We start from the raw sequence: 141,260 nt of genomic DNA, 5'->3' as shown, positions 1-141,260 counted from the left end.
TCTCCGGGAGCCGCCTGCACCATTAGCCCCAATACATCCCTCTCCCTATTAACTGCAATTCCCTCCCGACTGCGCCGCGGTCATTTGTGTCGAGCTCTACGGGGGCGTTTGATGAGCAGGGAAACAAGGAGAAGGGAAGAAAAGCTTCGGGTTAATGAGTTGTAGCAAATCCACACTTTGTAGTTGGGAGGAGGAGCGCTGGTGGCCAATGTTTGTCCAACTGGTTTATTTTTCGAGACCCAGCCTATTGAGGAAGGCTTGTTCAAGCAGGCTTCGCCCCTACAAACACACAAACATCCTTCTGTTTGCCTTCAAAGAACAGGGGACCGGCGCGGGATTTGCATGCGAATGAGGAGCCCCGGGAGGAGCCGTCCTCTCCCGGCAAGGGCTGCGGGAGCCCGGCGGCCTTTGTTCCAGCACCTGCTCGCCCGCGCGGCCTGACGGGGCGCGCCCCGCACCCCCGGCCAGCGCCTCGCTCCCCTCCTACCCCTCGGCCCTGGCCTAGCGGCCAGCGGCCAGCACCTTTCCAGCCCATACCCGTCTGCCGGCTCTCGCTCCCCCAGGGTCGTCCGCCCCACCGAGCAGGCCCGAGGGTCAGCAGAGTCGGGGAGGGATCCCAGACCCCGAGGGTGGGGGCGCTGAAGGGGCAGGACGCAGCACGGGACATCGAGGCGCGCGCTGCCTTTGCAGCGTGCGGGCTCCAGCGCGCGCGCTCGCGCGCGGTGGCAGCGGGAGCCCAGGAGCGCTGGATCGTCCAGGGCCTCCTCGCCCTTCTCTGAAACGCACCGACACCCTGCGGGGTGCAACTAGTCCCCGCGGTTTTTTTTTTTTTTTTTTTTAAAAGACGCGGGAATCTGAACCGGAGAGGACTTAGCTCGGACCGCCAGCTCTCAGGGCATCTATGCAGCATGCAAACATTAAAAAACACTCGCGGCTTTGTCCTCGGCCCTCTCTCCGCAACTGCGTTCTCATCTGGGTCCCAGCCCTGAGCCTTGCAGAAGGCGGTGCCGCCTGCCCGCGCCTCTGCACCCCCACCCCGGCGGCGCGCGGGGGTTCTCGGGGCCGGGGTATCTCCTCTCTCGGCCGGCGGGCTCGGGCAAAGGTAACTTTATTGCATATAGGATTTTGATCTACCAGCATTTCAACTTGTATCTCTATATTTAGTGGTAAGTTTGAGGGTGAGTGTGTTTACACTAACCTCTTATTTAACCTCTTTCAAACATTTCATAGGAAGAAAACAAAAAAGCAAGCCCCTCCTCCTGCGGCTGAGTCAGTTCTGCCCTTGCTGAAGGGAGGAGAGGGCAGGATGTCAGGACTGAGTATCGCCGGAAAATACTGGCCTACAACGCACACTTCACCAACCTGTAAGTTAAACCTGTAGCTCTCCAGTCCAGATTTAATCTCCACTTGCAAGACACTGATGCTAAGCATTTAAATTAGGTATCCCATACGCCTCACTGCTCCAGGCCACAATAACATCTAGTCATCAAAACTGGTGCCACGTTTTTCCCCCAAAGTAGGAATTCCACCCAACAAGTAGTCAATGAAAAGCCTTAAGTGGGAATGCAGTATACTACATCACTTTCATTCTAAATAGAATTCATTCAGTAAAGACCTGACCCATTTTCACTTCCTACTCCTGAACACTTGCGCTATCCTCAAATTAAAGATTCCTCTTCCATACCCTGGATTATTCACTTTAAAAGAATCTCAGTATTAAGTGTGCTTTTCAAGTTTAAAAATCCTCTGTATCCAACGACTGGAACTCCACTTTAAACACTGGGGTGATCAGATGCGATTTATTCATATTTGCACATATTGTCTCACATCACTTTACTGATAGGCCTCTCAATTTTCCTAATAAAAATGTTAAGCCAGAAACTGCCTCTTTGCCTCTATTACAACATAATAGTATGTTGTAGATATTTTTCAGATATGTGCAACTGTTGTGAAAAGTGAGCAGAAAATAAATGAAGTGGAACACTCAAACATAAAAATTCCTCTTACAGTAACTGGCTTTGCTCTAAAATGTCTGAACACCCTCTAAAAGAGAACAGAGTCAGACTTGGAGATGCACACCCCAGTAACTTTTATCTGTAGTCGTTTAAAAATAATTTCTGATTTCCTGTGATGGTTTTGACTTAGGAAGTCACAATGAAAAATCATGGCGTGATGCTTCTGCTAACTTCTCTTTGAAAATACTAGTTAGAGCTACTCTATAGCAGGTTCCTATTTACCCCACATAGAAACTTTTCTTAACAGAAAAGAAAATAATCTAAGAAGAGGACGACCAAAGCCACTCATCTTAGTGGGTTTTCTTTAAAAAGTAAGCATTTTATTTCTGAAAAAGTGTAAAAATCTTACATTAGAATAGTACAATAATAATTGCCGTAAAATTTACAATACCCCTTGTAGAGAATACGCAGTAAGTACAAAATTAAAATTCCGCGTGTCCATTATGATACAAAACACAGGTTAAAATAAGAAACGATAATTTGACTTTTTTTTTGCTTGTGTAAACATGTTAATCATTGCTTCCTTTTCATGAGAAAGTACATCAGACAAGTGTCCTCCAATAAAAAGTATTGCTTCGCCGGCATTTTCAATCCTTTCACTACGTGTGTATTACTCTTCTTTTGAACAGTATGAACTTTGTTCAACGCCTGGACCTGAGAATCTCTACACCTTGAAAAGGCTTCGATTTTTTTTTTTTTTTTTCCTTCAATCTGCTTAAGGTCAAGGCAGGCCCCAGTGCCTGGACTGGCGGCCCCCGTCAGCGCCCCGCTCCTGCCCGGCCCGTGCGGGGGCTGCGGCGCGGGGCGCCCGTGCATAAATAGAGGGACCCGCGGAGCCGAGCGGCGCGCCCGGAGTCAGTCCCGCACCGTCTGTGTGCGAGACTGCAAGACAGCGAAAACGAACCCCAAACCACCCAGACGAATAAAGGAGCCGGGGTTCCTACCTGCTGTTCTCAGGGCGCTAACAGCGTTATTAACAATTTGAAATCCTAGCAGTAAAGTTCTCCACACTGGACAGGGCAGTCCCTTGGTGCAGAGTCCCCAGCGCGGCCGACGAGGAGACGGAGGAGGCGGCGGCGGCGGCGGCCGCCACGAGCGAGCGGGTGAGCGCGGCGGCCGGGCCCGCAGCCGCCTGCGTCGCGCAGCCGCCGCCGCCGCCGCCGCTGGACCCGGAGCCGGACACGAGCGCGGGTGCGGGTGCGGGTGCGGGCGCGGCCGGCGCGGCCGGCGAGGCCGAGGGCGAGGCCTGAGCGGCAGCGGCCGCGGCCGCGGCGGCGGCAGCGGCGGCGGCCGGGCCCAGGCTGCCCCCGATGATGCTCTCGATGGAGAAGGGCGAGCGCGCCAGAGCCGAGGCGCCCGGGCCGCCGGCCTTGGCCGCCGAGGCCTGCAGGGGGCCGGGCAGCGCGGCGCCGAGCGGGTGCGGCCGGTAGCCGAAGGCGGTCCGTGCCAGTTCGGCGGCCGCGCCGTGCGGCGGGGGCGGCGGCGGCGGCGGCGGCGGCGGGGGCGGCGGCGGCGGGGGCGAGTGCGGGTGGAAGGCGGCGGCGGCGGCGGCGAAGATCGCCGAGGGTGGCGCGTAGGGCGGCAGCTGCAGGCCGTAGCCGCAGCCATAGGGGCCGTAGCCGTAGGCGTGCGGCGGCGGCGGCGGCGCGGGCGGGAAGAGCGCAGCGGCGGCGGCAGCGGCGGCGGCGGCGGCTGCAGCAGCGGCGGTGGGGTCGCCCGCGCCACCCCCGGCCCCCGCGCCACGCAGCAGCAGCGACTCCGCGGCGGCGGCCGCGCTGGGCGCGAGCAGCGGCTGGCGCTTGAAGCGCTTCCTCCGGCGCAGGAAGCTGCCGTTGTCGAACATGTCGGCCGACTCGGGGTCGAGCGTCCAGTAGTTGCCCTTGCCCGGGTTGCCCGGCTCGCGGGGGATCTTGACGAAGCAGTCGTTGAGCGAGAGGTTGTGGCGGATGCTGTTCTGCCAGGCGGGAAACTTCTCCCGGTAGTAGGGGAAGCGACCGCTGATAAACTCGCAGATCTCGCTCAGCGTCAGCCGCTTCTTGGGGCTCTGCAGGATGGCCATGGTGATGAGCGCGATGTACGAATACGGCGGCTTCACCAGCGGGTTCTTGGCGCCGCCGCCCGCGCCCCCCGCGCCCACGCCGCCGCCTCCACCGCCGCCGCCTCCCCCAGCGCCCGGGCCCGCGCCCGCGCCGCCGCCACCGCCGCCACCGCCCCCTCCGGCCCCGGGCCCCGCCGCCGGGGCCGGGCCCGGGGGCGCCGGGGAGCCCTCCGCGCGCGGGGCCAGCAGGATGTCGTCGTCGTCGTCGTCGTCCTCCAGGTCCTCCAGCTCGTCCTCGCCTGCGTACGAGCGCCGCCGCCGCAGCTGCCGCCGCCGCCGCGCGGGCACGGCCAGCCGGGGCCCGCCGCCGCCGCCCTCGTCGTCGTCCTCCTCTTCCTCGTCGTCGTCGTCCTCTCCCTCCCCCACCACGTCGATATCTGTCTCCTCGGCGAGGCCGCAGGCATCGGACATCTCCGTGCTCAGGGTCATAGCTGTGGCGCGGCGGGGTGGCACATAGGGGCGCCGGAGTCCGGGCTCCGCGCGCGCCCCAGCCCGGGTCCCGGGCTGCCGGCCCGGCCCGGGGGCGCCACGCTGGGGGCGCGGCGGCGCCGGCGGCCGGGGCTGCGTGCGTGGGGCCTCGCGGGCCGCGGCGGGGCCTCGCGCGGCGACTTTGGAACTCTCGCGCCGCCGCCGCACTCGTCGCGCGCCTTCCGCGCTCCGGGGTTCGGCGCGCACCAGCCGGGGCAGAGGACTTGACCTTCTCTTCCGCGGCTCGGCTTCGGTCGGTTCCGTGGAGGGGTGGGCGAATCCAAGCTGTCGGGCGCGCGGGAGGGTGCGGGACGTGTGAGAGCCCGGACACGGAGCGCGGCGAGGCCGGGGCTGAGTCCAGGAGAGGGCGGACCTTTCCCGGGCTTATAGCAGAAGGGGGCCTGTCACATGGTGCGCACGTCAGAGCGCGGCCGAGGGAAGGGAGAGCGAGCTCGGAAATCAGCCGTGTTCGGGAGAGAAAGTTCACCCGTAGGCGGGGGCAGCGCACGCGAGGGCGGGGAGGAAGGAGGACCCCCGCCATTCCTGCCCAAGCGGTGGAGGCTGAATTACGTGGTGGTCTGTCAGGGGTCGCAGCCCGCTTCTCCCCTTCTCGGCCCTCCACCCCAACGCCACAGGGTCTGATAGCTCCAGGGTCCCCCGCAGCCGTCTGGCTAGGGGCAGAACCGCCGCGTCCTGAGGTGGTCCCTGGTTGGGCGCCCCGGGGATCTGTTGGAACAAGCGGTCCCCCCAACTCCCCGAGCCAACCGATGGGGAAAACCCCCATCTAAGCACGGCAATAATTGCGTATTGACCCTGCAACCCGTTCCCCTCGGTTCTTCTCCAAAGACGTCTGTTTTCCGCCGTCTGTTAATGAGAGCGCAACAAGCCGGCGTTTTGGTCACTCTTCCTGCGCTTGAACGCTCCGGAGTCCGAGCAGCCGAGAAGACCTGACGAGTCCTTAGGGGTGGAGAGAGCCATCACTGAATGCGGAAAAGTGATGGGATATTTTGGTGGAAACCCAAAGACACACAGACAAGTCGCACCTAGTAACGGCTCAAACAAGTTCCTTCGAACTGGACGGTCCGTAACAATGCCATCCCGATCAGCGTTTCGTAGCAATCTCAAAATATCTAAATTACTGAAACATGTACATAATAGTTCCACGCAGGCAGGCTTAGTAATAGACGCTACGAGGATACACAAGAACTTAAGAGCAACTTTTTAAAACGTGGTTTTAGAAAATTCATTCAATATTTCCAGTAACTCCTAGTAAAGATAAACGAATTTGTCAAATATCTGAATCCAGTTCCATTCGCATCAGTTTTCGTTTTCAGGTCGCAAGGCAGGGGAACCAGCCACAGACACTGCTGTCTTAGGGATGCCTGGCTTTATCATCAGCCCTTGATTATTTTGGCTATTGGAAAACCCTAGTCCTTTGTGGAATTCGAATTCACACTGCTACACCTTCTGGGTCTTTGCATCTCTTAAGGTGCTTTTCTTTCAAGGTGCTGACCTTGCCTTGAGAAGGTAACTTTCTGATTTAAATGCCCAGCTGACAAGCACCGAGAATGAAAGCCGAAGGTTTTTTCTAGGAGCATCTTCAGCTGCCCCTGTGGGTATCATTTCGTGCACCAGGCACTTTTCACGTCTTGAAACGCCCGCTCTCTACCGTTATCAATCACGGAGCCTTAAAAACAAACTGTTCCTCCATCCAACACTCCTTTTAAAATCGAGTTTTTGTTGCAGAAGGCAGCTACTGCCATGCAACACTTACAAATGACCCATAAAATCTACCATACATCTTGGAAAGATCTATGGGAACCCCTCAACGTTCTAAATAAATCATTTTTCACTGGCTGTCGTTTGATGTACGGCTGGACCGTTTAATTGTTGCGGCGGGCTCTGCGTCGACCTGCGCCTGCGTTAATCAGCGCTTGACTCAGGCATCGCATCGCCCTGTGGGTGCAGCCAGGGGTCCCTACCCTCGGAAAGTGTAAGTTGTCAAAGTACTCGGTCGATATCTAAAGAGACACCGCGGTGTCCGCAGCGCCGAGGGTTGGTGCGTGGCGAAGTGCGTGAGGACGAAGCACCGAGGAAGAACTCTTCCCTGGTTCCAGGGGTCCCGCGCCCTGAACTTGCGTGTCCAGGAAGAGCGCGCGGGGCGGGCGGCGCGTTCCCTCCGTGGCAGTGTCCTCAGGTCCCTTCCCACAAGGCTAAAGGGCGCCTCCCTGGAAACGTTTGGAAAACGTGGCAAGTTATCTTCGGGCCGCTCAGGGGAATGTGTGGGGAGTTCCCGAAGGTCGCAGCGGAAGATCAATCGGCAGGAGCCGCTGCAGGGCCGGCCAGTGTTACGAGAGCCGCGGGTGAGCTTTGCCGAAACCCCGCATCCCGGAGCGCCGCGCGCTTTGCGTGCCTTAGCGAAGCCGCACGTCTGCACGCGCCCTGCAGCGCCGCGCCCCTCAGTTCTCCAGGCGCGGAAACCCCAGCGGGTCACGTCCCGCGCGCCCCCTTTCGCTCCCGAGCCTAACGCGCTCCCGGTGTTGGGCTGCGGCTGCAGGGAAATCCCGCCTGCGCCCCCTGAAAGCCCCCCGCGCGCCTCATGCGTGTCCAGGACACAGGCACCTTCCCCAGGGCCACCGCTCTCCTGCTCGCCCTGCTCGCGTGGACGCGGAAAGGGGCCCGCGCAGGGCAGCGCTGCCCCCTGGTGGCGGCGCGGCGCTGTGTGGCCATCGCGCGGCGCTGGGGCTAGGCCCGGGGTGGGAACGCTCCAAGTGCGGGCGTGAGGCGCATGTGGCCAGACGGCTCCGCGACGTTCCTCCCCCTGCGCCTGCAGCAGCCTGGACAGTCCGGGGCGAGCGTTGGCTTTTTCCGCGGGTGGTCGGGAGCCGTCCGCTCCGAGGACGGCCGAGTTTCAGCCTTTGTCCTTGGGCCCCCGACCAAGAATGCCGCAGGTTCAGGGGCCTCCTTGGGCGGTCAAGGTCTGGTGGACACCTTGGGGGCGCGGAGCTCCCTGAACAGGAGACGAGTGTGCCGTGCGCATCTCGAGTGGCGTGGGATAGGGGCTCCCCGTGGACGCGTTTGCATACTCGGCGGACCCTGAGCCCGCCACTCGTTCGGCGTCTGTGTGCCTGGCGCTCGGAGCCGCAGGGAGAAGGCGCCAGTCCCTGACCGCTAAGTCACGCGTCCGGGTAGGGAGACTGCTGGACTGCTGTAGCTCCGCGGGAGCGTTTTGAGCTCCGCAGCCCTTGGCCTGGGCGCCTGCGGACTGCGCTTCCCTGTGGCTGCCTGCGTCCTTACTCCGTTCCCTAAGCGCTGGAAACCGGGCTCTGTTTGGGGGATTTGGGGGAGGAGTAGTAAAATACACGTAACATATGTGTGTTACCGCTGTAACCATGTTAAGTGTGCCATTCAGAGGTAGTAAGTACAGTTGCGTTGTTGTACAATCATTACCACTACCCATTTCTAGAGCTTTTTCACCATTCCAAATTATGTACGAATTAAAAAGTAACACACACACACACTCCATCCCCTAGACCCTGGCAAACACCGTTCTACTTCTGTGAATTGTGTAGGTTCAGCACCTTATACAAGTGGAATCATACAATATGTGTCCTTGGTGGCCAGGTTATTTCACTTAGCTTAATGTGTTCATGGTCATTCAAGTATTAACATATATCAGAACTGCTTCCTTTTTAGGGCTGAATACTATTTCATTGTATGGATATACCACATTTTGTTTATCCATTCATCCGTGGATGGGACTTTTGGACTGTTTCCTTCTCTTTCTGTTCATCTTTTCAACCGCCTCTCACAGTAGACAGCAGGTGTCATTTTCCTACATCGCTTTACCCCAGAAATTCTCAGAGGAACCTCGTTCTCTTAACAAAGCACAAGTGTCAGTGAAGTCACAGGGGTGGTTTCCAAGGGAGCACAAGTTGGTCAGCCTCAACCTTCTGGATCCGAAACCTGAGCTTGTTCATAGCTTTGAGACTTACAGGTGCAGACGGCACAGCATCCTGAGGGGGAAAATGTGCCACTTAAAGAACAGGGCCATCAGAGAAGGAGGTACCTTTCTCTGAAGGGAGGAGAGAACTTCCACTTTGACTATGACCCTGTCGGAATAAAATCAAAGTCGGCGAACCCAAAAGGCTTCCATAGCCTTGGCAACTCATGACTAGAGCCTAGGGTGATTACTGACGCCATAAACAAGAGTGTCAAATTGTTAAGTCAACAACAGGAGTCACTGTGTACTTACTTCTCATGTGGGATCTGTCCTTAATGTGTTGTCCAATGTGAAGTAATGCTATAACTAGTACTGAAACAGTATTTTACACTTTGTGTTTCTGTGTGGGTGCAAACTAATGAAATCTTTACTTAATATATACTGAATCGATCTTCTGTATATAAAGATACTTGAAAATGAATCTTGATGTGAATGGAATGAGAGAGGGAGCGGGAGATGGGAGGGGTGCAAGTGGGAGGGAGATTATGGGGGAGGAAAGCCAATGTAATCCATAAACTGTACTTTGGAAATTTATATTTACTAAATTTAAATAAAGGGAAAAAAAAGAAAATGTGCCACTTAAGAGTCCTCCAGAGTGCCTTCCAAACAAAACTGGGACCCTCCCTGCATCACGCCTGTTACCCCTTGGAATGGCCTTCTTCCCTGTCTCCACCCGAGATGACCACAGGCTGTTTCTCTGCACTCTGCACTCCCTTGCTGTCCTTTTCCTGCCGTGCCGTGAGTAGGTGCCACTGAGCAACTTGGCAGTTGCAATGACCACATCAGGTGCATGCTCTCCCAGAGGCAGTGATGGAGAGCAGAACCTCTCACCTGTGTGTGCCCAGTGCAGCAGCCTCTTCCAAGCAGGGCTCCAGGGGCCAGGCGCTGTCCACCCTCAGCCTGGCTTGAGGGCCAGTGAGAGAGCGTGAACACAGGCTCCCCAGCAGCCACTCACACAGACGCATTCAACACTGTACTTCCAGTTGGTTTTCTGGGAGTAGACTTATGTTTATTTCTCATGTAAAAAAAAATGGAAAAGTAACAGTAGGATATCAAGACAGTGCCTTTATTTATTTTTCATGTGTACCTTTCAGTTCCCCTGGGCAGGGTTCTGTGAAGAGACATCTCACCGTGGGAGCGACTGGGGCTCTCTAAACTGACTGTAGGGGTACAGCTGTTGGCAAGATGCTCTGGAATGAAAAGGGTGCTTATGAGGCCATGAGAAAGCCTCGTTAGAGCTGTAATCTTCTGTGGATTTAAAACATGTAGAGTGACCATATCTCTCTCTCTCTCTCTCTCTCTCTCTCTCACCTCCCTCCCGTCCTGTCTTAAACTGAGACTGAGTTGTCACATTTCTGCCACACAAATGCACACTCTGTGAAGCCCCATGCCTACCCTCAGGGACTTCACCTGACACCTGTTCATTGCAGTCAAGTCCAAGCTCAGACCCCTGTGCCCCAGGCGCTCTCGCTACCGTCCTCTAGAGGCATGTGGGAGCGCTTGGCTGGGAAACTTTTGAGGAGTCTTCCAGAGCAGAAAAATAAATAAATAAATAAATAAATAAATAAATATAAAAATGGGAAAGGGCTTGAGCCCACAATGTCCCACAATGTACAGAAGAGTAACTGCAAGGATCCCACTAGTAATCAGACAGGCAACAGAAGAAAGAGGGAACTGTAGCAAATTCCACCCGGATGAGGGATGTGTTGTTCTGCCGAAGGTAAAGTGCTACAATGTTTTTAGCAAACAATCTGAGGATTCAGAGCTTGGATCTTGGGGCCCCCTCCCTTTAATCCATTCATTCGGGACCCTGTGCTAATGAAATAACCAGAAATGTGGACACACATCCAAGTTTAGATGCAAAAATTAGTTAATAAGTTCATTCTCTGGAAATACACTTAGTATTTTTGTTTCTCATATAAGAAAAATTGAAAAATAATGAAGCCATATGTATAAGGCACATTTATTCATCTTACATTTGTAGTTCACTATGATGTTTGTTGCAATGGCTTTTTAAAACTAAAGATCAATTTTATTTATTTGAAAGACAGAGTGACAGAGAGAGGGAGAGACAGAGTGAGAAATCTTCTATCTGCTGGTTCACTCTCCAAATGGCCATATGGCCAGGACTGGGCCAGGCTGAAGCCAGGAGGCTGGTCTCCATTTGGGTCTCCCACATGGGTGGCAGGGTCTCAGGAACTTGGGCCATCTTCCATTGCTTTCCCAAGCACATTAGCAGGGAGCTGGATCAGAAGCTGAGCAGCCAGAACATGAACTGGCATTCATATGGGATGCCCCCATCGAAGGTGGCAGCTTAACCCACTAAGCCACATCGGCCCATACAGTGACTTTTTTAAGGGGTAAAAATGGGAAACAATCTAAATGCTCAAGATTTGAATGTATTCCTGTATATCCTTCTAGTGGGATATCTTGCAAACCTTAAAAATTAGGTCTATGAGAAATTTCTATAACTTTAAAATCTGAAGATTATTATTAAGTGAAAAGTCAAGATAGAAAATTATACACAGTACTTTCTCAATTATTTAAGGGTTATACATGTAATTATAATGACTAGAGGAAATAGACTAAAAGGGTCAGTGGTTATCACTGGGGCCTGAAATTATGAGAGGAGTTTATTTTGTTGTTTATTGTACTTTTCTGTGTTTCCCAGATTTCTCGCTGAATAATTTCCAAATTGCTGAGTTGAGACACCTGGGGAACACAATGAGAGTAAGACTGCAATGGAACAGTGTATGTGACCTGAGGCATAATGAGGGGAACAGACATCAAGGGTTTAAAGTGAGTATGGCAGACATATAAAGGAGGGAAGAGACCTAACAGTAACACCAAGCAAGAAAAAGAAGCAGTTCCTAAAAGCTGGCAAAGCATTATGCACTGAGAAAGCAGTAGAAGAAATGAAGAACCCATGGGTGAGGTAAAGACAAGACAAACCCAGGAGGGAAAGAAGCAGCTTGAAGCTCGGTTCAGGGAACTCTCGCAAAAGCAACAAGAAAGGATCATATTCTGACACATGAAATCAACATAGTGGGTTTTTTAAACATGTGTTTATTTGAAACATATATGTTTATTTGAAACATATATATGTTTGTGAGAGAGAGAGAGAGAGAGAGAGAGAGAATCTTCCATCTTCTGTTCACTCCCCAAATTTCCTCAGGCCAGCTCCATCCTGGGCTTCCATGTGGGTGGCAGCAGAAGATGGCCTGAGTGCTTGAGCTCTTGCCGCCCATGTGGTCCCCAGTGTCTTCTGCTAATGGATTAAGGATGGAACTTAGTCCAGTGACGGTGTCTGGAGTTGGGGCTTTGGGAGTGATTGCACTGGATTAGGTTGCCGGGGTGGAACTCAGCGATGACCGCTGGTTACTTTATAAGGACCACCTGGAGGGTAGATGGCAAGCACATCCCTGTGGCTCACCATGTGGCCCTCTCCCCGTGATCACCATGCAGCGCCCTCACCCTCATCAGATGTCAGAGTGATGGGGCCACCTGATCTTGGACCATGAACTCCAAAACCATCCTAGGCACATTAGCAGGGAACTGGGTTGAAAGTGGAGCAAGTGGACTGGAACTGATTCTCTGATATGGGATTCCACAGTCACACGCAGTGGCTTAACCCCCTACAACACAGTGCTGGTCCCCAGGGAGGGTTGGCAGGCTGGGGTGGTGAGCCAGCGCTGGAGCAGAAATCACTGGCAGGTGTCTGAACTTCTGTCCCTATCAGTTGATGTTAGCTGTCAGCAGGATTGCCGGCTATAGCACCAGTGTGTGCCTGGGCTGCCTACAAACAAATCAGTGGACTGTGGCTTGTCTCTTGTGAGCTCACCTAGGAAGTCACATCATGTCACTTCTACAGTAGTCACAGCCATCCTGCTTCAGAGGAGGGAACCAAGTGGGTTTTCTAAGGCTTTCATGACAAAGCAACAGAGTCGGGGGGGGGGGGAGGCTCGGACAGGAACCCTGCCTCACCATTCTAGAGCTGAAGTCCAAAGTCAAGGTTCTGCCGGGTGGTTCCTTCTGAGGCAGGGAAGGGAGGATCCATGCCAGGCCCCTTTCCTTGGCTGGCATTGGCTGTTTTCTCCCTGCATCTCCTCCATGATCTTCCCTCTGTGTGTGTCCAAATATTATGACATCAGTCCTGTTGCATGGGGACCTGCCCTAATGACTTCATTACAACTTGATCACCTCCAAAAAGACCCTATCTCCAAATCCCCATTCTGAGATATTTGGGGGAGTGAGAGCTTTAACATACGAATTTTAGGAAAACACGATTTCACCCACAAGAGGAGCACAGACCAAGTCATCACCAGGAGCGCTGAAGCACTGGAGAGAGTGCTCCCGCCGCCCTTGCGCTATAAAAGCTGAGTGACAAGGCTCTGTGACAGCTTATATTACACATTTCACGTAAATCAGCTCCCAGCATAATAAAACACAGAATTTTTGGCGAAAACTACTTTTCTATGTCTTATATTTTTGTAGTGGGCTAAGAGCCCAAATACCAACGGCCCCAAAAAACCACTTGGAAAATTGATGGCTGACTCTTCCCGAAGGCAATTGAAGGGCTGTGCCTCTTAACAGAATTTCCAGCAAATTATTATTCCTGGCATAAGGATTTGCTCTGCTTTAAGATCCTTTGCTGATTTGCTTATTTGTAGTAGACACTCACATTAGTGACCGTAGCTCAGCCTTGACCAATCTTGTCTTCACTCAGAGGCATTCATGCCTGTTGGTTTTATTTTTACACACAAGGTAAAATGTAAACCTGTATCATTACCAAATTTTAGGAGAAACAAATACTAATAAGTACTTTCTAGAACAATAAACACAATCATGCTTTATTTATTGCCATCCTTTGAGATGAATCTTTTAGTGCAAAATGAACACATGGATGGGACTCTTGCCACATCCGGGGAGGCATGAGTAACACTCTTTGCCCTATGGCCCATCAGCAAATGTCCTGCAGTGCCAACCATTGGATAAATATGACACAAATTCGATCTGCTTTTGCCCTCTATAAACCCTAAACTTTCATTTTAAAGTTGGGTAGAGCTGCTTCAAGGAACGTCTAAGCCCACAGAGCAGATACCATTAGCAAGGTTCACCCTGCCAAGCTGAAAAAAATCTGTGGACAAGAAATTGTCATTGAAATTCAATGATAGCAGACTTGTCCAGGAAATCTTGTGGGGATTTGGTCCCTTTATGAATCTCAGGATAGATGAGTGTTTGGAGATAGCAAATAGCGGACAACAGAGCAATAATGGGAAGGTAGCCATATGAGGAACTAGGATCATCATGTTAGAAGTCTTGGGACCAGTATAATAATGGCTATTCAGCAAAGAAAATCTGTCTTGGGGCTGGTGCTGTGGCACAGCAGGTTAAAGCATTGCCTGTGAAGACAGCATCCCATATGGGCACCAGTTCATGTCTAGGCGGCTCCACTTCCAATCCAGTTCTCTGCTAATGCACTTGGGAAAACAGCAGAGACTGATCTAAGTGCTTGAGCCCCTGCCACCCATGTGGGACCATGGATGGAATTCTAGACTGTTGGCTTTGACCTGGCCATTTGGACAGTGAACTCACAGATGGGAAATCTCTCTCTCTCTCTCTCTCTCTCCTCTCTCTCTGTAACTCCATCTTTTAAATAAATAAAATATATCTTAAAAAAAAAAAAGAAAGAAAGTAGGTCCCACAGGAATGTGGGTCTCGCCTGCACTTGCAACAAACTAGAAAGGCACTAATGTAAAGGAAAAAAAAAAAAACAAGCACATCTCCCTGCCTCTCCTGGGGTGGCCAATTGCCTTCCCTCCCCTTGGCTCCCATATTTCATGCTCTCAAGTCACATCCCAGACCACAGAGGACCACAATTGGCTTTATGTTGTCTACCTTCCCTGCCCCTGCTGCCTCTTCCATCCTTGGAACCAAGGAATCTTGGAACCAAGATTGTGTCGCAACCCATAACAGGCTTTCCCAACTTCATACCATTGGTTTTCAGTGCTTCACAGAGTCTGTTAAAAGCTTGATCACCCCAAGAATTTTGGCATCGCTTACCTGGAAACTGGAGATTTGTTTTCGCTCAGCGTTCAGAAGCCTGAAGTCCTTGCTTCTTGCTGTAGCTGGTCTCTGGGAGGATGGTAAGCAGGACATGCAAGCAACCAAGCAATGAGGACACAGCTGTGGTTCTCAACTTTGGGGGGCATTGGGTACTGAGAGGGTTTCTTGCAACATGGCCATGCCTGCCCCCAGACTGCTGGCTGCATGATTCTGGGGTGTGTCCTGCAAATCGCATCTCTGAAAAGTCCCTAGATGATGCTGATGCTTGTCCAGGGACCACAGTTTGAAAACCACAAGGGGAGGGTGGGGTGGGGTTTACAGAACTTGAACCTGGCTTGTTAAATCCAGGAGAGTGTATTAGACCTATCAGAGTCACTTGGGGAAAGACTTAAAAAACCCTGATGCCCGGGCTGCTCCCTCCCCGTAGTTAACTTGGATTCTCTGATGGTAGGACCAGGGCAGCTCCTGCAGTGCTTCCAAAATGCAGTGAAATCTGAGAGCCAGAGGTCTAGACCAGAAATCTCAGCCCTGCTTGCCAGATAGTCACATGAGCAGCTTTTAAAGCTTATCCCTGGGGCTGGCGCTGTGGCATAGCAGGTAAAACTGCCACCTGCAGTGCTGGCATCCCATATCAATGCCGGTTCAAGTCCCGACTGCTCCACTTCCAATCCAGCTCCCTGCTAATGTGCCTGGGAAAGCAGTAGGAGATGGCCCAAGTCCTTGGACCCCTGCACCCATGTGGGAGACCCGGAAGAAGCTTCAGGTTCCTGGCTTCAGATCTGCTACGCTCTGGCAGTTTCAGCCATTTAGGGATTGAACTACCAGATGGAAGACCTCCCCCACCCCCCACCTCTGCTTCTCTGTAACTTTGACTTTTAAATAAATAGATAAGTATTATTTTATTTTATTTTATTTTTGACAGGCAGAGTGGACAGTGAGAGAGAGAGAGACAGAGAGAAAGGTCTTCCTTTGCTGTTGGTTCACCCTCCAATGGCCACCGCGGCCGGCACGCTGCGGCCGGCGCATTGCAATGATCCGATGGCAGGAGCCAGGTGCTTCTGCTGGTCTCCCATGCAGGTGCAGGGCCCCAAGCACTTGGGCCATCCTCCACTGCACTCCTGGGCCACAGCAGAGAGCTGGCCTGGAAGAGGAGAAGCCAGGACAGAATCCAATGCTCCAACCGGGACTAGAACCCTGTGTGCCGGCACAGCAGGTGGAGGATTAGCCAATTGAGCTGCAGCGCCAGCCTAAAATATTTTTTTAAAAAGATTCACTTATTTATTTGAGAGATAGTTACAGATAGAGGGAGAGATAGAAAGAAACATCTTCCATCTGCTGTTTCACTCCCCAAATGGCTGCAATGGCCAGAGCTGAGCGGATCCGAGGCCAGGAGGCAGGAGCTTCTTCTGAGTCTCCCATGTGAGTGCAGGAACCCAAGGACTTGGGCCATCTTCTACTGCTTTCCCAGGCCACAGCAGAGAGCTGGATCAGAAGAGGAACAGCTGGGATATGAACCAGCACCCATACGGGACGCTGGCACCGCAGGCAGAGACTTAGCCTACTATGCCACTGCGCTGGCCCCGTATTTTAAAATATTTTTAAAAAAATGTTAGAGAGAGAGAGAGAATCTTCCACCAGGTATTCCCCAAATACCTTCAAGAAATGGAGCTGAGCCAGGCAGAAGTCGGGAGCCAACAACTCCAAACAGGATCACCCATGTGGGTGCAGGAAGTCAAGAACTCGTAGCATCATGTGCAGCTCCCTGCCCCTGCTCCCCCGCCATCTGCATTAGCAGGAAGCTGGATCAGAAGAGGAGGCAGGGCTCAATCCCAGGTACCCTGAGTATGGGACACAGGTGTCCCAAGTAGTGGCTTAACCCACTATGCCATAATACCCACCCCTTTAATTTTTATTTAGTTATTTGAAAGGCAGAGTGACATATAGGAAGAGCTTCCATCCACTGGTTCATTCCCCAAATGCCTATAATGGCCAAGGCTGGATCAGACTGAAGCCAGGAGCTGGCAGTTCAGTCCAAGTCTCCCATGTGGGTAGCAGGGGTACAAGTATGAGCCATCCTCAGATGCCTTCCAGGGTGCACATTAGCAGAGGCTATAATGAGAAGTGGAGGCAGGATCCAAACCCAGGCACTGCAGTATGGGATGTGGCTCTCCAAGCTGAGCTGAGTGAGCCCTGCAGGTGACTCTGATGCATTGACCAGCCAGACAGCGCTAGGGCTGTTCAGATCTTGATCTTCCATGACCGTTTTGCGCACACTCTGCCCATGGTACCTCTCCATACGGGAGCAGAAGCCACATCAGAAGTGGCTGGTTCAGTGCCGTGTGTTAGATGGAAAAATCCAGCCTCCACCATCGCCCTTCCGTGTACACACTTTCAGGCCCTGATCTTTCTCTTTAGCCTTTTGCATCCCTCACGTGATGGCCACAGGTAACCCCCACGTTCTCTCGGCCCGTGAGCCTTTAGCAGCTGCTCGGCCCCGTGTGATTGAAATGAGTCTCAGGAGGCGCCCTTTGCCTCCTGCTCGCCTGTCCTTTGCTCTCCATTTCCTCCCCAGGTGGGGTCACATTCTCTCCAGTTTTTAAGCAAGCCACCTCACATTAGTCTGCACAGCTGAAGGGCTGGAGGGAAGCCACTCTGGACTGAATCCATCAATATTTTACCAGCAGCCAGAGCTTGCCTCTCAGCCCAAAGGCCCACAAAATAGGAAGCCGCTCAAGTATTTGCCAAGAATCCTTTATCAAGGGTTAGCAAGAACTTCAGGCAGTGCGAGGCCTCAGGGCCCCTGAGGAATGGAGACCACACGTGAACTGTGGAGTGATGCCTGTAAAATAAATGCACGTTCCCGACCCAAGTGCTGGTTTTCTTGAACAGGAAGGAAGTCTGCTTTTACTGAGCACCTGCTATGTTTTCAGGATTTACAGAGTCTTACTTTGACCGCAGTGTTATCACTCCTTAGAGAAAGGCAAGCATGCTAGAAACTTATGGAGAATACTAGAAACTAATGGTCTTACAAACTGAGACCACGCTTTCGTGGTCACCCCGCCCTGCCCGCCATCCAGGGTCGCCTCTTCCCTGCCACAGCAGGCACCGATGCCAGCCTCAGCTTGTGCTGGCAACTGCGTTACACTTTGTGATATAAATGTTGAACGTGAACATGGTTTTTAAAAGAAGCCGGTGCACAGGAGGGCTGGATTTTCAGAGATGGTTCTTGGGATGCTCTCTAAAAGTCAAAAGCATGAGCAAGGAATTAGGAAGGGAAGCTTAGGTGCAGAGGCATCAGAAACGACCCTTGTGCTGAGGACTGTTTTGGGTGTGTTCTCCCTTATGCTCCTGCTGGCCAACTTCCTACCCCATCGAGAGCTTTCATCAGGGGCTGGCATTGTCGTGCAGCAGGTTAAAGCCCTGGCCTGCTGTACCAGCATTCCATACGGGTGCTGGTTCGAGTCCCAGATGCTCCACTTCTGATCCAGCTCCCTGCTAATGTGCTTGGGAAAGCAGCAGAAGATGGCCCAAGTCTTTGGGCCCCTGCACCCATATGGGAGACCCAGAAGAGGCTCTGTATCAGCCCACCTCCAGCCATTGCAATCATTTGGGTAGCGAACCAGTGGATGGAAGACACCCCCCTTCCCCGTAACTCTTTCAAATAAACAAAATGAATCTTTTTTTAAAGAACTTTCATCAGATCTCAAGCTGGTGTGGTCCAGACTAATCCCACATCCAAACTCATTAGGGGCACTGTGCTTCCTGCTCCTGACTGCTCCCACCTATATGTACCAATATATGCGGGTACTTCAACAACTTGGGGGAAAACTGGAATGAAAAGATGTTTATATTACTGCAAAAATCTTTTGAAATTCAGGGCAGGCAATTGGGCACAGTGGTTAAGACACCACTCGGGACACCTGCATTCCACACTGGAATGTCTGGGCTCAAGTCTCAGCTCTGCTCCCAGTTCCAGCTTCCTGCTAATGCACACTCTGAAAGATAGCAGGGGTGGCTCACGTAGTGCCGGTCAGCTGTCGGACTGAGTTCCTGTCTCCTGGCTTTGCCCAGGCCCAGCCCTGGCTGTTGCGGGTATTTAGGGAGTGAACCAGCAGATAGGGGATCTCTGTCTCTTTCTGGATCTTTGTCTCTCCCTCACCCCCACCCCATCTCTGTTTTCAAGTAAGTTTAAGAAATACTTGTTTAAAATTTTGAAATCTCTTCTTTTTTCTTTTTTAATTTTTTTAGATTTTTTAAACAAAGATTATTTAGTTATCTGAAAGTCAGAGTTACACAGAGAGAGAAGGAGATGGAGAGAGAGAGAGAGAGAGAGAGAGAGAGAGAGAGAGAGAGAGAGGTCTTCCATCTGCTGGTTCACTCCTCAATTGGCCGCAATGGCTGGAGTTGGGCCGATCCGAAGCCAGGAGCCAGGAGCTTCTTCTGTGTCTCCCGAATGGGTGCAGGGCCCAAGGACTTGGGCCATCTTCTACTACTTTCCCAGGCACATAAACAGAGAGCTGGATTGGAAGTGGAGCAGCCAGGACTTGAACTGGCACCCATATGGGATGCCAGCACTACAGGCAGCGGCTTTATCAGCTATGCTACAGTGCTGGCCCCTTTTTTTCATAATGCATACATCCATGACCTTTCTGAATGCCTTAGGCATGCAAGAATTTAAAAAACATTTCTGCACCAAAACAAGCTTATCTTTTAATTCCATTTTCCACAAACTGAAGTATCCTTGTATCTAAGAGAGGGAGAGTCCCTGCCTCCTCACAGCTTTCCAATAATAAGCACTCCATTCTTTTAAAATCTTTGGCATTCTAATAGCACAAGTTAAAATCTCTTCATTTTAATTTTATGCCTTTAATCACTTTTGAGGTTGGAGATAGATAGATAGATAGATAGAAAGATATTTGATTTTTTTTTTTGCCCATTCGTATTCTTCACCTACCTTATTTTGCAGAGGGACCTTTTTCTTTTAAAATTTATATTTATTTGAAAGTCAGAGTGTATATATTTATTCAAAAGATAGAGTGACAGAGAGAGAGAAAGACAGACAGGGAGAGACAGACAATTTTCCATCTGTTGGTTCACTTCCCAAATGGGCACAACAGCCAAGGCTGGGCCAGAACAAAGCCAGGAGCCAGGAACTCCATCCTGGTCTCCCACGTGGTTGGCAGAGATCCAAGTACTTGGGCCATCATCTGCTGCTTTTCCAGGTGCATGAGCAGGGAGCTGGATAGGAAACAGAGCAGCTGGGACTAGAACTGGTAGTGCCTTATGGGATGCTGGCGTCCCAAGCAGGGCTTAACCCACTGCACCACAACGCCGGCACCTTGTGAGTGATTCTTTTTTTTTTTTTTTTTTTTTTGACAGGCAGAGTGGACAGTGAGACAGAGAGACAGAGAGAAAGGTCTTCCTTTTGCCGTTGGTTCACCCTCCAATGGCCGCTGCAGCCAGCGTGCTGAGGCCGGTGCACCACACAGATCCAAAGACAGGAGCCAGGTACTTCTCCTGGTCTCCCATGTGGGTGCAGGGCCCAAGCACTTGGGCCATCCTCCACTGCACTCCCGGGCCACAGCAGAGAGCTGGCCTGGAAGAGGGGCAACCAGGACAGAATCCGGCGCCCCGACCAGGACTAGAACCCGGTGTGCCGGCGCCGCAGGTAGAAGATTAGCCTAATGAGCTGCAGCGCTGGCCATGAGTGATTCTTACTGATGTATTGGCATGTGCTATTTACCAAGGTTATTAATCTCTGTCATAGAGAAGCAAATGCTCCATCACAATTTATCTGTTGGTTCTGGTTATTTTTGCAACATGGGAATTTTCTTTTTTTTAACTTTTATTTAATAAATACAAATTTCCAAAGTATAGCTTATGGATTACAATGGCTTTTCCCTCCCATAACTTCCCTCCCACCCGCAACCTTCCCATCTCCCACTCCCTCTCCCATTCCATTCACATCAAAATTCCTTTTCAATTATCTTTATATACAGAAGATCAATTTAGTATATACTAAGTAAAGATTTCAACAGTTTGCACCAACACAGAAACACAAAGTGTAAAGTACTGCTTGAGTACTAGTTATAGCATTAATTCACATTGTACAACACATTAAGGACAGATATCCTATATAAAGAGTAAGTGCACAGTGACTCCTGTTGTTGACTTAACAAATTGACACTCTTGTTTATGGCGTCAGTAATCACCCTAGGCTCTTGTCATAAGTTGCCAAGGCTATGGAAGCCTTTTGAGTTCGCTGACTCCGACCTTTTTTAGACAAGGTCATAGTCAAAGTGAAGTTCTCTCCTTCCTTCAGAGAAAAGTACCTCCTTCCTTGATGGCCCATTCTTTCCACTGGGATCTCACTCACAGAGATCTTTCATTTAGTTTTTGTTTGTTTGTTTGTTTGTTTGTTTTTTGCCAGAGTGTCTTGGCTTTCCACGCCTAAAATACTCTCCTGGGCTCTTCAGCCAGATCCAAATGCCTTAAGGGCTGATTCTGAAGCCAGAGTGCTATTTAGGACATCTGCCATTCTATGAGTCTGCTGTGTATCCTGCTTCGCAACATGGGAATTTTCAATTCTGTGTGGTGAAGTCTCTGGTTGCTTCCTGAAAACAGCTGTCCCATACTAAGCTTTAAAAAATTCCCAAACCTCTTTTATAGTTTTTATAGCTCACCTTTTACACTTAGTGCGTCTGAAAGTGATATTGTTGTAAGATACTGGATGAGACTCTAAAGCTTTCTTCCTCCCCGCCCCCCAGTAGATAGCCAGTAATTCTGGCACCATTACTGAATGGCATCTACTTCCTTACTGATGTAAAATCCACCTTTATTTCATACTCAGTCTTTATATAAATATATACATATATTTATATATATACTTATGCTTATACTCAGTCTTCACACATACTTTAGTTTCTTTTTAGACTCTTTAGCCTTTCTATTGATTTATCTAATCTAATTTATCTAATCTTTCGCTAATACCAACTGATTTAATGTCTATTATTTTAAAGATTTATTTATTCAAAAGTAGACAGGGAGAGGGGTGAGTGATGGAAGAGAAAGGGAGAGAGAGAGAGAGAGAGACAGAGACAGAGACAGAGAGAGAGACAGAGAGAGATCTTCCATCCATTGATTTACTTCCCAACTGGCTGCTGGGGCTAGGCCAGGCCAAAGCCAGCAGCCAGGGGCTTCATCTGGGTCTCCCACGTGGGTGCAGGGGCCCAAGCACTTGGGCCATCTTCTGCTCATTTCCCAGGTGCGTTAGCTGGATAGGAAGTGGAGCAGCTGGGACTCCAACCAGCACCTATATGGGATGCCAGCATTGCAGGTGGCAGCTTTACCTGCTATGCGACACCAGCCCCTATAATTTTTTTAAATACAAAGTGCTGCACTCTTTTTTTTAAAAAGACTTACTTGTTTATTTGAAAGGCAGAAGCAGAGAGAGAGAGGCAGCAGGAGGAGGCTTGGGCCCTTGGCTTCTCCTGCTTCTGTATGTGTTCATGCATGTGTGTGTATGGGTGTGTGTGCATATATGTGTGTGTGCATATGTGTGTGTGCATATGGATGTGTATGTGAGTATGCTGTGCATATGAATGTGTGTGCCTGTGTGTGCACACGTGTGAGCAAGTGGGTGTGTGTATGCTTGTGTCTATGGGTGTTTATGTGTGTGTGCACATGCATTAGCAAGTGGGGGTGTGTGTGCTTGTTTCTATGGGTGTTTCTGTGTATGTGTGTGTGTGTGTGTGTGTGTGTGTGTATGGGTAGCAGCCTGGGGAGACCAGTGAAGCAAATTTGTCCTGAGTAGTCAGACCTGGTAAGGCCAATTGGGAGGCTTCCTTCTGCTTGTAATGTGTCTACCATCTGTCCCCCAGGCCAGTAGGAGCACTAATAAATGTTACATGTTGAAACTTTTGCCCTAGCTTGTACATCAAAACTCCATATGCCAATTGACTGGACTACATGAATACATTTGTCAAAAACAGGTCTCTTAGGCACAATTTAGGACATTCCAAAGCAGTTTATGACTGCTTCAGCCTCCAAATGGTCTGAATTAACTCTCGAAAGCCAGGTCTATCCGCACCGAGTAAAGGCTTGGGCCAAACGTCCAAATAATTCAAGTCACAAAAACCTTTCTGCCTTCATTATAGAGAGTATCAGTGACGAAGTGCTTTTCCTCCTGACTGTGCTTTCAATGGGCTGGATGTCTGATGTCACATTGCTGACACGTGGTAGCTGGCAAAATGATAAAACACTTTACATAACATGACCTTGAACAGTTCACACCCTTCACACCCTTACAATGTTATTCCACTCACATTTCCAATGTTCATTAATGCTTACCAAGTGATTAAATCTTAGGCGCTGAGTGTATCTTATTTTGAAAAAGTATGTTTAACACCCAAAACACTGCAAAACATACTTCTTTTTCTTTCTTTCCTTATAGTATTTATTTATTTATTTTTTAATTGAAAGGCAGAGTTACAGAGTAGCAGAGGCAGAGACAGAGAGAAAGGTCTTCCATCCACTGGTTCACTCCCAAAATGGCCACAACAGGCTGAGCTGAGCCAAAACAGAAGCCAGGAGCCAGGAGCTTCTTCCAAGTCTCCCATGTAGGTAAAGGGGCCTAAAGACTTGGGCCATCTTCCACTGCTTTCCTAGGCCATAGCAGAGAGCTGGATCAGAAGTGGAGCAGCCAGGACTCAAACTGGCGCCCATATGGGATGTTGTCACTGCGGGTGGCAGCTTTAGCCCGCTATGCTACAGCACCAGCCTCACCTATTTTTTTAAGATTTATTTATTTATTTATTTGAAAGTCAGAGTTACACAGAGAGAAGAGAGGCAGAGAGAGAGACAGAGAGACAGAGACAGAGAGTCTTCCATCCAATGGCTCACTCCCCAGTTGGCCACAATGACCAGAGCTGGGCCGATCTGAAGCCAGGAGCCAGGAGCCAGGAGCTTCTTCTGGGTCTCCTCACTGATGCAGGGGCACAAGGACTTGGGCCATCTTCTACTGCTTTCCCAGGACACAGCAGAGAGCCGGATCGGAAGTGGAGCAGCCTGGTCTCGAACCAGTGTCCATATGGGATGCCAACACTTCAGACCAGGACATTAACCCACTGCACCACAGCGCAGCGCCGGCCCCTCCCACCTATTTGTTTTAATCCAGACTTCTTTTATCCCTTCCAGACTCTAGCAATCCGCATTCTGTTTCAGATTGAGGGTTGTTTTTTTTTTTTTTAATTTTAGTTCTGACATATAAGGGAGGACATACAATATTTGCCTTTTTCTTTATTTATTTATTTGAAAGTCAGAATTACATAGAGAGGCAGAAAGAGAGAGAGAGAGAGAGAGAGAGAGAGAGAGAGAGAGAGAGAGAGAGTTCTTCCATCTGCTGGTTCACTTCCCAGTTGGCTGCAAGGGCTGGAGCTGCACCAATCTAAAGCCAGGAGCCAGGAGCTTCTTCTGAGCCTCCCACATGGTTGTAGGGGTCTCAGTACCTGGGCCATCTTCTACTGCTTTCCCAGGCCATGGCAGAGAGCTGGATTGAAAGTGGAGCATCTGGGACTCAAACTGGAGCCCATATGGGATGCTGGCACTGCAGGTGGCGGCTTTACCCACTACGCTACAGCATCAGCCCAAGATTACATTTTTAAAAGATAGATAGGTAGGTAGATAGGTAGATAGATAGATAGATTTGAAAGGCAGTGTTACAGAGAGGCAGAGAGAAAGAGAGAGAGAGAGAGAGAGAGAGAGAGAGAGAGAGAGAGAGAGAGAGAGAGAAACACTCTTCCAACTGCTGGTTCATTCCCCAGATGGAGCTGTGTCGATCTGAAGCCAGGAGCCAAGAATTTCTTTAAGGATCTGGGCCATCTTCTACTGATTTCCCAGGCCATGGCAGAGAGTCAGATTAGAAGTGGAGTAGCCGGCTTCACCCACTATGCCACAGCACTGACCCTCAACATGACATATTTTAAAATACATTATAGTCAAAAGCTTAATGACTCTACTAAATAAAGAGCCCAACAAATAAAAACTAAAAAGACCAAAGTCCAGCAGGAAAATAGTCAAGGGCTACAAATGACAGCCAAATGAAAAGGTGTTCACCTTCACCCATAGAAGGTAAATTTTAAAAAGCTACAAAATCATGAATACAGTAGGCATAAATCCTATCTATTGACTTGACAAATATTTAAAGCAAAGTTTAGCAAAACACTCTATTTGCAGCAAAAAGGATACACACAGCATTTTTCTGAGGTCCTTGTCTGTTTGTTTCGTTCCCACATACGATGGAGAACATGCAGTATTTGTTTTCCTGTGTCCAGTTTATTTCACTCATCATAATGCCCTCCAGTTCTCACCATTTTGCTACAAGTGATAGAATTTCATTCCTTTTTTATAGCTGAATAGTATCCTATTGTTTGTGTGTGTATATATACATGTGATATGTTCTTTATCCATTCATCTGTTGATGGACACTTTGGTTGATTCCATATCCTGGCTATTGGGAATAGTGCTGCTGGAAACATCGTGGAACAGGTATCTTTGATGCAATGAGTTCATGTATTTTGGGTATATACCCAGTAATGGGATTACTAGATCATATGGCAGTTTTATTTCTAGTTTTTTCCAAGAAATCTCCACACTGTTTTCCACAGGGTCTGCTGTACATTCTCACCAACAGTGTCTAAGAGTTCCCCTTTCTCCACATCCTCGCCAGCATTTGTTGCTGTGTCTTGGATGACAGCCATTCAGAGGGGGGTGAGGTGATGCCTCCTCATTGCTTTGATTCACATTTCTCCTTAGCTAGTGATGTTGAGCATTTTTCCACATATTTGATGGCCTATAAAAAATCTTTAGAAAAGCAAGTATGAATCAATGAATGGATATGAGAGAAGACGGACTCCAGATCTTCAAACACGACAGCTAGAATACGATAGAATAAAATGATAATGTCAAATACGACAGAGCAATGGGAAGATTCTAACAGAACAAAATGCAACGAGTGTGAATGCAAATCTCAAAGCAAGAACGTGGTGGAGGGGGAATTCAGCTTACCTGAGCTTTATTGGAAGATTAGATCAGCTAGGAAGGGGAGCATTGCTCTTAAAGGTATGTGTGCACTCTTAATGGGCGTGCTGTTATTCCCAAGGGGCTGAAAACAGATTCATGAAGTGGGGGAATCTCAGATCTTAGCCCTCCAAATCTCAACCCCACCCAACAAAATCTTATTCCTTAGTATTTAATTTCTTTTGTTGAGCTTTCTTGAGAATTATATAAACATTGGTGTTGACATTCAAGATACACATAAATGTATGCAAGATCTATGCAAATGTATGAAAAATTGTGGTGAATGGATGATAGTGATGGGATAGTGTTCTTTAAAAAAAAAAATCATTTAATTGTGTCTTTGAAGGTAAACAACGTACGGGTCCCAAGCCCTTGGAATGGCACAGCCCAGAGCCAAGAGTGGTGCCTATTCTCAACCGGGTTCAGAGGGGTCAGAACTCAAGGAGCTACATGGTGGAGAAGGAATAGAATCCATGCGTTCCATTACCACAAACAGACCTTGTCCAACCATCCACTGTCCACCTAAATATTTAGCAAATCTGAGGCCAGGGGCCTGCGCTGTGGCATAGTGGGTAAAGCAGCTGCCTGCAGTGCTGGCATCCCATATGGATGCCAGTTCAAGTCCCAGATGCTGCACTTCCAGTCCAGCTCTCTGCTATGGCCTGGGAACACAGTGGAAGATGGCCCATCCTTGGGCCCCTGCACCTACGTGGGAGACTCAGAAGAAGCACCAGGCTTCAGATCAGCACAGCCCTGGCCATTGAGGCCATTTGGGGAGTGAAGCAGCGAATGGAAGACTTCTCTCTCTGTCTGTCTCTGCCTCTCTGTAAATCTGCCTTTCAAATAAATAAATCTAAAAGGAAAGGGAAGGGAAAGGGAGGGAAGAGGAGGGGAGGAGAGGGGAGGAGAGGGGAGGAGAGAGGAGGAGAGGAAAAGTCTCACTGAGGAGCAGTTGTGCAAGCATTTTCAAAAAGCTCCTTGGGTTGGGTTGGGTTGGGTTGGGTTGGGTTGGGTTGGGTGTTGCAGGCCAGCCGGCCAAGCTGCTGCTGGGGACACTCATGTGCCATATCGAAGTGCCAGGGTTGGAGTCCTGCCTCTGCTTCTGATCCTGCTTCCTACTGATGCTCACTCTGGTAGGGAGAAGGTGATGGGTCAAGTGTCTGAGTCTCTGCCACCCACATGGGAGGCCTGGGTGGAGTTCCTGGCTCTTATCTTCAGATGGCCCAGCCTGGCCTTTGCAGGCACTTGGGAACTAAGCCAGAAAGTGGAAGATCTCTCTCTCTCTCTCTCTCTCTCTCTCTCTCTCCCTCCCTCCCTTCCTCTCTGTCACTCTGCCTTTCAAATAAATAAATCATTATACATACTTTAAAAAAATTTATGTATTAACTTGAGAGTCAGAGTTACACAGAGAGAGAAGGAGAGGCAGAGAGAAATATAGAGGTCTTCCATCCACTGGTTCACTCCCCAGTTGGTCACAATGGCCAAAGCTGCGCTGATCCAAATCCAGGATCCGCTCTGGGTTTCCCACGCAGGTGCAGGGGCCCAAGGACTTGGGCCATCTTCCACTGCCTTCCCAGGCCACAGCAGAGAGCTGGATCGGAAGTAGAGCAGCCATACTTGAACTGGTGCCCATATGGGATGCCAGCACTGCAGACGGCGGCCTTACCTGCTATGCCACAGCATCAGCCCCTTTTAAAATAGGTTCCTTAGAGGAACAGAGTTGTTTTAAGTTGAGAAACTCTGAATTAAAGCTATGCAAGCATTTTTACAGGAAAGTGTTTTGCTGTTGGTTTGCCAGGAATCTCAGCCAAAATTTGAAGTAAAAACTGAACCTTTCCACACCGTCTTCTTGTCCCCACAACCCTTTCTTGCTATCTTTGCACCCCAAGTCTGTGCATGTTTTCTGGTGATGGACTCACTCTCTCCCTTTTGGGAGCCACTGTCCCAACCCCTGTCCCTGGCGATGGCGGGTACCTCTGGCCTGGTGCTGTCTGGAACATGAGACACTAATCTTGTGCCAGTACTCTTAATGCCACTTTCAACTTCTTGGTTAAATTGTAAATTGCTGTTTATTTGAAGGAATGTTTTTAATTTCCTTTTTGTTGACACTTCCACAGTGTTTGATATATATTCATTTGTTAAAAATACATACGTTAGTTATATGACATTCTGTCATTATTGGGTCACTTATCACAAAGGGCATATTACTAAGGTAATGTACCCTGAAAAGCAATAATTATGGATTGTCTTTATGAAATTCTGCTGCAAGCTTCATGAGAAATACCTATTTCTTTTTTTAAACTTTTATTTAATGAATATAAATTTCCAAAGTACAGCTTATGGAGTACAATGGCTTCCCCAAACGGTAGAGTTAGAAACATACCAGGGGATTCCAATTCAATCCCATCAAGGTGGCATGTACCAATGCCATCTCACTAGTCCAAGTGATCAATTTCTGTTCACAATTGAACATGATAGGACTAAGAGTCAAAGGGATCACATAAACAAGACTAGTGTCTACAAATATTAACTGATAGAATAAAAAAGGGAGAGAACGATCCAACATGGGAAGCGAGAAATACCTATTTCTAATTTATGTCAGATAATTAGAAGGTGAACCTGATTTCAATACTTTTCATACAAAGCCTGGCCGCCTCCACATGTGTTTTTTAATTGAATTAAGTTGATTGGGATTTGTTTGTAAGGCTCTCATGAGTACTTTCTCTAGGAACGAGAACTGTTCAGTGTTCCCTGAAAGTGTCACCTTTCATAGTCCAGGACTCCATCATCTCAGGCAGCCAACTGTTGACTCTCCCTCCTCAAACACTTCCTCCTAAGAGAGAATGGCATCCATAAAGCAAAGACACAAGCCCCAGAGAGGATTGCTTTAGATGTCCTAGTGTGCATGCAGTAAGCACTGTCCTCTTCCTTATGGACACACATAGAGTGGACAGTGAGAGAGAGAGACAGAGAGAAAGGTCTTCCTTTTTGCCATTTGTTCACCCTCCAATGGCTGCCGTGGCTGGCACGCTGCGTTGATCTAAAGCCAGGAGCCAGGTGCTTCTCCTGGTCTCCCATGGGGTGTAGGGCCCAAGCACTTGGGCCATCCTCCACTGCACTCCCGGGCCATAGCAGAGAGCTGGCCTGGAAGAGGGGCAACTGGGACAGAATTCGGCGCCCCAACCGGGACTAGAACCCGGTGTGCCAGTGCCGCAGGCAGAGGATTAGCCTAGTGAGCCTCAGTGCCGGCTCACACATTATTTTTTTTAAAAGATCTTTTAATTTATTTGAAAAGTTGAGTTACAGAGAGAGAGGGAGAGGGAGAGAGGGAAAGAGGGAGAGAGGGAGAGGGGGAGAGAGAGAGAGAGAGAGAGAGAAAGAATCTTCCATCCTCTGGTTCATCCCCAAATGGCTGCAATGGCCGGAGTTGGGCCAGACCAAAGCCAGGAGTTTCTTCCAGATCTCCCATGTGTATGCAGGAGCCCAAATACTTGGGCCATCCTCCCCTGTTTTCCCAGGCACATTAGCAGGGAGCTGGCTCAGAAGTGGAGCAACCAGGACACGAAACAGTGCCCATATGGGATGCCAGCATCATAAGTGGCAGCTTAACCTGCTATGCCACAGCGCACGCCCTGGAGCACACATTATTGAATCACACACTGATGAATAAGTCACAGCCTGCAACCATAGTGAGAGAGGAAAAAACGCAATTGTTAAAGGGCTGGAGTTCCCCAGGAAGTTGAGACACACAGTTAAGGACGTGCAAATGGATAGACTGAAGAAACATCTGGAGAGACAACCCTGAGAGTGAGGGGCTAGGGTCTGTGACACAAATATAAAAGTCAGGGGCAGGGGCCGGCACCATGGCTCACTTGGTTAATCCCCTGCCTGTGGTGCCTACATCCCATATGGATGCCGGGTTCTAGTCCCAGTTGCCCCTCTTCCAGTCCAGCTCTCTGCTGTGGCCCAGGAGGGCAGTGGAGGATGGCCCAAGTGCTTGGGCCCTGCACCTGCATGGGAGACCAGGAAGAAGCACCTGGCTCCTGGCTTTGGAGCAGTGTAGCTCCAGCTGTAGCGGCCATTTAGCAGGTGAACCAACAGAAGGAAGACCTTTCTCTCTGTCTCTCTCTCTCACTGTCTGTAACTCTACCTGTCAATTAAAAAAAGAAAAGTCAGGGGCAGGCATTTAAGACACTGGGTAGGGCCGGTGCTGTGTGCTGTGGTGTAGCAGGTAAAGCTGCCGCCTGCAGTGCCAGCATCCCATGTGGATGCTGGTTCAAATCCCAGCTGCTCCACTTCCAATCCAGTAGAAGGTGGCCCAAGTCCTTGGGCCCCTGCACCCATGTGGGAGACCCAGAGGAAGATCCTGGCTCCTGGGTTCTGATCGGTGCAGCCAACTGGGGAGTGAACCAGCGGATGGAAGACCTCTCTCTCTCTCTGCCTCTCCTCCTCTCTCTGTGTAACTCTAACTTTCAAATAAATAAATTTTTAAAAATTTTTAAAAAAGAAATCTTGATTTCTTTTTTTCTCCCTCTTCCTTTGAATAAGATGAGATCTTGATTTCTATTTCTCTCTCTCTCTCTCTCTCTACCTGTCAAACACATACATAAATAATTCAAAAGACAGCAGAGACTTGATCTTGGAGATTCAGAAAATAGACATACTCTTTGGAAGAAGTGGGGAGAGAGAGAGAGAGAGCAGAAGATCCTCAGTAGAACCTAAGAACAAGAAGAGGACTGCCTACAAAGGCAGTTGCAAAATAAGCCAGCCCAGCATCAGAGAAAAACACAAAGAAAAGCACACAAGGCCACACCTTTACAGCTGTTGAGACGGTGGGGGAGGGGGCAGTTCTCCTCGCTGAGCCCTGCTAACCAGGCAACAGGGCAACCCCTGTTTAGGTTGTGTGTTATACGTTAAGTCAGCTAGTGGGTAGGGCTTTATTTTGATCTTAGTTGATAAAAGACAGATGTGTGGCATCTGGTTCCACAGCCAAGTGTGGCCACTGTTCCGGAGCAGCTGGCCGTCACGCCGGGCCCATGAGTTCCCTGCAGCTGTGCGTCCAGGGTTTGAAGGGCATGGCGAGCGGTGTGCGGTATTTCATTCAGATTACATGGAAGGAGAAGATAGATTCTTTAGTTCCAATCTCTGTCACTACAATATCTGTAATATTTGTTACATTCCAAATGACACATAAAATTTTAGCATGGACTATTACCCTGTGACTAATAGAGTTGTCATGTTTTATGTTTAGAAACTAGCTATTTTGTTCATATCTGGGCTACAGCTATCAGCTAAATAGGGTTGCAGGCTCTTACAGGAACCTTCTCCGCTCACTTCAGAAATGTCTATGACGACACCCAAGTAAGAGTTCACTCTTCTGCACACCACTCTTCTTAAGATTTATATATTCATTGATTTGAAATGCAGGGTGACAGAGAGAAGAGATCTCTCCAGTGGCCAGAAGCCTGGAACTCCATCTGGCTGCAGGGGTCCAAGCACCTGGGCCATCTTCCTCTGATGACCCAGGAAGGTGGATCGGAAGTGGAGCAGCTGCGACTTGAACCGGCACTCCAGCAGGGGATGCCGGCGTGGCAAGCTGCCAGTCCCTACATTACATTCTGCGTTATCTTTTGTGACTCTTTTCAAGTTCAGACCTCTCTTGCTTTAACACTCCAAAGAGTCTCCCACTCACTTTGCAGTTCTAGCACTTAGCGTGTCTTCTAGGAGCCCCTGTAACTGCTCTTGTGTCGTTATTGCCTGATTTTCGTGTATCTAATGCTTTAAAAAATTTCAATCATTCTGGAACCAGCACTGTGGTGTAGTGGGTAAAGCTGCCACCTGCAGTGCCGGCATCCCATATGGGCACCAGTTCGAGTCCTGGCTGCTCCACTTTGGATCCAGCTCTCTGCTATGGCCTGGGAAGGCAGTAGAAGATGGCCCAAATCCTTGGGCCCCTGAATGTACGTGGAAGACCCAGAAGAAGTTCCTTGTTCCTGGCTTCAGATCCGCTCAGCTCCGCTGGTGCAGCCATTTGAGGAGTGAACCAGTGGATGGAAGACTTCTCTCTCTCTCTGCCTCTGCCTCTCTGTAACTCTGCCTTTCAAATAAATAAATATTTTTTAAAAATTCAGTCATTCTTATGCCATCTACACAATTTTTGGCATATGGAAGTACCAAGTGAACTACAGTATCTACCTAGTGGTTTTAAAAATAAATTGTAACTACTCAAGTAAGCAATATTCGGGGTGGGCATTTGTGCACGGTGAAGACACCACTTCAGACATTTGCATCCCGTGTCTGAGCACCTAGGCTCAAGTTTTGGCTCTGCTCCTGATTCCTGCTTCCTTCTAATGTGCACCTTGGAAGGCAGCAGTGATGATGGCTCAAGTATGTGAGTCCTTGTCAACCACCTGGGAGACCCAGATTGAGTTGTAAGGTTCTGGCTTCTGCCTGGCCCAGCCCTGGCTGTTGCAGACATTTGAGGAGTGAATCAATGGATGGAAGATGTTCTCGCTCGCTCGCTCACTCTCCTCCCTCCCCATACTTCCCCTTCCTCCCCTTGTCACTCTGCCTTTCCAGTGAATTACATAAACTAGAACTTATTTTTTTAAATGAGTGATTTTAAAAGGAAACTTCCTATTGCTACCAGAAGTAGCTTCCATTGCCATGAAGAGAAGATAAGCATTGTTTACTAATAGCTGGGTAACTGCCCACTGCGGCTCGGCATTCTCTCCTGTTCTCTCCTTAACAGGAGATGAGCACTAGAACCAAAATACTTCTTTTTTTTTTTTGACAGGCAGAGTGGACAGTGAGAGAGAGAGACAGAGAGAAAGGTCTTCCTTTTCCATTGGTTCACCTCCAATGGCCGCTGCGGCTGGCACGCTGTGGCTGTCATACCTCGCTGATCCAAAGCCAGGAGCCAGGTGCTTCCCTTGGTCTCCCATGTGGGTGCAGGGCCCAAGCACTTGGGCCATCCTCCACTGCACTCCCAGGCCACAGCAGAGAGCTGGACAGGAAGAGGAGCAAGCAGGACAGAATCCGGCGCCCTGACTGGGATTAGAACCCGGTGTGCCGGCGTTGCAAAGTGGAGGATTAGCCTATTGAGCCACGGCGCTGAACCAAAATACTTCTTACAAAAGAAAGTTTGAAAATAAATTGAGTAATTCTATCATTGTGTAATGACAACCTAGCTGTGAGCCAATGTCCCAGGGTTTGTGAAACACTATTTTAGCCTTCTCAAACCACCTGGTGGATTTGTTCCCGAAAGCTCAGTCCCTTGTCCTCAGTGCCCAACTGCCAGAGCTGAGCTGATCCTCTGAAGTCAGGAACCAAGAGCCAAGATTCCTCTGGGTGCTGGGGCCCAAGCACTTGGGCCATCTTCCACTGTTTTCCCAGCACATAATAGCAGAGAGCTAGATCGGAAGGGGAGCAGCCGGGAATAGAACCGGTGTCCATATGGGATGCCGGCACAGGAGGAGGCTTAACCCACTGCACCACAGTGCGAGCCCTGGGCTAGCAATCTCAAGCACTACTGTCTTGCTTAGTGAGACCTTCTGGGGGATTTTACTGAAGCTGCAGAGAAGGGGGCTGATTTCCCAGGGGCTGGGGGAGGAGCCGCACATCTCTGGGGGTAGCTCTGATAAAGGTCCAAACGGGCCAGCCAGCCCCTGAGCTTGCCACAACATCCACGCCACCACTCAGTCCTTGAGAAGGGCTGCAGGTGGAGTGGTTGGCTCCGCCTTGGACAGAGGTGCTCAGCTCTGCCTGTAAGAGAAGGCCGGGTAAGAATGAAAATGTTCCCCCAGTGTGGGGGAAGGGGAAGCCAGCAAATTAACTTTGAAGCCTAACAGAAAACAGTGCTTTGCAGCAGCGGTCTGAGAACCGTCGTGGAGCAGGTACTGAGAGAATCTGCCGTCTTGCATTTGTTTAGGGCAAGACCCAGCTCCTGTCATTTTTATGTGGCCCTGTGCCAGGTTACAGTTCCATGCTCATTCTTATGGACCATCTAAAATTCGCTGCTTTAATTCTTTTAAGATTTATTATTTATTTATTTGAAAGGCAGAGTTACAGAGAGGCAGAGACAGAGAGAGGTCCTCCATCCTCTGGTTCACTCCCCAAATGGCTGCAATGGCTGGAGCTGCGCTGATCCAAAGCCAGGAGCCAGGAGCTTCTTCTGGGTCTCCCAAATGGGTGCAGGGGCCCAAGAACTTGGGCCATCTTCCACTGCTTTCCCAGGCCATAGCTGAGAGCTGGATTGGAAGAGGGGCAGCTGGGACTCAAACTGGAGCCCATGTGGGAAGCTGGCACTGCAGGCAGTGGCATTACCTGCACACCACAGGGCCAGCCCCAAATAAATAAATAAATCTTAAAAAATTGTTTTCAATAAGGAAATAAAGAAGTTCAATAAATCTATTACAGGCTAATTTTTAAGATGATAATTGTGTATGGCTTGGGAATGATATTATAAAAATTCAAATGACCCTTGCCAGAAAAAAAGAGATTATAAGGTAAGGTATCAGTTCCTGTGTGGAGGCCCAGAAGTTCAGGTTCTGTCAGCTGGAGGCCAGGAGAGCTGGTGGTGTCATTTCCAATCCAGACCCAAAGGCCTGGGAACCAAGAGAGTCACTGGTGTGGGTTCCAGCCCCAGTCCGAGTCCCGGGGCAGGAGAGGCGTGGTGACCCGGCATGAAAACCCTGAGCAAATTCTCACTCAGGTTTTTTTTTCTATTCCAACCTTCAATGGATTGGATCTACATTACTCAGTCTTACTGATCTAGATGTCCATCTTTTCCAGACACAACCCAGGATAAAGTCTGACCAAGTACCGGGGCGCCCTGTGACCAGTCAACTTGGTACAGAAACTATCACAATCACCAAGTGAGATTTTATTTTCCCCAGATTTTTCCTTGCAATTTATTCCATTAAGATGGAACAGCCTGCAAATTGTGTTCATAAGTCATTTGCAATCACTCTTTATGTGATCGCTTTCACAATTTGATAGTTTTTTGTTTTTGTTTGTTTTTTATTTTAAAGTTTTTTTCTCTTCACCTTGATTTCATTTTTTAAAATTTTTTATTTTTTTTTTTTATTTTTGACAGGCAGAGTGGACAGTGAGAGAGAGAGACAGAAAGGTCTTCCTTTGCCTTTGGTTCACCCTCCAATGGCCGCCACAGCTGGTGCGCTGCGGCTGGCACACTGCGCTGATCCGAAGGCAGGAGCCACGTGTTTCTGCTGGTCTCCCATGGGGTGCAGGGCCCAAGCATTTGGGCCATCCTCCACTACACTCCTGGGCCACAGCAGAGAGCTGGCCTAGAAGAGGGGCAACCGGGACAGATTTCATTTTTTAATATACAAAAGTTTCAAAAGTCAAACTAACTGGAAAGGTACACTGGCGGTCTTGCTTCCATTTGTGTTCTCTGTTTTTCTTCTTCCCTTGTTCACTTTTTTCCTCCCTCTTTCTCTCTCACACTCCAAGTCCCTCTTCTTTTACACAAAATCCGGCATATTGTAAGCGTTGCACAGTACTCTCATGCACTTTGAGTTTGCTCAGCTATTGCTTTGATTTATACACAGAGAGAACAGTTACAGGTCCACAGGGAGGTAATGGGCAGACAAGAAGATAGACAGCCCATAGCACTAATTGTTGCCATTTGTGTTACTCAACTATTGCCACAGTAATGCTCTGTAACTGCCGCATGTCCCGCGGCTTACAACAACAAGCATTTCTTTTCAAGCTTTTGGGTCTGTAGGTCAATTGTATGAGCTTGGCCAGGTGGCCTTGCTTAAGCCTGCAGACAGGGTTGAAGTTTAACTCCACATGCTGATTCTGGGGCTGACTGCAGGGGCCATAGCTACCTGGGGTATCCTCTTCTCGTGGCGACCATGAAGGAAGGGGCAGGACACATCACACAAGCTCAGTTCAGGTTTCTGCTGATCTCACATTTGCTAATACTCCCCTGGGCACTTGGCTCCGCCCAAAAGCATTGGGAAGAAAAGTATCTTCTGTGAATGGTTGAAGGACGAGGGAAGGAGCATTTGCTGAATGACAAATCCAAACTACCCTTGGTGTAAGGAGGATTACCCTCTCCATTCCTTCTTCCTCCTGTCTCCGTGTCTCCCTCCCTTTTGTCTCTCATTTGGCTCCCTGCTGTCCTTGCTCCCATGGATGCTTCAGCTCTACAATGCTCTTGATGGCCATGACCTTGGTCGGCTGAAGGGAAGGAAGTTGATAACAACCAAGGCTAGGAAACAGTCAGTTCAAAATATTAGTTTGCATTAAGTACTGCCCCAGACTGACAGCAATCTAATATGCCCAATATTTTGATCCTCTTTGTGTATTTCTAAAATAAAAATGATCAAGGAAACTTTTTTGTTATTTGTGTGTTCTGTACAGCTCGAGTATGTAAGGTGCCTAAGAAACAGGAGAAGAGTGGTGGTGATAGGAGTCCAGATATTATTCTAAAATTTAATTTGCTCTTTTAAAAAAGAAACTGTCATGTGGAACATGAACTGCAGGGGGCAGAGTGGAGAACAGGAGGAAAGTTAGGAGGCTGTTAGAGTAGCTCGGGTGGTTTGGATTAGGGTGGCAACAGCAAACATGGTTAAGTGGTCAAACTTGGGACATATTTTGGAGGTAGGAACATTGTTATTTGCTGGTAGGTTTCATGTGGGAGGTTACAGGGAGAATGAGTTGACTCTCTAGTACTTTGAGTGTTAACTGTGGATGGCAAATATTGTTCTGACCTAGATGTGCTATATTTGAGATGCCTGCTAGTCATCTGGGTAGAGATAGTGAACAAAGGGATAGATTTGTACTGGCATCAGAGGCAGAGCTGAATCATATTCCCCAGTGGTCAGCAGCACAGTGTCAGGGTTATGAGCACACCCTGTGATGCACACTGCCTGGGGTCATGTTTCACCTTTGCCACTTAACAGCACTGTGGTCCTCAGCAAGCTACTTAGGCCCTCGGTGTCTCGGTTTTCCGTTCTATAAGAAGGGAGTAATAGTATCTACTTACTAGGATAATTGAGTTACTATATGGAAAGCACTAAGACAGTGTCTAATGTATGTTAAAGGTTGTGCATATCTATGCCACCATTGTCATATTCAGTCTGGGAAGTCTCTCTGGGCTTCTCTCATCTTCTCTCCCATTCCCCTTTCCCATGAAGGTACCCACTGTAATGCTGAACTATGACACTAACTGTGCACGTATCTGTTATATATCATGTTCTGTGTGCCTTCCAAGAAACTTTTATTGTACAGTACAGCAACTACAGAGAATCTCATATGCTATCCAGGTCCAGAGACAGACACTTGTACCCAACCCTGGACCCCATGTAGCTCACATGACTCCTTCCAATTATGGCTTTCTCTAAGAATAACCAATATTCTTTTAAAATATCTATCTATTTATTTGACAGAGTCAAGAGAGAGAAAGAGAGAGATCTTTTGGGGACCGGCGCTGTGACCTGAAGTGCTAGCATCCCATATGGGCGCCGGTTCTAGTCCCAGCTGCTCCTCTTCAAATCCAGCTCTCTGCTATGGCCTGGGAAAGCAGTAGAAGATGGCCCACATCCTTGGGCCCCTGCACCCACGTGGGAGACCAGAAGAAGCTACTGGCTACTGGCTTCGGCTTGGCGCAGCTCCGGCTGTTGTGGCCATCTGGGGAGTGAGCCAGCAGACAGAAGACCTCTTTCTCTGTCTCTATCTCTCTCTGCAACTCTGTCTTTCAAATAAATAAAATAAATCTTTAAAAAAAATTAAACTTTAGGGCCACTATTGTGGCACAGTAGATTAGGCCACAGCTTGCAATGTCAGTATCCTATACTGGAGATCTGGCTACTCTGCCTCCAATCCAGCTTCTTGCTATTACTCCTAGGAAGGCAGCAGAAGATGGTTCAAATACTTGGGACCCTCCCTGACATCAATGTTGGAGAGCAAGGTGGAGTTCCTAGCTCCTGGCTTTGGCTGGTCCAGCTCTAGTTGTTGCGGTCATTTGGGGAGTGAGCCAGTAGATGGAAGATCTCTCTCTCTGTCTGTCTCTCTGTCTCTTCCTGCCATCTTGCTTTTCAAATATACAAATGTTTTTTTAAAATATTAAGTAGTTCCTCCAAGGGGGAACACAGGTCAAAAGTATATTTTGGGTGCCCTTTTTAAAATTTATTTATTTATTTATTTGAAAGTCAGAGTTACACAGAGAGAGAAGGAGAGGCAGAGAGGGAGAGGGAGGTCCTTCATCCACTGGTTCACTCCCCAGTTGGCCACAACAGAGAGAGCTGTGCTGATCCGAAGCCAGGAACCAGGAGCTCCTGCTTTCCTCCACTGCTTTCCCAGGCCACAGCAGAGAGCTGGATTAGAAGTGGAATAGCCAGGACTCAAACTAGAGCCCATATGGGATGCTGGCACTGCAGGCGGTGGCTTTATCTGCAATGCCACTACACCGGCCCCTGGGTCCTCTTTTAAGATGCCTGACACTAAGGCATCTTTGTGTAGAATGATGTAGATGAACATAAAAAACAGGTATAGGAGGGACACTATTCAAATAAACTAAAATCATAATCCTGAATAAAGTAAGCAGGAGAGAATATTCTCCCATGTGTAGCAGCAGGAGTGAAATGTTTATAGACTCAGATGTACACAGGAGGATTGGGCCAAGAGAAAATGAGCTTGCTTGTGTCTACATTCATATTTTTAACTAAGTCTTTGTTACTGCACCTGTACAACAGAAAGTACCTAACCTTGTATGTTTTCTGTGAGGATCAAATGGTCAAAGATCAAGCATTCTGGGGTAGGTGTTAAGGCACAGCAGGTTAGGCCACCACTTGGGACACTCACATGCTGTATCAGAGTGTTGTTCTCCTTCTAATCAAGAATGCCTGCGAATGTGCCTGGGAAGGCAGCTTGATAGCCCAAGTATCTGGGTCCCTGCCACCCACATGGGAAACATTTCTGGGCTCCTGGCTATGGCTTGGCACAGTCCAAGCATTGCAAGCATTTGTGGAGTGAACCAGCAGATGGAAGATCTCTTTCTGTTACTCTGCCTTATAAATAAATAAACAAATAAATCTTTTCCAAAAAGAGCCAGCATTCCATACTAACATAGTGAGAAATTGTTATTTAGACTCCAAGTTCAATTCTCTATTAACTTAACAAAGTTACCATTTATTTTGTAGTTAATAAAAATATTACAATTAAAAATAACTAGGGGGTGGGTGTTTGGCACAGTGGTTAAGCCACCACCTGGGACATCTGCGTGCCTTATGAGAGTACCTGGGTTCTGATCCAGGCTCCATTTTTGAATTGTTTCTTATTAACACACCCTGGGAGACACCATGTGATGGCTCCAGTACTTGGGTTCCTGCCACCCACATAGGAGTCCTGTAACGAGTTCCAAGCTCCTGGTTTGGGCCTGGCCAGCCCTGGCTGTTGCAGGAATTTGGGGGAGTAAATTAGCAGGTAGAAGCAAGCTCATGTGCTTTCTGCCTGGCTTTCAAATAAATAAACTAAATTTAGAAAATAATAACATGGCTGTAACTTAATGGAGTTGAAGGTGACAGAGCAGGGTATCCTGAGACATTTAAACTGAGAGCTGAATGTTGCATAGGCATTAACTTGACAGAGTTGGGGGTGCTATAAAGGACTTCAAGCAGGTTTAGAGGCTTAAAAAAAAAGGTCCATTGTGGCTACCAGGCAAGGGCCAGGTAATGAGGCACCTAAAAGCATGGAAACATTCATTCTGAGTTCTCTAAACCTTTTGTGAGTCAAAATGGGGCTCTATGGCTTTTAAAAAATAAACACGAGGGCAAGCATTTAGCTGTAGTTATTGCCTGGGATACGTGTGTCACATATTGGAATGCCTGGGTTTGAGTCTCATTTGCGTTCCCAATTCTAGCTTCCTACTAATGTGCACCCAGGGAAGCTCAAGTACTTGGATCCCTGATGCCCATAAAGCTGACCTAGACTAAGATCTTGGCTCCTGCCTTCATCCTGGCCTGACTTTAGCTGTTGTGGCCATTTGGGGGTGATGGGAGTAGATGGGAGTTTGGGAGTTCTGTCTGTCTCCCTGCCTTTTTTTTTTTTAAGACTTATTTATTATTTATTTGAAAGAGTTACACAGAGAGAGGAGAGGCACAGAGAGAGAGATGGTTCCCTCCCCAAATGACCACAACGGCCAGAGCTGCTCTGATCCGAAGCCAGGAACCAGGAGCTTTTTCTGGGTCTCCCACATGGGTGCAGGGGCCCAAGGACTTGGGCCATCTTCTACTGCTTTCCCAGGCCACGGCAGAGAGCTGGATAGGAAGTGGAGCAGCCAGGTCTCGAACTGGTACCCATGTGGGATGCCAGCACTGAGGGCCATGGCTTTACCCGCTACGCCATAGCACCACCCAACCCTCAACCCCTCTCAAAACACACAGAAGTAGCTGCAGACAAAAATCCAAATATTTCCTTTTTGCTATTAAAGAATCTTCGGTGATTTTCAACAGGGTGCAAATCTTTAAAATCACAAAAGATGAGGAAAAAAGTGGGAACAAATAACCTGAAATAGATGTATAAAAGGCAAGTCAGGTGGCAGGCTACCTATGTGGAATCCTTTTTGTTTGAAAGTTCAGGAAACAGCACATGAATAGGACGTTTCAAGTGCTGGGCTATAACACGGAAGGAAAACATTCTGGAACAAAAAGACACATTCCTTTCAATGAGCGGGTGTGTCTCTCTTCAGTTTGTAATGTCTCTATCACCTGACTAGGACTGGCACAGGTATTTTAACCACTCTCATTAGGACTGTGACCCAAGTAGTCTAACACCCTTTTCTGTAGCAAACCAGGCTCCAATTTGGTAATAGAAGCAACACTGTATTTCGAGAAAAAATAACTGTTGCAACTATTCTAAAAAAAAAAAAAAAAAAACACCGTCCTCATCGGTTATTCTTAATGAGGCGTCACAGTTTCAACAAACTTACAATGAAAAGCACTCCAGGGGCAGGTGTTACCCGCGTCCCACATGGGAGCACGGGCGTTTGGAACTTCGTTCAGGCGCCACATTTAGCTTCCTGATGATGTGACCCTGGGAGGCGGCAGTGATAGTCCAAGTGACGGGCTCCGGGCACCCACATGGGAGACCTGGATCGAGCTCCCTTCCTGGCCGTAGTGGGCGTTCGGGGAGGGAACCCGCGGTGCGCTCTGCCTTTCAAATCACAGGTTTTAAAGGGTATTGAGAAACAAAGACATTTATGTGCACGGGAGAGGAGCCTACATTCACACATTGGCTGCATATTGCATTCTCGCCGGCTGAGAGTTCGCGCTCACTTTCGAATATGCAAAAACACTCAGGGTCTAGACGGTAGCTGCTTCTCCGACCGAGTTACTCAAGGAAGGTAAAGCCAGTTCCATAACAAGTCTTTCTTGTGCCGGTTAAGGAAGGGATCAAGGGAAGGCGGTTACACAGCCAGGTCTCGGGCGGAGAGCTGTCTGCCGAGTCTGCAGAAATGCAGATTCCCCGCCCCGCCACAGCCCTACAAAACTGCTGTTTGGAATTCAGGGTGGAGCTCGGGGTGCATTCGGAACACGCTCCCCAGAAACCCAACCGCGGTCGCGCAACCTACACGACCACCTAACTGAAAAGCAAGACTAGCGTCTTTACTTTGGTATATATTGGTAAAGGCTCCTTCGGCCCGAAGGGGACATTCTGCAGCTCCCAGGCCTCGCCGCCCAATGCGTGTAGGGCTGCCGCAGAGAGGCGCCCCCGAGGTTGCGGGGACACACGAGCAGCCTCTTTCTCGGGAGGCTAAAGAACGCTGGGGTCCGGGCCCCATAGCAGCCGGGCAAAGAATCTCGTTCCAGGCGTCTTGAGGGCTTCGCCTAGCACTACGCGCCGCGCGCCCCGCCCAGGGTCTGCCCCGCGGCCTCCGTGCAGCCCCAGCCGCGCCACAAGCAGAAGAAAGGCCCGCCGGGCTGTCACGGCCGCCGCGCGTGCGCAGCGAGGGCCCGAGCGCGCAGCGAGGTCCGTTTCCTGACTTCTGGAGGAAGTGGCCGTGCGTCACTTCCGGCCTCCCTCTAGCTGCCATCTTGCGTCCCCGCGTGTGTGCGCTTAATCTCAGCTGGTCTGCCCGAGACCCCCTGAGCGCCAACCCTAGTCCCCCGCGCGGCCCCATTTCCGCTCGGACAAGGTACAAAAAGGCTCTAGACGCCGGCGTGGGAGGAGGACGGGATCGGGGGCGGGAAGTTCCCGGAAGGAGCGAAAACAGGGAGGGACAGGGCTGAGAGGAAGGCGATGCGACGGACAGGCGCACCCGCTCAGGCTGACTCTCGGGGGCGAGGTCGAGCCAGGGGCGGCTGCCCTGGGGGCGAGGCGACGCCGTCTCTTCCTCCACCTCGCGGCGGAACCCGAGGACAGGAGCCTCAGGTACCGCGAGGCTTGCGGAGAGTGGCTGGGCCGGGCAGGCCCTGGCTAGGCCGAGGCCAGGCCAGGGCCGAGGGTGGGGGGTAAGGGGTGGGGGTGCTGGCCAGGCGCGGGTGGGAGCCCTTGTTCTGGGCCTGCGAAGAGCGGGGAGTTGTGGGGGAGGGGTGGAGAGGGGACTGCTCTCTGGGCTCCCGCAAAACTGAAATGGAGAGCTTTGCGGGGTGGGCTTGGGATCCAGGCCTCGGCCTGTGTGGGGCGTTTATTGTCCTGCTGCTCTCTCGGGAAAATGAGGAGGGAGGAACCAGGCCTTTTGCTTGCTGAGGGATTTCCCCTTTTTCTAGATGAAAGAAACTATCATGAACCAGGAAAAACTCGCCAAACTGCAGGCACAAGTGCGCATTGGTGGGAAAGTAAGTTTCATTCCTTTTGCATTTTTGGATTGTTGGTTTGTGTGCCTGCCAAGATCGCGGAGCTGGCGGATCCGGGAGGAGGCAGGAGGTAGAACGATACACGAAAAGGAGGCTCGCAGGTGGTGCATTAAAATAGATGAGAAAGAGGAGCTCCTAGCCCCCTTGCTTTCATGTCTATGTGTTTCCAGTGTTACAGTGTATTAAGTAGGACAGAATGTTTCCTAAAAATGTGTCATTTCAGTTAGATCACTGTTGTGTCGTCATAGCCCCGAGTTGCTTTGGCTTAAGTTGTATGGAGTCAGTGTTTGATGTGTGTGTGTGTGTGTGTGTGTGTGTTTTAATCCTAAACTTACTCTGAATTTGCTGATGAGTTTCTCCTGTTAGACATACTAGTTAGAAGTTGGTGTCTCTTGGAAATTGCAGCGTTTTCTGTACTACGTGCCGTTCAGGGCAGTTGTGTGCCTTCAAGACTGAACAGAATCTTTGCTAGAGGTACCTTCTGGAGTTTAAGTGCAGTGACTTAAGGGTGGGAAGTGTTACCTGGCTAATCTCTTTTCTTTTTTGATTTTCAGTTACGCTAAAACTGAGGGAATGAAATTGACTGACTGAATTTAAAATATGTCTCCCCCTCCCCCCGCCATGAATACTGATCTTTTTCAAGGGAATTCTCTTCTGAACTCAGCTGTTAGGTTGTTCTTCTAAGTAATTTACTGAAGTCAGATGGATGTCTACCTCATTGTGCTTTGTATTGTGTTGGCACATTCCAAGTATTTAACAAGGTGTGGTAGCCTGTTGTACCAGAGCCTGTCTTTACTTGGTAAAGCTTGCCCAGACTGCGGCTTTATCACCTATTAGTTTTTCCCAGCTTCAAGCATTTACTTTCAAGTTACTGTGGAGTCTGCTGTGAGATGGCCAGAGGTTGTGCTTAAATAACGAGCTGCAGCCCTGTTAAACTACTGGACGTGGCCAGCAGTGAGTGTGCCGCCTCGTGTGTGGATGCTGACACTGGGAGTCTTCAGGACCCACACCTGCACATTAACGACAGTGGATGGTTCCTGTCATCCTAAAGCTTGCACACCTTAGCCCTCAAGGGCCAGAACAACTCGTCATATTCTTTGTGGACTGTCGTTGGACGCTCTTACGTGTGGTGTTTAGGCCACTATTCTTTTTCCATTTCAGGAGTGGTTTGTAGAGTATGCCTGTGTACAGTCTTCTATTGTTACTTCTTCTTGAGAGAGGCATCACTAGTGTAAATGAGAGTCAGGGTTTTGTTGGATGTTCAAGGTTGCTATGAGATTCAGCCGTGTATCCTAACATCTTAATAGTTTGCTTAGCTAAGACAGGAAGTTAGGCCTGTAGAATTTGTAATACGAAATCATTTTCTATGCCTTTTAATGGCTGTGAAGTTAGTTGAGTTACTTTTGCCTTAGGGAACTCTGTGTTATTTGAAGGTTAACATATTATAAAAGCCCTTTATTTCAACATCTAATCAAAACCTGGATAATAATTACTTAAGCTGAAGACAGACTCCACATTTGTGTGGTGTCATGGGACTCTGTCAGAGGCATGCTGTTTTCTTACAGAAGTCAGAAGTTCTTTCTGCATGAAACTTCAAGGGGATTTTTTGCTCTTAAAAATTCGGGGGGGGGGGTGTTGGTATCAGTGTATATACTTTTTTTTAAATGTAATATTTTCTTCATCTAAATCCTTTATTTATTCAAGCCTTTAATATTTTGGATCCTAAGAATAAAATTTAAATTAAGTCCCATTGGGAGTTTTTGAGCCTGGTGGTAGTGACAGGAATCTTTTCAGAAAGTGTTTTCACAGTGTTATATACCTAATAAAATAAAAGCATTTTCAAATGCAGAGAGGGGAATGATTTGGCATTGGGGGAGTAGTTGCAGTTTGGAGAAGGCACGGGAGAGGAATGGCTTGAACAGGATTTTAAGGGTTGAGTGGGAACTGTGTGGGAGGCAGAGGGACAGTGAGGTAGTCGTGTGCAAGTCTTATCCTAGAGGGCTTTGCATGTGCCAGATACTAGAAGCTTTCCAGGAGCTGTTACATTTTAGTGGAAGGTTCAGATGATAAAATGTGCTTGTCTCTTGCAGCAATAAATGCTAGGATAGAAAAGGATAAGTGAGTGGGAGTTGCTCTTTTATATTGGGTGGTTGAAAAAGGCCATTGTGATATGGTGACAGCAAAGCAGAGGTCTGTAATGAGGGAGGGAGCCAGGCAGAAGTTGGAGGAAGCGAGGAGTCACGCTGTAGGGCTCTGACCCTAGGGCGCCTGTCATGCCCTAGCGTCAGAGCCTGCCTGGCCGGTTTTGTTTTGTGTTTTGGCTGGAGACAGCTCAGAACAGGCTCAGAACCGAACAATAGAGGTAGGCAGAGCACGGGTTAAGAATTTCAGATTTACTCCTGGGTGCTGTGGAAGTCTGTGTGCAGATGAATTTGGTTCTTTCATAGACTATCATGGCAGTGAATATTAATTTGGATGTTGAGTTTTCTTTCATGTCCAACAGAAGATGTTGATAATCCTGGATGTGGAGCTTCGCTAAATTTAGGTCGACACATGCCACGCTTTGATCACTTTTAGAGTAGATAATGTAAAGTAGGACTTTGGAAATACCTGCTTTTACTGTCTGAGAAGCGAGAGGCTCAGCAGTTAGAAGGGCTGCGTAGACAGTGCTGTCTGGGCTTTGGCTTCAGTCTTTGCCGTAGCTTATCTATTTGCTGCATACGTTTGTATTTATGGTAATGTTCCTATACGGAGCCAAAGGTTAGAAGGGGATTAGCAACTGTTTCTAAAATGTCTGCTATAATGCGTGGTGTGTGTGTTACCTAAATGTGCTGTCGGCTCCTTTTCTCCCCACTTTAGGGAACTGCTCGCAGAAAGAAGAAGGTGGTTCACAGAACAGCAACAGCAGATGATAAAAAACTTCAGTTCTCCCTAAAGAAATTAGGGGTAAACAATATCTCTGGTATTGAAGAGGTAAGTGTCAGATTGTGCTGTGTTAAAAATAAGATTTGGCCAGAAAAGGTTAAAATTTTAATGCATTAAATTATTTTTTTTTACTCTACTTGCAGCAGAGAATTTTGTATCCTGCTAGCCTGTACAGTTTCTAAGGCATGCTTATTCCCTATTAATGAATACCAGGGAGGTTGCTAAGATTGAAAGCTATTAGATAGCACATTCCATTCTGTGCCAAGTGTCACCTTTGCTTCACTTTTCATTTAATAAAATATATTTGTGGGCATTGCTAATTTTGTTTTGTTTTGTTTTCTTCGTAGGTGAATATGTTTACAAACCAAGGAACAGTGATCCACTTTAACAACCCTAAAGTTCAGGCTTCTCTGGCAGCAAACACCTTCACCATTACAGGCCACGCTGAGACAAAGCAGCTGACAGAAATGCTCCCCAGCATCTTGAACCAGCTTGGCGCAGACAGCCTGACTAGCTTGAGGAGGCTGGCCGAAGCGCTGCCCAAACAATGTGAGTCTCTGGGTAGCGCTCTTCCTCGGGGCTACTTACGTAGCAGCAGATTTTTGCCGTCTTCTGACTTCACATGAATGTGAATGAATAGATTGAGTTTTGGAAATGAACACTTTAAAAAATAAATGTTTAACATTTTAAGCATGTTTACAGTAATTATCTGACTTGCTATGACCATTATACTTCATTTAGTGAGATGTTTGTTTTCTGTTAGCTGCTTGCTTTAACCAGAGACTATATATTTTTTTCTTTATTAGCTGGAAATGAAAATGTTAATTTGGGGGCAGCCACTTTCAGGTTAGGGTTTATTAAGAACATTAATTGGGGAGTGCAGTTAAGATGCTGGTAGAGAGCCCGGATGCCGGTACCCCATGTTCGTGTGCTTGGGTTCATCTCCGGGTGCCAGCTGCTGAGTCCAGCACCATGCTGAAGTGGACCCTGGGAGGTGGCAGTGGTAGCTGAAGTGGCTGGGTTCCCGACACCCATGTTGAGTTTCTGGCTTTGCCTTTGTGCCACCACCCCTCCCCCCAGCCTTTTTGGGCATATGGGGAATAAACCAAAAGAAGGGAGGGAATGGTCTCTCTGTCCTTCAAATAAAAATTTTTTTTTCTAAATATTTTACTTAGCATTTCCACTTCCTCAAACATTATCACTCCTGTGTGTCGGAAGCCTTTAGGCCCCTCTTTGCTAGTTATTTTGAAATACATAATAAACTGCTATAGCCTGTATTACTGCACTGTGTTGAATAAGTCTTCCTGTCATCTATCAAATTACTCCTTTACTGTACCCAGTAAATATGTATTGGTGCGTAAATTAAAATTTTTCAATTTAGAAAATACATACCATTGTAAATTCTTAGTCTTCAGCTGTTTCTGTAAAATTTGTATTCCCAGTGATCTTTAGGAAATGGCCCACCAATATTTTGATGTTTAATTACCATGCGTTAGGGATTTGTTCAAAGCAAATAGTAGCATAGTTAAGTAAGTGTGCATCAAGGGATGTAACAGCTTCATACTGATCCATTTTTGCTTAAAATTTTGAATGCAGAATCAAGTCAAGAGTCTTATTTCTATGGCTTATTACCTAATTATTCATGTTTTTTCCGGTGTTGAGTCACTCTACCTCAGTTTAGATTTTAAAAGTGAGAGGCATGAGAGAGTCTGGTCCATCTTTGACAAGTGAAGCAGGCTTTTGAAGTTCCCTCCGAGACCTGTAAAGGCCTAGCACTGAGGCCTCAGTAGCTCCCCTGAGGCTCTCAGTTTTTGTGTGGTAAAAGAAAGTGGATGCTCACAGACACTTAATTTATCATTTTATTTCACTTCCATAAATGTTTGTTGCCTCCTATGCCATGCACAGACAGCAGTATTTGAGAAAATGGCCCTTTTGTTTGCTCCCCGAACCACATGTGGTATGTGGACTGTCCCTCCCCCTGAGGACTCCCTACTGCTCTCACTACCTCAGCCTCTGGTGGGCAGAGGGTTTGTTGCCTGTTACTGGTATTCTAGCCCATTTGTAGACATCAGAATATGGCGTTATTGATAGAACTGTAGATGAAATCGCAGACGTCATTCATCTCATGGATTCTGTTGCTTAATGGTTATTGAAGACTTAGATCTGTAAGTAACATTTATATTTCCTCATTCTTAGCTGTGGATGGAAAAGCACCACTTGCTACTGGAGAGGACGATGATGATGAAGTTCCAGGTAGGAACCTTCACTTGCGGTTAACCTGAAGAATCTTAGCAAAAAATTATCCTGGGAAAGGAATGAATTCAGGGGTAGGGGATGGGGAGACATGGCCCCTCCTTAAAATGAGGAAACAGTAGTGATATGTAACTAGGAGTTAGTTGATTAAATACTGAGTAAGTAAGTACGTATATTGTCATCTGAAGCAACTTATCTACAGATCACGACTGCCCCTCTTCCTACTTTGAAACCCATGTTTATGAGAAACTTAGAGAAGTTTTGAGCTATAAAAGCAGTGGCAAAATAACTGCTCTGGCAGCCTTGAGACTTTCTGTCATCTCTGATACTGGATAATTTACTTGTAAAATACTTATTGGGAAGAAGAATCACTAGATTCAAAAATATTCCCCATGTGTGTCAAAGTATCCTTAGGAACCTGAGAAAACTTCAGAATCACGTGTCTCGTGGTGTTCTTGGGCTCTGCTCCCCCTGGTTGACCAGCATCTCGCATTGTTTAGTTAGATTCTTGTAGACTGGAGTGGGGAGGGTACATGGGTACTCTCTGAGCACAGTATGTACATTCGTGGCTTTGCCTTGTAGTGATTCTACACCAAAAATGCACTGTGTATCCAGTGAGCCATCTCACTGAAAATAAAGACACCTGTTTGAATTTGAGAGGGTTCCTCCTTTTCTGGTAAATTTTATAATTTGTAGGTTTGACTTTTTCAGAATTTCTACTCTTTTCCTTTTTCTAGATCTTGTGGAGAATTTTGATGAGGCTTCCAAGAATGAGGCAAACTGAATGGGGTCAACTTCTGAAGAAAGTAAAACTTGAAGAAGTTACTGGGAGCTGCTGTTTTATATTATGACTGCTTTTTAAAATCGTTTTGTTTATGATCTGATAAAATCTAGATCTCTAATATTTTTAAGCTCAAGCCCCTTGGACAGTGCAGCTCTTTTCAGTTTTTGCTTATACACACTTCATTCTTTGCGGCTAATTAAGCTGAAGAAGCCTGGGAATAAAGTTTGAAACAAAGGTTAATAAATTTCTTTGCCTAGTATGTGGTTTTATTTCTTTATTTCATTGAAACTGATTTGTGCCCAGTAAGAAAAGTTTTTTTTTTTCTTTAGAAAGTTCATGGCATCAGATTAAAGGTGTAAAGTCAGTATGTAGTGGTGTGGTGTCACAAAGGTAGTATCATTCTCATGTTGGAAAACTGCAGCCCTCAGGGCCCCCATGGTTATGTCGTGGGTGTACATGCAAATGAGAACAGGATTCCCTAGTAGGTAAGCCAGAGCCTTTTTTTCTTGATAATACTTTTTAAAATTATAATCATAAGTTAGGGGCCTGTGTATTATTCCTCTCAGGTTTATTTCATTCTCAATTTATGAAGTAGGGACTAGTAGTTTGTTTTGTAGGTGTGACATGAAGTTCAGTTTTCAAAACAGTGAAAGTAGTTCATCTCCAAATCTCCTTTCATAGGATATCTAAAAGGACTTGGAAAAAAAGTAGCATTTGTACTAGGAATGTCTTCAGGCCACTTTGTCTTTTTCTTAAAATGACCAGGGCGGCTCTTTTTTTTTTTAATGTTAACATACAATAAAATTGAATATGTGTGTGCGCAGTTGTAAGAATTTTTAATTGTTCAACTGCCACCATAGGATACTAAACAGTTCCATCACCCCAGAAAACTTCCTCAACATAGGTCTACTTCTAAAAAAATTGTTATTAACAGTCATGTTTTAGCAGCTAAAACTTAAGATTTTCCGAATAGTAATTAAAATAATTATATGTAATCCACATCCAGGTCAAGGATTTATGTTTTCATTGCAATTTGTAAGTACCTTTTAAAGATACCATAGTACATCTAAAAGTCTTGTAGTGGTTTAATTAACTATACCAAACAAACAGAGGTTCTGTGGAAACAGTACTTGCACCCTTTTACATTGTGTCGTTTTTCTCCAAAGGATGTGTGGCTTCCTGTTACCTTGGACTGCTACAGTAACAATGACCCTTTACAGAATTACAAGAAAGTAGGTGTTTCCTGACACCTCTGGGTCAGGTTGGGCTCTGCTGTATGCATCCTCTGGGTCCCAAGCTCCTGGGCCACTCTTCTCTCTGCCTTCCTGCCAGAGTGCATGGTGGAATAAAGCTGTTCTCACAAACCCATTGGCCTAGAACTGACCACAGCAGCTAAGATGGAGGGCTGAGCAGCTGAGCCTGTGAGGTTGCCTTCTGCTAAGCTCCCTAGTGCTGCTGGGTGTGATAATTTTCCTTTTTATTTCCCTAATTTTTTTCACTGTGTGAAGAAATCAGAGAGGCAGAGAGCTCCCATCTGCTGGTTCACTCCCCAGATACCCACAGCAGCTAGGCCTGGGCCAGCCAGGCTAAAGTCAGTAACCCAGAACTCAATCCGAGTTTCCCAGGTGGGTGTCAGGGAGGGACCTGCTGCCTCTTAAGGTGCACACGGGCAGGAAGCTGGAATTGGAATGGCAGCTGGGACTAGAACCCAGGTGCTTCAGTATGGTATGCAGGTACAGCAAGCAGCATCTTAATGACTATGCCAAATACCTGCCCTGTGGCCATGCATTGAGTAGCATGATTGGAAATACTCCCAGTTCATCCCGAGACACTGGGATGCCAGACAGACCAGCAAGCTTGTGGGAAAATGTCACTATCTGAATCTCTTTCCAGTTTGGGCTAAACAGTAGGGAGAGACTACATAAAGAAGAGCAGTGGGTTTCCGGGCCAGGCCTATCCCAGGGCAACCTGCTTATGGGACGGAAGCTGGCTGAGGTTAAGCCTGTTAACACCCACACTCAAGAGCTCTGTTCTAAAGTGCATTGTTTAAATGATTATGTGGGTGGCTATAGGTTATTAGGACAGGATGCTTTTGTAATCTCTTCAATGTCAGGGTAGGTAGGCTGGCTTATGCTGCTGTTACAAGTGACCAAAGTAATTGAGCTGCTGCAAAGGCTTCTCACACTTGATGTTTAGTTTGTGGCTGGGCTCCACTGTGCTCCAAGAGCAGCCTCTAATTAGAACATCGCTGCGGAAAGATGGTGAACAGCCAGCTGGCGCCTCCAACTCAAGCTGGGAAGTGATGCACATCATTAATGATCAGATTTCATCAGCCGGAACAATTCAGATAGGCGAGTCGGATGGCAGGGGCTTGAGGAAGATGACGCTTCTCATCTAATCCTCCTGTGCAGGGTAGCAGGTCTATTCCAACAATAATACAATCTATCACATTCTTTTGCTTTGTCTTATTATAATCCCCCAAAAGATCCACACTACAGATGAAGCCATCTTGAAGTGAAACTTCGTGTCTTGAGATCACACAGCCCCACGAGTGGCAGAATGAGATTGAAAACCAGTTCTGCTCTGCGGAGCTCACCATCTGCTGGGTGGAACGGTAGGCGCGGGCCAGCTAGAGGCAGGTGATTCTGTTGTGGTTGATAATTACCGGCTATTTACTTTCAAGACGAGCTCGGAATCAAACTAGTTTTCAGCTGGATCTGAACCGGAGCCAAGCTAAGGAAGGAAGAGACATCTATTTCGATCTGAGAACTCTTAGGATAAAGATCCTTTATTTGTAGAAACAATGAGTGCCCGTTGTCATCCCCATAGTAACCCTGTGTTGCACAGGGCACAAAGTTGCATGTAGCCTTGGGAAACAGACTTAGAAATGGACTGAAGCTTGCGTCTGATCTCTATGTGTCATTTTTTTCCCCCATAAACATTGGATTGTGCTCTTGTAGCTCTGCCCTGGCCCCAGCCCCTAGAAGGATATTTGTGTAGATAGACTCGTATGTCACTTTTTTCCAGAGAAGCCTGAAGGCATCTGATAACCGGTTTCAGTTTTTCCAGAACAATGATTACCAAAGTTCTCTATTCACAGAACTTTTCATCACTCCAATCAGCACAGTCTTGAAGGCCATCTTTGCGGCGGATTCTGGGAATGCAGTCGCAGTCGGCAAAGGAAACAGCCTCACATCTTCAGCCTGGACACGTAGGGCACTGGAAAACTAGACGATTTTATTTGTTTTTATAATCAGAGCTGTTAAAATGTCAGGGTGGAAATAGTTCTTTGGATCTTAAAAAATATCCCAAAATGCTCAGAGGGAAAACTGCAGATGTTTGTGAAAGATTCTAGATATTTGGGTGAAGGAATTTGTACTTGGAAAAGCCAATGCGAGTACCCCAGCAGCCTGCAGATAAACACACTAAGTGACATAAACGGGGGTGGGGGGGGAGATCAGCTAAGGATCCCTTCGCGCATAGAGCCTTCGTTGTCAAAGCACTCACTGCTGAATGCGATGGGAGGAAGCACTTCTGTCGTCACCCTCAGAGGGAGGAAGTGATCTATGGAGCGTACCTCTCACAAGTCTTCTGTATGGGCTGGGGCCATGAGGCTTTGGAATTGGATCTGCTGCCACGGTAGCCTAGTAATGCAGCCTTGCCTGCCAGGTTGTAAGGGGAATCAGGGGTGCTGCTCCTTGTCCAACAGTGGGGGCAGGGCAAGGAGGAGAAAGGCCATGCCAAGGTTAGAACATCTGTGAGAGCCAAAGCTTTCAACAGACTTTTCTTTGATCTTTACCAAAATTTCCAAAGAAACCTAAGGGGAGTCTGACAGTACACAAGAGGTTATTTCCTTTGTTAATCCTTGCACAACTGGCTTTATTTCCTTCTTAGCTAGAGAACTCACCCACTTGAAATACATTCAGAAACTACTGAAAGTAATAGAATTGCTCAATCAGGGCTGTAGATATTAATTTTTAAAAAGATTTATTGTATTTGAAAGGCAGTTACAGAGGAGAAGGGAAGAGAGAGAGAGAGAGATTGAGAGAGATCTAGGTCTCCCTGTGGGTGGAGGGGTCCAAGCACTTGGGCCATCTTCCACTGTTTAGTAGGCACATTAGCAGGAGCTGGACTGGGGGAAGTAGAGCAGCTGGGACTCGAACCAGCACTCATATGGGATGCTGGCAGTGCTGCAGCAGGGGGCTTAACCTGCTGTGCCATGACCCCAGCCCCAAATGCAAATTTAGTAAGGAAATTTTCTGAGTCAACTTCTGTGCTTGAAGAGTAAGGGTAGCTCCTCTAAGAACCCTTTAGAAAATCAGCTACACATATTCATTTTTACCTGATTCATCCGAGCAATCGCCACAGTCATTTCTTGTGTCACACACCTTATCCACATATATCCAAGTCTTATGGCTGGAACACTGGAATATGAAGTTTTGCGGGAGACTGTTGGGCATTTGGCCTGTTTTGGACAAAAGCATTATTGCTACTAGAAAGCACTGGTGCATGATGAGGTTTTAATGACCATTCTGCATGTCCACTGTTAACCACTGGCCGCTATTCCCGTAACTGTGACGACCTGCCCCTCTCACCGCAGTAGGCGGCAGACTCATCCTCGCCGTCACTGCAATCTGCCTTGCCGTTACAAAGCGTGGACGGGGGCAGGCACGTAGTGAGGTCCTCGCACAGGAAGCCTGGGAGCTGGGGAGCTGCTTTACACGGCCGGCGTGGTACATCTGCAGGATTTAGGAGACACATGCCGCGTGTTCACCCACGCACCCAGGAGAGTGAACTCCCAGCCTCACTAACGGACCACCGGGCCCCCTCCTTCCTCCTCTGCTTCTTGCCGTGGTTCTTTCCCCATTAGTTCGACTCCCCCTTTTCTTTCGTATTCTCTCTCATTCTCCTAGGCTTTCTTAGCTTGCATTTGGGGCAACACCTCTGGCATCTGGACATGTTCTGGTTGAGAGACAGCACAGAAGGTGTGTGGGAGGGAGTCCACAGGCCAGGTGTGGATGGAGCCCTCTCCCTTATATGTTTTGCTGGAAAGGAGATTGAAGGGGACTTATCACACCCATCTCTTGGGGATTCTGTGAGTTAAATCGATTTTATTAAGTGCAATGAATCTACCCTCTCAGAACTGTGATGGCACACGGTCAGAATAATATGATGGTATTTTTTTCCCTTTTTATTTGAAAGGCAGAAAGATACACAGGGAGCTGTCATCACTGGTTTACTCCCCCAACCCCAGCAACAACTGATGCTGGACCAGGTGGAAGCCAGGAGCCTGGAACTCAATCTGGGTCTCCCACACCAAACACCGGAATTAAGGGAAAGGGTTTGTTGACCGGGGGTGGGGGTGGGGGGTGGGGGTATCCGATACATCAGAGGGAAGGGGCGAAGGAGAGAGAGAGGGGTTGAGAGAGAGAGAGATCAAGAGAGAGAGCAGTGTGTGGAAAGCGGGTCCTGTTATACCTTTACGGGGAGCGGGGGAGGGAGGAAGTAGGAGCAGCAAATCCCATTAGGGTGGGGTGGAGCTGACACCTGTGGCTTGGCTATCCAGTCACCTGGCTTCCAGCAATGGCAGTGCAGGCCAGAGCCTAGCAGGGTGTCCAGGGCATAGATTGGCGCCACAGATAAGACGGCACCAATTTACTAACAGGTGGCAAGGATCCGACTACTACCTGTTGTCTCCCGTGGTGTGCGTTAGCAGGAACTTGAACCCAGGCACTCCAATAAGAATGTGGGCATCCCAAGTAGCATTTTTTTTTTTTTTAATTTCACTTATGTACTTGACGGGTAGAGCCAGAGACAGAGAAAGGGAGAGACAGAGAGAAAGGTCCTCCATCTGCTGGTTCACTCCTCAAATGGCTGCAAAGGGCAGAGCTGGGCCAATCTGAAGCCAGGAGCCGGGTGCTTCATCCAGGTCTCTTGGGAGCAGGGGCCCAAGCACTTGGGCCATCTTCCACTGCTTTCCCAGGCCATAAGCAGAAATCTGGATTGGAAGAGGAGCATATGGGATGCCCGCAACACAGCATCAGCCCCCCTGAAATAGCATCTTAACTGCTCTGGCAGATGCAAAAATACCAAGGTGATGGTATTTTTTAAAATTTGAAGTGTTAGAAAAACTTGATGGAAGATGTAAATAGCAAATTCACAGCAGCTGTATCTGAGATATATCTAAATTCGTGTATGTACATATGAGTACATCTATATTGGTAGCAGCTGTATCTGATATATATCTATGCCTAAAAATAAGTATCCTTACAAAATTCCTACTTGGTGTGTAGAGTGGTACCTAGTTGAGAGTTGGCGAGGGTGTGGTGAAGGTGCACTTGGTGTCTTGAATGTTTCGTAGTTAGGACTGAGCTGGTGGTCAGCAAATAGCACCACAGCAGGTGTCCCCTGTCTCAGAAGGTGCTTAGCATCATGGTTTTCAGGAAAAGCACCTGTTAGGCTCAGCATGTGCAGATTCTCTGAGAAATCAGTGCCAAGAGAGGATCGGCTGTAATTCTAATTTGGAAGGGTTATGGCTTGGGGGAAATGCCTACGAAGGATAAAGAGGGGGAAGCCAGAGTGGGCAGGAAAACTTGGAGAGTGAAAGGAAAAGTGAGAAAGAGGGGCGGGCGTTGTGGTGCAGCAGGTTGAGCCACCAGCTGTGACACCAGCTTCCCATACAGGAGTGCTGGTTCAAGTCCCAGCTGCTCCACTTCTGATCCAGTTCCCTGAGAGTGTGTCTGGGAAAGCAGCAGATGATGGCCCTGCTACCACCCACCATGAGAGAGACCCAGATGGAGCTCCTGGCTCCTGACTTCAGCCTGGCCCAGTCCTGACTGTTGTGGCCATTTGGGGGGGAGTGAACTAGCACATGGAAGATTATGTCTTTCTGTACCTCTGCCTTTCAAATAAATAAATCTTTAAAAAAGCATAAGGAGGGGCTGGTGCTGTGGCACGGTGGGTTAAGCCCTGGCCTGAAGTGCTGGAATCCCATATGGGCGCCGGTTCTAGTCCTGGCTGCTCCTCTCCCAATCCAGCTCTCCTGTGGCCTGGGAAGGCAGTGGAGGATGGCCCAAGTGCTTGGGCCCTGCACCCCATGGGAGACCAGGAGAAGCACCTGGCTCCTGCCTTCGGATCAGCATGGTGTGCCGGCCACAGCGCGCCAGCCGTGGCAGCCATTGGAGGGTGAACCAATGGCAAAAAGGAAGACCTTTCTCTCTGTCTCTCTCTCTCACTATCCACTCTGCCTGTCAAAAAAAAAAAAATTAACTTGTTTATTTGAAAGGCAGAATTACAGAGAGAAAGGGAGAGATAGATTTTTTAAAAAGATTTGTTTATTTGAGAGCTAGAGCTACAGACAAAAGAGACAGAGATCTTCCATCCATGGGTTCACTCCCCAGATGGTCGCAATGGCCAGGGCTGGGCCAGGACAAAGCCAGGAGCTTCATTGGGGTCTTCTACATGGCTGGCAGGGACCCAAACACTTGGGCCATTTTCTTTTTTTCTCTCTCTTTTTTTAAGATTTATTATTTATTTGAAAGTCAGAGTTACACAGAGAGATAAGGAGAAGCAGAGGGAGAAAGAGAAGTCTTCCACTCCACAATTGGCAGCCACTACTGGAGCTGTGCTGATCCGGAGCCAGGAGCCAGAGCTTCCGCCAGGTCTCTCACACAGGTGCAGGGTCCCAAGCACTTGCGCTTGTGGTTTTTTTTTTTTTTTTTTTTTGGAAGGAAATAATAGGTTAGATTGGTCCTTTATACCAATGTAGTAGAAGTGTAGAATGTTGACCTGAGTCACTTTCTAATCTGTAGCAAGTGAGTGGGCAGTCACAAGATCCAGATTGAGTAACAAACCATGTATGGCTCGTTTAGAAGGTGAATCTATTTAGAAAGCAAACAGGCCAGCTTTAACCATGGAGAAATAACTCTTTGCTGAACATAGCCACACTCCTTTCCCAGCAATCCACATCCAGTGATTGGTAGATGGCGAATTTAAAAGGTCTGACTCTGGCATCTTAGGTGGGAACAACTCTGCAGGCCAGCCCTGCTCCCCGGGCTCCCTATGGGGGCGGCCCCGGGTCTTCGTGGGGGCTCCGTGGCAGCCCAGCTGCTGCCTTCCGTTGACCATCCCACTTCCCTCACGCCAACAAGGTCAGTGTTGGTACCAGGAACTTCCCAACGAACTTCCTGAGTGCGTGTGTGTTTATCAAAATCTGCTTCCTCGGAGGGCACATTTCACTGTAGCTCCCACGGGGTGTGTGCGTGTCTTCACCCTCCCCAGCTACTCCACAGATGTATTTTACATGCAGCCACTCACATGGTGCTGGGTTAGTTACTCACTCTTCCGAGAGTCTGGAGGTTCCGTGCTGATCCTTCAAGGTTTGCCTTACACCTCCTAGAGGCCGCACAGTGTGTTAGCACCCCGTGGTGTGGACATGCCCCAGTGTGTTTTACCATTGCCCTTATTGGCACTAGATCATTTCCAAACTCTGGCTCCAAACAACGAGGCAGGGAGCATTTAAGATACACGTGCTGATAGACCACAGGCAGTGAAAGCTGAGTCACACGCGGTATTTGAAGCATTGCAGTTAAAGAGGTTTGTCTCAGGTCATGCAAGAGAAAAATCAGATGAGTTCATGAAACTCCAGATCTTGCCCTTACATCCTGTCATTAGGCAACCTCCTACTGTTCGCGTGCTAACTGCGAAGCTTGGCAGGGACTGTGCGATCCAGAGCGGCCCCAAGTCCCACTTCTTCCACGACAACTTATCAGTTAGTTTCCCCGTATGTCAAACCTATGGCTTCCTCTCCGGCCCATTTCTTCACTGAAACCACGCGAGGGTTGCTTGCTTTTCTCATCTCCCTGCTCATGAGTCCCCTGTGGCTCCACTTCTAGAAGCATCAAGCCTCAATGCCTTGTCCAAGCTGTGTAGTTAAAAGGCCAGCTGTGTACCAGGGCCGCAATTCTCGCCTCCAAGGCACATTCCAGAACCAAAGATTATCACACAATGGGATTAACAGCTGGGTTGGAGTTTACACTGGGCCTGCAGAAGCACAGCGGGGGCACGCCTCACTCAGTCTGGGGCACTGGAGCGTAGTGTTAAACCCCTCACAAGTCAGCCACAGGAGTGATGGCAGAAGGGCACCCAAGGGGTCTGTGTTACAGCATAGCAGGTTAGGCCACCACCTGAGACACCCACTTCCTATACTGGAGTGCCAGTTCTAGTCCTAGCTGCTCTACTTCAGATCCAGCTCCCTGCTAATGCGTCTGGGAAGGCAGCAGAAGATGGCCCAAGTGCTTAGGGCACCTACCACTCATGTGGGAGAGCCAGATGGGGTTCCTAACTCCTGGCTTCAGCCTGGCCCAACCCCATGTGTCAAGGCTATTTGGGGAGTGAATCAGCAAATGGAAGAACTCTCTCTCCCTCTCTGATGCTCTGCTTTTCAAATAAATACATAAATAAAAAAAAAGATTTATTTATTTATTTGAAAGGCAGAGTTACAGAGAGACAGAGGCAGAGACAGAGAGAGAGGTCTTCCATCTGCTGGTTCACTCCCTGAATGACTGTAATGGCCAGAGCTGGGCTGATCTGAAGCCAGGAGCCAGGAGATTCTCCCAGGTCTCCCACGTGGGTGCAGGGGCCCAAGGACTTGGGCCATCTTCTACTGCTTTCCCAGGCCATAGCAGAGAGCTGGATTGGAAGTGGAGCAGCCGGGACTTGAACCAGCACCCATATGGGATGCCAGCACTGAAGATGGTGGCTTTACCCGTTATGCCACAGCATGGGCCCAAAATCTTTTTTAAAAAGTATAACAAACTGGAGAGCACAGGTTTGAGGTGGACAGAGAGAACATGGTTGCTGTGTGTTCACATATGTGAATGTGTGTGCCCATGTGTGAATTTGTGTGCATATGTATGCGCATATGTGAATGTGTGAGCACATGTGTCGCATGTGTATGTGTGCATGTGTGAGTGTGTGCACATTGTGTCAGTATGTGCACGTGTGTACGGTGCATGTGTGTGTGTATGAGCATTTGTGCTTGCATATGTGTATATGTGAGTGTGTGCATGCACGTGTGTGTAAATGTGCGTGTGTAACTGCAGACAGTGCTGCGGGGGCCGCAGGAGTCCCCTTAGCTTTTACCTGACCCCCAACTCCGAGCTACTCACGTTGTCTGCACGTATCTCAAGTGTGATGCAAGGACACGTCCTCCCCTTTATGTCCCACCCAGAGCATGCAGTGTCCCTCTCAGTCCCAAATCCGTAACTGCCTTGCAAGCGTCAGCCCCAGGCCCATCTCCCTCGTTACTCTCTCTGCAGTTACCATCTCGCCCGACAACTGAACTCAGTGTAGGCTGTTCAGTATTGTGTGCTGCGATGTCACGGGTCTCCCTGGTTACAAAGTCCCTTGGAGGTGGAAGTCGCAACCTTCATTTGCATCGGAGTCAGGCTGGCCTGGATGGGAAACCTGGCTTGTCTACAGACTGGCCACGTGGTCCTGCGCGAGTCAGCTAGCTTCCCTGCGTCTCTGCCATAATGGTGACAGCACCCTGCAAAGCTACCACAAAGAATAAAGATGTGATCAGGCCGGCGCCGCGGCTCACTAGGCTAATCCTCCGCCTTGCGGCGCCGGCACACCGGTTTCTAGTCCCGGTCGGGGCGCCGGATTCTGTCCCGGTTGCCCCTCTTCCAGGCCAGCTCTCTGCTGTGGCCAGGGAGTGCAGCGGAGGATGGCCCAAGTCCTTGGGCCCTGCACCCCATGGGAGACCAGGATAAGTACCTGGCTCCTGCCATCAGATCAGCGTGGTGCGCTGGCTGCAGTCCTCGGGCCGTGGCAGCCATTGGAGGGTGAACCAACGGCAAAGGAAGACCTTTCTCTCTGTCTCTCTCTCTCACTGTCCACTCTGCCTGTCAAAAAAAAAAAAAAGAATAAAGATGTGATCTGGAGATCTGGAAGACGTTCAGAGCAACCACTGGCACCCAGCACTCGCCACCCACCCGGACTGGGATCCACGCACCCAGTCTGGAAATCCACAGAGTGCAGAAGCTCTCGTGCTGGTGGGGTAAAAGCTGGTGGGATCAATCACCCCCGGGCCACACGCACCTGCAGGCTTCACTGGGATTCCAAAGGTGATCCCAAGACCGATCGCAGCAGCGACAACTCCCAGCGCAAGGAACACCGTGCAGGAAACCAGTAGACACCGCCGCGTGGGAGGCCAGCTGCCATCTGTCACACAAAACACACAAACACAGAGAACGTGACTTCAGCAGCGGCTTGTGCCGGGGACACTGTGCTGACCAACCACACAGGTGTAGTTCCTGGCTTTCTCAGTTGAACAGCGGAAGTCAAAATCTCAGAACCTGAAATGTAACGCTTTTCATTGTTGGAAGCTTTTCCTGTCTACAGATTCCTTTTTTTTAAAGATTTATTTATTTATTTATTTGAAAGTCAGAATTACAAAGAGGGAGAGACAGAGACAGAGAGAGAGAGAGAGAGAGAGAGATTTTCCATCGGCTGGTTCACTCCCCAAATGGCCCCAATGGCCAGGACCGGCCCAAAGTCAAGAGCCAGGGGTCCTATCCAGGTCTCCCACGCGGGTGCAGGGGCCCAAGCACCTGGGCCATCTTCAACTGCTTTTTGTGAGCACCACGGGTGGTTCTCACACACGCCAACATCTTAGAGAAGTCTTGTGGCTGAGATGACGCAGAGCGAGGTCCTGGGCTGGCACCGGGGGCACTGGAGGAGCAGTGTGGAAGGAGGAGGGGCTGCCCTCACTGTGGCCCTGCGGGAACTCGCCTGACCAGTTTTATTGGTTTCCCAGGAAGACAAAAGCAGTGCCCAGACCACGTCTGATGGGGGTTTCTCAGCGACTCCGCCTTTTGGAAAGAGGGACTGTGTACCTTGGCTGTTTCTGCGGTGACTCACCGGCCAGAGTTCCCAAATCTCTCCTTACTTCTCTCGGGGGCTGGCCCTGCAACTGAGGATCTCTTGAGTCCGCACCTAAGGAACCAGCATCCAGACTCCTTTTTGAATTAAGCTTAGCTTATTTTTTATCTTTTCCCTCTGCCACAGAAGAGTAAGAATTTTTTTTATTATCTTAGCAGAGCCTAACACAATGATTCTATTCTGTTTTTTTTTTTTTTAAGATTTATTTATTTATTTGAAAGGCAGAATGACAGAGAGAGAGAGAGAGAGGGAAAGACAGAGAGAGGGCAAGATCTGCCATCCGTGGGTTCATTCCCCCAAATGGCGGCAACAGCCAGGGCTGGGCCAGGCTGAAGCCAGGGCCTTAAACTCCATTTTGGATCTCCCACATGGGGCCCGAGTGCTTGGGCCATCTTCTACTGGTTTCCCAGGTGCACTGGCAGGGAGCTGGATAGAAAACAGAGCAGCAGGGGCTCAAACCATCACTCCAACATAGGATGCCAGCATCACAGGTGGCAGCACAAGCCACTGTGCCACAACACCTGCCCCCTCAAATATATTCTTAAAACATTTTACAGTTAAAAAAAAGTGTCCTATATCTCATTCCTGGGAGCCTGGCGTGGAGAGGGGCATGATGTAATATTTAAAACCATCTTCCTGGCCGGTGCTGCGGCTCAATAGGCTAATCCTCCGCCTTGCGGTTGCTGGCACACCAGGTTCTAGTCCTGATCGGGGCGCCAGATTCTGTCCCAGTTGCCCCTCTTCCAGGCCAGCTCTCTGCTGTGGCCCGGGAGTGCAGTGGAGGATGGCCCAAGTGCTTGGGCCCTGCACCCCATGGGAGACCAGGATAAGTACCTGGCTTCTGCCATCGGATCAGCGCGGTGTGCCGGCCGCAGCACGCCAGCCGTGGCGGCCATTGGAGGGTGAACCAACGGCAAAGGAAGACCTTTCTCTCTGTCTCTCTCTCTCACTGTCCACTCTGCCTGTCAAAAAAAAAAAAAAAATCTTCCAGGGCTAGCACTGTGGCGCAGTAGGTTAATCCTCCACCTGCAGCGCCAGCATCCCATATGGGTACCGGGTTCTAGTCCTGGCTGCCCCTCTTCCAGTCCAGCTCTCTGCTGTGGCCCGGGAAGGCAGTGGAGGATGGCCCAAGTGCTTGGGCCCCTGTACCCACATGGGAGACTGGGAGGAAGCACCTGGCTCCTGGCTTCGGACCAGCGCAGCTCCGGCTGTTGTGGCCATGAACCAACAGAAGGAAGACCTTTCTCTCTGTCTCTCCCTCTGTCTGTGACTCTACCTCTCAACTAAATAAATACAATCTTAAAAACAAAATCTTCCCTTGCGATGGGCAAACACATCCAGGAAAACAGCTCTTCTTCGGGGCAGAGCTCGCCACACTTTTGAGAGTGCATATCCCTTCAGAAACAAAGGAACTAACAAACTATTAGCATTCTTCCACAATATGTGAATAATAGGAATGAAAAGATAAATTTATGTTGGTACAAAATTATTTTTGAAAACTACTCATAGCTTTTTCTTTTTTTTTCATAGCTTTTTCATAACACTCACTTCCTGTGAACTTTTTAAAGGCCCTTTGTATGCATGGATCTGAAACTTTTTTTTTTTTTGCACCAGATAACCATCTTTTAATTCCATTCTCCCACGAGCTTTCTGAAATACTCCTATTTATATATTATGCGTGAGTCTGTTGACAGGTATATTGAAAAATCTTGTCCAAAGCTGAAATTTAAGCAGGGTGAGGTTAAGTGTACTAGGTAAACGTCGAGATCCTACTGTGTTCTCCCTGAACCTACTAGGTGCTCTCCTTCACCTGATGTGGTTCATTTAGAAATTGCTGTCTTTGTCTACTGGTGAGAAAGGTGCCCACATTTGCAAAATCACCACTCACGGAGCACCGCAGCCCCTCAGGTGTTCAAAATCCCAATGCACGCACTAGTTACTAAAACAGAACAACCTCTTAAAATAGATTTGGACACTAAAATGGACCTGTGACGGCAGCACGGAGTTAGTTCAGCAAAGCCAGCCTTAGTTACCGCAGTGGAAACATGGGCCTGCAGGTCGGAGCCTTGGGAAAACCAGATGGGGTGTCTGGCCCTGAAATTCCTCTTCATCAAGTCATCAGCCACAAAGGCACAGCTTTTCCAAGCAGGTTGTAGGAGACCATGCTGGGCCAGGGAGTCCCCAGGAGGGACGGGGCTGGGAAACTGGGAGGGGTTGGGGGCAGGGCCTCACTCTCCGATCTTTGGGCAGGAACAGAGGAGCACACACACACGCACGCACACACAGAGGGCTGTAGGGATGCTGAGCTGAGCTGCCCACGCCAGCAGCGGACCTGCGCGCTGGACTTCCAGCCTGGCTGCTGAGACCCCACTCGATGCAATGCCAACTTCTTTCCTCGAGAGGGCAGCAGAGAGCCGCAAATGCGTCCTGGGTCAGCCAGGTTCTTTCCTCTCTCCCCAGGAAGCATCCCACTGCCACCCTGCTGCGGGCTCAGGAGTGTCCAGACTGGAAGGGCCAGGAGGCAGTCCTGTGTGTCCCATCCACTCAGGGTGACGGGTCAGCATACTGAAAGGGCCTGGAGGTACATCTCCAGCCACTTGTCCCTGCCAAATGCGATGACGCTGTTTAAGCACCTTCAACTGGCTACATTGTCTACCCTGCGGTGGGAAGTGAGTTTGGGTAAAACAAGGGGGTGCGTTGACCTGTCACATTAAATAAGCATCAAACACCTGAATTTTATGTTTTAAGGTGTCCATTTTCAGCACTGTTCTGCAGTTAACACAGCACTTGCTACGATTTGGATGCATGTGCCCCTACAGAATCCCTAAAATCTTGGGTGCTGGGATCCATGTCATGGCGTAAACCTCCGTCTGCGGCACCAGCCGCTTTATGTCCCGGCTGCTCCTCTCCCGATCCAACTCTCCGCTGATGGTTTACGAAAGCATCAAACGATGGACCAACTCCGTGGGCCCCTGCACCCACGTAGAAGCAGCACCTGGCTGTTGGTTTTAGATAGGCCCAAGTCTATTTGGGCTATTGGGGAGTGGACCAGTGTATGGAAGGCCTTTGTCTCTGTCTGTTGCTCTTACTCTCTCTATAGATCTGCCTCTCAAATAAATAAATAAAATCTTAAAAAAAAAAAAAAAAAACCTCCTGAGTGCTTTGCGGTTGACTCTTTTGTATTTAACGGGTGTCAATGGAGATTTTATTTTATCACATAGTGACTGCCACCTGGTGGAGTTTCAGTGTATGACAGCATCGACTGCATCCTGATTTCAGCGAGGTTAAAATGAGAGAGCACTTGAGAATTACGGACATGGGGTTTTTCTTGAGTAAAACAAAAGTGGGGATAAATTCTTTACATAAATTTTGTAGTATGGACTTAAATCTCGATACTGGCCCTTGCTTCCGAGCTCCGGGCGCAGTGTGGACGAAAAGCGCTGTTACACAGGACAGCCACAAGGGGGCAGTTCTCGCCGCTGCAGCGCACGCGGCCGACACACAGGGCTTCTGCGCCCGCGCGTTCATTTAGTCCTTTTATATTTTGACTTTTTTCTTTTCCTGTTTGGAAAATGCAGGTAATAGACAATTATCTGCAGTTGGCACCCTCGCTCTCAATTGAAACATGAAAAGCAGGCGTTCTACGGGCGGCTCCGTGGCTTTTGTGGGGGGAGGGAGTTAGCCTTTCAGCTTCCGGGCTTCGCTGCTGTGCCTGAGCCTGAGCTGAGCGCCTTGCGGGAGCCCGGCGATGCGGGTCCCACGGCTCCCGGGCTCCCCCCTTGTCAGGCCGCTTCCCCCTCCGAGCCTCTCCAAGGCGCCCCTGGCGGAGGCCTCTACCAAGCCCCGCACCTGCGCCAGGTGTGATTCGCAGGAGGAATGCTTGGAGGCACCCGGGCCTGTGCTGTGGCTGAGACTAATCCTCCAGGTACCCCCCACACTCCTTTCCTTTAACTTCTACATATCTTGGAGCAAAATCAAAAGGTTAGATCTGAATCTGTGCAGGATAAAGAACCTAGCTCACTTTCAGGCTTTTAAAGTGATGACGAGGGGCTGGTGCTGTGGCGTTAGTGGCTTAAGCCTCCCCCTGTGGTTCCAGTCCCGGCTGGTGCACTTTCCCTCCGGCTCCCTGCTAATGCACCAGGGAAAGCAGTGGAAGATGGCCCAACTGCTGAGGCCCCTGCACCCATGTGGGAGACCTGGAAGAAGCTCCTGGATACCCCTGGCCCAGCCCTGACCTTTGTGGCCATCTGAGGAGTGAACCAACGGATGGAAGACCTCTCTCTCTGTCCCTCTTCCTCTCTCTGTGTAATGCTGACTTTAAAATAAATAAATCTTTCCCCTCCCCCCAAAAAAGTCCCAGAAAGTGGTCTTCAGCGGGAATAAAGATTATTAAGCTGTTGCTTGGCACGCCAGCATCCGCGGTTTGGATGTGAGTCCAATCCCAGCATTCCTGCTAATGCAGGCCCTGAGGGGCAGTGACGGCTCAGCATGCAGTTCCCTGCCACCCACGTGGGACACAGGGGTTGAGTTCCTGGAACCTGGGTTCTACTGGCTCAGCCCCAGCTGGTGCCGGCATTGGAGAGCAAACCAGCATATGGAAGATTGTGTGTGTGTGTGTGTGTGTGCGCGCGCGCGGGCGCGCACCAAATTTTAAAAAAATTATTTTTAAAACAAACCTGGCCGGCGCCGCGGCTCCATAGGCTAATCCTCCGCCTAGCGGCGCCGGCACACCGGGTTCTAGTCCCTGTCGGGGCGCCGCATTCTGTCCCGGTTGCCCCTCTTCCAGGCCAGCTCTCTGCTGTGGCCCGGGAGTGCAGTGGAGGATGGCCCAGGTGCTTGGGCCCTGCACCCCATGGGAGACCAGGAAAAGCACCTGGCTCCTGGCTCCTGCCATCGGATCGGATCAGCGTGGTGCGCCGGCTGCAGCGCGCCAGCCGCGGCGGCCATTGGAGGGTGAACCAACGGCAAAGGAAGACCTTTCTCTCTGTCTCTCTCTCACTGTCCACTCTGCCTGTCAAAAAAAAAAAAAAAAAAAAAAACCAAAGAAAATGCTGCATTTTACTTGTGTGAATGGTTTGGACTATTTAGAATTGGTGGGGCAGGAATTAAGAAGCAGCCTGTTCATCGCCATTGGAAACTGCGGATGTGAGTGTGTGCGAGGTGACTGCCCGCCGCCCATGCCCTGGGGACGTGGAAGGAGCGAGCGCGGCGCTGGAAGCAGGCTTTGCCCCGCCGGCTCCAGGCTCGGAGTTTTTCTGCCTCCCTCGGAACTCTCCGAGCCAGCGTCGGAGGCGCCCACCCGCACGGTCGCCGCCTTTGGGCTGCGGCTGATGCAGCTGTCCCAGGATGGGTCCTGGGACGTGACCCAACCATGCCTTGCTTGGCAGAGTTTTTATTTACTTTAGGAAATAAAATAGAAGTGTCACCCTTATGATTCTGCTCTGAAGGCACTTCCTTTGTGGTGGGAAGAGAGGCGGCGCCTGTCACCTAGGAGAGAAGAGAAAGTCTTAGCTACACGGAGACACAGTGACTCATTTTTGCGGGGGAGGGGGAAGCAGCGGAAGATGGCTCAAGTGCTTGGGCCACTGCACCTGCCTGGGAGGCCTGGAAGAAGCTCCTGGCTCCTGGGTTTGGCCCAGCCCCGGCTGTCACAGTCACCTGGGGAGTGAACCAGCAGGTGGAAGACCTCTCTGTCTCCTTCTCTCTCTGTGTAACTCTGCCTTTCACATAAATAAAGTAAATCTTTTTAAAAAGTAGTAAGTTAAAGGACATTAATTAATAGAGACGTGAATGGAGAGTACGGATGACTGCTTAAGCAGAAATGGCTTCTCCACGTGTCCAAAGATGTTCAGTGCTGTGGAGATTGAAGGAGTGGGAGGAGCCACCGCTGTCGGTTGGAAGGATGAGGACCAAGAGAGAAAGCACAGGTCACTGAAGAGCAGGGGCCGTGCGCAGAGCGCTGTGCGGGCCGCGGGTCACAGAGCCTACACTGGAGAGCAGCTGGCGCAACCAACCAAGATTTCATGGAGCCACATCCTAGGATCAGGCAATTCCTCTTCTAGGAATTTATCTCACAGAGGAACTCCAGCCAATGGCCAAGCACGTGCAGTACAGTTTCCTCGGCTCCCCAGAGGGGACCTGGCCAGACAAGCTCTGGGTATGAGCTGGGCTCCTCGCCTCCACCCAAAGGACCCTTGGCTGCTGTTAGTTAAACAAACACCTTGTCGCGGCCACTCTACTATGGCCTGTTGCAGAATTGCCCAAGTCGCAGCTCCACTGTCAATGAGCTCTCTGTTTTCCGTAGTGCTAGCTGCTACAGAGGATGACTACTTTTCATTTTGTTTCTAATTAAAAAGTTACTTTCAAAAATACGCATATAGAGGCTGGCGCTGTGGCACAGCAGCTTAAAGCCCCAGTCTGCAGAGCCGGTATCCCATATTGGTGCCGGTTCAAGACCCAGCTGCTCCACTTCTGATCCAGCTCTCTGCTATGGCCTGGGAAAGCAGTAGAAGATGGCCCAAGTCCTTGGGCCCCTGCACCCATGTGGGAGACCTGGCAGAAGCTCCTGGCTCCTGACTTCAGTTTGGCTCAACTCCAGCCATTGCAGCCACTTGGGGAGTGAACCAACAGATGGAAGACCTTTCTCTGTCTCTTTGTCTCTGAGTGTGTCTATCTCTCTCTGTAACTCTGTCAAATAAATAAATATTTAAAAAATATGCATATAGTACATCATACCAATCTGACCTGTACAGCTAGGGGGATTTCTGCACAGGTATACACCCTTGTAACCACTCCCAGCTCAAAATCCAGAACATTCCAGGCCTCAGAGGCTTCCTCTGGTGCCTTTCGGGGCAGGAGACCGCTCCGCTTTTGGAGGTAACCACATGGGTTGGTGTTTGGATTTCTACCCAAGGAGGATACCGAGAAAACTGATCCAGTGTCCAGTGCCCTCTGGGGAGGAAGGGCCCCACGGATGGATCTAGAAGGGTGCAGAGAGTGGCTCGCCCTCAGGGGTGGGCGGGGAAGCCAAACTCTGGCTCAGTGGGTGGTTTGGTTCTTTTTTTTTTTTTTTTCAAAGATTTATTTATTTATTTGAAAGGCAGAGTTACAGAGAAGCAGAGAGAGAGAGAGAGAGAGAGAGAGAGAGAGGTCTTCCATCCTTGGGTTCACTCCCCAATTGGCCGCAACAGCCAGAGCTGTGCCCATCCAAAGCCAGGAGCCAGGAGCTTCCTCTGGGTCTCCCACAGGAGGGCAGGGGCCCAAGGACTCGGGCCGTCTTCTACTGCTTTCCCAGGCCACAGCAGAGAGCTGAATCAGAAGTGGAGCAGCTGGGACACAAACCAGTCCCATATTGGATGCTGGCACTGCAGACGGTGGCTTTACCTGCCACGCCACAGCGCTGGCCCCCTGGTTCTTTGTTAAGCACAGCCAGGGCACCACTGAGGCAGGGGCACCAACACTTGACCTCGGTTGCTGAGGGACAGACACCAGGACACTGAAGCAAGAGGAGAGAGAAGAAAACTTCACCAGAGACCCGAGTGGTGGAGAAGGGGTTACCTGGTCTCGCAGATGCACCCTGTGAGCCGGCATGAGTCCCGCAGCTCGGGTTCCGGGCAACCTTGGGGCAAAGCGAGAGCAAGACGAGCTCGCCAGCATCTGTGGGTGCGCGGTGCTTTACTGGGTGATCAGCGCTCCTCTTTGTCCTCACGGTAAACAAGCTAAGCCAACACACGTGGCTTCGGAAGCCGGCTCCGACTCCCCAACACAGGAGAAGAAAGGCTGGTCACGCAAGGTGAATTGCCCACTCTCAGAAGGTCATACAGTGTTTTGAAATCTCTTTATTTTGCCATCTAGGCTTACAGGGTAGGCATGGATGGTGACAACAGCATCGTAGCAGGAACCACAAGCCGGGGACAAAGGATAAGTGACTTGATCCTTTTGAAAGGTTTTTTGGTAGACAAGGCGACAAAACGAAAAGCAAATGTTAGCATGTGGCCCAGACTTCCGACCCAAAGCCACTTGCTCCCAGAACAATGGTTCTCAGCCATGACATCACCTTAGAATCACCAGGGAAGCTATTGCCAGCACCCATGAGACCACCACCCCTTTTATTGAGACCACCCAGGCTAATGGAATCAGACCCTTGTGATCTGTTCCCTTCTGGCTTCTGGCATGGTTCCACTGTGCACCCTCCGCTGAGAACTGGCTGCTCCTGAGCACCACCCGAAGGTCCTGGGTCCTGTGAGTCCCCTCAGGAGATGGGCTTCGGCTGTGTCAATCAAGAGGACTGTTGTAGAGCAGGAAACCCAGCTGTGGGTGTGCCAGAGCTGCAGACTTGCCCCTAGGAGGTATGGACCAAGGGAGACCATTCTGAGCCAATCCGGTAGCCTGGGCAGCAGGCTGACTACGTAAGGCCAGGGGACGGGAGCCACCCCCACGTGGATCCACAGCTTTCCCAGGCCCCCCTCTGTTGGAGGCCCAGAGTACGAGCTCTGTAAGTGTGTGTGGAAGGAGTGAGCGGCTTGTGGGAGAAGTCTCCTTAACCTTTCAGAGCAGCAGGGGTAAACGGAAGATCAACTGAGCACCAGGAAGGAACTGATGGCGCTCTCCACGGCTGATGGTGGCAGATGGAATCCATCTGACTGCAACCCCTCTTCCGTGGGTGGGAAGAGGACAGAGAACAGAAATAGTTAAACATGGAACTGCCCACCCCCACCCGGATGCACAAATCGCAGGAGCAAGTCTGTTGCTTTGCATCACATTCGGAATTTGTCAAACGGAGAACAACTCATTAAGTTTCTGATTAAAAAGTGAAAGAGGTGGGTGCTTGACACACTGGTTAAGAAGCCAGCTGTGGGGAGGGTGGTGGTAGCAGCTTCGTGGGGTAGCAGGTGAAGCTGCCGCCTGCAATGCCAGCATCCCATATGGGCACCAGTTTGAGTCCTGGCTGCTCCCATTTCTGATCCAGCTCCCTGCTAATGTGCCTGGGAAAAGCAGTGGAAGATGGCCCAAGTGCTTTGGAGACGCAGATGAAGCTGCTGGTTTGTAGGTTCAGCCTGACCCAGTCCTGCTTACTGTGGCCATCTGGGGACTAAACCAGCAGATGGAAGATCTCTTCCTCTCTCTCTATTACTTTGCCAAATAAATAAATAAATAACTGTGTTGGTTTCTTTTAAAAAGCCACTGGGACACCTGCATCACATATTGGAGTGCCTTAACGCGAGTCTTAACGCTAATGCACGCTCTGGAAGACACAAGGACATGGGTCCTTGTCACCCATGTGGAAACCCCGAATGAGTTCTGGCTGTGGCCTCATCCACCCTGGCTGAAGCAAGCATTTGGGGCATGGATACAATGAAAGATTCTCTCTCTCTGTGAAATACAATGAAAATAAATAAAATTTGGCCAGCGCCATGGCTCAACAGGCTAATCCTCCACCTTGCGGCGCCGGCACACCAGGTTCTAGTCCCAGTCGGGGCGCCGGATTCTGTCCCAGTTGCCCCTCTTCCAGGCCAGCTCTCTGCTATGGCCCGGGAGTACAGTGGAGGATGGCCCAAGTGCTTGGGCCCTGCACCCCATGGGAGACCAGGATAAGCACCTGGCTCCTGGCTTCGGATCAGCGTGATGCGCCGGCCACAGCGTGCCGGCCGCGGCGGCCATTGGAGGGTGAACCAACGGCAAAGGAAGACCTTTCTCTCTGTCTCTCTCTCTCACTGTCCACTCTGTCAAAATAAATAAATAAATAAATAAATAAATAAATAAATAAAATTTAAACTTTTTAAAAAGTATGGCATGGCACAGACATGCATTGGCCTGTTGCTCCGCGGGCCCTGCCCTGCCAGTCTCATATTTCTGTACCCAGTTCTAACTTCCATCCCATGAAGCATAGCTTCCCTCAGGAAAGCCTTGTGTTTCTGGTTCCTGGAGTGGCAATATCTGGGCAGACTGCGGTCCTGGACATGCGGTTGGCATCACACGGCTGTCGTTCCGACGGAGAGGGCTTTACCCCCAGGCAGGAAATCAGTGCCGGAGACAGAATGGGGGTGCGGGGGAGGCCTTGGGCCTGGCTGCTGAGATGCCAGCTGGGACACCCTTGTCCAGGAGCAGAGTGCCAAGGCTGGGAATCTGCGTCTGGCTCCTGCCCCCAGATTCCTGCGAACTCCCACTCTGGGAGGCCACAGAGATGGTTCAAGTATTGGGTTCCTTCCACCCACATGGACGACCTCGGTTGGGTTCCTGGCTCCTGGCTTCAGCCCTGGCCCCGTCCCGGCCATTTCCAGAATTTGAGGAGTAAATGGGATCTCTCTCTCTCTCTCTTTTTGTCTCTCTCTCTTTCTTGAATACATAAATAACAGTTTAAAAGGACAGAATAAACACTTGGAGTTTAATCAAAGGTTACTTACACAATTCTCTTTGGGTTGTACCTCTTCTTAATTGGTTGTACTTCCTGTAAAACTGTACACCTAAAAACAGTTACAATCATTTACATCCTTGTCATGCTATTTTGTTGTTTTGTATAATGAGACCAAAATACACACATCATAACACTTGTGAATGGTAGGAAATGGGAAGACTTCTGCTACCATTTGAACTGTATGAGTAGTACCCGCCAGCAAGAAATATGGTGGCAAACTTCTCAAGCTCTTGTTAGGTATATAAACATGACAAGGGAAGGCCCACCAAAGAAAAAAATTTTAAAGATTTATTTATTTGAAAGTTACTTTTACAAGGAGAGAAGAGAGACAGAGAGAGCGAGAGCTAGAGAGAGAGAGAGAGAGAGAGCTCTTCCTTCTGTTGGATCCCTCCCCAAATGGCCACGATGGCCAGGGATGACCAAGCTGAAGCCAGCAGCCAGGAGCTGCTTCTGGGTTTCCCACATGGGTGCAGGGTCCCAAGCCCTTGGGCCATCTTCTGTTGGTTTTCCCAGGCCATCAGCAGGGAACTAGATCGGAAGTGGAGCAGCCAGGACTCAAAACCAGTGCCCATGTGGGATGAAGGCATTGGCTTTACTCACCAGCCCCAAAAGAAACATTTAAATGTTAAAAAGTATACCTAATTCTACCTTTCTCTGAAGGGAGGAGAGAACCTCCACTTTGACTATGACCTTGTCTAAACAAATAAGAGTCGGAGAACTCAAAAGGCTTCCATAGCCTTGGAAACTCATGACTGGAGCATAGGGAGATTACTGATGCCATAAACAGGAGTGTCAATTTGTAAAGTCAACAACAGGAGTCACTGTGCACTTACTCCTCATGTAGGATCTCTGTCCTTAATGTGCTGTACATTGAGACTTAATGCTATAACGAGTACTCAAACAGTATATTTCACTTTGTGTTTCTATGGGGGTGCAAACTGTTGAAATCTTTACTTAATGTATACTAAACTGATCTTCTGTAAAAAAAAAAAAAAGAAATTATCAATTCCCAACTTGACTCTCACTGGGATTAAACATGACAATAGGTCTGATCTGATTTCATCATCATTTAAAAAAATCATCTATTATTTTTCACTTTATGTTTCTGTGTGGGAGCAAACTGTTGAAATCTTTACTTAATGTATGCTAAACTGATCTTCTGTATATAAAGAGAATCAAAAATGAATCTTGAGGCCGGCGCCGCGGCTCACTAGGCTAATCCTCCGCCTAGCGGCGCCGGCACACCGGGTTCTAGTCCCGGTCAGTGCGCCGGATTCTGTCCCGGTTGCCCCTCTTCCAGGCCAGCCCTCTGCTGTGGCCCGGGAGTGCAGTGGAGGATGGCCCAGGTGCTTGGGCCCTGCACCCCATGGGAGACCAGGAAAAGCACCTGGCTCCTGGCTCCTGCCATCGGATCAGCGCGGTGCGCCGGCCGCAGCGCGCCGGCCGCGGCGGCCATTGGAGGGTGAACCAACGGCAAAAGGAAGACCTTTCTCTCTGTCTCTCTCTCTCACTGTCCACTCTGCCTGTCAAAAAAAAAAAAAAAAAAATGAATCTTGATGTGAATGGAAGGGGAGAGGGAGTGGGAGAGGGGAGGGTTGCGGGTGGGAGGGACGTTATGGGGGGGAAGCCATTGTAATCCATAAGCCGTACTTTGGAAATTTATATTCGTTAAATAAAAGTTAAAAAAAAAGTATACCTAATTCAAGACTTTTGTATAGGCAGAGTTTGTTCTTCCTATTGTTCTCATTTTAGCCAGTTTAGAACACTCAGATTTGTAAACATTTTATGTATCACACAGCAAATCATTTAAAAGATATGAATACATTCAATGCCACCTATGGAAACATAAACACTCAATGATATAACTTGCACAAAACTTACCTACATATATAAGGGAGATGTATACAGAGTCATGTTGTTAGTGTAATGGAAGAATGTAAAATAACTTTACATATAATATATATTATATATATTTATATATATATATATGAGGGTACGTCTAAAGGTTTGTGGGAACATGAAATTAAAATATAAGTTTAGGGACCGGCACTGTGGTTATAGTCGGTAAAGGTGTTGCCTACAGTGCCAACATCCCATATGGGCACTGGTTCTAGTCCCGGCTACTCCACTTCTGATCCAGCTCTCTGCTACAGCCTGGGAAAGCAGTGGAAGATGGCCCAAGTCCTTGGGCCCCTGCACCCACGTGAGAGACCCACAGAAGCTCCGGCTGTTGTGGCCAGCTGGGGAGTGAACCGCAGTTAGAGGCCTTTGCTCTCTCTCTCTCTCTTTCTCTGCCTCTCCTTCTCCTTCTGTGTAACTCTGATTTTCAAATAAAGAAATAAATCTTTAAATATATTTATATATGTGCAAAAAGTTTGAAATCCATGCATAGTTTTTCATCACATGCATTTTTTAAAGCTTGTTGAAGACTTCTTGTGTGCATGGATTTTGAATCTTTTTGCACCAAAATAGAATGATCTTTTAACCTGTTTTCCACCAATGTTCTGCAGGACCCTTATCTGAAAATAAACAGGCGTGGCAACAAAATCTTACTAAAGACCAGGAAGCTAAGCTGCATTCCAGAGAAAGTTAAAATCTACGGACTTGAAAAAATGTTTATTGTTCAGCATTCATTACATTTCTCTTTAAAACACAGACTTTCATCTAAGGCGTTGGCATTGTTGTAAAAATCAAGAAAGTTAAACGCATGAAACTTTCTCCTGCAGGTGTCCGGGTCTAGCTTGCTCGCTGGGGGCGACTCCGGATGAACGGTGTGGTCTGGACAGCAGGGTGCTGTGAGCAAAGCGTTGTCACCAACTCTGCGTGAGTTTACTTCTCAGCTGATGGCAGGACAGAGGCTAATGACAGGGCGATCGCCTGAACCCCAGCCAGGCCGTGGTGGGGACACGTTCTTTCCATGTCACGGGAGACAAAGACTCTCCGAAGAAGAGTCTGATTCAGTATTTTCTGGTTGTGAGAGGTCCCAGGCTTAGCGACATCACATTCCTGTTTCATAGAAAAGATCTTCCATCTGCTGGTTCCCTCTCCAAATGGCCACAACAGCCAGGACTGGGCCAGGCTGGAGCTGGGAGCCAGGAGCTTCTTCCGGGTCTCCCACATGGGTGCAGGGACCCAAGTACTTGGACCATCCTCTGCTGCTTTCCCAGGCGCATTAGCAGGGAGCTGCATCAGAAGTAGAGCAGCTGGGGCTCCAACCAGCGCCCGATGCCAGCAAGCAGGTGGCAGTTTCACCCACTGTGCCACAACATGAGGCCCCTCACTTCTCATTTTCGTTTGCTATAATTTGCCACATTTTTAGTATACATTATAAATGAGTGTTCATGTTTACTTTAGTGAATAAAAGGAATGTATGTCACTATCAAAACTTGTATGTTTATTCATGACCTTCTAAACTATGCTAAAACGATTGTATATGACAGACAATTCTCACCTTCAAGCTTACTTCATAAGATGGAATCAGTAGTTAAAATTGTAATATGCTGATTGAAATTATATTAAAATTAATGGCAGAGAAATGCAACTGTGTACATGCCATTTTTTTTAAAGAAATGACAATAGTTTTGACCTAAACTAAATTGTCGGCTTGTTTCAGAATATGAAATAACAGAGGGAAATATAAACCTAGAGGGCATATAATTGGAGAGGGAAGGAGGAGAGGGAATCAAATTCCTCTCCTAAATTCTTTGGGTTTAATAGCACCTCAGTCTGAAAAGAAGCTATACAAGCGTGGTAGAATTTGGGAAAACCTCTTTCCCTTTTCTCCTTCTCTTTCTCTTCTCCTTCTTCTGGTTCATTTGAAAGGCAGAGTGAGAGAGACACAGAGAGAGACAGAGAGACAGAGAGATTTTCCATTTGCTGGTTCACTCCCTAAATGGCCACAATGGCTGGGGTTGAGCTAAGCCAAATCCAGGAGCCAGGACTTCTATCTTTCTCCCACATGGGTGGCACAGACCCAAGCACTTGGGCCATCTTCAGCTGCTTTCCCAGGCCATTAGCAGGAAGCCGGATCTAAAGCAGAGCAGCCAGGATTCGAAACTGCTCTGGGATTCGAACCCGAGATCTGATACGGGATGTCGGCATCCCAAGTGGCAGTGTAATCTACTGTGCCACAGTGCTGGTCCCTCTCTGTTTTGATGGTCTTATATAAGAGGATACTTTAGAAAGGTTATGGAAACATGGAATAAAAGAAAAGCTTATTTTGCTGCAAAAAAAATTGGAATCCAGGCATGGTTTATTCATAATGCGTATTGTCCATGAATTTTTTTTAAAGGTTTATTTTATTTATTTGAAAGACAGAGTTACAGAGAGGGGTAGAGACACAGTGAGAGGTCTTCCATCTACTGGTTCACTCCTCAGATGGCCGCAACAGCCGGAGCTGCGCTGATCCGAAGCCAGGAGCCAGGAGCTTCTTCCGGGTCTCCCACATGGGTGCAGAGGGGCCCGAGGACTTGGGCCATCTTCTACTGCTTTCCCAGGCCACAGCAGAGAGCTGGATCAGAAGTGGAGCAGCCATGACTAGAACCAGTGTCCATATGGGATGCCAGCGCTTCAGGCCAGGGCTTTAACCTGCCACGCCACAATGCCGGCCCCTGTCCATGAATTTTTTAAAGCCGCCTAATACGAGGTGATTTGAGAGAAAATAAAGGAGCCCACAAAAGCTTTACTAATACATTTTACATTAAGACAAAGCTATGGGGCCAGCGCTGTGGCATAGCAAGTAAAGCTGCAGCCTGCAGTGCTGGCATCCGATGTGGGCGCCAGTTCGAGTCCAGGCTGCTCCACGTGGGAAGACCCCCAGGAAGCTCCTGGATCCTGGCTTTGGATCTGTGCAGCTCTCGCCATCGCAGCTCTTTGGGGAGTGAACCAGCAGATGGAAGACCTCTCTCTCTGCTTCTCCTTCTCTCTCTGTGTAACTCTGACTTTCAAATAAATAAATAAATCTTTTTAAAAAAAGGACAAAGTTAGAGTGTGGCTTTCTTTCTGTTAAAATACTAAGTGGGTCTTGGAGCTCTCACCCCAGGAAACGTTCCTTCTGTATCATTTGTGTGATCTGTAGAAAGTCCCACGTCTCACCAGAATACCTTCTCTGCTTTGTGTTGCCTTTATCATGCCCTTGATTATGTGAAAACACACAAAGTCTCCTCAGTTGCAAGAGCCAAGTTTCTTAAAACTGTGCTGTCTTCCATGTGTATCTCAGAATATTTTACTGTTATTTTGGCTAAAAAGGCAACCAACACGTCTCTAACTTCTCTGATCGTTTTATTTTAGAAACGTATGTGTACCTACGTCGATCTCTGAGATGTCCCAGGGAGCACTTGGAAGCTCGCAGAGATCCGTGGTTTCACTTGTGAAGCAGGGGAGGCCCACACAGGCAGGCCTGCTTGGCGCTCTCTGTCTCAGTAGCTCAGTCTCCCTGGAGGAGGAGCAGGCGAGGAACTGATGCTCAGCCTTCCTGAGGTGAAGTGTGTGGGTAAGAAATTAATGCACTACTTCAGATATTAGAAACTTATGGAAAGGCCCCAGAGATTTGTAAATACACTCTATTAATACACTCTTACCCCTAGGGGAAAATATTGATAGTTTTTTTTAATGAAATATGTAGAATACAAGACAGAATTTGGCTCTCTTCCTTTTTAATATTAGAAGAAATTTAATGCATTTTCAGTCTCATTATCATCTCTACTTCTATTGGGCTCTTGGCTGAGGGTAATTCTCTAAGCTCAGAGCCTACAGATGTCTTAGCTTCCGAGAGGTGGAAAAGTGGTGGGAACCAGACAGTGCCGATTCCCGACACTATGGACCACAGCAAGAGCCTTGGGCCCCTCCGCAGGCAAAGGCTCAGTCAGAATTTGTAGATTCAAAGATCCCATTCTTTTCAGTCCAGATGAACTTTAAACAGCTCACTTTCTGAACACTTCATGGATATATACCAGCAGCACAATTCTGCAAACCTGAAATCCAAAATATTCTAAAACTGAAAATAGTTTAAGCAGTCAGACCACAAATGGAAAATGCCACGCCTGACTTCATGTGTGAAATTGTTTCACGTATAAAAGTATTAAAAATATTATATAATTATATAAAATTGCCTCTATGTGTGTAAGGTATCTATGAAATATAAATGAATTTCTTGTTTTCATTTGGGTCCCATCCCCAGGATATCTCATTATGTTCGTGCAGATATTTCAAAGTCCAAATAAATCTGAAATCTGAAACACATCTGGTCCCAAGCTTTTTGGATAAGGGATTTGCAACTGGTGACAAGGAACCAAATAGGTGAATGGTTCGAGGTAAATCCATCAAGAGTACTAGAAAATCTGTTTGCCTCAGTTGGGAAAACTATCCTAGGTATATATTGGAATATAACACTGTGTCCTAAGGGGGTACAACCCAAATTCACTGTACAAATTGTGGGGAGCAGCCCGGACTGGACTGAGTTACTGGAATTAAGACTTATTCTATGCATCTGCTCTCCCACAATATGGCGCTGGGAGAGAAGTAAACAGCTTCCACACAGCTGCCTCCAGTTCAGCTAATAAACTGTAGGACTTGCTCCTGATTGGAGGAGAGCAGCGTACTCGGCGTGTGGGCAGCCGAGTTGGGATTGGCGGAGGAGGACTATAAAGGAGGAGAGAGACGGCATGCACCAGGAACATCTAAGGGGAACATCTAGCTGAAGGAACACCCGTGCAGCCCCCGAGAGACCCGGCCGGCGGTGTGCCGCTCCCCTGCGGAAGTGGGGAATGTGGCCAGGGGGAACTGCCCTTCCACGGAGGTGGAAGGGATAGTAGCCAACCCGGGAAGAACCAGCAGCAAACCCGGGGAGGGCCGAGCAGATGAAAGAACAGCGCAGGGTCCTGTGTCGTTCCTCCACAAAGAGGGGGAGCGACACAAATACAAAAATTTTAATGTCTGCTTATCAGCTACCCAGGAACCTCTAAAACCCACCTGTCCAACCCATCCACTGTCCACCTAAATATCTATCAAATCTGAGACCAGGGGCCAGCGCTGTGGTGTAGCGGGTAAAGCAGCTAGCCACCTGCAGTGCCGGTATCCCAAATGGGCGCCGGTTCTAGTCCTGGCTGCTCTACTTCAAATCCAGCTCTCTGCTATGGCCTGGGAAAGCAATAGAAGATGGCACAGGTCCTTGGGCCCCTGCGCCCATGTGGGAGACCCAGAAGAAGCTCCTGGTTCCTGGCTTCAGATCAGCACAGCTCTGGCCAATTAGGGAGTGAACCAGCCAATAAAAGCGCGCTCTCTCTCTCTCTCTCTCTCTCTGTGTGTGTGTGTGTAACTCTTTCAAGTAAATAAATAAAAATCTAAAAAAAAAAAAAAAATCTGAGTCCAGTGTTGTGGTCCAGTCGGTGAGTTAAGCCACTGCTTGCAACACTGGCAACCCATACTGGACTGCTGCTTTGAGCTCCAGTTTGCCTCCAACGCAGCTCCTACTAATGCACCTGGAAAGCAGCTGAAGATGACCCAAGTACTTGGGCCCTGGCCACCCATGAGAGAGACCTGGGTGGAGCTCCTGGATCCTGGCTTCAGCCTGGTCCAGCCCCAGCAGCCATTTGAGAAGTATACGCAGGTGGAAGATACCTATCTCTTCTCATACACCCCCATTCCCACCTTTCAAATAAAATCTTCTAAAAGTATAAAAAAGAAATCTAAAAAATCATCTCACGTGTATGACCTCCTTAGTACTGTCTCCTATACTGTAGTGCCTGGGTTGCATCTGGAGTGAACATCTGTCATGTTTCTCTCCTCTCTGGTTTTCTTTTAGGCAGTCTGACTGATGGTTGTTCAATCCAGCCATCCCTTACACCCCTAACTCTGCATAACAACACATTTATATCCCCTGATAAACAGACTTCTGCCATCTGGGAGTCTAAAGCCTGGGCAAAATGATAAACAAGGATCTGAAGCTTAACCTGACAGCAGCGCCCCAAATGGCACAATGTTCTCCTGGTCGAGATCCCAGCCACCTTCCATTCCTCGGACTGTCTGCTCCTTCAGCTGTGCCTTCCATTCTGCATCTACCCAGACTTGGGTGGCTTATACCTAAAGTATTGCGACTGATAGAACTCTGGTTTTCCAGATGAAGTGATTCAAGTCCCACACTGCTAAAGTTAACTTCTGCCCTGTGGCTCTCCCTTCTACAGTCTGGTGAAACATGAGTTTACTGTGCTCCTTTAGAAGAATTAAAGAGCATCTCATTTAGACTGAAGAACTGACTTCTCTTTCATAGAGGATGCTTCCCCTGCACCACATGGGCGATCCAGAAGAAGATCTTGACTCCTGGCTTTGGTTTGGCCCAGCCCTGGCCATTGTGGCCATCTGGGGAGTGAACTAGTGGATGGAAGACCTCTCTGTGTCTCTCCCTCCCTCTCTCTCTGTAACTCTGCCTTTCAAATAAAATAACTCTTAAAAAAAAGAAAAATATTCTAGATATACTTCTAAAAATGACAATCAATCAGTCTTCATTGATTTAGTTATATTTAATTTATTTCAATTATACTGTTTAATATAATGAAGTGTCCTAGCTGGACAGATGGATTAAACCAAAAGTTCTAAAATTTTTTTAATAATCTTATATAATCTTAAGACTGGCATGTAAACTGACAGAAAAAGTACTTATTTACTTAATATCATCTCGTAAACAATCACACTGTGCACTTTTTAATTCAACAACAACAAGCTTTTCCCCAAACTTTATGTAAAGTCAATGAGTTAAAACAAGAATGAAGATGAAGAGAGAAGAATTTATGCAAATGTCAAAATTACAACACTCGATACAAAGACATATAACCATCTGTACCATAAAAATGTACATGCCATGAAACATTAATTTATAATTTTAAATATACAGTATACACATTTATAAAAAAAAAAGCATCAACATTAATTTTATTATAAACCAGTGAGTTACTCAAGGAATATTTATTAAAATTTACTAAAAATCAGTAAATATTGCAACTGAGGTAAAAATTTATAAGTAAACAAAACTATCATTTATAAGGACCAAGAAGTAAACGGAAGGGCAGGAGACATTCTCTGAGGGCTGCGTCACTCCTTGATATTTTGAAGCAGCTTCAACAAATGGGACTCAATAACCTGTTGGACTAGAACAGACAGGTCATCAACATCACAGCCAATGACAACAAAATTTAAAAATGATCAAACTCAATTCAGCGTCCCAATTTTTTTTCTAAATTTATTTGAGGAAACTTTCTTTATATTATTTCTAACAGTATATGCTCACGGGCTGGGGGCAGTAATAAAATGCAGTACTTCAAAAACAAAACCTGGGTCCGTCTTAGCAATTACCCAAAGATCTTGGTTTTTATATTTTTGAAAATGGGGAGAGTCCACAGTACAGTAGTTTGCTATGGGAACATTAAATAAACCTTGTAAACAGGGGTCTGCTTATCCTACCGTCACTGTATTTGATGGAAAGCATAGTAACAAAGTCACTTCCGGACTGTGCAGGAACCTGTCTGCCCACAGTTAATAAGCATGTCAGGAGTCAGGATAACACACTGTTTTATGACTCTAAGTGATGAAAATGGCTTGGGCCACTGGCCTATACTATTTATAAATCTTCACTAAAATGAAACCCGAGTGTTTTAAAATACTCACCACTTCTATAGCCCAGGGCTACAGCTAAATCCATAGAATTATATCCAGAGTCAGTTTCAATTGTCGGGTCAGCTCCATTTTCTACACCAGAATAGAAAGATCTATATAAATACAGGGAAAACATGCATGTGTTTGCCTATCGCTGGCTCAAGTGCAAACCACAGGCAGATTTTCAGCAAATGTGGAGAGCGGTGTTTGAGGCAAAACCAAACGCAGAGGACACGGAGGGCACAGAACCCGCTCTGCTGGGCTGGAAGGAGGCCACCGGCAACAAACAGGGGTCCTTTACAGCAGCTGAAATTCATAAACAGCTAAGGACAAAACTCACGCATAAAGACATTATAGGCGGAGAGGACAGGCGTGACCCCAAAACGAAAGCACCAAGGATGAACACGCCACTAGGGGTCCAGCGAGCGATGGAGCTGCTTTCCACACGGGCAGCTCCACAGCTGCCGGTGCTGTGGGGAAGAGCAGCACGCCTGAGTGTTTAACACGTCGCCGACTCTCCTGAGACAGAACGGGAAGGCCGGGCTCACCATGTGACGACCTGACGTGGCACCTTCTGCAATGTGACTTCTACCCGCTTACCTAAGAGCATCTTTACGCACTTCACATGATTTCCATGGACAGCGTACAGCAGAGGTGTCCCTCCATTCTGCAAGAGGAAAACGTCACTTAGGGCTCCGTAGGGTGAGCAAGAGTCAGCCATTTAATGTTGCTGTGAGACGTTTTACCACAAATTGGGCTTGTGAAAGCAATTTAAGATAATTTTAACATTTTGTGAGGAAGACTTAAATCAGAACTAATAATTGAATTTATGACATTAACTTTTTCTTCTAAGTAAATTAATGAATCTTCTTGGTATTTAACACAATTCATTATGTTTCCCCAAAACCAAATATAGAATGTTTCAGTAATTAAAATTTTAAAATATTTACTTGAGCGACAGACACAGACAGAGCTAATGAGGGAGGTGGAGAGCGGGCAAGAGTGCACTCCCATCTGCTAGTTCAGTCCCCAGATACCTACAATGCCTGGGACGAGGCCAGGAGGGAGCCAGGAGCCAGGAGCCAGGAGCCTAATCCAGGTCTCCCAGATGGGTGGCAGGAACCCAATTACCTCCAGAGGCAGACATGGAACCCAGGTACTCCGACAGGGACACAAGCGTCAGCTGCTAGGGAAATACCCCCCCATGCGAGTGATTCTAAGTTCCGTGCCCCGGACTCACCCAGTCATACTCGTTGACATCAACTCCACAGTCAAGCAGCATTTTGACAATGTCTGTGTAGCCCTTGCTGCAGGCCAGCGACAGCGCGCTTTCTCGACCTTTTCCTAAAAGTTGGGGGTCAGCACCCTGCCGTGCGAGGAGTGGAGAAAAAAGACCTTTAAATGACTTGCAAGGAGCCTGCTGTCCTATCTGTCAGCAGTAACTACAGGTCAGCACTGGAGTCAGGTCACGTTCTGGGGTTAACACACACAGTGGAAACTTTTATCCATGGATGCTCTTGTTACCAAGCTCGTCTGCTGCTTCTTTCCTCCCTCTGTCTACCTCAAGGCTGACTACGCTTTCCCTCCACAGTCGCGTCACAGCACCTCCGTGAAGACTTCTCCTACAGGGCTGACAGTGCTCCTGTTCCTGCTGCACTTAGAAGTGTCTGCACATAACATCATTTCCCACTGTTTCAGGGGCCATTAGCACTGTCTTCCTAACAAGATCCAAGTTCCACCAGAATATGAACAGCATTGATTTTTTTTTTTTTTTGTATCCACCATCATTACATCTAGCTGGCTGGAGATATCAAAACTTTATTGAGGACTTAACTGAACTTAAGTAACTTTACATATACAGTTTCTGAGGCATTTTCCTTACATTCTGAAGTAGAAACTCTACCACAGCTATTTGCCCGTGTGCTGCAGCCCACATCAGAGGGGTAAATCCTTCTTCATCCGTGTGATTGATAACATTTTCTATTTAAAAGAAAAGCAATTTTTGTGATCTAATTTAACAACCACATATTAATATCACTATGAAAATACTGGCATTCCAAAAAGTTGATCCTATTACGCAGTGCAGTTCTCTCGGTGCGAGTTTTGTTTGCTGAAGTACTACTGTGTGTTGCTGCACTGGCTGTCTGAATGTATGCACCTGTGCCTCAACGCACACAGCTGGGCTCGCAGAGCAGGCTATTTACCACAGACACTACCAGACAGGGTGTAATGCCAAGCACAGGCAGTCCACAGGACACTGGCCTCAGACTCCAGGGACCAGTGTCTGAATCCTGCTCTGTCACTCTGCAGCGTTGTGACCAGGCAAGTCCTTCAATTTCTCCAATACAATGAATAGTACTTTGTTCAGTTTGATGTGTAGGCAGGAGGATGCCACAATAAAGAATACGATTACATGAGAGCCCTTAGCATTACATAAATATATAAAACTCCAAAAATCTTACTAAAGCTATCTTCCACTCTATAGCTAACATTCCTGACTTTGAATTTCTCCCATTCCTGTGGCTGGCTAACAATACAATGTGACTGGATAGTGTGAAATACAGAAGCACCACACAATTCTACTTGAAACCCATTATGTTTCCTGGGCTTCGTCCATAGTTCCAAAACTCACAGCATTTTCCTTGAATTTATTTACTAGAGTGAGAATGAAATCTCCATATATTGACAATCAGGATATAATGATTATGGCTTTCTTATGAAAGAATAGCATGATTAAAAAAAAAAAAACTCCCTGGAATCAATAAACAATATTGGAACAACTGGCTAACTTTTTAAAAAATTAAAATTAAAGTAAACCTGATCTTTACATCATTACACCAAAACATATTCCATGTGAGTCACAGATTGAAATATAAAAACAAGCAAAAAAACCCACAAAAGTGCCATAATAAGGGAACAGGTAAATTTATCTATTACCCTGGAGAAATCCTTTCTAAGTAAAATAAAAAAAACCCAAAAGATACCAAGAAAAAAAATACATTTAGCACTTAAAAATGTTAAGCCTTTGTTTGAAAATATTATAAACAAAGTCAAAGGAAAAAGCAAAAATAGGGGAAAAAACTATGTGCAACATAAAATCCAAAAAGCTCATTTCCTTAATTCACACAGACTTCACATAAATCAATCTATGGAAGACAGTTCACACAACAAAGTTCGAACAGACCATAATTCAAAAATTAAAAATAAAACTACTATGAGAAACCATTTTCACTTAAAGATCAGTAAAAATTGAAGACTGATAACATCTTGTGTGAATGAGGGTAAGAGGAAATCAGAACACTAGCTGTGTCGTGAGGACAAGCAGCTGATAACACCTGGAACAACAACAATTAACATAGCCTTTGACTCAGAAAACCCACCTGCACAAATTTACTCTACTGATACCACGGTGTCAACAATACTGTTAGTTGTCAATGGCAACCACAGGGCAGAGTTAAAAAATAAACAACATACTATCCATGTATGTGATACAACGCAAAATCATGGAATTATTAAAAGAAATGAAATAGATCTTTATGTGTTTATATGGAAAGGTCTCCAGAACATTAAGTAAAAAAATAAAAATAAAGTGCTATGCAGTGTGTATAGCATTTTCCCTCATGTAAATAACAAAAGCAACATATCCTTTCTCATAATCCAGAATACTGTAGAAATGCTTTCTAGAAAATTTTTCTGAAAAACAGGAAATAATGTTTGCTTCTGGAGGAAAGAACAGGGTGTTACAGGAAGTTATAACTTTAACACTTTATCTTATTTTTGGAGCTATCTGTTGAGTTATCTGCCTGGTGAGATTATGCAACTATTTGTTTTTGTCTTTATACTTTCCTGTATTAAAGAAAAACAATAACAAGTCTAATAAATACCACTGAAAGTTTTGAACAAAATATTTAAAAATAGGCTATTACCTTGTTCGATACGAGTAGCCAAATAGAGCATCTCTCCCTGAGCTGCCAACTGGTGAACAGACAAAGCTGAAACAATACATCAATGCTCATGTCTATCGGAAAGGTAATGTTCATCGCCCCATGGTTCACGTTCATGAAGCTACGTTCTTTTTTCAAAAGCATGCTATCATTTTAAAAGCCTAACAAAGTACATCCTAACTTTACAAGAACCCATTACATATCAGAGAATTCACTTTTATACATATATTTAAGGTAATTCAACATTTTCAAATTTTTTGTCATTATTAATGAAATTTACTCTGAAGAAATGGTTTAGCTATTTAATTTTTAAAATACTACCTCTGTATCCAAACATATGAGGAAGACAGGCCCAAAAGACACAGAGATACTACTCCCTTTGTTTCTGATTATTTGACTCCATTAAAGTCCTAAATATTTTTATTCAAGATTTCATGGTTTTCCTAACATTAGAAGGAGTGAGGTTGTAAATGAAAAACTGGCTTTGAAAGCAACTTCTTGAGTTTAGGCCTGGCTGTGGCTAATTGGCTGCATGATCCCGGATGATGGATTAAACATTTCTCTAACATGAGGGATGTAAACCAGACGATCTCTACTTTTTTTGTTTTTTAAAGATTATTTTATTTATGTGAAAGGCAGAGTTAGAGGGAGAGAGGGAGAGAGGGATCATTCCCCAGATGGTCACAATAGCCAGGGCTGGGCCAGGCTGAAGCCAGGAGGCAGGAGCTTCATCTGGGCTCCCATGTGGGTGGTGGGTCCCCAAGCACTTGGGCCATCTTCCACTGCTTTCCCAGGCCATCACCAAGGAGCTGGACTGAAAATGGAGCAGCTGGGACTCAAACCAGCACCCATATGGGATGCTGGTATTGCAGGTGGTGGTTTAATCCATTATGCCACAACACCTGTCCCTCTCTTTCTTTTCAACTCACAAGTTCTGATTGAATATTTTAGGATAATCTCATTATTTCATTGTTTTAGCAGAGTTCTTCTTAAAAAAAGTTAGTATTGCTTGGTCATTGACTTCAGTAATATGATTGGGTAGCTTTAATATACAAAGGAAACCAATGAGAAGGCACGGGCAAATTTATGTAGTAGACCAAAACTGGCAGAGTGAGAGTTGTACAGGAAGAGAGGCTCAACTGTTACAGCATATGACTCAGAAACCAGGAGGGAGTCAGTGTTTCCTAAAGACAGAGATTTCCCCATGCTATAGAATAGAGATACATTTACATAATATTCTCCAATGCAGTTACTAATATCAAACTGCTAGTCAGTTTTCTTTCATTAATACACCCATATTATGTAAAATGTCTTCTAGTTTAAGCAGAGAAACTTAATTCATCTTATCTCCTCTAGAGTGAGTCTACATTTTTAAAATTGTGGATTCAAATTTGAAAAACTGTGGTTTCATATTCATATTATGTTCAAATTTAACACTGTGAGATAAATCACTCAGCTTCTGTTACAAAATCATTTGTCGATCAGTGATCCAGTTTACAAGTAAAACAAGAAGCTTTGTACACCAAAAACATAAAAACATGGACATTATCTTAATTTGCAAAAAGTTCAGAAGAACAGATTGTTTTTACAATGAGATTATAAAGATTATTAATATTTCAATTTGTATTGGTCCTCAATAGAGTAACATAAGACATGAAATATTTAAATATGCAATAGTGTATGAAAAAGTTTTAAATTATTACAACTACTAGGATATCATTTAAGCTTGCACAAAGAATATGCATTTAATGAAAATATTTCAAAGCCAAACTTGTGAAACTAGTAGGAGCATTTTAAAGCACCAGCAGCAAATACTTACAATTTGCTAACAAAGGTGTGGTCGAGACCTCATTTCCTCTGTGTTTGTTGGTCAACGTGGTTGACTGTTTTATGGGTGAGAAATGCTTCGTTGTGGAGGGAGTGTAAACGTGCCTTACTTGAATTCCCGGAGAAGCAGATGTGTGGATATTGCATTCGGCTAGGGCAAACAAATTTAAACACAGTAACAGTATTTTAATGACAAAGCTTTCCAATAAAAACTCTATCTTAATATTGACAATAAAAAGGAAATGTGAGGTATAACAGCTTCAACTTGTAACTATCAAATGATATTGTTTTTGTCATAAAGTCTACACTACCATAATGAAAGTTCCAGAAATGTATTTACCTTGAGTGATATTATCCTAATATCTCCTAATAATATCCTAGGATAATATTTTATCATTAACAGGCATCATAAAAGCAAATCTGCAGCATGGTGAAAGACTTTATTATATTGTAACATAAGAAACTAATGCAGATTAAATAGTTATGGAATACAGAATATATGAGGTCTTTAAAAAGTTCTTGAGGGGCTGGTGCTGTGGCAAAGTGGATGAAGCTGCCACCTGCAGAGCCATCATCCATGCGGGCACCATCCCAGCTGCTCCACTCTGATCCAGCTCCCCTGTGGTAAAAGCAGTAGAAGAAGGCCCCAGTGCTTGAGCCCCTGCACCCATGCGGGAGACCCAAGGGAGGCTCCTGGCTCCTGATCCAAGCAGCTCTGGGCGTTGCGGCCACCTGGGGAGTGAACCAGTGAACAGAAGACCCCTCTCTCTCTCCCTTTGCCTCTTATCTGTAACTCTGTCGTTTAAGTAAATAAATAAATCTTTTCAAAAAGTTCATGGAACATCCACATTAAGAAAAACCACAAATTCAAAATTTTTTTGCACCAAAATAAACTCCTCTGGTTTCATTTATCCAGGAACTATTTGAGAGGTAGAGTTACAGTGAGAGGAAGAGACAGAGAGAAAGGTCTTCCTTCCATTGGTTCACTCCCCAACTGGCCACCAATCCAAAGCCAGGAGCCAGGAGCTTCCTCCTCGTCTCCCATGCGGGTGCGGCAGCCCAAGAACTTGGGCCAACTTCTACTGCTTTCCCAGGCCATGGCGGAGAGCTGGGTCTGAAGTGGAACAGCCGGGACTCGAACTGGCGCCCATATGGGATACCGGCGCCACAGGCGGAGGATTAACCTACTGTGCCATGGCACCAGCACCTCTAGGAACTATCTGAAGTACCCTTATATGAAGCTGATTTGCTTCTAAAAGGCCAAGGACATTTTTCTCCTCTCATTTAAAAAAGTAAAGAACTTCATTAGTGAATTTGTAAATTAAAAAAACAACAGGCAAGAAATTCTAAAAAGTCAACATGCACTTCCTTTAAGATGGATATTATATAAAGTTATTTAATTTTGGTTTTTGCGTGACTCTAGAAAATCAGTTTGAGATGACTTCCAAACTGAAAATCTCATGATGGAACACACGAACGAACACACACACACACACCCAAATAAACTAAAACAAATGCAGATATATTTATACCATAACTTTCAACCTTTAAATAGGACAGATGCCACTTCCAGGTCAGAATTAACTTGATCTTGAATATTTTTACTATCCTCTTCATTTAAGGACTTCACAAATCGGGAACACACATTCATATCAAATCGGTTTGGCAAAATGAATTTCATTCCCATGGCAACACCCTGAGCGGACCCCTCTTCTGAGTTTGGGTCCAGTGGATGTTCTAGCTTAATGTCTGGCATGCTTGGGAGACTGTAACTGCTGGGACACTCTTCCACTACCAGCTGTGCTCCAATATCCAGATTTGCTGATGTGGCCATGATTCCAACTGTAGTTTCACTAGTTAAAACATTTCTTCATGATGAGTGATATCCAGTGTATTCTGGAAATTTGGATTTTTAAAAAATCTGAAAGAAAAAAAACAGAAGAAAGTATTACATCGACTTAAGCATTAAAAAAACTTTTTGGTCAAGTGTTCAAACAATGTTTTTACACACCTACAAATGTTCCTACACATGAAAGACAGCAACACATACAATTTCCAGAGGCAGGAAAACCTGAGTATAAACACAAACGCAGACGAGTTATTCAACCTCTCTGTGCCTCAGTCTCAGCTGTAAACTATGGATACCTGGCTACCACCACCAACCGTTCAGGACCCTGGTAAAGAGCAGAAGGAAAAGAGCAACATTCTCACAGTCACCACCTTGTACCCATTAACTGCCCTTTCCTACATCCAAATATTGTCAAGTGGATAAAAGATCAAAGAAATAATGAAAATAAACTCTCCCATTTTAAAACTTTAATCTTTCACTTAAGGTTCATTTCTTTAACATGTTATGTTCATTTAAGCGGCCCTCAGTTTGAATTTAAGAAGAAACATAATTCCTATTGTACCCAAGTTTATTAGCATTGTTACCTATAACACCTGTGACTCCTAGGTACTGAAAGACTTTATATTTATCAGTTTTTGTTCAGATCAAGCAATAGCAACTTAAATGTAGGTTTTTTAAATGAAAAATAAAGTATGCAGATTGATTGGCTTCCCAAGATATGTAACTTTCAGATATAAAATCAATTTGAGACAGAGAGAAAATTAGCATCTAGTTAATTTTCTCATGCTATGGTTTACTGCCTCTTAGAAATTTTGAGAGGGTGCAGGATGTTTTAAAATTGGAATTAACTGGAAGTAAAAGAGAAAAAAATGCACTGAGAGCACAGTGGAGCAGGGATTGGAGGACCACACATTTATCGATAAGCACTGTTTACAGTTTCAAAAACATTTCCAAAGACTGATCCTTTTTACAGTTCTTTGAGTAGGCAGAGCAGGTGATCATTAAGCCCACCATAGAGAAGAGAAAAAGGCGTGCACTTCTGACTCCATCATCCTGACCAATTAAAGTCAGCAGCAGCAGGGGCGAGCACCTGGCACAATGGTTAAGATGCGGCTTGGGGCACCCACACCCCATATCAGAGTGCCTGGTCTGAGGCCCTGCCGACGTACGGAGCATCAGGCAGCAGATGATGGCTCAAGTTCTTGGGTTCCTGTCACCCAGGAGGGAGACCTGGATGGAGTTCTGAGCTCCTGGCTTCAGCCTGGCCCAGCCCTGGCTGTTGCAAGGCATCTGGGAAGATCTCTGTCTCTCTGTTTCTGCTGTCAAATAAAAATTATAAAAGAACCAAAGAAAAGCGATGGTACTCAACACATCCAAAACTCCCACCGAAGAAAGAGTTGGAAGAAATGACACATGGTAAGAAAACAATCACAGATTTTAGCAAAGGAAAAGAGGGCAGGAAATTAGTTCAGCGAGTCAAAGGGAGCTCCCCGAGATGGCAAGCACGAAACACCTCCTTCATTCTCCCAGCCAAGCGCGGGCTCCCCGCAACACCCAGAGCGCTCCCAGCAGCCTGCATAGATCTTTATCGGGCAGGAACAACGCTCCTGAGATTTTCCATTTAGACTCTGAAGTTGGTAACTCCAGGATGGGGACCCGCTCACACCCATCTCTGCCCACCGCACAGTACTACCAGGTTCCGTCAAATGTTTTCTGATGGAACTCCGGCAACTTTTTTCACATTCCTTCCTACTCCTCACTGGCATCCCATTCCCAACACCGAGCTGTGCAATCCCGGATGCACGGCTCGCGTACACTCTCCGAGATTCAGTCATCAATGAAGGCGTCTCTAATACTAATTCCAGCCCGCTACAGCTTGAACATTGCAAATTAGGGTTTCAGAGGAGAGAACAGCAGCACACGTGCTGGGGGTGGGAAGGCAGAGCGGAGAAGGAAGCTGACAGGTAGACCAACATTTTGAATAGCAGAGATAGGGGCGGGGAAAGGACTTGACCCATAAGAGGGTGCTCGGGTCACCCCACCTGCCAGACCCAGGCACAGAGAGAACGCGCGCGCCCCGAGAAAGGCGAAGCGAGCAAGCCCGCTGGTTCCCGGGGGACGCCAGCCACGGAAGCCCCCGAGTCCTCCCGCTCCTGGAATTGTCCCACAGGGAGAGAGCAAGGTGCTCAGCAGATGAATGAAGCCTCACAGGCGGCGGGCGTCCCGGGCCAGGAACTCGCTGCAGGGCACACTCGCGGGAGAGGACGTCCGCTCCGTCGCCGCGGCCAGCAGTGCTCCGAGAGTCCTGGGGGGAAACGCTCGCTCATCCGCGGCGAGCGGACGCCGGGGACAGGGGCGGGAGGCCGAGCGGGGGTGCGCGCAGGGCCTCGCGACCGCCTTCGACGGCAGACAGCAAGTTGGGCCTTTCCATCTGCGGCCACGGAGCCAGGGCAGGCTCCGGCTTGTTTTGGCCGCGACGTCACTTCCGAATTCTTCCTTCGCCTTCTGGCAAAAGCATGTTCCGCATCAGTGGAGCCTGAAGGAGGTCCGGGTTTTGCTGTGGTTACGCGGCCTTTCAGCTCCGCGCTCCGTCCCGCTACAATGCTACGGAGCCAGGGTCACTTCGGGAGGCGACTCTGGGTCGCCAGCGCCAGGCCTCCGTCTCGGCCTCCGGTTACGCCTCCTCCTCCCGATCGCCCCGCCTCCCCGCCCCGCCTCCGCGTCTGGCGGCCTGCGAGCTGCTCGGGAGCATGCGCCGCTTACGTCATCTTCGCGCGACGCCGGGTGTGCCGTGCGTGTCGGCGACTCCTGGTGGATCCGCGTGATTTTGCGCAAGCTCTCCAGAACCGTTCGGGTAGGGAACTTGCAGGGACCGAAAAGTTGTCTTTGGAGCCCGGGTGCGTCGGCGGACCGTGGGGGCCCAGCGGAGGTAGGTGAAGGCGGCTGCCATCGAGAGTAGCCCAGATGTACCCCGGGCCTTGCTGTGGCATCTGGCATGCTCCCCTGGGGCTTCCGAGGCGGCGCACGAGAGCAGCTCGCACTCCTTCCCCGGCTTCTGGGAACCCTTGCAGTTTAGCTTGGACCTAGGTTTTCCTCCGCTATCACGCCGTCTCGTCCATCGTTCTTAGTCCCTGGAGCAGTCGGCACTTCTTCGAGGCACGGGATAGTTTCCTATCTTGGCTTGGGAGGTCCTTGAGTTGCGAATGGCCCCTTCCCTGCCCTCGCGCCGATGAGATGAGACGGTTTCCCTGTGATACTTCCAGGTCCGGTTTTCGGAAGCCTGTGCGGTAGAATTAAAAACCTTCCTCTTCTGCACTTTGAGTTGGTTCCTCACGGCTTGTGTTCGGTGCTGCCTTGTGTGGACCGCTCCCCGATCCTGCTGTTTGCACTGTGCGGTCCTCCCGTCCCCGCTCCTGATCGTGGCGTTGTAACCTGCAGACCGCTGCTCCCGCTTCTCACTTGTTCCTGGGAAGTCTTCAAGTACTTCTCACCAGGCAGTTAGGTGCCCGTTGTTTATCCACTTTCTACAGTGACAGGCCGGGTGGAGATGGAGGGGGCGCAGGTCTGGCCCGGTGAGTGTTTTCTGTGTGTCCAGTGAGCCAAGAATGAAATTAAAGACGAGCTTTTGTAATCTGTTTGATGATGGAAAACACTAACTTTGGGGGCCGCCGCCTGCAGTGTCGGCATCCCATATGGGCGCCGGGTTGGGTCCCAGCTGCTCCACTTCCGAACCAGTTTTACTATGGCCTGGGAATGCAGAAGATGGTCCAAGTCCTTGGGCCCCTGCACCCGCGTGTGATACCTGGAGGAAGCTCCTGGCTCCTGGCTTAAGATCGGCACAGCTATGTCCGTTGTGGCCAGTTGGGGAGTGAACCAGCGGATGGAAGACCTCTCTCTCTCTCTCTCTCTCTCTGCCTCTCTGTAACTCTGCTTTCAAATGAATGGGTAAATCTTAGAAAAGGAAAGAAAACACTGACTTTGAACTTGAGTTAAGTAAAATGTTATCCTTTTCCCTAAAAGAATTCATTCTCCGTCATAAATTACTTATTTTAGGGAGGTCATTAATAAAGATTCAGAAAGATTTTTTTCCTTTCTTGCCATATGGATAATTTCCCAATATTCTCCATTTTGCTTGTTGGCAAGGTCTATAATATTTACTATGGGTCCAAGGTGGTTTCCTGGAGGATGTGACCCTGAATGGGACCTTAGATGATACAAAGGAAAGGAAAGGACATTCCTGGCAGAGAGCCACAGGTGAGCAAAGACATGAGATCAGAAAGAATGCTCTGTGTAAAGGGAACTGTAATCTGTTGGGAAGAAGACATGAGGCTGGGAAGTGCAGCCAGGGCCGGGCCACAGAGGGCCTTAGCGTCATGTTGAGGGCTTGGCCCGTTTTTCTGAGCAGTGGTAGATTTTGTAACAAAGCAGAGGCCAAGTGGTGACTGTGGAAGGCAGATGGAGGAGTCCGGGAGACCTTGCAGTGGCCTTGTGCTGTTCCAGTGGATGTGCAGTTCCACTGAGTTAAGGCCCTGGCAGGAGAGAGGAAGTCAGGAGGTGAAATTAGCAGATCTTGTTAGCACTCTGGCTGCTAGGGCTGAGGAGGTCAAAGCTGAGTCTAGATGCCTGGCTCGGAGTCTACTGTGGAGTGTGAGTGTACCCGCCGGTCTCTCCCTCACCATTGTATCCCTAGAGCCTAGACTGGTGTGTCCTGCATGTTACAGGTGCTTGAATGGTCAAAAACTCAACTGCCTGCTGTTTTGATTTTTTTTCCCAAAGGTTTATTTTATTTATTTGAAAGGCAGAGTTACAGAGAGGCAGAGAGGTGGAGGTCTTCCATCCACTGGTTCACTCCCCAGTTGGCCACAGCGGCTGGAACTGTGCCGATCTGAAGCCAGGAGACAGGAGATTCTTCTGGGTCTCCCACATGGATGCAGGGGCCCAAGAACTTGGACCATTCTCTACTGCTTTCCCAGGACATAGCAGAGAGCTGGATCGGAAGTGGAGCAGCTGGGACTTGAACTGACGCCCATATGGTATGCCAGCACTGCAGGCGGCGGCCCCTGTTTTGATGTTACTGATCTTTTCAGGCTTTTGGGAATAGATGAGGAGTAGCATCATTGCAATTATTTACTTGATAACATTGAATCTCTTTTGCAATCAAATAGTTCTGAAAGATGATTTGACTTAATTACACATTTGTTCAAAGTTTTATTTTTATCCTATTCTGTCACTTTAATTTAGAATTTAATTTCAGAATTGCTTTATTACTGTTTTGTGTCCTATTTTTAAATTAACCTAGTTTTAAGGTCCTATAGCAAAACATTACCTTTTCATTTTAAGCTTGAAATTTTATTTTAAAAACATATTTATTAATTTGAAAGGCAGAGTGAGAGAGAGAGAGAAATCTTCCATCTGTTGGTTTACTGCCAAGTGGCTGCAAAAGCCAGATCTGGACCAGGCTGAAGCCAGGAGCCAGGAACTACTACCCTGATTTCCCACATGGATGGCAGGGGTCCAAGCACTTGGGCCATCTTCCACTGCCTTCCCCAGGTGTGTTAGCAGGGAGCTGGGTAGGAAGCAGAGCAACTGTGACTCAGTATCGGATGCTGACTTTGAAAGCAGCAGCTTAACCCCCTGCACCACAAGTGCTGGATCCTTAAATTTAATTTAAACATCTACATTAGAATATTGACCCTGCAGGTCGGGTGCTGTGGCATAGTAGGTTAAGGCTCTGCCTGTGGCACTGGCATCCCATGTGGACACTGGTTTGTGTCCCAGCTGCTCCACTTCCGATCAAGCTCTCTGCTATGGCCTGGGAAAGCTGTGCAAGTTGGCCCAAGCCCTTGGGTCCCTGCACCCATGTGGAAGACCCAGAAGAGGCTCCTGGCTTTGGATCTACCCAGCTCTGGCTGTTGTGGCTCTCTGGGGAGTGAACCAGCAGATGGAAGACCTCTCTCTACATCTCTCTGTAACTCTTTGAAATAAATAAAATAGATCTTAAAAAAAAAAAAAAAAGAATATTAACTTTGCTTTCCTCTTGTACCATCTTTAGATTTTTGGTAAATCAAGTCCTGGACCATCCTCTTACAGATTAAATGCCATCTTTAGCTTAGTTTCGGGATGTTTTTGTATTTGCAGCTTTACCTCAATGTTTCCTGTTGTCAAAACTATGAACAGTAGGGGCAGATGTTGTGGTACAGTGAGTTAAGCTGCTGCATACCAGCATCCCTTACCTCAGTGCCTGAGGTCCAGTCCTGCCTCCCCTCTGCTCCTGCTTCCTGCTAATACACCTGGAAGACAGTGGATGGTGGCGCACTCTCTCCCTGTCTTTATCTCTCTCTCTCTTTCTGTGTTTCATTCTGCTTCCAAATAGTTAAATAAAAACTAAAAAAAAGTGAACAGTAATCCAGTGTGCTTCTCTCTAGTTTAGCTGCTGCAAGGTTGAGCCAGCCTTGTTCTCAAGTGTTGTAAGCTGGTTGTTAGGTGAGAACGCTGTGTGCAGCCTCAGTGTGTGACTGAGTAGATGATGCCGTGTGGTAGCCCTTGCTTGTATTATTCCCGCTTCCAGCTGCAGACAGTCTCTTCTGGGCTATGCTGAAATGGTTTGTGGGTACTCATCTGTAAACTTCCATTCAGAGGTGAAGGAAGGCATAGTGAATATTGTAACTGTAAAAGTTTATAAATAATATGTTCATATAAATTGTCTTCTCTTTCAGACTTAAGGCAATCACTATAATTATTTCTAACATTAGTTCCAAACTATTGACCCTGGACAACAGTGCAGATATATGAAATCATGGCTGGTTATAAGCCTGTAGCTATTCAGACTTACCCTATACTTGGTGAAAAAATCACTCAGGACACCCTGTACTGGAACAACTATAAGGTGAGTACGGGAGGTGATGAAGGAAGAGGGGGTTTGTGTTTATGCAGTTCCTCAGCAGTATTCCATGCTTTGGGTGCTCTGACAGAATGGGTTATTAAAAGCAGTCTATCAGCTTATAGTTGGGGCAGATAATTTGATACCTGTTTTTCCTGGAATTTTATATATAAGTCCAAACTGCCTGATCAGTTTAACCATATAAGTACCTGACACAGAACGGATGATTAAACAGTGCCAAGTGAATTACATTTTAGAATTTGAATCTTTGTAAGAAGATATTTTCAAGCCTTTGTTAATCTAAGGAAGAAATGAAGAAGTGGTGTAGAATTAGTTCTTAGCATTTTTTTTCTTTTTTAAGATTTATTTTATTTATTTGAAAGGCAGAGTTACAGAGAGGGAGAGACAGACAGATCTTTCATCTGCTGGGTTCACTCACCAAATGGCCAGCTGGGGCTAGGCCATTCCAAAGCCAGGAGCTCAGAGCTTCTTCTGGGTCTCCCACGTGGGTACAGAGGCCCAAGCACTTGGGCCATCTTCCTCTGCTTTCCTAGGCAAATTAGCAGGGAGCTGGATCAGAAGTGGAACAGCAGGGACTTGAACCAGCACCCATATGGGATGCTGACATTGCAGGCCGTGGCTTAACCTTCACATCAGAATGCCGGCCCCAGTTCTTAGCATCTAAAAAGCCTTACAAATAATTTTTTTTGAAAAGTGAACATTTCAGTAGAAAAATGGACAAAGCTTAGGACTGATAGGTTTGTGAAAAAAAAAAGAAAAGAAACATAAATGACCAATAAATATATTGAAAAAGCCTCAACTTCACTCACAAATAAAGACATGCAAGTTAAGACAATAATTCAGATACTATTTTGCATCTATCTTAGTGGCATAATTGAAACATTTTAATCGTTACCTGACAGAGGGCAATTCATACAGACTGTGGAGAGGCAGTTTGGCAATATGTGTCAGGATTTTAAGAGGCACATACACTTAGGCCTTCTCCTTTCACAACTTGAAATATATTCAGTGGATATACTCTCCAAGTTTGCTAAAATGTATGTGTAAAAATGTTCATTGAGGTGTTACTTGTAATAGAAATCTTGAAAAATCTATGTTCATTGGTAGTGGATTGATGATGTGTCACAGTGGGGAATCTCTTGCGCATATGAAAAATTAGCTGAGACATGTTATTAAGTTACAAAAAGATGCAAGATGTGCAATGGTCTGCATGAGGCAATCATTTTTTGTCATTTAAAAATGTGTGTTTAGGACTGGTATTGTGGCATAGCAGGTTAAGCCGCTGCCTGCAGTGCTGGCATCCAATATGGGTGCCCGTTCCTGTCCCAGCTACTCCTCTTCTAGTCGAGCTCCCTACTAATGTGCCTGGAAAAGCAGCAGCAGATGGCTCAAGTGCTTGGGCCCCTGTCACCCACATGGGAGACCTAGAAGAAGATCCTGGCTCCTGGCTCTGGCTTGGCCCAACCCTGGCAGTTGTGGCCATCTGGTGAATGAACCAGTGGATGGAGGACCTCTCTCTGTCTCTCTCTCTCACTCTCTGTAACTCTGACTTTCAAATCCATAAATAACAAGAAAAAAAATGCGTGTTTAAATGTACACTGGTATGGGCATAACATTTTCTTGGTCTGGTAGGAATTGCTTCTTGGTCTGGTAGGGATTGCAGAAAGCTCAACAGCTGAAGAGACAATTGGGTGTGGCTTTCTAGCCATTTTAAAATTTGCTTTAATGGCAGTAGGGATGGTCTGGATGATGGGATATGAACCTTTTTGCTTTCATTCTGTACTTAAATACCACTTAATAAATATTACTAAGAACCAAAAGGAATGGTCAGTGAGAAATTATATAATGTCTGAATAGGTCTTAGCAGCTGCAATTCTCTTAATACTCTGTTCTTTTTCATTAAGACCCCTGTTCAGATTAAGGAGTTTGGTGCAGTGACAAAAGTAGACTTTTCTCCGCAGCCTCCGTATAATTATGCTGTCACGGCTTCCTCGAGAGTAAGTACCGTATTCCATTTCCATTTCTTTTCTTTTGTGTATTCACTACCTGTCTTGAGCCGTCTGATGACATACTGCTTTTTTATCTTGTAGATACACATTTATGGCCGATATTCCCAAGAACCCATAAAAACTTTTTCCCGATTTAAAGACACAGCCTACTGTGCCACTTTTCGGCAGGACGGCAGGTTGCTGGTGGCTGGCGGCGAAGACGGTGGAGTTCAGCTGTTTGACATCGGTGGGAGGGCTCCGCTCAGACAGTTTGAAGGCCACACAAAGTATGAGGCAGCTGGTTTTCATGTGCTCTTGTGTGTTCTGTTGTAAGCTCTCTTGTTTGGGCTGTGAGTAAAAGCATAAACGCAGCTCAGTGCAGGTTCTGTGCCTACTTATACTTGATTCCCTGGTTGTCCGAAGACAGCTTTTAACTTTGTGGTTCAGTTTCATGGGACACACGAATTCTCTAGAATTGTATGCGGCATTTTTGGAAATGGACATTTAGAGAAATGTGTCACTTTGGTTAACTTCCCAGTGGGCCCGTGGTGCAGTTGAGGCTGTGACTCGCTGATCTGAAGGGGCAGCACCCTCCTGTAGGAATGAGCTCTCTGTCAGGCTGGGGCTGTCAGAGAGGCTCTCAGGTGGAAGTCACTGTAGAAGCTGGATTTTCTGTTTCTATTTTTTTATTATTTGACAGAGTTAGATAGTGAGAGTAAGAGTCAGAGAGAAAGGTCTTCCTTCCGTTAGTTCACTCAAAAAAAATTTTTTTTTAAATTAAAAGTGACTTTGCTACAGCATTTAGAACATTTACTTTCATTAAACAGCTAAGTAGAATTAATAACGTGTTAGAAAATACAATTCTAAGGCTACTGTTTAGTATTCTTTTTTTTTTTTTGACAGGCAGAGTTAGACAGTGAGAGAGAGAGACAGAGAGAAAGGTCTTCCTTCCGTTGGTTCACCCCCCAAGTGGCCACTATGGCCAGCGCTGCGCCGATCCGAAGCCAGGAGCCAGGTGCTTCCTCCTGGTCTCCCATGTGGGTGCAGGGCCCAAGCACTTGGGCCATCTTCCACTGCCCTCCCGGGCCACAGCAGAGAGCTGGACTGGAAGAGGAGCAGCCAGGACAGAATCCGGCACCCCAACCGGAACTAGAACCCCGGGTGCCGGCGCCGCAGGCGGAGAATTAGCCAAGTGAGCCACAGCGCCGGCCCTACTCTTTAGTATTCTTAATAACTTCATTGAACCTTTCTTAATTGGCTCTGGAGAAACATCCATTTTAAAGATTTTTCTTTTCTCTCATACTTTCTCTCTATAAACACTTATGGAAACTGAGCTATGTTTTTAGTTATTTGGGAAAAAGAAGTGTTCTATGTTAGGCGGCTTCAGAACTATAATTTTTTCTTGCTTTTTAATACGCTGATCCTTGATCTTTCAGAGCAGTTCATACTGTAGATTTTACGGCTGACAAATACCATGTGATCTCTGGGGCGGATGACTATACAGTCAAATTATGGGATATTCCAAACTCCAAAGAAATCCTGACATTCAGAGAACATTCTGATTATGTGAGATGTGGCTGTGCCAGTAAACTGAATCCAGATCTCTTTGTGACAGGTTGGTGAACTCTTCCCTCCTGAAGTAGATAATCTCATAAGGATACACTTGAATGCAGCTATGGGACTCTTGGGTGGAAGGCTTTGCAGTTGTTTTTACAAAGGAATATGTTTTTGATTAATTATCCATGTAGTTTTTCATATTCTCCTCTTGGTGGTGATTCTTGTCCACCAGATGTCTTTGGAAACCTGAGGCTGTCTTGAAGACTTCATAGACTATCAGAACCTAACAGCTTAGGACCCTGGTTCTAGCAGCCGGGAAGCAGACATCACGGTCTTTCTGAGTGCCTGTGCTTACCCGTGATTTAGCAGGGATGGTAGTCTGAAGAGAGGAATAGTTTTTTTTTTCTTTCTTTTTTTTTTTTTTTATACAGGCAGAGTGGACAGTAAGAGACAGAGAGAAAGGTCTTCCAATGCCACCGCGGCCGGCACGCTGCAGCCGGTGCACCGCGCTGATCCGAAGCCAGGAGCCAGGTGCTTCTGGTCTCCCATGGGGTGCAGGGCCCAAGCATTTGGGCCATCCTCCACTGCCCTCCCGGGCCACAGCAGAGAGCTGGCCTGGAAGAGGGGCAACCGGGACAGAATCCAGCGCCCCGACCGGGACTAGAACCCGGTGTGCCGGTGCCGCTAGGTGGAGGATTAGCCTATTGAGCCGTGGCGCCGGCCCGAGAGGAATAGTTTAAGATCAGAGCAGGATAGATTCTGGAGTAAAGTTCAGTGCTTTTACATTTGGAGGTACTCTGTCTTCATGGGTATATGTGTGTCTTTAAAATTCCATGGAAGGTTTTCTTTTGGAAATTTAAATTAGTGTAGCCACTGTGGAAAATAGTATGGAGATCCCCCCCCCCCCCTTTTTTTTAACTTACTTGTTTCTTTGGAAGGCAGAGTTAGAGAGAAGGAGAGAGAGAGAGAGATCTTCATCTGCTGGTTTACTCCCCAAATGGCTGCAATAAATGGGGCTGAGCCAGACCTAAGCCAGGAGCCAAGAGCTTCATTCAGGTCTCCCACATGGGTGGCAGGGGTAGCAGGGATCCAAGCACTTGGGGCATCCTCCACTGCTTTCCCAGGCACATCCAGCAGGGAGCTGGGTCAGAAATGGAGTAGCCAGGATTTAAATTGGTGTTCATTTAGGATGGTGGCACTGCAGGTGGCAGCTTAACTTGTTGCAACACTGGAGATTTCTTAAAAAACTAGAAGTGGACATGCTGTTTGATGCAGCAACCCCACTACTGGGTATATACCCAAAGTACATGAGCACATTGTATCAAAGAGATGCCTTTACCACCATGTTTATTTTTATTTGTATTATTTTTTGAAGAATATTTTGTTTAGTTCAAGGAGTTACACAGAGGGAGAGAAGTCTTCCATCTACCAGTTCACTCCTCAATTGGCCATATTGGCCAGGGCTGAGCCAGGAGCTTCATCTACATTTCCCATGTGTTTGACAAGGGTCCCAAGTACGTGGGCCATCTTCCACTGCTTTTCCCAGGCCATTAACAGGGAGCTGAACTGGAAGTGGAGCAGCCAGGATAGGAACTGACACCCATATGGGATGCCAGCACCACAAGTGGCAGCTTTACCCACTGTGCCACAGCGCTGGCCCCAGCACCACCATGTTTGTAGCAGCACTCTTTACAGTAGCCAAAATGTGGAATCAGCCAAGGTGCCCATTATCAGATGGATGAATAAAGAAAATGTGGTATATATACACATTGGAATATTATTGAGCTATTAAAAAAGAATGAAATTTGACCATTTGCGTTAAAATGGATGCAACTAGAGGACATCGTTTTGAGTGAAACAGACTCAACACAAATACTACATGTTCTCTCTTATATGTGGGAGCTAAAATTTTTTAAAAAAGCAAAAAGAAAACAAAAATAAAAATAAAATAAAGAAATACCTGTATGTATCAGTATTGCTGCAAATATAGTTTTGTAGAAAGCTTAGTTGGGGGCCGGTGCTGTGCCCAGCAGGTTAAAGCCATGTCCTGCAGTGCTAGCATCCCATATGGGCTCTGGTTCAAGTGTTGGCTGCTCAACTTTTTGACCCAGCCCTCTGCTATGGCCTGGAAAAGCAGTAGAAGATGGACCAAGTCCTTGGGCCCCTGCACCCACATGGGAGACCTGGAAGAAGCTCCTGGCTCCTGGCTTCAGATCAGCTCAGCTCTGGCTGTTGCGGTCATTTGGGGGAATGAACCAGTGGATGGAAGACCTCTTTCTCCCTCTCCCTCTCCCTCTCCCTCTCCCTCTCCCTCTCCCTCTCCCTCTCCCTCTCCCTCTCCCTCTCCCTCTCCCTCTCCCTCTCCCTCTCCCTCTCCCTCTCCCTCTCCCTCTCCCTCTCCCTCTCCCTCTCCCTCTCCCTCTCCCTCTCCCTCTCCCTCTCCCTCTCCCTCTCCCTCTCCCTCTCCCTCTCCCTCTCCCTCTCCCTCTCCCTCTCCCTCTCCCTCTCCCTCTCCCTCTCCCTCTCCCTCTCCCTCTCCCTCTCCCTCTCCCTCTCCCTCTCCCTCTCCCTCTCCCTCTCCCTCTCTGTAACTCTGTCTTTGAAATAAATAAAATAAATCTTAAAAAAAAAAAAAAAAGAAACCTTTGTTTTATACCTTTGTCAAACCAGTGGTTAACAGTGTTATACTACAATAGTTTTAATGATCTGTGATTACTTTAAAATTTACTGTATATGGATGAAATGGTCATTTTTCCATTCACTTATTATTTATAGCCATTGTCCATAGTCCCCCTAAACTCAAGTCTTTTTTGCTTTCTGCTTGTTAAACTTCATATCAGGTGAAGCTTTAAGCCTTTTTACTGTAAGGTAAATTTATATTATCTCAAAAACTAAAAAAGGGAAAAAGAGAGAGGGTAGAAGAAAGGAATATCGTTGTATTCTTAGAATTGTATTTATGTGGACTGGCACTATAGTGCAATGGGTTATGGCTGCGGCGCCATCACCCATTTGGGTGGGCTGCCAGTTCTGGTCCCAGCTGCTCCACTTCCAATCTGACTCCCTGCTGGTATGCCTGGGAGGGCAGTGCAGGATGGCCCAAGTCCTTGGACCCCTGCCCCAACATGCCTGGCCCAGCTTTAGTCATTGAGGCCATTGGGGAGTGAACCAGTGAGTGGAAGATCTCTCTGTCTCTCTTTCTCTTAATTGTGCCTTTCAAGTGAATAAATAAATCTTTTTAAAAAAATTGTATCTGTGAACTATATTGAATGTTAAAAACTAACTAAAAAGTTTTTAAGAAGCAGTGTTATATATTAATAATAAAAAACAATGGTAAAAATAAACAAAATTTTTATCTTGGGGCTAGCATTGTGGCATAGCAGGTTAAGTTACCACCTCTGATGCCAACATTTTTTATGAACACTGGTTCAAGTGCTGGTTGCTCCACTTCTGATCCAGCTTCCTGCTAATGCACCTGGGAGGGCAGTGGAGGATGGCCTGAGTGCTGGGTCCCTGCCACCCACTTAGGAGATCTGGGTAGAGTTCCAGGCTCCTGGCTTTGGCCTTGTCCATCCCTGGCATTGTGGCCATTTGGGGAGTAAACAAGCTGATGGAAGATCTCTGTATGTGTTCCTCTCTTTTTAATTCTGCTTTTCAAATAAATAAATCTTAAAAAAATAAAGTTTTTATCTGGATACACACAAGTGTTATTTTTGTTGTTTTAAACAGGGAAACTCACATCATACCAAAATTGTTGTTTTAGGGTCATATGATCATACTGTGAAGATATTTGATGCACGAACAAATGAGAGTGTTCTCTCTGTGGAGCACGGGCAGCCAGTGGAGAGTGTTCTGCTTTTCCCTTCTGGAGGTCTTCTTGTATCTTCAGGTATTTCTTTTAAAAGTGGCTTTCATCAGTATCGTTGGTCTTGAATCAGATAAGTCCTTACCAGTTACTATTTATAGTTTCTCAGTGTATACCTAACTTGCATGTGTTATATATAAACAACTGATAAAAGGTACAGGGAAACGTTTATTGAGTACCCAACCTAAGCCAGAGACTGTACTGTTACATATATATTCTCTCTAATGCTCTAGACAATCATGAGGTAGATGTCCAATTTTACAACTAAGACAATAAAAAGTTTTAACTAGTTTGTCCAAGACTAAGTGGCAGATGTGAAATATCCCAAACTGTAAGAACCTACGTTATGTACTGACCCCTGTGCCGTCATTTTTGACTTCAGAAATGTATGTGCTCCTTCTGTATTCCTGCCTGAGGGATCTGCAGCAGCTTGTGAAAGCAGGTTCTTTCAGATCTAGACTCAGGCTGGGTTTTTTTGTGTGACTTCCTTGATTGAAATGCCCTTACCCAGCAAATAGCCAGTGGTGCAAGAGGAGGAGATAATGTGCAGTCAAAAGAAGGCTTGATTCATCTCTCTTCAGATTGGAACTAAGAGTGTTTTGTTATTGCTCTGTTTAACATTAGTGCATTTTCATATTCGTAACAGAACCAGAAGTTTGACTTTTTGTTTGTCAATAAAGTAAAAATGTGTTGACATTAGAACAAAGTAAGGGTAGTGTGTGGACTTGGTACTTACATACATGACTTTGCGTGTCCCCTCTCTTTTTGCTTACCCTGTTTTTTTCTATTACCAAGTACCTGTTTGATTTACAAATACATTGATAATGTCAGATGTATCTTTCTTACTGTTATTTTGAGAAATGGAGATAAGACTGAGTTGAACAGGGAGATAGTTACCTGTATGCTGCTCTCCACTGTGCCACTACCTAACTGTGTGATCATGGGCAATCCTTAGTGTCTAGGTGTCAGAAATGAGAGAGTAGACTAGACCAGTGGTTTCAGACTGTCATCCCTCTGAACTGTATGTGTGAGTTTGAGAGTGCAAATTGTGAATTGGTCTAGTCCCTGTCCCCCAAGAACAGAAGATAAGAACTTCACTTTCCTCTTTTCCCCTTTTGCTGTTTTTACTACCAGACTTCTACCTGGTATTTTGTTGAGAGAAGATGCAAACTTAAAACTTCTTTGGAAATCATTGCATTAAATTGCCTGAAACAACCCTTCTAACTCAGAGTAAAATTATAGGGAAGTTCTCAGTTTTGTTGGGATTCACAAAATGTTTAGTAAATAAGATCTACATTAATCATTTCCATATCTTTATAGAATTTCTTCTGTGAGGTGGGGCTATCATTATTGTTATTGACACACCCAGCAAGGGATAGGCGGGACAGCTTGGGAGACCCTGACTCAGCCACGTGCTGTGGCGTGCCCAGTGAAGAATCCACTTTTCAGGTTTTCACAATTTGAACATATGTGCAGAATATTGAACTAATGCTTGCTCTTTTGTTCTCTAGGAGGTCGTTATGTTAAAGTCTGGGACATGCTGAAAGGAGGACAGTTGTTAGTATCTTTGAAAAATCATCACAAGACTGTGACATGCTTATGTCTGAGCAGCTCCGGACAGAGATTGCTCTCTGGCTCGCTGGATAGGTTAGCAGTTTAATTTTCTTTGTTCAGCATTCCTAGTGTACAGGTATTTACTGCTTGAGAGAATGAATAATTTCATCAGTATTTGTGATAAATGTTCTGATGATTTCCACCAGGGGCAAAAAGGTTCAGATGAAAAGTTTTGACCTTTCATTTTCAAGTAGTCAGTAGTTTCCTTCCTTGGCATAATTCATTGCTTTAACGTATGTACTTAAGCAATGATATTGAACTATTTGAACAGTGAGCTTTTTTTAAATAAACTATTCTATTTTTTAAATTATTGTGTATGTATTTTAAAATTTGTATTGTGAGTGCAAGTATACTAGTTTATATTGTTTAAAATTTAAAACTTCATGTGAATATTTATGTACATTAATGTGGTACAGATTTTACTATTTTAAATAGACATTTCCTATTCCATTAGTTAATATTCTAGAATAGTGCAGCCCAGTAGAAATAAAATGTGAGTCACATAAGTCATTTAGTAGCCACATTCACAACGATTAAAAAAAATCTAGGTAAAATTGATTCCAGTAATGTATTTGGGTTAGCCCAATATCTCATATAAAGATAAGTATAATATATAAAATATCATTTCAATATGAAATCAGTGTAAAATAGAAATTAGGTATCTAAAACAAGTATAATAATTTATACTATTATATTTTTTCAGTTTTAAAATTTAATTAAAATAAATTCAGTTCCTCTTCCTCGCTAGTCAAGTTTAAGTGCTGGTAGCCACAATTTGGCAAGAACTATAGCATACTTCTAGGATTTACTTATATTCATTTATTAATCATTTTATTTTATTTTCCGCTGTTGGGAAAAGATTTGATTTCAGCATGTTTATTAAAAAATGTAAATATTCTAAAAGCTAGAAAATTTTTATCATTCTTAGGAATTTGTTGTGTAAATATACGGCAGATTCTCTGAAATAGTGTTAGTGATTTGGGACTTGGTTTTTAGAAGTGTCCCTAAAAAGCTAAGTGTTAGTTGACTCTGTTTGCAGTGGTTCTCAAACCAGAGTGGTTTCTGTTCCCCAGAGCAATATTTGGAGACATTTTTGGTTTTGTCACAACTTGAGCTTATGAGACCAGGGATGATGCTAAATGCCCTACAGTACACAGAATAGATTCCTATGAACAAAGAATTCTCTGAAAATGTCTTAAGTGCTGGGGTAGAGAAACACTGCTCTTTTGACTTCCCAGGGTGCTTTCATCGAAACTTTATTTATTTATTTGAAAGTCAAGAGTTACAGAGAGAGGAGAGGCAGAGCGAGAGCGAGAGAGAGAGAGACAGGTTTTCCATTTGCTGGTTCACTCCCCAATTTGCCACAAAGGCCAGAGCTGCACTGATCTGAAGCCAGGAGCCAGGAGCTTCTTCCGGGTCTCCCACATGGGTGCAGGGGTCCAAGCACTTGGGCCATCTTCTACTGCTTTCCCAGGCCATAGCAGAGAGCTGGATTGGAAGTGGAACAGCTGAGTCTCGAACCGGCGCCCATATGGAATGCCGGGGCTTCAGGCCAGGGCATTAACCCACTGTACCTCAGCACCAGCCCCGAAACTTTTTTTTAGACCAGAATTTTATCTCCAAGTGACAGTGGTTCAGTGGTTCCTGGTGTGTCCTTTGGTTTCTTTTATTTTTTTATTTTTTATTTATTTTATTTTTTGACAGGCAGAGTGGACAGTGAGAGAGAGAGACAGAGAGAAAGGTCTTCCTTTACCATTGGTTCACCCTCCAATGGTCGCTGCGGCCGGCGCTGCGCCGATCCGAAGCCAGGAGCCAGGTGTTTCTCCTGGTCTCCCATGCGGGTGCAGGGCCCAAGCACTTGGGCCATCCTCCACTGCCTTCCCAGGCCACAGCAGAGAGCTGGCTTGGAAGAGGGGCAACCGGGACAGAATCCGGTGCCCCAACCGGGACTAGAACCTGGTGTGCCGGCGCCGCAAGGCGGAGGATTAGCCTATTGAGCCGCGGCGCCGGCATTTGGTTTCTTTTATAAGTAGCTAGTTAAGATCTTTAAATACAAATCTTATAGTTAGTGCTAAAATACAGTTCATTTTTTAGGGAATTTAGTGATGAAATAATTTGGGATTAAAATTATTAATCATTTTTTATTAGTGTATAAATTTTAATATTCTTGAGTTTTCAGAAAATAGGAACTTTGCATTTTATGCTCATTTCCAAGATGACTTGTGACAAAGCTTTTCTTTCTTATCAGGAAGGTGAAAGTGTATAGCACAACTTCCTACAAAGTAGTCCACAGTTTCGATTATGCAGCTTCAATTTTGAGCCTTGCACTTTCGGTAAGTACTTTAGCTCTTTTTAAAGATGTTACCAGCCTTTTCAGTTAAAACTGGCATTTTAGGGCTTCTTTGGGTTTCCAGTTCATTAACTCCAGGTGTGGTAAAACTCCAGGAAGGCAAGTAGACACTGAGCGAGAATCCACGGTGAGATGTTGAGGGGCAACAAAGTAAATTACCTGCTTTTCTTTTCTGACTTCTTTCTGTCAAGTTTTGTGAGGAGCCGCTTACACACAGGAGGGTATTTTCGTATTTTTCATAGAAATCTGTATGGAAAGAGGCAAAGCTAACTTTTTTTTTTTTTTTTTTTTTTAAAGATTCACTTATTTATTTGAAAGTCAGAGTTACACAGAGACAGACAGACAGACAGAGAGGTCTTCCATCTGATGATTCACTCCCCAATTGGCCGCAGTGGCTGCAGCTGTGCCGATTCAGGGCCAGGAGCCAAGAGCTTCTTCCGGGTCTCCCATGCTGGTGCAGGAGCCCAAGCACTTGGGCCATCTTCCACTGCTTTCCCAGGTCATAGCAGAGAGCTGGATCGGAAGTGAGCAGCTGGGTCTCGAACCGGGTCCCATATAGCATGCCGGCGCTTTAAGCCAGGGTGTCAACCTGCTGCGCCACAGCACTGGCCCCGTGGCAAAGCTAATTTAAAATTTAAAAATGTTTTCTTTAACAAGACTAGGGAAAATTTCCACTGTTTTATTCTTTTTCTAATATGAGGAAGCAGAAAAATTATTTTGAAACTTTTCCAAGATGCTATATTATCTGTTTTACAAACTTTGCCAGTGATATTGTATAGCAATTATAATTAGAGTTCTATAAAACATAGGGGAATCCTAGAGGAAAAACTGGTTCTGCTAACATTTTGTGTAGATCATTGTTAGGCAGAGTTTCCCTGTCTGAATGGAACTATTGGTGCAGTTTAAGATAAGCAGAAAACACACTATTTTGAAGTAAAGGCAGTACAAATTATGAGTTAGGAATACACTAACTAATTTTTCTCATTGCCATTAGCATGAAGACGAGACCATAGTTGTAGGAATGACCAATGGAATTCTGAATGTTAAACATCGAAAATCTGAAGCAAAGAAGGAGTCTCTGCCCAGTAGAAGACGGCCTGCGTATCGAACCTTTATTAAAGGAAAAAATTACATGAAGCAGCGGGTATCTTTGTTTGTCTCATATTTGTTTACAAAATGAAATTTCTTAGTGTAGCCAGTTCCATCTCTGCATGTTCCTGGAAAGGATGCTTTTCTCTACATCACAGTTGTCTACAGATTGCTGAGTTGGGGACATTCCTGATGCATCATGGGGCATATGATTGCTTTATTGGGTCATAGCATAATGTTGTAGTGCTTTACCAGACTCACACTAGTGCCTTTCACATCCCTTCTGATTTGATCTCAACAACCCTGCAAAGTGGCAGAGCCAATAATGTCCCCATCTGGTGCTTGAAAAGATGAAGATACTAGGATGTTGTGATTGGTCCAGGTGTGTTGCTAGTATCCAGAGTTGTTGGGATGAGATCTCAGTGTCTTTTAACATATTTTTTCTCTTTCTACCAAGTCACACTGCCTGCCATGTAGAGATTGAAACTGAGTCATTTTTGCCCAGAATTGAGGCAACTGTATTTTGTGTATATTAAAATCCTAACAGAGTAAGGACATGTGATATAGTTTAGAGGCACTCTGATTTTTAGAAATGCTACTTTATTATGAAAGTTTAGTTTGAGTGGAACTTCATGCAAATAGTGATTTTTCTCCACTATGAATTTGCTTTTCCATACAGGATGACATTTCGATCAACAGGCCAGCAAAGAAACACCTAGAATTGTATGATAGGGATCTGAAGAATTTTCGGATCTCTAAAGCGCTTGACCGAGTCCTTGAGGTGAGTGAGGAGCACTTTTTTTTTTTTTAAGATTTATTTATTTATTTGAAAGAGTTACACAGAGAGAGAGGAGAGGCAGAGAGAGAGAGGTTTTCCATCCGAGGGTTCACTCCCCAGTTGGCCGCAACGGCCAGAGCTGTGCTGATCCGGAGCCAGGAGCCAGAGCTTCTTCCGGGTCTCCCACGTGGGTGCAGGGGCCCAAGGACTTGGGCCATCTTCTGCTTTCCCAGGCCATAGCAGAGAGCTGGATCAGAAATGGAGCAGCCGGGACTAGAACCGGCGCCCATATGGGATGCCAGTGCTTCAGGCCAGGGCGTTAACCCACTTGTGCTACAGCATGATGCCAAGTAAGGAGCACTTTTAAAAGAATTCATTCCTTCATTCCTTGCTGTGTACATTACTGTGACTTGCAAAGGGGAAGGTAAAAACCTGTTCAACAAATAATGACTGTTTTCTTGTGCTGTCTTTCCTGTTGATGTTGGCTCTGAAAATTTTTCTAGCCCAGTTGTTCCTTAAAGACACCCGAGATTACAGTTTCCATCATAAAGGAACTCAGTCGAAGAGGAGTGCTCGCCAATGCCCTGGCCGGTCGGGATGAAAAGGAAATCAGCCGTGTTCTTAATTTTTTGATAAGGTGTGTTTTATTTTTATGAAATGCTTGTATTTTGTGTCTGAAGTCTTCTCACTAAGAGACTTTTATTGTTTTTTCTTTTTTTTTTTTTTAAAGATTTATTTATTTAATTGAAAGAGTTACACACAGAGAGGAGAGGCAGAGAGAGAGAGAGAGAGAGATCTTCCATCCGAGGGTTCAGTCCCCAGTTGGCTACAATGGCCAGAGCTGTGCCAGTCTGAAGCCAGGAGCCAGGAGTTTCTTCCGGGTCTCTCACGCGGGTGCAGGGGCCCAAGGACCTGTGCCATCTTCTACTGCTTTCCCTGGCCATAGCAGAGAGCTGGATTGGAAGTGGAGCAGCTGGGTCTCGAACCGGTGCCCATGTGGGATGCCGACACTTCAGGCCTGGGCATTGACCTACTACGCCACAGTGTCAGCGCGGAGACTTTTATTTTAGTTTGATCTTTCAGAGAGCTGCTGGAAAAATTCAGTTTATTTTAAGGAACTTTTTAAGCATGCAAGTTTTATTAAATAGAAATTTTGCTTTATAGGAATCTGTCTCAGCCAAGATTTGCCCCTGTTTTAATCAATGCTGCTGAAATAATTATTGGTAAGTAGTTGATAAAACTTGAAAACTCCAACATACTTGCAAAAGTAGAGGTATCAAATAAACTCAAATTTGGAATTGGTTAGATTGAAATAGCTGGTTTTAATCAGTACTCCAAGAATAATACCAATATATCAATGCATTTTAAAATGGAATAAAATGCTTACAGTGGTGTAAGTTTCAGTTCATGAGACTAGGTTTATTTTTCAAAAACTTTCTCATGGACATCTATACTGACCATTAACTTTTTTTAGTGGGAAAATGAAAATTAATCAGAGCCTCTATCCTGTACTTCTATAGTTACTTTTACTTGTTTTTTGAAGTAGATTTATTCAGAGGGATTGCTATGCTCCTTATAAATCATGTTATATCTAAAATAAGTAGATTTTTTCCGTGTCTTTGTATTTACTATTTTTACAGTTTTTTCTAGTGATTGTTTTTTACTTACTGGGTGGGAGGATGTTTCTAGCTAACGTGGTTTCTCTCTCTCTTTAGATATATATCTGCCTGTGATTGGTCAGTCCCCCATAGTTGATAAGAAGTTTTTGATACTTCAAGGACTTGTAGAAAAAGAGATTGATTACCAAAGAGAACTACTGGAAACCTTGGGGATGATGGATATGCTTTTTGCTACCATGACGAGGAAAGAAAGCACTTCTACATTGGAACACACATCTGATGGGTTTTTAGATAACAAGAAGATAGAATCATAGTGTCTGCTTAATGAGACACTATAGAAGAACTCCTAACTTGGGATAGATTTGACTCTTATTAATTATTAGGAAGAGAACCTATTTGATACATTTTTAAAAACTATTTACAGAAGCAGTTCTATGAAAGAGACTGGAATAATTGTGATTGGGCAATAAGTACATGTTTCAGAATATGTTTTTTTCCGTGAAATGGTTTAAATTATTTTATGACATCTTTGGCTTGAAGATCTCAGTTGTCAGTGTCACATGTCCACCTTGGACGAGCTGATGCAAGTTTTAATACAGCAAAGGTCTGTATCAACACTTGGCATTCATGGGGGAGTTCAAATATGAACGCCTTTTCCAGCTGGGAATCCTACCAAAGGATCGGAGCCTGCCACTTTACTTCTGTCCTGGAGAAGCACACAGCAGCACAGAGGGCAACACCAAGAAGCTCTGTCCACTCCAGTCGGTGCCCTCGGGGTTTGCTTCCCCTCTGCGTCCCCTCTGTGTTGTAGATCACCTGTGTAGCGTATCAGTGGTCAGCCGTAGCTGGCCCTAGCTGGCTGGGTGCTCAGAGTGTGATGAGGATAGATGTGACAGCTAAAAGCTGCGTGTTCCATCCCAGGTTTGTATTTCATCTGACTCCTCACCACGGCAAGGTCTACAGTAGCCGTTGGTAGGCCACTCTGTCTCTTCCCTTCAGGATGTAGCTTTTCTACACAATTTTTGCCTTACTTCAAGGGATTGATAAAATTTATCTCTTCTCTTACAATAAATAGCCTTTCAGACTCTTGTACTTACGTTTGGAGTTTATCTTGTAGCTACCTAACCTTCTGAAACTGTTTAATCTATATTTATATTATTTCTTCTGTCATTCCCAATCATCTTCTGTTTCAAAACCTCAAACTGGAGCGGCTTGCTTTGAGAAACAGTTGTGTTGTGGAAAGTTCGGTGTGAATCCGACTTCTTTTATAAAGAGATTATTCCTTTCTTGGTTGTATCGGTTCCTGATAGATAGTTGATTTCCACTGATTTCATAATTACTACCTCTCCCACCTTCCTCCAAGTCCCATGCCATCTCAGCTAATTGTAAGAAAATGTGTGTCATTAGCAGGAAGAAGCTTCAGAGGAAGACTGTAAGATTTTGGTTCTGTAAATTTAGATTTTGGGGGCTTTTTTAGTGGGAAAAGTAGGATACTTTTATGTTCTAGTTAAGGCGTATGCCCCAAGGTAGGCTCTAGTTTCCCTTTTATGAATTGGTTTAAACAGTTGTACAGCACAGTGGCTCGTAAGAAACCAGCAGTTTCCTTGGTTAAGAGTCAAGACCCAAAGTGGTGTTTTTAGGTTGAAGGTTTTTTTTAAATTAAATGTATATTCAAAAGCTTGTTATTTTTTTTAAATAATAAGCTTGCTGATGATTTGCATACTGATAGAAATTGAAATTTTACCTAAAACTTAATTGCTGTCAATCGTGTGATGTGACATGAAGTTTTCTGTACGTTACTTCATTTGTTTCTCACCACAACCATCCAAGGTTGGCATTCTTCAACACTGAATTAACCAAGGTAGTTACCTGTGGTCCCATGGTCACCAGTGCTTTTATGTTAAGTCCGAAAGTAGTTTTTATATTTGTCGAGACAAACTATATACTGTTTGAGATACATATTTAGACAAGATTGGCATTTTACAGTATGTGGCATTGGCTTTTTTCTAACTTTAAAGTGCCTAACAGGAGTTTTAGACTTGGGATTCTTAATTGAGAGGTATTTTTGAAATGTTACTAAGCCTGCAAAAATACTGAAATGTTTCAGAGAACTTAGAAAGTCACTACATGTTTAATTTATTATAAGAATTGAGCACTTGGGAAGGTTTTGCTTTGCTGGGTCAAGCATTTGAAGTGCTGTTTAAAGGAGAAATTTCTCAAATGTGTAAATACTATTAAGTTGTTGAAGGAATCTGAATTTTAAATGCAGGTGGGTGTTACAAGGAATGTAGTCTGTTCAGTTTAAATGAATTCTACCAAACGTTGATTGAAGACTCCCTTGAAAGTGACTATTAAGATGTACTAAATGGAATATTTGTTCTAAATGGAATATTTGTAAGTTTAGCTGAAAAGCTTAAGGAAAGCTTGAAACAGCTTCACTTTAACAAGCAACTATATTTGGTCTGTTCTATGAGCAGAATGCCCTCAGAGACCCTGTAAGAAAACCGCTTACTGTTAAGGAGATGGCTTCATTCCCATTCTTTTGGCCATAGTTAACTGGGCCAGCACAGTACCTCTGACTCAAGCTTTCTCTAAACGGGCCTTCATGATTGGGATTTACAGTCAAATTCATGATCTGGGAAAATGCTGTTTTGGGTCTGCAAAGAAAGATTGAAAGCTAAGTACACAGGAACAGTTCAGCATGCTGGGCAGATCAGACTGAGGGGAAAAAGCCATCTCGTCCTGATGGCTTTCTGTGTCCTTTGTCTTGGCTGTACCTCCTCCCCTGGCAGTCTGAGAATTTCTTTGGAATCTTTGTAATAAATTTGCTTAGTTGAATGTGAGTGGGTTTCTTATGTTCCCAACCAGATAACTTGGAAGACAGTTAATCCTGATATTTACTGAGACACACACGTTAGAGACCAAGAACTTGGGGTTATAGCAAGGAACAAAATAGACAATACTCTGTGCTCTCTTGGAAGTAATCTAGTTGGGACAGATGTTTGGTGAAGGAGCTGTGATGTAGCTGTCAGGTGGTGCTGCATAATGTCAGCCCGCTTGGTGGGCAGCGCTGGGGATGGGAACTGGATTGCAGTTTTAAATGGAGTTGTTGGGGCGTCGCTGGGTGACAGTTGAACATTTTTTTTTTAATACTGGTTTACATTTTATTAGGCAGAGAGAGAAGGTGAGCTTCCACCCATTGGTTGACTCCCCAAATGCCCCGATGGTACACTAGGTGGCAGTGTTATGTTTGACAACCGTGAGAAGCCTGCTTTTCCTCAGTCCTTTCTTGGATCAAACTGGTGTCCCAGGGAGTAATGAGAGTTCTCCCAGAACAAAAAGGAAGGTATTTGGTTATTGCTATTTTTAGATGCTATGCAAAAATATGGAAGTAAATCTCACCACGGCTCTATTTGAAGTAAAGGTTAAACTTTTCAACAGTATGGAATCATGGAAAGAACATGAGCTGTATTAGACACTGGGGAAAGACCCAGCTGCTCTGGGCAGCAGCTTCCACATCTGTCACTGGGGCAAAGATGCCCTCCCTTGGGGTATTGTTGGGAGAACAAAGGCGACGCTGAATGGAACGGGCCTCACCTGCTGTCCTGTGTGTATCACGTTTGTGATTATGCAAAGGTGACTTCTGCTGGGGCAATGAGCAGCTTCTCTTAGCTTACCTAGTGAGTAATAGCACTGTGGTCACTTAAGTCAGTGTGAAGTTGAGGTTTTCTTTTACATGTATTATTAAAGATACTTTCTTAATTAATTTCCTAAAATAATGTAGTGAGGGTATTACTAATTTAACATGACTGCTTCCAAGAATTTTGTATTTTTTTATTATTTTATTTTATTTTATTTTTGACAGGCAGAGTGGACAGTAAGAGAGAGAGACAGAGAAAAAGGTCTTCCTTTTCTGGTGGTTCACCCCTCAATGGCCGCTGCGGCTGGCGCACCACGCCGATCCAAAGCCAGGAGCCAGGTGCTGCTCCTGGTCTCCCATGCGGGTGCAGGGCCCAAGGACCTGGGCTATCCTCCACTGCCTTCCCGGGCCACAGCAGAGAGTTGGACTGGAAGAGGAGCAACCGGGACAGAATCTGGCGCCCTGACAGGGACTAGAACCCGGGGTGCCGGTGCCACAGGCGGAGGATTAGCCTATTGAGCCGCGGCGCCGGCAGCCAAGAATTTTGAAAGTAAAGGGTAGGGCTGGCGCTGTGGTGTTGTGGGTGAAGCTGTGTCTGGGTGCCTGTGTCCCATATGGGTGCTGCTTGGAGTCCTGGCTGCTCCACTTCTGATCCAGTTCTCTACTAATGGCCTGGGAAGGCCACGGAGGATGGTCCAGGTGCTTGGGCCCTTGCACCCCTGGGGGAGAAGTGGGAGAAGAAGCTCCTGGTTCCTGGTTTTGATCTGGCCCAGCCCTGGCCATTGTGACCATGTAGGGAGTGAACCAGTGGATGGCAGATGTCTCTCTCCCACCCTCTAACTCTGCCTTTCAAATAGATAAAATCAATTTTTAAAAATTGCAACAAAATAAATGTCCTTTTTTAATTTATTCCAGATAGAGAGTTGGGAGAGAGCACAAGAGCTCATTCACTGGCTCACTGCCAAATACCCACGTTGGTGGCACTGGGCCCGGACAGAGTCGAGCGTCAGGAATTCAATCCTCAGCTCCCACAGGGGTGGCGGGAACCATCAGCAGCTGCTTTAGCAGGAACCTGGCATCAGGAGCCAGAGCCGGGTGTGGATGGAACCTGGTCACTCATGGGATGTGCACATCTTAATCAGCACCTTAACTCCTAAGCTAAATGCTTGTGATTTCCCACGATTTTTTTTGAAGTACCCTCATATTTCTATACTATGTAGGTTAATGAAAATAAACACAATCAGAAACAAGTAATAGGAAGTAACCTAGATACAGAGGAAATGTAAACCATTTATTAGATGACAACTTTATACAAATGTATTTTAAAAGTTAGGCTATATGGATGCTTTTCTGAAAAATACAAAGGAACAGATAGGCCCCAAAGAGGACATTGAAACAGACCACAGATCCAAGAAAGTGTGGAGAAGGCAGGGAGGAAGCTATGGCTTAGCGAATTCTTCCAGACTTGCAAGGACCAGGCAATTCTAGTGCCCTTTACACCGGTCTGGAAGCTGGAGAAGAAACCCTGCAGCAGCGTTTTCTCAAGCAGCAAAGCGAGAGTATCCACCTGCCAAGCCTGTTCAGAGCGTTTGGTGCAGGGGTCCTGAGATCCCGCTCCGGGTCTGGCCTGCCCTCAGGCTGCGGCGCCCCCCTGTGGCAGGAATCTATATCCCCACCCTGTTGCAGTTAGGAACGCTGTGCTGGTGAAATGAGGCAGCTGCAATGGAGCAGAGGCTTAAACTGCAGCTCGTGGTTCATGCTCTCCCCTCTGCCCTGATGACCAGCAGTGTCCCCCCCAGTCCAGAGGCAAGAGGACAGGGAAGGTGATACCACCACATGGGTGGGGCCAGGAGTTAGAGCCTTGCAACTCAAACCCATTTTGAAATTCTTGTCACCGCATCACCCTGCCTACCCTGACTGGGATACACCCCTCCCACACAAAAGTCAACCACAGGCTGAATTCATGGATGTCGGAATCTTAAGAACAAAGATATCATGCACGCTGCCAGCTGAGATTCACTGCAGAAATGAGAAGCCAAGGTTCTTGATGGAACAGGTGTCTGTTTCCCTAACGTGGAGGCTGCACGCTCTGACCGTCATGTGCTGGAGGATTCCCATTGAACACAAAATAGAGCAGGGTGCTGACTAGCTCCCCTTTTATTTAACACTGTTCTGGAAAGGTTGACATTGAAAGTAGAAACAGTGAACATACAGATACATGTTAGAAAAAAGCAACCCAGGACCAGCACTGTAGCATATTGGGTAAAGCTGCCACCAGCAGTGCTGGCATCCCAAATGGGCGCCAGTTCAAAGCCCAGCTGCTCCTCTTCCCATCCAGCTCTCTGCTATGGCCTGGGAAAGCAGTGGAAGATGGCCCAGGTCCTTGGGCCCCTGTACCCTTGTGGGAGACCTGGAAGAGGCTCCTGACTTCAGATTGGCCCAGCTCTACTTGTTTTGGCCATTTGGGGAGTGAGCTGTCAGATGGAAGACCTCTCTGTATCTGCCTCTCTGTAAAATAAATAAATGAATTTTTTAAAAAATCCAAATCACCACTATTTGAAAGAGATAACTTTATACCTGAAAACCCCAAAAAGTGATATTTTCAAATAAAGAATATGAAGTCAATAGCTCATTGGTTACAGAACTCAGTGGCTCTTTGTGCACCTAAATATCGCACCTTATGCACCCAGGAGAGACCTTCTCTGAGTAGAGCGCCTTCCATTCCCTCGGCTTGTCCGTCTGGCCCCTCACTCGGCCTGGTTTTCTGTGTTGAACTTGTGTTCACCCCTTGCTGCTCCTCTCGGGAGGGTGTAAACGGGCCACCTGAGCTGTTCTGCTCCTCACTGGGGCCTCGACGCCCATAGCTCCCACGTGGGAGACCTGGGAGCAGTCCCTCACACAGGAGGAGCTCGGCTACCATTTGTTTATTGTTTACTTATTTTCACTGCTTGAAAGGCAGAGCTATGGAATGGGGGAGGCGGTGGGAAAAGAGAACAAGAGAGATCTTTCTCTGATTCTCTCTAAATGATTCCAACAGCCAGGGCCAGGTCAGGTCAAAGCCTGGAGCCCAGAACTCCATCCCTGCCTCCCAAGGGGATGGCAGGGGCCCAAGCACTCGAGCCATTGTTTGCTGTCTCCCAGGATGCATTAGCAGGATGCTGGATTGAAAGCAGAGGAACCGGGACTCGAACTGCGACTGATAGAGGATGCAGGTGTTTCAAAGGATGGCTTAACCCAATGAGCCATTTAAATTTTTTTGTCTTACTTTGGGGGAGAAGTTGTTAATTCATGCATTGGCTTATCTTGGTATTATACATGGTACATAAATTTAATTCCATCATATTTTTAGTTCTGTTTTGTTTTTGGTATTAAAGTCTAGTAAAGCACTAATGGTTATGTACAAAGTGTGGAGCATCTGTCACATAGTCAGGCATTGCACAAAGATGTTTTGGTCAACAGCAGACCACATGGAGGACATTGGTCCCATAAGATTATAATGGATCCAGGGGCTGTATTGTGATGTCAAAGCAGGTAAAGCTGCCGCCTGCAATGCCAGCATCCCATATGGGTGCTGCGTCATGTCCTGGCTGCTCCACTTCTGCTCCAGCTCCCTGCTGGTGGCCTGGGAAAGCAGCAGAAGGTGGCCCAAGTGGCCCCTGCCACCCATGTGGGTGACCCAGAAGAAGCTCCTGGCTCCTGGCTTCAGCCTGGCCTGGTCCCATCTGCGCAGTGAACCAGTGGATGGAAGATTCTCCCTCTCCCCCTCCTCCTCCCCTTCCCTCTCCCCCTCTATTTGTATCTCAGACTTTTGAATAAATAAATAAACCATAAAAATTATAATGGAGCTAAATATTCCTGTCACCTAATGATGCTATAGCCATCCTAACCCCATAGCACAATGACTGCCCATGTGTTTGTGCGCTGGGGTTGTCAGCTCTATAAAGTACAGCCCATCATACTTGATGATGATAATGGATGACCATGTTCCTGGCTCATGTCATTACTAGATGATACTTTACATCATCAGGCCAGGTCCTGCCAGTGGTCACCTCGTCCAGCTCCTGTTTGCAGTGTCGCTTGATTGTATCAAAAGGCCACATCAGTCAGTGATTGAGCTAAACCACCTAGGTTTGTGTGAACATGTTGCGGGATGTTTGCACAACAGTGAAATTGCCTAACGATGCATTTCTCGGAGCTAGGTCCGTCATGACGTGGACGATGCTACTTCAATATTCTTTTAAAGAATTCCTTTGGTTTTGCACATCTTCATGTTTTGTATGCGTACCCTGCTTTAGGTTTTGAAAAAGCTATTGAATTATTTATTTGAGAGGTAGAGCAACCGACGGAGAGCTCTCATCCTCTGGTTCACAAATGCCCACAGTGAGGGGGATCCGGCCAGGCCAAAGCCAGGAGCCAGGAACACAGTCCAGGTCTCGCACATGGACAGCAGGGAACCCAGCTATGTGAGCTGTCATCACTGCCTCCCAAGGTCTGCATTGATAGAAGGCTGGAGTCAGGAGCCGCAGCCGGGCATCGAACCCGTGCACTCTGGCTTAGCCGATGTCCCAGCCACTAGGCTAAATGCCCACTCTGCTACTTTAGTGGTGATGGCTTCTGGGATTCATGGCCAGTAGCTCACATCTCCAAATACAACGCTGAGGTCTCAGCATTCCATATTTCAGGCCTCAAATCTGATCTCAACTTATGAGGGATCATATTTTGGAGGAAAACTCGTATGAAGTTCTGTTCTTCATTTCACTTCCATCATTATCATCTGTTCACTTCCAGTGCTTAATTCAGAAGAGGGGTGCATTTTCTTGACAAAAACAGTCTTTTTGCACCACCAGTTAATTGACATTAAAGATAAATAGGCATATTTATTTCCTTACTTAGTAGATACAAATCTGCTAATCAAAATGACCGTATTTTAGAAACAATTGATCAATTTTTTTTCTGGTTTTAAGCAGCAGTTTACGAACATTTCCTTCCCCCCATTTAAATTAATTAATTTTCATTTATTTGAAAGAGACAGACGGATGGAGAGAGAGATCTTTCATCTGCTGGTTCACCCCTCAAAGCCTGCAATGGACAAGACTGGGCCAGGCTGAAGCCAGGAGCCGGGATCTCCATCAGGGTCTCCCATGTGAGTGATAGGAATCTGATCACTCACCTGCTGCCTCCCAGGGTACACAGCGGCAGGAAGATGGATCAGCAGTGGAGGCCTGACTCAGTCCCTGGCATTCTGGACCTGGGATGCGGTGTCCTAAGTGGCTGTTTAACTGCTGTATCTGCCTCTTTAAATTTTTTGTTGTTGTTGTTTACTTATTTTCATTTTATTTGAAGGGCAGAGAGAAAGACAGGGAAGTTGTGCTGGTTCACTCCCTAAATGCCCGCAACAGTCAGGGCTGGGCCAGCCCAGAGCCGGGTGCCCAGAGCTTCATCCAGGTCTCCCACAGGGACCAAGTACTTGAGCCGTAACTGCCGCCTCCCAGGGTGCCCATGAGCTGGAAGCTGAACCAAGCACTCCATATGGAACACCTATGTGCCAAGTGGTGACTTAACTGCTTTGCCAAACACCCACCCCATTCTTAGTTTTTTAAAATACATGTTTGAGTTAAAGTTGAAAAAGTGACCTCAAAAACTATTGCATAAGTCCCGTAACATGCAGCTCATCTAACAACCCATCCCTTGTTCAAGGGATGACTCCGATGGCCTTGTACTTGCGTGTCATGGCAAGGTCAGATTGCTATAACGTGCTCTAAATGCTCACCTTCAATGTCTGCACTGACGTCACTGCAGCCAGGCGATGAACAGCTCACGGACTGGCCCCAATCCAAGCACTATCTTTTGAGTGGCACTGATAAATGAGTTTGGAGCTTGGTGCACAGGTTCAAGTTGAAGATGCGTAGTTGGAAGGCAGCATTTGGATGGCCTTCAAAGCCATGGAATGGGAGGAGCTCACCTCGAGAAAGAGGGCACTTTGGGACTTGCAGGGGAGGCGGCAGGCTCCGAGGAGCAGGGGCTTGGCGGAGGAGCAGGCTGTCACAGCAACCACAGAGCAAAGTGTTTCAAGGAGGCAGGGGTCAGCCTGTTCAAAGCTGTTGAGAGGGAATGAGATACTGAGTTTACCAGGCCGAGCCAGTGATACAGAAGGCACGGGATTCCTTTTCCTGGAGGTTACTTGGCGACCCCAGCAAACTTGAACTTAAGTGTTGATGCCCTTGTGGGGCAGAGGAAACAAATGCCCAGGGCCTGCAGTGAAGAGGGTGTTAGAGGAAAGTTCCTGGTACTTGTCACCTTACACAATTCCACGAGGCAATGCTTCCTGTGAAGGCACAGAGAACGGATATTACCCCCAGGTTGCAAGTGGAGGAGTTGAAGCAGTAACAGAAAACTGATTTGATCAGCAAACTCCTGATGAGGTTTTGCTTTGTCATCTTTTCTTGTTTTGTAAAAAAGATACCTCCTGTAGTAGAGATACTGTATTGGTTGCTGCACGATTTTTTTTTCTTTTTCTTTAAGTCATGATAGTGGGATGATTTGCAATTCATCAAAAGATGAACCCATCAGGCTCTTCCAAAGAAACTCACATAATTAGTTGTTCTTGTAAATAAAGCATCCCCTCTGCTCTGACTGTAAGCAGTTCATGTCATCAGTTAACTTTTTTCTTAGAAAACAGCAGCAGGGGAGGGCTGGCTTTGTGGCTCCACGGGTTAAGCCAACACCTGCAACACCAGCAGCCCGTGTTGAGTCCCGGCTGCTCCACTTCCCATCCAGTTGCTTGCCGATGCACCTGGAAAGCAGCAGAGGATGGTCCATGGGCTTTGGCCCCTGCAGCCCATATGGGAGACCTGGATGGAGTTCTAGGTCCTGGCTGCAGCCTGGCCCAGCCCTGGCCATTGTGGCCATTTGGGGAGTGAACCAGTGGATACAAGACATCTCTATTTCTCTCTCCCTCTCTCTATAACTCTGCCTTTCAGATACATGAGTTAAAAAAAAAAAAGACGCAGAGCTAAGCTCAACCAATGTAAACTTTTACATCAGTAGCCCAAACAGTGACATGGAACAGCTCATCTCTGGATATCTTTCTTAACATTTTCACAGGTAAGGGTATGAATTTTCTGGATTCATCCTGGAAAACCAGGAGTGGGGGCAGTATTTGAAATTTGATCAATGGCTCACTTATCCCAGTGGTTGACGGGGCTTAAATGGATAACAGCTGTAAGTGATGAGAGGCCAGGGTATGGAACACAGCAACAATACTTGGACGTGGAAGTCCAAGGGGGTGGACATCAGACTCGCAGTGGCGTGCTCTGCCTGTGTACACCAGGAGGTGAGTCTGTGGTCTCTTCAGAACTGGACAACAATGGAAGTTTCAAGAACAGAAGGCCCCAGGACCTTGGAAGTTTTTTAAAGCTTGAAATCATTTTGGACTTAACAGAAAAGTGCTAAGAATAGTGATGCTTCACCCAGTCCGCACTACTGGGGACAACGTACAGAGCCACACTATGACGATGAATGTCGGGGAAGAAGCAATTGTGCAACACCAGTCATGGCAGCGGATCGGTCTCCCCAGCGCCGCTGCCTGCCCCCTCCCCACCCCTTGGGAGCAGAAGGAGGTCCCTTTACTCAGGATCCTCCGTTGCATTTAGTTCCAGTGTCTCCTTACCCGCTGCAAACTGTGGTGGCGCCTCAGCCTTGCCTTGTTGTCTGGAACCTGGAGACTCGTGATGAGCACTGGCCAGATGTTTTGTAGAATATCTCTCTTCTGCTTTCTCATGATCAGATTCAGGTTCTGTATTTCTCGCAGGAATTCCACAGAGGGGATACTGTGTGCTAGCACATCAGGGCTACCCGATGTATGTATGTTTTATTGCTGATGATGTTAAGTTAAGCTATCATCAGCTGGGTTTCTCTACCATTTTTAAAAAAATATTAATTTTATTTACTTGAAAGGCAGAGTTACAGAAAGAGAGATGGAAGAGAGAGAGAGACACAGAGAGAGAGAGAGGTCTTGGTGCAGGGGCCCAAGGATGTGGGCCATCTTCTACTGCTTTCCCAGGCTATACCAGAGAGCTGGATTGGAAGTAGAGCAGCTGGGACTCGAACTGGCGCCCATATGGGATGCCGGCACTGCAGGTGGCGACTTTACCTGCTATGCCACAGCGCAGACCCTCTCTACCATTAAGTTATCGTTTTTCCCTCTGTAACTGAGCAATGTCTTGGAGACGACACTCAGGAGGATTCAAGCACCTTATTTCCACTGAAACATTCTCCCACTAATTTTAGACCCCACAGGTGGACCTTGCCAGCAGCAATGTTTACTGTGTGGTTCAAAAGAAAAGGATTTTTTCTCTTTCATGACTGGAATTCTTTGGTAAGGAGTTGTCCCTTCTCCTCCACTTGTCCCGTAGTGTGGGCTCAGAATATTCTCAGGGTTGTCATCCAACACGGCTCTGCCTTGCTTTGTTGCTCAGCCTGTTCCAGCTTTGGCTATTGGAGCTATTCAGGACGAGTCCGAGCCCTTTCAACATTCCCAATATGCCATGCCCTCCCCTTTCTTTTAAGATGTATTTGTTAATTTATTTTTTTTTGAAAGAGTTACAGAGAGAGACAGAGACAGACGGAGAGAGGTCTTCCATCCACTGCTCTGGTTCATACCCAGATGGCCGCAATGGCCAGTGCTGGGCCAGGCAGAAGCCAGAAGACAGGAGCTTCTCTCAGGCCTCCCACGTGTGTGTCAGGAACCCAAGCACTTGGGCCATCTTCCCCTGCTTTACCAAGGCACATCAGCAGGGAGCTGGATAGGAAGTGGAGCAGCCAGGAAACGGACCGGCGCCCACATGGAATGCCAGTGTTGCCAGCAGCAGTTTACTTGCAAAACCGCAAGGCTGGCCCCATCATTCTGTCCTTTTTCAAACATTTCCTTAGGGTTGGTACCAGCAGGTGTTCCAGGCTCATCTTGTATTTTCCCTGTCCCAGCCCTGGAATCAACCACTTCTCCAAGATGCTCTCTGTGTGGGGGAGCGGTGGAAGCCTCGGAGGCCTGAGCCCCAGGGCGACACAGGGCTGCCAGGGTGCCCTTTGTGTGGATGGAGCTGAGAAGCGGAAGTGAATGTGCACGCGCACGCATCTGTATTCGTGTTTGCATCTGTGTGTGTGTGTCTGTCCCCACGATGTCATTCTGCTTCTTGCAAAGTGCAGTGTGATACTCAGGATTTCTCCGACCTTCCTCTCTTCCTTGTTGATGACTTCCTTCTCTAGCCATGGGAAACGTGGGTCTGAGATACAACTATGCACTTCTGTAGCAAGCCTTAGAAAGAGTGTGGAATGGCTCTCCCTTACCTCTGTGGGGGAGCGAGTCGCTCAGGAGAGGACGGCCGCTGAGTGCAGTTCTCTGCTGTTTCACCCGATAGCAGCAAAAGTTCTCCAGGTTCCTTTTCTTTCACACCCCTACAGCATAGTCATGTTTATTTATATGAGTAATGCAGTTAGTCTCACTGGTTAGTGTTTGCATTTCCCCTGGCTGATGGTAATGAATTTTTTATTTGTTTGAAGTATGTAAACCATCACTATGACATTAACAGTCAAAGCACCCACTTCATCCCTACTAACTTCATTCCTTGTCTTCCTGTCACCATTTTTTCATACCTTGGCCACCCCATGAGACAATTCATCTCTAGTTTCTGTTTTTCTTTGGCATAAATGAAAAGATTCATGATATTTTCCTATATCCCCTTACTTATATATATTTAAGATTTTTTTCTTTGAAAGGCAGAGTGACAGAGAGAGAGAGAGAGACATCTTTCATCTGCTGGTTCACATTTCAAATGTCTGCAACAGCCAGGGCTGGGCCAGGCTGAAGCCAGGTGCCTAGAATTCCATCCTGGTCTTCTGCTTGGGTGGCAGGGGCCTAAGTGCATGGGTCATCTGCTGCTGCTTCCCAGGCTGTTTAGCAGGGAGGTGGATTGGAAGCAGAGCAGCAGAGCGGCTGGGACTTGAGCCAGCATTCATATATAACCCTATGCCAGTGTTGCAGGTGATGGCTTACCCCACTGCACCACACTTGGCGCGTGCCCATCTTTCTCACACCACAGGTAGTGTGCTATGGATAATCTTGCACTTTCCCTTCTCACCTACCAGTATGTACTGGAGATAGCTCCAAGTCTCTTCACAGACTTTTCGCGCATTCTGTGACAGCTGTGTGGCCTTCACTCTCCGGATGTACCACATCTGTTCTGCTCTCCTAAATATGGTCGGTTCCATTGTGTCTATTCCTTGTGACTGTAAAGCTGCCATAATGAATAACCTTGTGCATATGTACTTTTGGTGGTGTTACTGCAGAGTAAATTCCTGTGGGCCTGCTGGGGTCAAAAGGGAAGTATGTGTTTAGCTTTGTTGGGTGTTGCCAAATTTTCCTCCCAATGGGTTGTACCAGTTTGCATTCCCATGGGCACTGGCCAAGAGTGCCTGCTTCCCCAATGCCTTGCCTACACAATGAGTTACCAAGCGTTTCATTTTGCCAATCTGATCGGTGAGAAATGATATGTTAGTGCTGTTTTAATTTTACTTTTTCTAATTCTGAGTGGGTTTGGAGATTTGTTTCATATGTTGGTGGTCCATTTTTGTATCTTCATAATTGTCTGCTCACATGCTGTGGTTTAAATACGACTTGTCCTACCTGGACCTGTGCTGGAGTTTCATCCCCTAAAGTCTCCTATTAATGGTACAAAGAGGGTGGAAGCTTAATCTGACCATGCTGTTTGGAGGTGGGGCCTCTGGAAAGTGAGTAGATTACACCATTAGGGCGGGGCCCCTACAGCATCCTTTATAAGCAGGGAGAGAGAGAGACACTCACACACAGGTATAGACACCAGGCTCCATGTCTCTTGCTGTGTGCCGCTCCGTGTGACCTCAGGACTCTGCTTGTGAGAAGGTCATTACCATGTGAAGCCCCTAGATCTTGCACCTCTAGAACCAAAAGCCAAAACCCACTCCTTTTTTTATAAAGTTAGCCTGCCTCAGGCATTTCAGTACACTAGCGAAAAGCTAATATATATTATTGTGTACTTCCTTATTTTTCTATCAGGTTTTTCTTTTGTTCCTCAATTATTTATTTATTTGAAAGTCAGAGTTACACACAGAGAGAAGGAGAGGTAGAAAGAGAGAGAGGGGTCTTCCATTCACTGGTTCACTTCCCAATTGGCTGCAATGGCCGGAGCTGCGCTGATCTGAAGCCAGAAACCAGGTATTTCTTCCAGGTCTTCCACATGGGTGCAGGGGCCCAATGACTTGGCCATCTTCTACAGCTTTCCCAGGCCATAGCAGAGAGCTGGATCGGAAATGGAGCAGCCAGGACTTGAACCGGAGTCCATTTGTTCCTCAATTTTAAGAGTTCTTTGTTGTAAATATTTTCTTCCAATTCCTCTATTGTCCTTTGACTTTGCTTAGGGTGTTTTTGCCATCAAAATGCCCATTTTGATGCATTCAAATTTGTTAATCTTTTCTTTGATTACCGCTTGATTTTGAGTCATGTTTAGACTTAAAGATAAAAACTCTAGGGGCCAGGGATGTGGCATGGCAGGTTAAGCCACCACCTGTGATGCTGATGTCCCGTATGAGCACCGGTTCGAGACTGGGCTGTTCCACTTCCGATCCGGCCCCTGCTAAAACGCCTAGGGAAGCGGCAGTACACAGTACTTGGGCCCCTGCACTCATGTGGGAGACCTAGAGGAAGCTCCTGCTTCCTGGCTTTAGTCTGGCCCAGCCCCAACCATTACAGCCATCTGGGGAGTGATCCAGCAGATGGAAGATTCTCTCTCTCTCGCTCTTGCTCTCTCTCACTCTTGCTTTTGCTCTTTCTGTAGCTCTGCCTTTCAAATATTAAAAACAACAAACAACAACAGAAAATAGCTCTATATGGAGTGGGGATGACTTCTTAGACAAGACCCTCGAAGCACAGGCAGCACAAGCAAAACTAACAAATGGGATTATATCCAAATCAGAAGCTTCTGTACAGCAAAGGAAACAATCGATGGAGTGAAGAGACATCCAACAGAATGGAAATAAATATGTGCCGGCTACCTGACAAAGGATTAATGACCAGAATATATCAGCAACTTAAAACACTCGATAAAAAACAACCAGTTCTGTTAAGAAATGGACAAAGGACTTCAATAGGCGGTTCCCAGAAGAAAAAACACAAATGGCCAACACATATATGAAAACATGCTTAACATCACTAGGGAGATGCTAATAAAAACCACATGGGCTATCACCTCACCTGTCAGAATGGCTAAAATCCAAAACACAGAGAGTAACAAATGCTGGCAAGGATGTGGAGAAGGGGACACTTATGCTCTGTTGGTGGGAATGTAAATTAGGGCAGCCTCTGTGGAAGACGGTGTGGAGATTTCTTAGGAAACTGGAAATAGACTTGCCACATGTTCCAGTATACCACCACTTGCCATATGATCATACATACCACCACTGGGTGTGTACTCAAAGACATGAACACACTGTATCAGTAGCCAAAATATGGATTCAATCAAGATATCCATCATCCGATGAATGGATTAAGAAAATGTGGTATATTATTCAATTATAAATATCATTCAGCTAAAAAAAGAATCAAATTCTGCCATTTGCTGAGGAACATAATGTTAAATGAAATAAGACACGGAAAGAAAAATACTGCATGTTCTCCCTTATATGTGGGAGCTAAAATTAAAAAAAAAAAAAGGAATACTGTGTTGTATCAATAGTGCTGCAAATTTAGTTTTGTAAACCTTTGTTTTATACCTTTGTCAACTCAATGGTAAGAATGCCATGTTACTAGAGTTTTAATGAGCGTAATTATTTTAGAATTTACTGTATATGGGGCATAGCAGGTAAACCCCACTGCTTGCAACACTGGCATCCTATCTGGGTACTGGTTAGTGTCTTAGCTATTCCACTTCTGATCCAGATCTCTGCTAACGGCTTGAGAAAGCAACAGAAAATGGCCCAAGTTTTTGCCTGCTACCCTTGTGAGAAACCTGGCTCCTGGCTTCTGCCTGGCCCAGCACCAGCCATTGAAGCCATGTGGGGAGTGAACCAGTGGATGGAAGATATCTCTCTCTCTCTCTCTCTCTCACTCTGATCTAACTCTGAGTTTCAAAATAAATAAATAAATAAATAAATATTTAAAAAATGAAATTTACTGTATGGTTAACTAACTAAATAAAATGGCATCTTTCCATTTTATTATTGTTTATAACACTTGCCTTTATTCCCACTAAACTAGGATTTTCTTGTGTTTTATTACTTAAACTTTTTATTTGGTGGAGCATTAAGCCCTTAACTGTAATGTCAAAACTAAAAAAAAAAAAAAAGGGAGAGAGAAGGAGGTTGGGAGGGAGAGATGGAATTTCATTATATTCTTAGAATTGTATCTATGAACTATGTTGAATATGTTAAAAACTAACAAAACTAAAAATAAAAAGTAAAAAAAGCCCCAAAATCCTACACCAAGATGAACAGTCCCGGAGCATTTATTTGAGCTCTGAATGTCTGATGAAGAAAACGTCTTGAGTGCTGATTTTCTTTGTTGCTTAAAACTAATATTTATTAAGACAAAAATGTCCAAATAAGCCCACTTGAAACTTTACTATTAACAAGGCCATACATTTTTCTAAGCATTTTTTTTTAAAAAAGATTTTATTTATTTATTTGAAAGACAGAGTTGCATAGAGGCAGAGATAGAGGCAGAGAGCCAGCGAGGTCTTCCACCTGCTGGTTCACTCCCCAGATGGCCACAACGGCAGGAGCTTCCCCAGTCCAAAGCCAGGAGCCAGGAGCTCCCCATCATAGCCGAAACAGCACGCGGAGAGAGCCATTGTCCTCCTCCGGCTCTGACAGGTGGAGCTCAGCGGATCAGGAGGCGCCTGAGAAGCTTCTTGGGAAATCTGGTCTAACTGAGGCAATATTAGTGACCCATAGCCAGATCAACCCATCCTTCTGGCACAATTTCTTTATTAACAAAAAAATATAATGCTTAGTGGGGACGGTGCTATGCATAGCGGGTAAAACTGCAGCCTGCAGTGCCAGCATCCCAAATGGGTACCAGTTTGAGTCCTGGCTGCTCCATTTCTGATTCAGCTCTCTGCTATAGCCTGGGGAAGCAGTAGAAGATGGCCCAAGTCCTTGGGCCCCTGAACCCATGTGGGAGACCTGGCTTCAGATCTGCTCAGCTCCTGCCACTGTTGTTGGCAAACATGGTAGAGCATGCTCCTGCCCTGTGCCTTTGCCCTTGCTGTTGGCACTCTGGGGACCCTGCCACCTCCTGCCCCTACCAGGCTTACTCTCCACATCAGGTCTACTTAAATTTCATCTTTCTTTGGCGTAAGGTCTTCCCTGTCCCTCCTATTTAAAATTGCAAACTCCTTTTAGTGGCTCCTTGCTGGTAGCATTTCCTGTTTCCCTTCCCTGCTCATCTGACATGTTAGGTCTTTATTTTATTTTATTATTTTTAATGATTTATTTATTTTTTTTGAAAGTCAGAGTTACACAAAGAGAGAGAGGTTTTCATCCGCTGGTTCACTCCCCAGTTGGCTGCAATGGCCAGAGCTGCGCTGATCCAAAACCAGGAGCCCCTCTGGGTCTCCCATGTAGGTGCAGGAGCCCAAGGACTTGGGCCATCTTCTACTGCTTTCCCAGGCCATAGCAGAGAGCTGGATCGGAAGTGGAGCAGCCAGGACTCGAACTGGCGCCCATATAGGGTGCCACCACTACGGCTTTACCTGCTACGCCACTGCAGCGGCCCCATGTCTTTATTTTAATTACTGGTTTATTATCTGCCTTCTTTAATAGAATGGAAGCTGCCAAAAGACAGGAGTTTTGGGTTTGTTGTTACTGTGCTGCCAGCATGGACCATGCCTGGAACATGATGATTCTTCAATAGATAGTGGATGAATTAATCATGGAGAGGAGAATATTTTTAAAAACGTTCCATGGTGCACAGAATCTGCAAAGGGGCTGCAGATTCAGGCTTGGAGTCTCTGCAAGCAGGGGCAGCACCCAGATTTACCATCAACCTATTCCAGGGGAGCCCCATGGATGCCAGCACTCGGCAGGGGACCTACGACCTGCACCATGGGTGCTGGGCACTGGGTCCCCCTGCCAATGCCATGTCTGAAATCTCGGGGAGTTCTCACAGTGCCTCAACCACTCTTGACAGCACTGGCCCTGAAGGCCCTCTTTTTACCTCGTTCTGTTTGCAATGAAATCCTTCCGTGGTGCACCTGTTTGGGAGGACTGGGTCACATTCTAGGGTCCAGCAGCAGGTGCTGGGAAAGCACGTTTCTGGCTTTTGCTTCCACCAAGGACCTGGGACTCAAAGGCGGGACATTTGCAAACATGGGGTACATGGAGGAAAACACACAGCTGCTAGGAGTACAGTAATAGTACTGATTATGAGAGAAATACAGTTGTGAGCCAACATCTCCAGTTAGGAAGTGGAGCAACAGGCCTCAGGTGACACCTGGCCTGATGCACAGAGTGGAATGTGGCGCAGGACATGCTCGTGTCAGCTGGGGAAGGGGCTGCAAAGACCCTTTCTAGAAACAGGGATCTACTGCAGATCCCTATTTCAGAACAGTATCATCTTTTAGTCATTTGGTAAAGAAGACAAATTATGCAATTAATAATGAGAATTAAGGGGACACCTTTTTTAATATTTATTTATTTGAAAGGCGGAGTTACAGAGAGAGAGAGAGAGAGAGAGAGATTTTCCATCTGCTGGTTCACTCCCCAAATGGCCACAATAGGTCTCCCATGTAGGTACAGGGGCCATGCACATGGACTATCCTCCACTGCCTTCCAAGGTACACTATCAGGGAACTGGATTGGAAGTGGAGCAGCTGGGCATGAACTGGTGCCCCTATGGGATGCTGGTATTGCAAGTGGTGGTTTAACATGCTGTGCCACAACACTGGCTCCGGTCGCTTAATTTTTTAAAAACATTTACTTATTTATATGAAAGGTAGGGCAATGCAGGTGGGGGTGGGTGGGTGGATGGGGAGGAGAGAGACATACATACAGGGATATCTTGCATCTGCTGGTTTATTCCCCATATGGCCACAATAGCCGGGCTGGGCCAGGCTGAAACCAGAAGACAAGAATTCCATCCAGGCCTCTCATGTGAGTGGCAGGGGCCCAGATACTTGGGCCATCATCTGCTGCCTTCCCAGATGGATTAGCAGAGAGCTGGATCAGAAGTGGAGCAGCTGAGACTTCAACTGACACTCCAATATGGGATGCCAGCGTCACAGTGGTGGCTTAACCCACTGCACCACAGTGCCAGCCCCAAGGGGTCTGTTTTGTCTGTTGTTGCCGCCAAGAAATGCAAGTGATTGGCTCTGGGATGGCCAAGAATTGCCTGACAAGTAAAACAGAATTATGCAAACAGAGGGAAAATGTGTGCCTTGGTATGGGGAGAAGGGCTGAGCTTTGTCTAAGATTCTCAGATGGGTTTGTGACTTTGATGCCTCTCTCCTTGGAAACCCTCATTACTTTAGTGGAATCCAGTGAACAAACAGATCATTCTTTTTTTTACTTATGCAAACCTAAAATGCTGGGCTTGGTGATATTTACAGAGGAGGGCAGACTCAACCTTCATTGAAGCTGATCATTTTGGCTGGAGAAAAATATCCTCATACAATGGACGGAAGATAAATTTCCCCTTCTGGTGCCAAGTGTGCCGCTTTGGATCAGCCTAGTACCGTGGGGTATGTTTAACTTATAGAGAAACAATTGCATTTTGATGCCAGCAGAAAAGCAAATACGTTTGCTGTGATTAATGCTGCCTTCACACTTGGGGCTTTGATCTTGCGGTGTGGTGTTTACTTATTATGGCTTATACAATTTGTCATGCAGTCTGTATCAAAGGCGCAAGGCAGGCTCTGGTATGTTCACGGAATACCATCTCCATTCTTGAACACTTGTAACCATTTTGTTAAGGCAGCTTATCCAAGGACACTTTTAAAAGTTCACGAAACGTTTAGTCTGGTGCACAAATGTTTTGAAGCCTATGCATCGTTTTTTTCATAATAAGTGCTTCCATGAACTTTTTGAAGACTCCTCGTTTGCATGGCTGCCAAAATGTTCATGCACCAAAATAAACTTGCCTTTCTTAAAAAGTCATTTATTGATTTAATTTATTTGACAGGTGGCGATGGGGGGAGGGTAGGGAAGCAGGGAGGGGATAGAGAACCCCTATCTACTGGATCATCCCCCAGATGCCCACAACAGCTGGGGCTGGACCAGGCCAAAACCAGGAGCAGGGAACTCACTCCAAGTCTCCCACGTGGGTGGCGGGAGCTTACCACCTGCTGCCCTCACTTGCTGCCTGTCTGGGCGCACATTGGCAGGAAGCTTGAACTGAGAGGGAGCCAGCACTGAAACGCAGGGTCCCATGTGGGACGTCAGGTGTCCCATATGGCGTCTAAACTGCTAGGCCAATGGTGGCCTCCTAAGTTTGTCTTTTCATTCCACTTTTAGGAACACTTTGAAGCCCCTCAGAGGAAGGGAAGGTCAAACACCTCTTTGTGCTGCTTCTTCCAATGCTTGTTTTCCCCTTGACCACTCGCCCTGATCCCATCCCTCACCTCCCTTTTCTGTGTCTTCTTGCACAGAAATCAACCTTAAGAAATGCATGGCACAGACGTACACACGAGACTGAGCAAGTTATTAAAAAAAAGGGACATGGGTGAGGAAGCAGGGCCAATTAACCAATTAACTGCTTTTAGAAGTAAGTGGCTGTGAATGCTTTTCTCATTTACTTTTCAATTTTATTTCTTCTAGGCTTTTAAAACTCTAAGCTTATTCATTTCTCGCCCTATTTCTTTATGCATGGTAGATAATTTGCTCATTTCTTTCTCCTCTTTTAAAATCCTTCACCTTCTTTTCAAACACGTTCAAATTCTGTCTTAATTCTGTGATGGAGAAGTTGAACAGTCTTCCTTGCATGGAAGCCCCCGAGGGGCAGGGCAATGCCTCTTGCTGCTTGGATTCCTTATCTGAGTTCAGGGCTTTCCCTAACCAGAGTTGCATTTTCTTTCCCTCCTGTCCCATGGTGATCTTCTACTCCTTCCCCCAGAGATCCTGCAAAGGGAAGAACATGGTTCCTCTCTCCATAATATTGTAGGTAATTTTCTTATTGACTTTTATTTTTAAAATTACAGAGGAAATACATGTAGATTTTAAACAAACATAAAAATCAAACCTAGGAGGGAACTTAAAAAGTTCATTGGAAACTGGAGCTAGAAAATCAAGTTTATTTTGGCAGAAAACATCTGGAATCTATGCACAGCATTTCCACAATATATATTTTCCGTGAACTTTTTGAAGAATTCACTAAGTATGGATTTCAAGGGTTTTAAATTTCCATTTTCCATGAAATTTTTTGAAAAGATTTAGTTATTTATTTGAGAGGCAGAGTTATAGAAAGAGGGAGAGACAAAGGGGGAGATATTCCATCCACTGATTCACTCCCAGATTGTTGCAACAGCCAGGGCTGGGCTAGGCCAAAGCCAGGAGCCAGGAACTTCTTCTGGGTCTCCTGTGTGTGGGTGCAGGGGCCCAAGCACTTGGGGCATCCTCTGCTGTTTTCCCAGACACATTAGCAGGGAGCTGGACTGGAATAGGGGCAGCCAGGGCTCAAAGTGGTGCCCATATGGGATGCTGGCACTGCAGGTGGCGGCTTTACCCACTATGCCACAGTGCTGGCCCCTCTATGAAATTTTTAATACACTGTCATGTGTGGATGCAAAGTTAAAGGACTCTTCACTAACTCCCCTATCCCATTTCACTCTTTTCCTTAGCTATTCAAGTTTGACAGTGCTAGAGAAGATTTCTCCACGTGCTGCAATGCATTTGCAAACATACATTGATCTAGGGGCCAGCATTGTGGAGCAGCAGTTTAAGCCACCACTTGCAGCATCTGCATCCCATACAGGTATTGGTTCAAGTCTCGGCTGCTCCTCTTCTAATCCAGCTCCCTGGAGAAGCAGCAGAGGATGGCTCCAGTGCTTGGGCCCCTGCACCCATGTGGGAGATCCAGATAAAGTTCCAGGCTCCTGGTTTTGGCCTGGGCCAGCCGCAGCCCCGGCAGTCATGTCTTTCTGGGGGGTGAACCAATGGATGGAAGATCTCTCTCTTTCTCTCTAACTCTGGTTTTCAAATAAATACATAAATCTTTTAAAAATATTGATCTATAATATTTTATTTTCAAAATAAAGATGGACTCTCAGTCCACATACTGTTCTACAACTGGCTTTTTTCAGTAGTCTATCCTGGACATTTTTCCAAGTTATTATAGCTGGAAACAGTATTATTTAATAATAATTTATTAATTTATAAGTTAATCACTTTAACTTAAATAATATATAATAACAAATTAATACTTATTAAATTAAATTAGCTTTATTAATTAAATTATATATTTTCTTAACTTCACTTGTTGAATTTTTAAAATTTTTAAAATTTCCAAGTACACTTTCTTGTCCTGTGCTTGTTTCCATCTCATAGTCCATTGTTGTTTTACAGATAAATTACCTTTTTTAAAGATTTATTTATTTATTTACTTGAAACACAGAGTTACACAGAGAGAGAGGGAATGGCAGAGAGAGGCAGAGAGAGAGAGAGGTCTTCCATCAGCTGATTCACTCCCCAGTTGGCCACAACGGCTGGAACTGAGTTGATCTGAAACCAGGAGCCAGGAGCTTCTTCTGGGTCTCCCATGCAGATGCAGGGGCCCAAGCACTTGGGCCATCTGCCACTGCTTTCCCAGGCCATAGCAGAGAGCTGGATCAGAAGTGGAGCAGCTAGAACTTGAACCAGAGCCCATATGGGATGCCGGCACTGCAGGTGGTGGCCTCACCCATGCCATAGCGCTGGCCCCAGTTACTTTCTTCTATGCCTCTGGAGCATATTAATAAAAATCTGCTGAGTTAGATTTCTGCCCTGCACCATCTCTGCTCTCTGTCCTCTAGCTTCGTCCTGGACTCTTGTCCTACTGCGGTCTTCCCTGTGGCTATGTGTCCTCCTTTGAGTGCATGCCCAGGTGTCAGTGGCTTTAAAAGAGGCCCCTGTCATTCCAGCAGTCTACAGCAGGCGGTGGGCAGAGAGTGGCCAGTGGGTCCAATCCAGCTCACCACCTGGGTCTGTGAATACAGTTATCTCGGATCACAGCCGAGCTCATCTGCTCACATTTTCTCTGTCACTGTGCTGCTATGACAGTGGCAGAGCTGAGTGATTGGGACTGAGACCGCGCAGCGCACAAGGCCTAAGATGTTTATTACCTGGGTCTCTACAGAAAAGGTTTATCAGGCTGAGCTTGTCCACCACCTCCATCAAGGCTGCTTTCTCTGCTCAGCAGTCCCACGTGGAGGAGGTGAGTTTTCAAAATGAGAACCGATTAATTTCTTTTTTATCACAAAATAATATCAGAAAGTGGAAAATTCAAGACATTTTCTTTTTAAAGAAAAGTCTGAGCTACAAACAGAGATGGGGGGACAGAGAGAGGGAGAGAGAAAATCTTCCATCCACTGGTTTACTCCCCAGATGGCAGAAACAGCCAGGGCTGGGCCAGGCTGAAGCCAGGAGCCAGGACTCCTCCCAGGTCTCCCACGCGGGTGGCAGGGGCCCAAGCACTTGGACCATCTTCTGCTGCTTGCCCAGACACATTAGCAGAGAGCAGGATGGGAACCGGAGCAAGCAGAGCAAGCCGGCCCGGGAACCGTGCTCCTATATGGGATGCTGGTGTGGCAAGAGGCAGCTTAACTTGCGGCAGGCCCGCTGTCCCAGGGATGCTTCACTCTGTAGTCAAGAGTCCAGGACACATATTATTTCAAAGCTCCTCATGTTTTTCAAGTCTCTCAATTTTCCTGCATACACCGTACATGGTTCCTAAGTGTCATTAGCTGAGCAGGAATACTGCGTCCCTATAAGCTTCCCTGCCCCACCCACCTCAGCTGCTCCAGTAGGCTGTTCACCCGACACTGGGGAAGAGGTCTTCTCAGGTTTAACAACAACTACGACAACGACACAGTTCCCCTGCGGTGTGCTCAGCACTGACCACGTCTCTGAGTTAGATTCAGAAACCGCAGGATGCCTAACTTCGGCTATTCAGTCTTCCTTCTTCAGGGGCAAGATTCCATATTTAGCTCTTGGATTATAACACTAGCCTGTAAGGAGCCATCAGATCTACTTGAATGAATTTTTCAAAGCTTAAGCTTCTTTTTTTTACTTTTTTTTTCCTGGAAATGGAGTCATAGTAACTTTATTTATAACTTTTTCCCTTCCTCCACCTGCTCTTGGTAAATGGAAAAAGAGGCTCTTGATTCTCTTTCATGAGGAATAGCTGTCCAAACCAGCTTCCAGACGGTGTCGCGTAGAGCGCACCAGGGCTTCGTTCTCACCGTCTGTCACGTCACCAGCAGTCTTAAACCTAATTACAGCCCAGGTGACAGCTGCACACCCACTCTGTCCCACATGTATTATCAGTGACTAAGTTGCACCACCCTAATTAAAATGGTGTTAGCATCTCAATGATCAACTCTGTGTCTTACAGGCCTTTATTATATAACTATGAAAACTGGTTGTGGGCTGGGAGGTGGCATGTCAGGTCGCTGCTCTGCAGCTGTCCGGGGATTGCAGATGCTAAGTGTTGTCTGTTGCATACGCCACACCCTGAGCACCTCGGGCCTGCTCCCAGGAGCAGAACTTCGGCCGGAGGGAAGGTGTACTGACCAATCGCCATCTTCCGCATCACCCAGGGGGTCTGCCTGCTCAGCTGTGTCCCGGAGATGTCCACAGAAAGACCTCTGAGTTATGGGGGGGGGGAACCTGAAGTCATTTTGGTCAGAAAAGTAAAAGCAGAGGTATAGAACAATTGCGTCCTGAGAGGAAGATGGCTCTCAGTCCTGGGGAACCCCTGCAGTTCCTTGAGAAGTTCAAGGTCAGGATTTACCTGATCTATACAAATTCAATCAAAAAGTTCTGTCCTAGAGGATGGTCACTGGGGCTCAGGGCTTAAGCTGCCAGCGGCAACACCAGCATTCCATATGGAACAACAGTTGGTGTGGCCATTTGCGGAGTGGCCCAGTGAATGTAAGAACTCTCTCCCTCTCGCCCGCTCCTTCTGTAAGTCTGCCTTTCAAATAAATCTTTTTCTTTAAAGGTATGTCTTTTTTTTTTTTTAGATTTTATTTATTTATTTTACAGGTAGAGTTACAGTGAGAAGGAGACAGAGAGAAAGGTCTTCTACCCACTGGTTCATTCCCCAAATGTCTGCAAAGGCCAGAGCTGGGCCAATGCAAAGCCATGAGCCAGAAGCTTCTTCCAGGTCTCCCATCTGGGTGCAGGGGCCTAAGCACTTGGGTTATCTTCTACTGCTTTCCCAGGCCGTAGAAGAGAGCAGGATTGGAAGTGGAGCAGCCAGACTCCAATGAGTGCCCATACAGGATGCCAGTGCCGCAGGCGGAGGATTAACCTTTCTGCGCCACAGCACCAGCCCCAAGGTATGTCTTTCTTAAAGAGAAGGGAGGGGATATCAACCAAAAGTTCGTTTCCTAGAAACTTAGGGAAAAGAGCAGAGTAGGTGTCCCATGTGGGTGTGGATCAGTTAGCAAATAGAAGATGTGTCTGAGCTGGAGTGCAGGTACTCCCCAAACCATCCTCACCTTTCAGGGTGTCAGGAAGGGGGACCCCAGGAAACAGCACTGCCTGGTAGAATGTTCTGCAATGATGGACATGTTGCTCAGTGGGAACATGTGGCTACTGAGTACTCAGTATGCAGCTAATGCAATTTGGAGCTTAACCTTTCATTTAATTAATTAATGAAAATTTGAATGGCCCTACATGGCTGATACTTATCAGAGAGGATAGTAAAACAGTGGCTGCTTTTTGCTAGGGTCCTTGTATTGGATAACAGCAAGGAAGGTGAAGTTCTTAGCCATGTGGAACTGCTTAGCATAGGTGTGGCCTGTAAAATGGAATCTCACGATCTTGTCTTCTTTTCAGAATTGCTGAAAAGAAGAATTGCTGGAGAGGCTCCCAAGAGGTGGTCCCAGATGCAGAGGGTAAAAAGCATTGCGGCTACAAGGTGAGTGTTAGAACCAAAGGGTCTCTTGGTGGTTGACTGGGAGGGCTGACTTTGGAGGGGGTGGATCACGGAGAATTTTAGACTCTCCGGTACCAGCGGGACAATGGTGCATTCCCAGCGCTCCTCCAATCATGCACATGTGAAGTGTTGGCCCCTGTGTACCCATCGGGCCAGCTCTACTTGAGAGTCACATTTATGAGGTCCCTGTTACCTTCCTGTCATCTATCCAAACATCAATGTGCAAAATCAGCGACAGTAGGCTTTGTGTGCTTCCCTAAAACACCTGGATTTTGAGAACACAACAGATGATGACTTTTGTGGGCTTGGGCTTCTTTTGCATTTATATGCTCCTTCCTCCAGAAAAATAAAAATATATAAAAATAGTTATATTTTACTACTAAATTGTTATAAATACAAATATATTAATATTATATGCTAACAACCCTTTTTTAGCCTAAAATCTTTTCTTTTTAAAAAATATTTAGTTATTTGCAAGTCAGAATTACACTCACACACACACAGAGAGAGAGAGAGAGAGAGAAAGGGGTCTTCCATCTGATGGTTCACTCACCCATCACCCATTGACCTCAATAGCTGGAGCTGCGCCGATCCAAAGCCAGGAGCCAGGAGCTTCTTCTGGGTCTCCCATGTGGGTGCAGGGGCCCAAGGACTTGGGCCGTCCTCTACCGCTTTCCCAGGTCATAGCAGAGAGCTGGATTAGAAGTGGAGCAGCCAGGACTCGAACCGGCACCCATATGGGATGCCGGCGCTTCAGGCCAGGGCATTAACCCTCTGCGCCACAGCATCAGCCCCAGCCTAAAACCTTTTCATTGGTCCCATTTGAGAGGCTGATAGTCCTTTGGGGAAGACCTCCCACTCAAAACTGGCTACAAATGCCCCACTTGCTTCTGCAAAAGTTACAGAGTTGGTGTTCAAAAAATACAAGTGGATTAAACACATCCAGAGATGTTAAGACTTCCCTTATAACAAATGTGCTTTCTTCTGTTCCGTCTTTTCCCCGTTGTCCATTTTGAATCCTTTAACATTATTTTGCTTCTGAGACATGGTCCATGGAGCAGCAGCAGGGGCACCCCTGAAGCTTGTCAGGCGTGCAGAGTGTTAGGCTCAGTCCGATGCTAAAGGAGAACGTGTGTTTTGGCAAGGTCCCCGGTGATTCACGTGCCCATCATGCTGAAGCCCTGCTCACGTGAACACCATGTGCATGTCCTGTGAAACGCTCAGCTCCCGTCCTGGCTACACATTAGCATCACCTGGAAAGCTTTTGAAATAAGAGCGGCACATTCAATCCGCACACGGGACTGATTATTTCAGAATTTGCGGAAGCCGGGACTTAAGCACTGGGACTTTTTAAAAGCTCCCCAGCTGCTTACAGTGTTGTGTCCATGTTAGGAAGAGCTGGACTGGCCAGCCCTCAATGCGTGAGGTTAAGGGAATCAGCTCCTGCAGTTGAGCAATTGAAGATTTTTATTTATTGATTTGAAAGACAGAGTTAGAGAGAGAGAGAGAGAGAGAGAGAGGTCTTCCATCCACTAGTTCACTCTCCAAATGGCTGTAACACCCGGAGCTGAGCCCATCCAAAGTTGGGAGCCAGGAGCTTCCTCTGGGTCTCCTATGTATGAGTAGGGGCCCAAGTACTTGGGCCATCTTCTGCGACTTTCCCTAGGCCATAGCAGAGAGCTGGATTGGAAGAGGAGTAGCCAGGACTAGAACCGGCGCCCAAAAGGGATGCAGTGCCTCAAGCTGGGGCTTTAGCCTGCTGCACCACAGTGCCAGCCACAGTCTTTGTTCTTGAAATGGCAAGTTGAAGAGAGTACAAGCCCTGAAGATAGAGCAACTGAGGACAGGGAATACACCGAGGAGCTAGGCTGTGTGGCAAGGCCATTATGCTTTGAGAGAGGTCAGAGGGGGCGGCAAGCAGGGACACACAGAGGGGTCTGCGGAGGAGGCCTGTCTGGAGAGTGAATGGAATCGGGATGGCCCACCTGGCTTCTTGCTGGCTAGATGTCCCTCACCTGTGGACTGAGGACACACAGTCTTTGGATTCTAAACAAAGAGGCCCCAGCCAAGCTGAGCACTGGCCGTGTCCCAAGGGACCAGTCTCTGGAGCAGCGCTATCAGGTGCAGCGGGGTTCTCGAAAGAGTGGTCAGCTTCCGGCCAACGACTGCTCCGGCTTCTTTTAAGGTGGCAGGAGCGCACTTGGCTTCCTGGTTGAACCCAGGCAAGTTGAAAGCCAAGTACTTATTTAAATATTGATCAAGCTCAGGGCTGAAGAGGAGCAAGAAAACGCCAGCTAGAATGGTTGGATGTCCTTGCTGGTGACAGCATCACAACTAACTAGTTTTGCTGCTTTGTTCCTGGTGGAGAAGAGGCGTGGGAGTAACGTCTTCCATTTCTTCTTCTCTCATGTGATGCCTTTTATTTTCTATCTACACGCAGGACAGAATTCACGGGAACAGAAAGAAATAAAAGAGAATACATGAAGATTCAATATTAATGATGTGAATGAAAAATGAGAATAAGAACAAAGGGCCCTAACCTGGCAATGTTTTTGATCACCAGAGTTTGGGGCATTAACTCAGTCACTTGCTGGTGTATATTTTGGTGGATATATTTGGTGTTTTATTTCCAACAAGAGTATGCTTGCTTTTATTTTTATCTTAAGCACCTTGAAACCCTGGCAAAGGGCAAGGCTTTCTCTCTCTCTCTCTTTCCTAAAGATTTATTTATTTGTAATTCAGAGTTACACAGACAGCAAAGGAGAGGCAGAGAGAGAGAGAGAGAGAGAGAGAGACTTTTTTTGTTGTTGTTGTTGTTTTTTGTTTTGTTTTTTTTTGTTTTGTTTTGTTTTGACAGGCAGAGTGGACAGTGAGAGAGAGAGAGTCAGAGAGAAAGGTCTTCCTTTTCTGTTGGTTCACCCCTCAATGCCCGCTGCGGCCGGTGCGCTGCGGCTGGAGTACTGCGCTGATCCGAAGCCAGGAGCCAGGAGCTTCCTCCAGGTCTCCCACGCGGGTGCAGGGGCCCCAGGACTTGAGCCATCCTCTACTGCTTTCCCAGGCCATAGCAGAGCTGGATCGGAAGTGGGGCAGACTGGACTCGAACCGGCGCCCATATGGGATGTCGGCACTGCAGGTGGCCCCAGGTGACCTTCTTTTTCATCATGGGCTCTTGAAGTTACAACTCCGCGGGGTACAACCAGCTGGGGTGACAGCCTACCATCACCCGCACAATGCCAAGGCCAGGGCTCTCACAGCAACGCAGAAGGGCCACCTTTGCCGCGGACACAGGATGGCTTGTTCTCAGTCTCCTTTAGCAAGGCGAACTGGGGAAGGTGGATTCGGGAAGGGAGACAGAAACAGCCAAAGACAGCGGAGGTGAAAGGTGACATCTGGGCAGGGATGCACTTTCCCGCTGGTGCCTCCGCGGCTAGCTTCCTGGGGCCACATCCCTGTCCTTGTTCTTGGGCCCAGCGCTTTGCAGGAAAAGCAAAGCCGAGAATCAAAGCAGAGACGCCCAAGAAAAGTCACATGGCAGTGTGCCCTTGAGAGCTGTGTAGTGGTCTCCAGGGTGTTTCAGCAAGCCCGGGCACATGGAGGGACGTCCGAACCTACGTGGAGCTGTGGTCCCTTGCACGGCAGGGAGTACCTTCCATATTGTGGTTCCCTGTGAGGTGGTTACAGGTTTATCCGGGTTTGGAATTGCCACCGCCTTCAGGCACTTGCACGTAGAACCTCGAAGCCCACGGCCGCTGCCTGAGCTCCCCAGCAGAGCAGCACGAGCCTAGAGAGCTAAGAGGCGTCTGTTGGTTCTGAAATAATCCCATGTAAAGGCCATGGGCCCCATTATGTCAGGGTGAGGTGGCTTTCGGCGGAGGGGCAGCCCGAGCACCCCTCGGGTCGGGCACAGATCCTTTCGGGAGCCGACAGACCAGCGTCTTCCTCCAGCGGCTCCACGGCGTGGGGGCCCCGGGGCCTCCGGCTGCAACCTGGCCGTCCCACGGCCCGGCAGGTCCGCACCGGCCTCCGCGCGTCCCGGAGCTCGTGCTCGGAGAGGGTAGCCAGGGCTGGCGGAGACCGCGCGCGCTCACGAGCGCGGCGCAGCTTCAGGTTTCCTCCCGAGCCCGTGTGGGGCGCGCGGGGCGGGCGGGCCGCGCCATGTGATGCGGCCGCGGCGAGCGGGGCCCGGAGGTGGGCAGGCGGGGATCCAGTGGCAGCGGGGAGGCGCCGGGGGGAGCGGGGGCGGCCCCAGGCGCGGCGCAGCCAGCCCGGCCCGCAGCGCGCCCGCGACTCCGCCCCCTCCGCCTGGCCCCAGCCTGGCCGCCGCCGGGCGTTGGCAGCTCCGGGGAGAGCCTTCCTGGCTCCGGGCGGCGCGGCGGGCTGGGGGCCGCCCTCGGGCAGGGTGCAGGGGGCAGCACCTAGCCTGCACTCCGGAGGCTGCGGGGGCGCGACTCCAGGTAATGCATTTTGGGGCTCCATCTTCCGCGTCTCCTGCAGCCGTGGGCGGAAAAGTTTGTCCATCGGAGTTCTCCCCCGCGGGGCCACTTGCCCTGAGGTCTCCTGGG

At 47.0% G+C, this 141,260-nt stretch overlaps 4 protein-coding genes and 1 pseudogene across 19 annotated transcripts; 2 read left to right on the top strand and 3 right to left on the bottom strand.

The window, feature by feature from the left end:
- Positions 1–2,313: 2,313 nt before the first annotated feature.
- FOXD1 (forkhead box D1) lies at positions 2,314–4,692 on the bottom strand. Its single transcript, XM_070056891.2, has one exon. The coding sequence runs from the start codon at positions 4,540–4,542 to the stop codon at positions 2,989–2,991; it is 1,554 nt and encodes a 517-aa protein (XP_069912992.2). The 5' UTR covers positions 4,543–4,692; the 3' UTR covers positions 2,314–2,988.
- A 37,083-nt stretch (positions 4,693–41,775) lies between these two features.
- Positions 41,776–48,773, top strand: BTF3 (basic transcription factor 3). 2 transcript variants are annotated; one of them, XM_051830791.3, is made up of 6 exons: positions 41,776–41,891; positions 42,466–42,534; positions 45,412–45,525; positions 45,825–46,026; positions 47,674–47,730; positions 48,468–48,773. In XM_051830791.3, exons 2-6 carry the CDS (start codon positions 42,466–42,468, stop codon positions 48,512–48,514), a joined length of 489 nt encoding a protein of 162 aa, XP_051686751.1. In that variant the 5' UTR covers positions 41,776–41,891; the 3' UTR covers positions 48,515–48,773. The 2 variants fall into 2 exon arrangements, with proteins under 2 accessions (XP_051686751.1, XP_051686750.1); XM_051830790.3 differs by having other exon boundaries at positions 41,776–42,127.
- LOC149122293 (low-density lipoprotein receptor class A domain-containing protein 1-like) lies at positions 48,462–78,884 on the bottom strand (annotated as a pseudogene). Its single transcript, XR_016220239.1, has 6 exons — positions 78,824–78,884; positions 68,018–68,137; positions 59,618–59,740; positions 53,110–53,253; positions 52,857–52,979; positions 48,462–51,741 (listed from the first exon to the last, which is right to left on the bottom strand). The product of XR_016220239.1 is annotated as a low-density lipoprotein receptor class A domain-containing protein 1-like (transcript).
- A 491-nt stretch (positions 78,885–79,375) lies between these two features.
- Positions 79,376–90,858, bottom strand: ANKRA2 (ankyrin repeat family A member 2). 12 transcript variants are annotated; one of them, XM_070056559.2, is made up of 10 exons: positions 90,349–90,839; positions 88,302–88,361; positions 87,823–88,211; positions 86,283–86,441; positions 84,446–84,511; positions 82,402–82,499; positions 81,760–81,885; positions 81,120–81,186; positions 80,532–80,612; positions 79,376–80,014 (listed from the first exon to the last, which is right to left on the bottom strand). In XM_070056559.2, exons 3-10 carry the CDS (start codon positions 87,905–87,907, stop codon positions 79,959–79,961), a joined length of 738 nt encoding a protein of 245 aa, XP_069912660.1. In that variant the 5' UTR covers positions 87,908–88,211; positions 88,302–88,361; positions 90,349–90,839; the 3' UTR covers positions 79,376–79,958. The 12 variants fall into 12 exon arrangements, 10 of the variants coding, with proteins under 10 accessions (XP_069912660.1, XP_008272759.1, XP_089169253.1 ...); XM_008274537.5 differs by having other exon boundaries at positions 87,836–88,211; positions 90,349–90,834; XM_089313127.1 differs by having other exon boundaries at positions 79,376–80,006; positions 87,836–88,211; positions 90,349–90,830.
- A 9-nt stretch (positions 90,859–90,867) lies between these two features.
- On the top strand, positions 90,868–110,989 carry UTP15 (UTP15 small subunit processome component). 3 transcript variants are annotated; one of them, XM_070056556.2, is made up of 15 exons: positions 90,897–91,068; positions 92,283–92,393; positions 92,916–93,172; positions 94,856–95,025; positions 96,945–97,037; positions 97,131–97,315; positions 98,465–98,643; positions 102,346–102,471; positions 103,959–104,094; positions 106,310–106,394; positions 107,406–107,555; positions 108,180–108,281; positions 108,782–108,915; positions 109,443–109,501; positions 109,994–110,989. In XM_070056556.2, the coding sequence occupies exons 4-15, from the start codon at positions 94,936–94,938 to the stop codon at positions 110,209–110,211; spliced, it is 1,557 nt and encodes a 518-aa protein (XP_069912657.1). In that variant the 5' UTR covers positions 90,897–91,068; positions 92,283–92,393; positions 92,916–93,172; positions 94,856–94,935; the 3' UTR covers positions 110,212–110,989. The 3 variants fall into 3 exon arrangements, with proteins under 3 accessions (XP_051689222.1, XP_069912657.1, XP_051689223.1); XM_051833263.3 differs by lacking the exon at positions 92,283–92,393; XM_051833262.3 differs by lacking the exons at positions 92,283–92,393; positions 92,916–93,172 and having other exon boundaries at positions 90,868–91,068.
- Positions 110,990–141,260: the final 30,271 nt, after the last annotated feature.

This window comes from Oryctolagus cuniculus, chromosome 14 (assembly GCF_051225735.1).
Source record: "Oryctolagus cuniculus isolate XC-2025 breed Fujian yellow rabbit chromosome 14, ASM5122573v1, whole genome shotgun sequence".
NCBI classification, from domain to species: Eukaryota; Metazoa; Chordata; class Mammalia; order Lagomorpha; family Leporidae; genus Oryctolagus; species Oryctolagus cuniculus.
The sequence above is the reverse complement of the archived record's forward strand: the minus strand, read 5'-3'. Positions and strand labels throughout refer to the sequence as shown.

Coding starts and splice junctions, on each gene's coding strand:
- FOXD1 (XM_070056891.2), bottom strand. CDS start 4,542: ATGACCCTGAGCACGGAGATGTCCGATGCCTGCGGCCTCGCCGAGGAG.
- ANKRA2 (XM_008274536.5), bottom strand. CDS start 88,124: ATGGCCACATCAGCAAATCTGGATATTGGAGCACAGCTGGTAGTGGAA. Junction 81,886..82,401: donor TAGAGTTTCTACTTCAGAAT/GTAAGGAAAATG, acceptor CTCGCACGGCAG/GGTGCTGACCCCCAACTTTT. Junction 80,015..80,531: donor AGCCCTGGGCTATAGAAGTG/GTGAGTATTTTA, acceptor TGTCTGTTCTAG/TCCAACAGGTTATTGAGTCC.
- UTP15 (XM_051833262.3), top strand. CDS start 94,936: ATGGCTGGTTATAAGCCTGTAGCTATTCAGACTTACCCTATACTTGGT. Junction 107,556..108,179: donor AAAATTACATGAAGCAGCGG/GTATCTTTGTTT, acceptor TTTTCCATACAG/GATGACATTTCGATCAACAG. Junction 108,282..108,781: donor CGCTTGACCGAGTCCTTGAG/GTGAGTGAGGAG, acceptor AAATTTTTCTAG/CCCAGTTGTTCCTTAAAGAC.
- BTF3 (XM_051830790.3), top strand. CDS start 41,996: ATGCGACGGACAGGCGCACCCGCTCAGGCTGACTCTCGGGGGCGAGGT. Junction 42,535..45,411: donor AAGTGCGCATTGGTGGGAAA/GTAAGTTTCATT, acceptor TCCCCACTTTAG/GGAACTGCTCGCAGAAAGAA. Junction 45,526..45,824: donor ATATCTCTGGTATTGAAGAG/GTAAGTGTCAGA, acceptor TTTTCTTCGTAG/GTGAATATGTTTACAAACCA.